Consider the following 144,179-nt stretch of genomic DNA (forward strand, 5'->3'; position numbering starts at 1 on the left):
CCATTTACTTAACTTGCATTAATGGCACGTGCCCTTAAAAGCTTAGAACCAGACTTTGAATGACCAATATTTTTACCTGACTGACTTAAAAGACATGATATATTAGTAATGAAATCAGCTAATGCATCCTATTGATTGATTTTGGAGTGAATATTTGCTTCACCTGTAGATTACATTCATTTAGGTGAATGCTGTATTCATTTTGATCCTATTAGGGTATTCTTACCTATCGTATACTTGAACTAGATAAATCATCTTTACAATATGTCAAGGTTTTCTGATACTGATCCTCAGAATGATAGGAACAATATAACAAAGCCTTGACATTATGAATATTACTGATGTAGATAAATAAACTGAAGTGTATATCATTATAAAATATATACATGTAGTTATATAATGATGACAAGTGGTTGATCTTTGATCATTGAGTACCAGTAGAATAACTGTTTACCTTTATTTGGTTATTTATTTATTTGCTTTGATTTGTAGTTTTCTCCTCATTACAGTAATCTGATAAACACAGAAGATTTTGTCCATAATCTTGAGTTGCTGAGACTTTCTGCCTAATTTGAGTTGGTTCAGTTTTTTGTATGCTGATTTTGTCAAAATTCTTAATATGTAACAATATAAATGTATAGGTCCATTCATGATTATGACAAAATTCAGCAGACTTTTGCAGAAGAGTGCAGGAGTGATTTTTTGTGAGCAGTAAATGTTTATGAGGTGTTGTGCATGTGAGCACTTTACTGTGATTAGTAATGTTAGAAGTATAGTGCAGAAGTGTAATCTTGTAGGAATAGTGCAGACAGAGAGTGCAGTTTGTAGCTCACCTTGATAAAGTTGAGATGAGTGTATGCTATATATACATCTTCTGTCTATCCTGGTTCAGTCTGAGGAGCTTTCATAAGTAAGTATAAGCCACTTGTGACCAAACTTGGATGATACATCTAAGGATGCACACTACAAGACTTTCTTAAGATGCAGCCAGATGACCTAAATATCTGGATATTTGACCAGTTTAACACCATGGTTCAGTTTTGGGAACAAATCATCTCTAAGTACTAACTACAAACCCTATGTTAATTGCAAAATTGCATGGATAATGCATTTGGGGATGCACACTACCAGTTCCAAACATGATTTAGACGCTAGAACTGACCTACATTTTCTGGGTGATAAATAGGTAAATTTTTTGGAGCAAGTCCATTCACAATGAGTAAATATGAGTTCTACTTGGACCAAACTTGCATGGATGATGCATTGAGGGATGCACACTAGCAGAACATTAATTTGATCTGAGACTTTGCTTTCTAGATAATATTCCTCTTGGTAAGCCTCTTAATCTGTGATTACCTATATTTATCCAGGTAATTCAAGCTTTTTACTTTTAATTCATATGTTCATTGATGTGTTCATTTCACTTCCTCAATCGAGGTACAAGAAACATGTATTCATTTATGGATTTAACAACTTTTTAAAAAGAAGTTCACAAGGAACATGAAGTTGGCTTTGACATATTTTGTGGGAATGCCATACTCTTTATACAGTACACCTCTGTTACACATCTCACTTCTTATCCATCTTCAACTTTCAAAAAATGAATATTTTTAAAAAAAATTTGTACAATGATATCTATAAAATATTTTTATATAACCTGTCTTTCACAGAGAGGAGGTTGAGAATTTCCAAATATGGGTTCAGTTATTTACTTCTATTAACCATAAATAACCATAAACATCCAGTCTTTTTCTGGAAAATCTTTGTAAAATGTAAACATATTTTTTTTAGTTGCACATTAAGGCATCATGCATTTATGTAGTGATCAGCTTTCCTCTGGCCAGAGTAAGTAATGAGGTTTTTTTGTTTAATTAACGCATCATTGCTGCTGTGCATTTTCATCACAACTACAATAATGTATATAATTGGAAAAAAATTACACGTCTCCACGGTAACTGACGCAGGTATCGTACACAAATGAAATAATAAAATACAAAACACAGTCATGTAACAAGGTAATGCTTAAGTATTTAAGTTATGCTTCAGTGTCTAGAATTGATTGACAAAATCATCACCTGTTAGGTACATTTTCAGTCATATCCATTTCATCATGTTGAAAAGAAAGAAGTGATAATGAATTTTTCTCACATTCTCAAATTGAGGACAGGATCTCTATGATATGGTTGATATACATCAGAGTTTTTCTCACACGTTTTGTTTTTACTTTTTTTGTACAGACATCAACCACTGACACAGCACAAGACATCAACATGTGTAGTACCATTGATGGCAGCTTTTTGCAAGGTACAGGTTCTGACTCGATGGATTTTAGTCAAAGACGAGGGGTGAGCTCCTTTTCCGGTCCACATGAGGACTCGAGTTCCAGCAGTAATGATGCAGGAGCATCTAAGAAATTCAAACGCAGTAAGGAAGATAAGATGTGCCTGGTGTGTGGGGATAAGGCTCTGGGGTACAACTTCAATGCCATTACCTGTGAATCTTGTAAAGCTTTCTTCAGAAGAAATGCCTTAAAATCAGATGTAAGTTTTTTTGTTGTTGTATTTTCTTCAATATTAGACATGTTAGATATGTCTGTATGTAGATAAACAAAAATGGGTCAAGTGAAGTGATAATTGTATAAGCATTATGTAAGAATATTATTGGTAAATCTTATTGGCCAGGTATACTTCAGTTCTTCAAATCTTATGAATGTAGACATATTTTTTAAAAATCTGAACAATCCGATCAGCTAGCTTCTTCTAGTTGAATTACTTGGTAATTTTGATTACAGCATAAGGACTGATTAGGTCAAACTAGGTCACTTGTGTGAAAAAATATGCATAGATCACTTACCTGATCTGGAAAAGATAGATTAGTCACTTGAAGCATCTGATGAAACAAGCGCGGATTCATGAGGGGGCACGCCCCACGCACCACCCACTGAAACAGAAAAAACATATCACTGTCATACGTAGATGCAAGAAAGGTAAAATTACAGTCGTGTCAAAATAAGGTCGACTACTTGCAGTTAATTTCTCTGAAGTTCATGCTGCTTTGCTCCAGGGCCCCAACTGGACATTGCCCTTGACCTGCTTGGGACCTCAATCAAAGTATCCAGACCCCTTGTCATCTAATATAATGCCCCCCTCTAACACAAAATCCTGGATCTAAGCCTGAGCAATATAGTAAATTGCATCACTAGATGCAACATCTTGGCAAGTTTAAAGTCCAGATATGAGGGTTGTCCGTAAAGTTCATGGACAACATTGATAATTACTGACAAACATTGATAAAATATATGAAACTATTATTTTCATTAAATTAATGTTTCAGTGTATTAATATGCAAGTTTTAATCACAAAGCACAAAAAGTTATATTTTATCAGATACAAAAAAGATACACATTCATACCCGGAGCACTAAAACGAAAATCCTTGACGTTTCTGGACGTTTTCTCAACGCAGTCACCGTTTCACTCAACACATTTCTTATGTCGCTTCAACCAGTCATCAAAAATGTGCACAAACTGTTCTGGTTTCATACTAGAAATAATATTTAACACTTCCTGTCTCAGATCCTGCAAATCATAAAACCTCTCTCCACGTAAAACGACTTTATGTACGGAAATACGGCAAAGTCACGTTACGAACTTCATTTTTTACAGCACTACAACCTCTGAAAGATTGTCTTCCTTCACGCATGTCATCCAGTAAACCGTCTCTTCCGTCCGAAAATCTTCTGTGCCACTTCAACACTAAAGACTAAAGACTAGATTACTTTACTATGATTTCCCGACTGTTTAGTTTAAGGAATTTATGGGTCTCTGTTGGTGTTTTTCCGATGTCTACACAAAATTTTATCACTACTCTCTGCTCCACCTTTTTCCGAAAATGTCCCTTTTTTGAACAGTGATGATCCCATCTTAATAGATTCTAACCTCGATTTCTCTGCCATTCCGAAACTTTGAACGTTCAAATTTTACAGGTTTGACGTTATAACTTTTATCAACCTTATAATGTAAAAGCCATTCAAATTTCCGCAGAATTTTTTAAAATACAAATGAAATGTATAGAGTGATTAATAACTTTTTAATTAAAACTTTGTTGTGCTCCGGGTCACCATCCCAAGTTTAATAATGAAGTCATAATTGTAATTACACACTTAAAATTGAATAAAATTTTTCATTTTGTAATTCATATATTGTAAAGGATTATAAATATGCTAATAATAAATATCTATGACGCAACTTTTATTTAAATTTTAGATTGTCCACGAACTTTACGGACAACCCTCGTAGGCCACTTGAGGAAACATGCTTGAAAATCTTTTACCTGGCAAATTTGCTAGAAAATAAAACTGATAGCATTGGACCAGATAACTTAAACTCAGCCTTTCATCTAAAATACTAATACTTATTATTGTGATTACTGGAGTTTTTAAGAAAACATCTTCAAGTATGAAACTAATACAATGATTTGAACAGGCTAAATTCAGTGACTGATTTTAAATCAAACTTACAAGTTAATCCTTTTATTTCAGCAGCCAAAATGTCTTTTTCAAAATGACTGCCTGATTGATGTGCGCACTCGCCGGTTCTGCCCCCACTGTCGGCTGAGGAGATGTTTTGAAGTGGGGATGAAGAAGGAGATGATTCTGGGTATGGTTACTACTTGGAGCTTAGAAAAAAATTAATATTTTATTTGTTTACATAGTATAGTAGCTAACAGATTGTCAACTAGAAAATGTTTTTGAGATGAAAAAGTATCCAAATTTTTCAATTTTTCCAGATTTATAAAGAGAGTAGGGTTTGTTCAGGGTGGGAATCAGGCTGTATAATAAAATGGGGATCATGATAAAACTTCTATTTTAGAGAGAGCAGGAGTAAGGGAGGGGAGAGGTGTGTGATTATAAGTCTTTCCAAATTCATTGTATTCCTCATCTATGTATTGTCATTTATTAACAAAAGAAAGGCAGAGGATAGGGATCCCAAAGCGAGTCATGTCATGCGTCGCAGGTTTATTTCTGAGGTTGTTAATGAGCTGTAAAATATGGGATGATTTGAGTGTTAGCATGCAAGCTTTGATTATATTTGTGTTGTTGTGTATGTACCTTATTCACTAAGGTTGTATGAAATATTAGGTGATAATATGAAAAATACACTATTAACAAATGCAGGAAACAATTTAAAAAAAATCTGTATTATCCTTAAACAGTAAACTAATTTTTCCTGTTTCATGAACAGCTGCGGTTAATAATGTTTTTCACTTGCTGTTTTGGATTTTTTTCTTTTGTGTCAACATCAGAAGTTCCGTTATTTGTAAGACATCAAGGTTTACATACTTAAAACTGTCTAAAAAGAGCAAAAAACAGTGTCTAATAGCATAAATGATATAGTCAAGCACACATGTTCTAAAAATATATACTACTAAAATGATAACAATTAAATGGTTTTGTAGTTGGTATAACTTTCAGATAAATTCTTTCACTTGTAGTAAATTGTTAAGATTATTTTATATGGAGAATGTCAAGTAATATTAGCCAGGACTTAGAATTAAGAGAAGATTATGGGATTTTTCACATTATTTAATTTCGTATATGTAAATATTTATACAGACTTTCAAAATTGTTCAAACTCCTAACTGTTTTTTTGTTTTTTGTAGACGAGACGGAAAGAAAGGCCCGAATGCAGAAGGTAGCTATGAACAGACAAATGAAACAGAAACCTTCAACCGCAGTGGAGGTAATTATTAAAAATGAGCCAAGCAGTATTGAGAGTGAGGCCACAAGTTCCATGCCAGATACACAAAGTGTTGGAGATGAAAGGAATTCCACAGCATATCCAACCATTGCCTTTGGATGCTCTGTGCCGTTAACTTTACCAGTGTTGTCTTCAGACTCGGTGCCCAAGGATCCAAGAATGTATCGCATGTTAAGTCCGGAAGAGAAAATGCAGGTGGAGGAATTATCTGTGGCGTATTTAGAAACTTTAGGGGGCTATGCGAACGAAACTCATGTCAACAATGAAGAAAGTTACTCCAGCGCTGATGAATTGGTTAACAATTCCGAAATCGCTGTTCGCAGACTCATCAAATTTGTGAAAAAAATTGCTCAATTCAGAGGCATGAGTCAGGAGAATCAAGTCGCCTGCCTTAAATCCTGTGTCCTGAACGCCTTGCTGTTACGATCTGTTAATTTTTACGACGCAGAAAATGATGCCTGGAAAACTCCAACCGGGAGCATTCCCACTAGTGTGTTAAAGCATGCAACAGGGTTTAACGATCTCCATGATGCTCACACATCTTATTGCGCAGGGCTGAAAAAACTGACGAGGGACGATAGCAATATCATGGCTCTGATACAAACAATTACTGTCTTTAATCCTGACGGACAGAACTTAGAAAACAGGCAGATTATATCCGATATTCAGGAGCATTTTATTCTGCTTCTTCGACATTATCTAGAGTCGGATGTTTCTTTCATGCACTCTCAGGTGTTTTTTTCAAACATTTTACAGAAGATATCGGAACTGAAAGGCCTCGGGGAGGACCATGCCCGGATTCTGTTACAAATCAACTCCAACAAAATCGAGCCCCTTATGTTAGAGGTTTTGAACCTTCAATAAAACTCACAAAAATTAAGGATTTTTATTAATAATTAAGGGAAAAAAAGATGTTTATAAAAAGATTTAACAGAGCATTCCAAGATAGGTTTAAAAATGGCAGCTTTTGAGTTTTATTGAAAAGGATATTCATGTATCCAGATTTTCTCAATGATACTAATACATATATATTTATTACATTACATATACAACTCTTATTTCAGTGAGTAATGTTTCTACAAGGCCAAGCAAGAAATATGATATTTCATTTTTAAAAATTTAAAAGTAAAGTCATTTTCCAATTTTTTAATGATTACACCTTAATTAAGATCAAGATGATTGACCACTTTTTGTTCTAGTTTTTGTTTTTCATGCAAGATTTTGTTGGCTGTTGCCTGTATTGACCAAGAGAATATTTCATTTATGTGTAACTCACTAAGTACATCAGTGTACAAACCTCAACTGAAAAACTTAATTATCTCTGAATTCAAGATTTTATGACTGAATTTTGTAGTACATTTTACATGTACATACAAAAATAATTCCCTTGTAGACATATGATACCAGTTTTTATTTGGATGACTGTACAATTTTACTAACTGTGCTACATGTACCTGTATATCCACGATTGAGTAGTGCTACATTGAGAAATGTAAACTTCCATTTAAGTGCATAATTTTTATATGATTTCACATGAAAAATGTTATCAAAATTTATTGTTATTTATTTGTCCCTCTTGGATAGATATGAATTATTATTGATATTTTTCACATTTAAAATGTCTGTCATGAATATAAAAGATAATGTTATATACATGCATGTTTTTATTTATATAATGTTGTTTACTGAAACACATAATATTTATAATATATTTGGATGTAATTGTGATGTAAATTTTTTGTTGAAATGAGGTCAAATAACACAGAGTGGTCTTGTAAATTATATGAGTGATTATTTTGTTGAATTGAGGTCAAGGTCAAATAACACATAGTGATCTTGTAAATTTACTTTTAGTAATTTGAAATTAATCTTAGAAATAAAAAAAATAAACAAATTGAGGAAAGCAAAAATAACTGTTAGAAAATCAAATGATATCTTTTGTTTTTCTGAATGGTTCAAATGTACAGTAATATGTACATGTTGTTCTGGTATGAAATGAGTGAATTATTTCATGAAGACATTGATTTTTACTGATGATGTTTTTCTGAATTGAACCCTCATTCTCTCCCCTTATAAAAGAAAAAATCTAGATTTTTGTGAAAAAACCAAAACAAATTTTTATCAGATTATCACTTATGTTTAAAAATTATTAATTCATTTGATTGTCGTGAGGACACACCATAAAACTTGAAATTTCTAATGTATAACTGAGGTATACACTTAAAAATTTTAGGTACACGTAAAAGTGTTAGGTATCCAAATATTCACAGACATAAATAATATTTATTATTATTACTTTAGGGTAGATCTTGGTGTATGTGTTGAAGAACTAGGTACTAAATGCTTATATTAGAATCCTTATAACTTCATGAACCATTCTGTACTGTACGTTATCATTATTATATAAGGTGTAAATGCATGTATCCAAATCATTTCACTGAATGTCATGCAGTGATAAATATAACAATTTTAGAGAATTTTAATTGGCAGTGCAGACAATCAAAAGTGGGTGCACACATTTGATTATACATGTTTATACAAATTATATAGACACTGTGACTATTGAATTCCCTGTCATTGTGATTTGTCTTTGTGCCATTATTCTTTGCTTTAATTGAAGTGGAGAATGTTTAGATTTTTCCTTATGTCAGTGGATTTACCTTAAAATTTTAATCCTCAGTGTTTCACTGGTACATAAAACATCATCTTGGAAGTCCTTTCATTAATTTTCTGGGACCTCATCATGAAATCAGATGATAGTACTGTAAGTGGGGGGAGGGTAGGAGGGTCATGAAATTAGATGATTATAGTCATGTTAAGGAGGGTAAGGGGTTCATTCTTTGTTACACTGGAGGATCATTCTCAGCGTTCCTTAGTTGGATTTTAATGCTTTTTCTTCTTCAAATATTTAATACCATTTTAAATGTTAAAATTCAGTTCAGTTAAGACCTTTTTGACCATTTTTTTGACTGACATTTGCTTATATGGTTAGGGTTTCTGTAGCTTTTAGGTGAAGGAACATAAGGGGAATTTTCCATTTTATCAGATTGGGATTTTTTCTGTCCCTGAGATTCGACATTATAGGATGAGAACATATTGTTCTTGGTATGACTGTCCATGTCTGTATGTACACATGCAATTTAGACCTTGGTTACTTACATTGTTAATTAGCCTAATGCTTATAATTTTTTAGCTTTATGATTGCGACAGAGATACTGTAGATTTACATTGTTCCACGCGGGATAAATTTACGCTATGTACGTGCGGTCACAAATTTTTAAAGACTTAAAATGACGATCCAAGAAATCTGCATATTTTCTTCTCATGGATTGAACAGAAATTGTGGTTCTGTGGAATTATGGCCCCATGGAAACAAGTATATTTACAGTACTTTAAGCTTGGTAATTAAGTTAAATGTCAGTGTCATAGCTTTATGATAGGTGGAATGTCAAGGTTAAAATAGAGACAGGAAGATTTTTTCTTCCTGTTAGTAGTTTATTGTATTTGTTTTAAGTGCTCAAAAAATCATCTTGTCCATACATCTAGTTAGTGTTTCTCTGTTAGAATATCATCTTTGAATATTTAAAGAAAGTTATATGTATTATTTGCTTAAAGATCACAAACTTTGAATGTAGTGAATTCTCTGCTCAATATCTAAATGATGATTGTACGATAGCAATTATATATATGTGTCATTGATATTTTTTAAAAAAGAGCTGTTAAGTTTGACTTTTACCTTGTTTTAATTGTAAAATTTTATCTATGTTGTTGGGTTATAGACACGTTGCTTTATTCTGTACTTCTTAGTATTCTTCTGTAATTTGTAGAATAAGCTAAATATACTACAAATAAGAAACTGAAAAATATGTTCGTATCAGAGCCTTTGTTAAAGCTTTTTTATATATGCACATGTGCCTTTTATTCAGTAGGTTTATTACATGTAATCATTATTGATTTTTTTGAATTCTTAGACTTAATTTTTGTTTGTATACACAGAAGCATATTGTAACTGCCCTAACCCAACCCTCAAGTAGACAAAATCAGACATATAGTCCCCATACTTACACTAATTAGCAGTCCTGTTAATGTATGGTGATAAAAATATGACAGTGCATGTGTACAGATACTACTATTGATTTTGACTAATGATATCAGATTCCATCACTTAAGATTGAGTAACTATTAAGTATGTATGTACTACGTAGATTTGGAAAAGGTTTGATTTCTATCTCATTGTAACACACATGTATTGATTCAGGTATAGCATTCTAAGGTAGGTGAGGAAGTGAACTACATTTACTGTAGATTGGCAAATAATCACGATGGTTTTAATTTCACTATGTTCGCAATTCATCATTTTTCTGCGAAATTAAATCCATCGTGAATGCTATCATTAGTTTTTAAAAACGTTTAAATGCTTATACGAAATTTAAATTAATTTCTCGCAGTGTGAAATTAAAACCATCGCGATTGGTACTTTTTTAGAAATCGTGAAATTTTAACACTGTGGAATTAAAACGACTTACAATATTTACCTAAAAATATTACATGCTGAGTAATATGCATATATCATATAAATATAAGATTTTTTTCAAGTTATTAAACAGTTTTTTCATCAAATCTAGTATGTAGTATAAAGCTTTTCTATATAAAAGTCACAAAAATAGTTCAAAATTTTTGTTTTGGAATTTCCAGTCCAAAAATTTGCTTTTGAAATGGAAAAAAAACACAAATAATTACCTTTCCTTAAATTGGCGCCTCTATCACTAAAGAGGTGATATCTGTTAAGTTAAATAACTTTATGTCTGACCAACCCAAGTAATTTCAAATTGGTAAAAAGTGGGGAAAATATAACTTTAGAGCAATATGATTTTTGAGAAGGTTGTAGAAATTTATAAATTTTTGTAACCGAAAAGTTTTTGGGAACATTTTCAAGAGTTTAATTTTACATTTTACCTGTTAAGAATTTCCTAATTAGATTACAATTGAAAGAAGTATTATGAAATGTATAGCAATGTAACTCTTCTGTGTGGGAGATAAGAAAATTTAAATTGGGTTGTGGTATGTGTCTTTAAAATCAAACATTTGTCAGAAAAAAGATATACCGGTATATTTCTGTGTAAATTATTTCTGTCTGACTTAAAAGCTTTTTATTCTTCTTTAATGTTATTTACTATTTTCATGTTGCACGGGTGTGATTTTGAATTGTATGTGGCTTTATGCATTAATAATTTTAGAATGTTCATTGTTTTGTTGTACAAATTGTACAACATTTTGTTGCAGTATCAAAAAGCCATTAAAACATTTTTTTTCATATTACATATTTTGTATGTATGTCGTATGTATATCATTGAAAGTACTATATTTTCTTGCAGTTAAGGTTTAATAAAATTACAGGGAAACCACACTGATTATTACTTCTATGTTTAGCTCACCTCCATGAAGTTTGGGTAGCTTATGTAATACTCCAGTACCCTCAGCATGGGTGCTTGCATCCCAGGTTCAAATTTTTGGAGCAGGTCTCATTCCCAAGAAACCTGAACCAGAAATTTGCAGGGATAATGCATCTAGGGATGCACACTACAAAACTTGCTTCAGATTCTGGGTCAACCAACATTTTTTGGATGAGTGACCAGGTTAAAGTTTTTGAAGCAGGTTCATGCAAAAGTAACTACAAGCCCTATGTAGACCAAACATGTATGTTTGATGCATTTAGGGATGCACACTACACAGCATGCTTTTGATGCTGGATCTGACCTATCTTTCAGAAGAGTGAACAGGTGAAAGTTTCTGAAGCAGATCCATTCCTAAAAAACTGCAAGCCCAAGCTGGAGCAAACATGCATGGATGATTCATATGGGGATGAAAGCTACAAATGGATTGTAGATCTGAATAATTGAACGTTTTTGGACCAGGTCCATTCCCATATAAGTCCTACCTTGACCAAACTTACATGTATGTTGCATTCATGGCTAGGAATGTACACCACCAGACTTGCATTGAATGCTGGACCTGACCTATAGTTTCCAGATGAGTAAACAGGTAAAAGTTTTTGGAGCAGATCCATTCCCAAGTGTTAAGCCCTACCTGAACCAAATTTGCAGGGTTGATGCATCTAGACATTTTTACTACCAGTTATGCATCAGATACTGGATCTGGCCTACATTTTCCAGATGTACAATTTTTGGAGCAGGTCCATTCCTAAATAACTATAAGCCCTCCCTGGACCAAATTTGCAGAGGTGGTGCATCTAGGGACTTGCTTCAGATACTGGATCTGATCTAAATTTTGTTGATGGGTGACTATTTGTAAGGATTTTGAGCAGGTTCACTCCCAAGTAACTATAAGCCCAACGGACAAAATTTGCAAGGCTGATGCATCTAGAGATGCACACTACCAGACTTGCTGCAGATATTGAATCCGACCTACATTTTAAATATCCTAGCTAGTGGACATTTGCTAGAAGCACTGACTTTTACAGTCGACGGCTTACTTCTGACATTAAAACCTGTACATGCATGTGTTACGGAGGTTCGGAATTGATAATAGATAAGAAAACCTTACAACTGGTCGTAGGTATGGTGTTAGAGGCAGAAACATGATTTATCGGTATGCAATCGACAAGTGATGATGGGAGACAGGAATAAATAACTTAAAATATCTTATTCGTGAGCATAGTGTCTCCTATCAATCCAATTTTCTGAAGGAATCAACAAGGAAGAAAAAAACATTCCGAAAGGAAAACTTAACGGCAGGAGTTGGTCAAGGTGGGAAGGGAGGGGGTTAAGGATAGGGTGGTTGTCGTTTCCTTCTTTGACAACGCAATATGTGCTTGGAAATGGCCCATTATTATCGTTTAATTAACTGTTAAGCTAATTTTGTATATCGCAAAAGAGCCTCCATACACTGGCCTAGTGTAAATGTAAGCTGTCGTTGTTAAAAACAGTGCTTCTCGCAAACGCCCAGTACCCAGACCAAACTTGCATAAATGTTGCATCTAGGGATACCACACAACCAAAGTCGGAAATTTTTTGACACTCCTAAAAAAAAAAACAACCCGTAAACAACTTGTCCAAATCTGAAAATCCTATTTCTTGTGTGTGTAGGTGGGGTGGGGGGATAAGAGAAGACACTCTACTAAGTAAATTTTCTTTCAATACATGATTCTCCTTATCGTTTTTTTAAGGGGTCCGTGTTTCTTAGGGGGTCCAACGTAATTTTTATGCCCCCGTAATTGAAGATTCGTCTGTCTGTTTGTATGTTTGTCCGCAAAAACTTTAACACTGCCCATAACTTTTGATTGGTTGTATTTATGGCTTTTATATTTCACATGTGTATTCCTTGTGACAAGACCTTTCTTTGGGTACCATCATATTTGATCTTTTGAACTTGACCTTGGAGTTTGACCCAATTTTGCAAAATTTTACCTAACTTTAACCTTGGCCATAACCTTTGAACAGTTGGTGCTAGGGCTTTCATACTTCACATTACCTGTGTAATTCCTATGACAAGACCTCTACTTGGATACCAACAACTTTGACCCCTTGACCTTGACCTACTTTTCAAGAACTTTAACCTTGGCCATAACTTTTGCACGGCTGGTGCTAGGGATTTCATACTTCACAAGTGTAATCCTTGTGACAAGACCTTCCTTTGGATACCGACACTTTTGACCCTTTGACCATGACCTAGGAATTAGACCTACTTTTGAAAACCTTTAACCTTGGCCATAACTTTTGAACAGTTCATACTTCACATATATAATCCTTGTGACAAGATCTTCCGTTAGATACCAATAACTTTGACCCTTTGACCTTGACCTTGGAATTAGACCTTTGCCATAACAGACAGGGCAAAAACTATCGGTATGCAATCGACAAGTGATAATGTAATCTTCGATTACGGGGGCATAAAAACTCAAATTTTAATCCATAGCGCTTTCGCCCCATTTGGGCTCATCAGTAGATTTGAAATTCTTTATAAACGTTACAATTAGACCTAGTAATATATATATATATATATATATATATATATATATATATATATATATATATATATATATATATATATATATATATATATATATATATATATATATATATATATATAATGGAAATAACGAACAGTATTCAAGCTTATAAGTCTATTCAAACAATACAAATCAGGAGCAGAGCAAACATGGACCTCTAAACCATCAAAGGTGGGATCAGGTGCCATGGAGGAGTGAGCATCCCCTGTCGACCGGTCACAGCCGCCATGTGCTCCTTGTCATGATCGGGAAAACACGGAAAAATTCGTAGACAACTCAGTGTGAAAATAATGGCCTAACTATTAGTATGAAAAACATCAGTCAGCATTTGACTGAATGATAAGTTGTATTTGCTGACATGGTCATTGTACCGACCATAAAACTTGCGAAATGATGACTTTAAACGAGACTGTTTATATTCTTGTTTCATCAACTTATTTGTCAATAGCCTGTCTCATTTTAGAAATTGTTCGTACTTAGAGAGCTTGCTCTTGCGTATCGAATCAACTGAGAAACATAAACCCCATATACAGGTGATAATGGTGTATTGCTACATAAGTAAGGGAAGTTGACGATTAAAAAGTTGAAGTCATCACGTTTTAAAGTCCTTTTCTAGTAAAATATCCTAATATGAAAAAGATGTGTCAGACTCTGTGGTATCTTTTATTTCAAGCTCACCGGGATATATCGCATCGATATAAGAATGGAAATAACCATTGTTAATTGACAATACGTCGTCAGTATATCTAAATGTCGAGTTGAAGGCCACAGCAAGTTTTTTCTTCTTCTCATGTATTAGATTTTGAAAAAATTCTGCTTCATATGATTACAAAAATAGGTCTGCTAATAATGGGGCGCAATTGGTACCCATGGGAATTCCGACAGATTGTTGGAAGACCTGGTCTCCAAAAACTACAAAGATATTGTCAATCAGAAACTCAAGCATCTTTTTGTTATCAACTGTAGAGTACTTGTGTGTACAATCAGAGTGTTTTTAACAAAATAATTTTGCAAATGACTGATGACAAGGTAAGTAAATTTACGAGTTTCATTTTTATTGAAAATAATATATATCTCGATGAAAAAGGAGAACAACAGACAAATATGTGCTGAATTCAATATGTATTAGGTCATAAAAAAGTGTGCATTTTATTATCATATTGAGTTTCAAGAAATATATATGTATATTGATGACCCCCATGGAAACAGCTCCGCGCTTTGTAACTTCTAGGCAATACAGTTCAGTAAAACTGCAGTTCAGATATTGACCATACCTGTAATCACAAAAAGCTTGCTTTGAAAGAAATGTCATGTGTCCTTAAGTGCAGTCACTCTTTAGATATAACTAGATGAAGCAAGATCCAGTGCTCTGTTATTTAAATGTACATGTATATCATTTGATGGAGCGAGGCCAAGTACCCCGTTATTATCCATTACATGATGAAGCGAGGTCCATATCTATCTGACTCAAGATATAGTACGCTATTATTTATATTCTGTGATGAAACAAGATCCAGTTTGCCATTATTTTGTCCTCTGAAGAAGCAAAACCTTGTTGTAATACCCCGTTATCTATATCCTCGGAAGAAGCAAGACTCCATATCCCGGCCATTATTTATATATCCAGTGATGAAGATAGACTCATATGAACGTGTTACGTCGATTCATCAAAGCGCCAGATTGTCTCAGTCATTTATGAGTCATTACATAATTGGCAACTTTTTTTTTGCTGGTTACAACGATTAATTTCTTCGAACTAACAACATGTAACAATGAAGCTTTTGGCGAAACCTGCACTAGATAAAAATTTATACCGACTGCAGTTTAGAATGGTTATTCAACAGTTCAATTTTTCTCGCCCTTCCTTGAACAGCATCTATCTCTAAGAAATTGCGATAGAACCAGATGTATAGTACCTTAGGTGGGTGGGTGGGGGTGTTCCCCGTATATGTTTGTGCAACCGGCTGTGTGTCTCTCTCCCCTAGGGCTGTGTATTGAGCAAAATATTTCGATACGATACGATACGATATTTTTTAAAGCGATATGCGATATATTGGATTATTTATTTAGTCTTTTACAAATGTTTTGTAAATGACATTTAATGCATAAATTTGATAAAAACTGGGTGAGTCTAACATAAAATGTTAAAATATAGTTGTCTATGTATTTTGTAATAGTTATTTAAGATGTGCTATCTCCTTAATGTTTATTTCATTATTGATCATTTTTAATTCAAAACAGTTAAAAATAATCTTTGGAAACTGAAATTCCCAACCTTTTTACAGAATTATAAGGAAAACTGCCTGTCCGATACGTATTGGAAGTTATTTTTTCGATACGATACATTCCTGAAAATCGATACGTATTGAATATTCGATATATTGACACAGCCCTACTCTCCCCCCCCCCCCCCCCTTCAAAATAATGCTAAGTGTCAAATCTAATCAAAATTAAATCCTTTCGCTCACTTACAATGCGATATCTATACAAAGAAAGTATATAGTTAATAATTTAGCATATCGTTCATGAGCAGAATAAAAATCTAATTTTAATAGCTGCTACGTGCCCGATAGCATTCCCTATCTGTTGAAATCAATCGGGATCGGAATGCTGATTATGCTGGTTCTCCGACCTTCAACTTAAATAAAGGGAACCAAAGTATTTATGCTTTGAGAATGGGGTAGAAGAATGATTTCATCAAGGGAATAATCGGACTAAAACAATGCCATATCGTTATCTAATATGCACCCCAGCAAAAACTTTCTCAAATGGTAAGTTTTATTAGGTGATGCACACATTGGACAAGAGGATGGAAGTCCAAAAACAAGATCAGCTGTTTGTTGACCGTTAGCCGGTTAACGACCATTTTCGGGGGTCAATTGCACTGCTAGTAATTCCCCTTGCGTAATAATTATCCAGAGTCTGGTATTCAATGGAAACCGAAAGTACTATTTTTACATGTCAATTTGTGTTTCAGTACCATAACTACACGTATTACTGCCCATATAAACAAACCCAATATTAAATTCATTACGTTTAGCCGAAGGATAGAAATCTATGTAACTACACTAAGAGTTCTAAATTTCATCATTAATCAGTATATAAAGCATGGAGCCCTAGAAATCAATGATAATAGTTAGGATACTTGACACAGCTTTTTAAACTTACTACTATTTACATGAATTATCATGTCAAAACAATTTACATAATTTGTTGATTATCAAATAGCCATGGGCACTAAAATAAGCAATAAGTAATAAGAGACATTTTAACAAAAAATACTAGAGTGTAAATTTTAGTACCATTTCCCCTTTCTTTTCCCAGTTTATCTTGTCCAAGCCTACAAAGCTGTGCTAAGTAAGAAAAAATCTGCATTTTCATACTCATTTACGTGATAAGTAAGTAAGTAATTTTTTTTTAAGTTGGCATTTTGTACAAGACATATTAAACAATTAACATGAATTGTAAAGAGCTCTTAAACCGACTATCACAGCTAAAAATATTACAGAAATACAAATATATAATAAAATGAAGCATGCAAAAACACATATACATATATTATACACAAATCGACTATGACTTCAAATACAGGATAGATTTTAAGAGCCCTGTTGGAAGTTTTACATTTTATATTAGCTAGAGTATGATGTATTACGGTTTAATATCCTTTGCATGCAAGCCACCAGCTCTGGTTAAGGGATCCAGTCCCATCTGGAAATTGTCTCTTTTTTTCCCCCCAAATTAAGTTAAAATTTCACAAATGACAAGCAAATTAAATTTTTGCTGCATTTTTTATCAAAATTCTCAAATTTTCAATAAAATGATAATAATTAAGGAGGCTGGGGGGTCAACAAATTAACCATCAAATATAACTTAATTTTTTAGATATGATATATTAAGCTTTCAACTATCATTTGGTAAAGAAAAATTTCATACATTTTAGTTTTAAAATTTGATCATTTTTGTATATCTTTATATGGAGCTCTTCTTCTAAAGGAGATCAATATAGTCTGAAAATGGCCACAACCCCCAGCCCTCTTAAATGGTTAATATGTGATCAGATGAAAGGCCTACAATCTTACTGTCTTTATTCTGCAGAAAAACATAAAATATTTAACAAAAATAAACAAAAAATCAACAGAATTTAGAATTTCTGATTGATATCAGAAATTCTAAATTCTGTTGATTTTTTGTTAATTTAAAATTTGGGGGATTGAGGACCCTGTACCAAAAAAGGTCAATAAAGCCCTGTGTATGATTACTATACAATGTCTAATAGACAAAGTATAGAGAGGCAAAAAGCTTGAACACAAGTTATACTTCTAACATCTAAGGAACACCGTTCCATAATAATTCAAAGGTACAATTTTCTAAATAAAGTTTAAAAAGGTTTTTTTTTTGTGTCTGAGGAATTTTTCTATATATATCTGTTAATTGAATCTGTGTTATTTGTCAGTGTTTGAAAATTTGCAACTCATACATGTAAGTCATGAATGATATACAGTAAATGAGCACGTCATGATGAATAGTATGCACATACTAATAAATGAATTCTCTATTACAGAGCTTCTGAGAAAGTTGGTACCATTGGGATGTTGTCACACGTCACAAGCACGGTAAAATCAGTCCAAGCAGTATTTTCATTCAAATTAAATTTATTTTAAATTATTGTAACTTTACTTTTAATTTATATTACATACTCTTCATTACAATTATTCATAAAATTCCCCTTTTGCCTATGAAATGGGAAAATACATTACAAAATTCAAAATGAAAATTTAGGATACCATTAACTCATCAAATGAGTTATGACATTAACTCCATTATGTTCAGTGATGAATTTATTGATAGATTTTATGAACAATACATGTTAACTAAGAACCATTTCTTTTCAGACCCTGTGGAAGTCGTACACATAAACGTCACTACTACACCAGTCATAAATTAAACTCTAAACTTACCCATAAGCCACGCTGGCACTTACCAAGTGAAAACAAACAATTAATTCAACATTGTGATAATTACAAAACAAATTTTATCATACGCCGTGTTCCCTATAGAGACCTGCTTGGAAATGATGTGCCATATGTCCGCAATTATCACATATCTGCTTTACTATTCAAAGACGAGAATAAAAAAGAAATAAAAAGTGTAAATGATCAGGGAGCAACTGAAAGCAAAGATTCACCAAAGGAATCTGGAGCAAAGGGAGAAAAGACACCTACAGGCGCCTCCTCAAAGGCGTCAGTGCAGAAGGAAAATGCAAAGGAGGTGGGACCACCAGCTAAGAAGAGTTTGGGAACCAGAATAATGAATGAATTGAAACACTATTATCATGGATTCAAGTTATTATTTAAAGAATTCAGAATGTCCACAAGATACATGATTGATGTTGTTATCTTTAGGAAATCACTCAAGAGGAGGGAATTCCAACAGGTATACAGTGTAAATTCTGTCAAGAGTTGTCTTTCCTTGTTATTAACATGCACCCCCTAATCCCCTGATTTTGTTCAAACTATGAGAATCTTGTTAAATGGGTAAATGATCAAGTTTTATTCATAATTTAATTGCCTTGATGTGTAAAACTGAATCAGAAACAGGAAAATGTTATTTTTCTGGAAATAATCATGATATTCGCCAAAACCTCCATAATATTATTGAAAATATGTGACTTAAATTTGAAATGATAAGAAGAGATGTATGTGAAGTGTGTGTTACACACTCCTTGATAGAAATTGATCTAAAAAGTAGCAGTGATGATTCATTGCTTAAGGACATATTATATGCTCTTGATTCAAAAGTATGCATCTGTAGCTTCACTTTTTTATAAAAAGCTGCAAACATATAGTTAAATCATGTCGTGATCGTACAGTAATCATGTACATATATCATACACGCTGAAAGACCTGGAGTCATCAAACATCTTCAGTTTATGTATCTTAGGCAAGGTGTATTGTGGCTCTAAAGTAATTTACGATGACTTTATTTCCTGATCTCGTGGACTCTATATTATTATTCATGGTTGTTAATCTGATTATTATTCATGGTTGTATATTCTTTTTAGGAATTTCAGTACATTATCTGTTCTTTATTTTGCAGGTGATTCGTTCAACGTTTGACATTTTCCGTATTTTACCTATGATCATTATGATAGTCATTCCTTTTATGGAGTTTGCCATTCCTTTTGTTATCAAATTCTTCCCGGGCCTCCTTCCCAGTACATTTCAACCCAAAAAGGTTTGTGTTCATCATTTTAACTTACTGTAAATTAGTGTGTTCAAAATTTAGTGCTTTTTTTCAGTTAACTGATTAATGTAATCATAAATTATCACATTTGGAGCCAAGCTTCTATATGTATTTGTTTTAATCATATATTAGTTGTATATACTTGAAATAAGAGGACAAAACAAGCAAATTCAAAGAATTGTGGTCCCCCGCTTTCCATTTCTTAGTGGATGGGATGCCATTATTTATGGCATATTGTAACTGTCTTGGTCAAAGTTCAAGGTCAAGGGTCAAAAATCATAGTATATTTGGAAAGGTCTTGCCACAGGTAAGTACATGTCAAATATGAAAGCCCTATCCCATCTTAATCAAAAGTTATAAGCAAAGATGAAATTTTTAAAAAGTAGTTTAAACTTGAAGGTCAAGGGGTCAAAAACCATAGTAATTTAGAAAGGTCTTGTCACAGGTAATGTACTTGTTTAATATGAAAGCCCTACCTTTTTCAAATTTTATAACCAATTTAAAGTACATGTAATGTTAAAATTTTTGAAAAGTAGGTCAAACTTCAAGGTCAAGGTCACAGGGTAAAAAATCATAGCATATTTAGAAAGGTCTTATCACAGGTAATCAAGGTTATGTATATGTAAAATATGAAAGCCCTATCTCTTCATAATCAAAAGTTATAAGCAAAGATGAAATTTTCGAAAAGCAGGTCAAACTTCAAGGTCAAGGTCAGGGAGTCAAAAGTCATAGTCTATGTTGAAAGGTCTTGTCACAGGTAATATACAAGTGTAATATGAAAGCCCTACCTCTTCTCATTCAAAAGTTATGACCAATTTAAAGTAGTGTCAAAATTTTTGGAAAAGTAGGTCAAACTGCAAGGTCAAGGTCACAGGGTCAAAAAATCATAGTATATTTAGAAAGGTCTTGTCACAGGTAATGTATGTATGTGAAATATGAAAACCCTATCTCTTTTCATTCAAAAGTCATGACCAAAGTTAAAGTTTTTGTGACAGACTGACAGACGAAGTAAAGTAGCTTAGGTGAGCATTATGGCTCTGGTTGATTGTTACACCTTTATGTATAAAGACGTAGAACTACTCAGCCTTTTATGTTTTACAGACAGATGATATGAGAATGAAGGTATTAAAGGCAAAGATTGAGATGACAAAGAACATGGTGGAAACCATCAAGAATCACCCTTTAATTAGCAAGAAAACTGACACAGCTGAGGATTTCGCTAATTTTGTTGCTAATGTAAGAGTCATTTATGAATTTATCATGTTTATTGAGGATAAAATGGTATTCAGATCAAATTGTTTACCTTTTTGATTGGTATAGGAAAATTTTCAAAGAAAGAGGCTTTTAATAATCTTTGTTCATTTTTCTTACAAGAAAAATCTGTAAATACATCCCTCTTTTTAATAACTTGAACTTGCTTAGAAAGGCAAAATTTACTATCGTGTCATACTAGGGCACATACTTGTAATTATTGGTACAATGTTATGTGATGAATAAATTACTGTAATTATAAATTTCCTTGAAAAACAAGCAAACTATTCATTTCTCATGAAAGAAATCTTTGTATACTTCTTACTGTGCAGTGAAAGTATTTTGGATATGAAAGTATTGAAATCACAAGTTAAATCTCTTTGCCTCTCAAAAATTATACATGTGCAATATTGTGTCCATGTATTTATTTCTTGCAATGTTTTACATGTGAATGTACTACTGTTTAACCACACAGGTTCGAAACAAAGGCATTCAGCCAACTACAGAGGAGATCATGAAGTACTCAAAGTTCTTCGAGGACGAGTTGACCTTGGAGAATTTGAATCGACAACAGCTGCAGGCCATGTGTCGAATCCTTGACCTTCCACCCATGGGAATGGACAGCTTTCTCAGGTTTTCGCTCAGAATGAAACTCAAAAGGCTCAAGTTAGATGATAAAGTAAGTTTTTAATAAAATGAAACACAACTTGAGCCATATGTAGTTTTACAGAAATTCTCGTTCTCATTAGAAATAAGGCAAAGGAACTTGAAAATTCAATTCTTTTCGTATTCATATATTTACATGTACATGTATGATTAGATGATGAAAAAACATATATCATCAAGTTATCATGTTTATCATGCAATTAACATGCATTCTGTAAAAGAGCAATGCCATTCATGAAAATATCTTTCATACATTTACTGATAGTATCCCAGTAACTATGTTATACAATTATAGACTGGGGTTGAGGACAACGTTGATTATGTTAGCCTCCTTGGGATGAAAATATTGCCCTCCGCTCTGTGTCGGGCAATATTTCATCCCTTGGAGGCTAATATAATCAGCGTTGTCCTCAACCCCAGTCATTAATTGTTTTGTTATATGAAAAACAAAACAAATCAATAAAATAGTATTTTGACTTCATTCATTGAAATTCAGCAACTTATCTGTATTCAATGCATTATCCTGCACATAGATTGTAGTGCTAGCGAATCTTCAAGTTGCCATGATTGTGTTATTAGCTTTTTATGGTGAAGTTATGTTTTTTGGAAGTCGCAACGGTATCATTACATCACAATAAATCAATCTACTAGTCAAAATCAATAATATTGTGGGAAAATTCTCTTTGCCAGTGAATAGTAAAATGACTATCAATATTTTTTGGAGGAGGTAATATCAATTATGTTGACTGTCTCTCTATGTAGATAATATAGAGAGTCTTCTTTACTGAATATAACAATCTAATAAAGCACATGATTTTCTTTCTCCAGATGATTCAACAGGAGGGAGTTGACAGCCTCACCATCCCTGAACTGCAGGCAGCTAATCGTGAGCGGGGGATGCGGGCCCTTGGGGTGTCTGAAGCTCGCCTGAAGAGCCAGTTACAGCAGTGGTTGGACCTCCATCTGGAAAAGAACATTCCTTCTTCACTTCTTCTGTTTTCCAGGGCACTGTATTTACCAGAGACGCTGTCAACTGAAGAACAACTGAAGGAGTCCATCATCAATCTACCAGAGACCATGGTAAGTTGATGGTTAATTTGTACAGGGAAAGTTTTAAGGAACAGTAAATGGTTAACTTGTACTGGGGAAAGTTCTAAAAATAAGTCATCAGTGCTCAAGATTAGGTGCTAATATGCATAAACTTGCATATTTCTTTCATTTGCTCATTGATAATATATGATTTATATGCATACATGTATATAAAGTGATACACTCTTTGAAATGCTGAATTCAATGCATTTACAGTTTCACTGTTTACATTCAGTGACAAATTATTATAAAGTCAAATATATTATTATGTAGTCAGATATTTAAATATCATTTCATAGATATTTTGCTTTAACAACACTAGACATGGATGTTTTTCTGTTTAAAAATGAGACTGGAATAACTAAAATCTAAGATGTGTGAGATATACAGTGTATTATGAAGTGTATATTGTAGTAGATTGTAGTAGATTGTCTTAACTTCTACTTAAAATTATTATAATCCTTGTAGACATCTAAAGAGAAGATTGCTGCAGCCCAGGCTCTGAAAGAGAAGGAGAAAGCAGAGAAAGAGAAGGCGGAGAAAGAAAGAATTCCTGAGGTGGTTCCTGAGGTGGTTGCTGAGGTTCCAGAGGTTCCTCCTGTGCCTCCTGCCCCTGAGGAGGTGCCAATTCCTGTGGAGGAACCGGCCACAGGGGTCAAAGGTCTGGCAGCCAAATTACAAAGCAAGCTGGCGGACTTCAAACAGAGAGTGGATGAATATGACAAAGAGGCTACGAAGAAACGTGTGCTAAAGATCTGGAAGTTGATTCGCGAGCTTGGTGAGGAAAATAAGAGGGAGCACAAGAGGTTCTTTGAGGAATATAAGGAGTATCTTAAGGAGGGAGAAAAGCCGGAGAAGGTGGTGGCTGAATCAGGGAAAGGAGCAGAGGTTCCCACACCCACAGAGGAGGAACAGAAGGTTAGTTAGGGGACTGTAAACTAACTATTACTTACTGTGTGATTACTAATGCACCATTGGTCAGGTTGAAATCCATTCAAAACTAATTTTTTCCATGACTGAGGAAACTTATTTTCATAAATGCACAATTGATTAAACACAAATGGTTTGCGACAAGAAATATTCCTGAGTAAAAGAAGGTTGCGAAACTCTCAGATATTTCTTGCATGGGAATTGTTGGTTTAAAGGATTTGTTCTGAATGAGTACCCAATATTGTGTAAAAATGCAAGATTCTTTAAAGCATGTAGTTATGATCAGTTAGATGACAACTTCTTTACAATTGTATTTTATTTTAGGCCATGGCGACAGCTGAGGCGATAGCTGCAGAATCCATTATGACGGCGGAAACACAAACAGATCCGGCATTGATGATGGAAGCCCAGCCTGGAGAGGGTAAATAATTCTTTTGATAAACTGTTCCAGACCATAAGTTTGACAGATATCTCTTTCCTTAGTTAGATAAATATCTGTTTACAAGTAAGCATTGTACTCCCCATAGATCTATTGCTTGGCAGACTGCCATCAAGTAGGCTTTGCAGATATCTCTGTAGAAAGCAATATAATCAGCAAATATCCCATAGCCTCTTTAGATGCCTATTATAATGTCTATCCTAGGAGCATATGAATTATGGTCCCTGGAGTTTTTAGCTCACCTGAGCCGAAGGCTCAAGTGAGCTTTTCTGATCACATTTTGTCTGTAGTCCGTCTGTCTGTCTGTCTGTCCGTCTGTAAACTTTTCACATTTTTGACTTCTTCTCCAGAACCACTGGGCCAATTTCAACCAAACTTGCCACAAAGTATCCTTGGGTAAAGGAAATTCAAGTTTGTTCAAATGAAGGGCCACGCCTTTTTTCAAGGGGAGATAATTAAGAATTCGTGAAAAATTAATGGCATCATTAAAAAATCTTCTTCTTAAGAACCACTGTGCTTGAAAACATGAAACTTATGTGGAAGCATCTTCATGTAGTGTAGATTCAAGTTTGTTCAAATCATGACCCCCGGGGGTCGGGTGGGGCCACAATGGGCGATCAAAGTTTTACATAGGAATATATAGGAAAAATCTTTAAAAATCTTCTTCTCAAGAACAGCAAAGCCATGTCTGGTCATATTTACATGGAAGCATCCTCAGGTAATGTAGATTAAAATTTGATCAAATCATGACCCCCTGGGGTCGGGTGGGGCCACAATGGGCGATCAAAGTTTTACATAGGAATATATAGGAAAAATCTTTAAAAATCTTCTTCTCAAGAACAGCAAAGCCATGATTGATCATATTTACATGGAAGCATCCTCAGATAGTGTACATTCAAATTTTGTCCAAATCATGACCCCGGGGGTCGGGTGGGGCCACAATAGGGAATCCAAATTTTACATTGAAATATATAGGAAAAATCTTTAAAAATGTTCTTCTCAAGAACCACTGGGCCAGAAAAGCTGAAACTTATGTAGAAGCATCCAGGGATAGTGTAGATTCTAAATTGTTAAAATCATGACCCCCGGGGGTAAGGCGGGGCCACAATAGGGAATCCAAGTTTTACATTGAAATATGTAAGAAAAATCTTTAAAAATCTTCCCAAGAACAACTGGGCCAGAAAAACTGAAACTTATGTGGAAGCATCCTGGGGTAGTGTAGATTCTAAATTGTTAAAATCATGACCCCCAGGGGTAGGGCGGGGCCACAATAGGGAATCCAAGTTTTACATTGAAATATATAGGAAAAATCTTTAAAAATCTTCTTCTCAAGAACAACTAGGCCAAAAAAGCTGAAACTTATGCGGAAGCATCCTTGGGTAGTGAAGATTCTAAATTATTAAAATCATGACCTTTGGGGGTAGGGCGGGGCCACAATAAGTATTACAAGGGGGAAATCTGGTAAAGAACAGCATGGCCAAAGTTACTCAGGTGAGCGATGTGGCCCATGGGCCTCTTGTTTAAATCTTTCCAGAATATCTTATAATGTGTACAAACTGGTTAAACAATTACATGTATGTTATATATTCTGCATTCAAGATGCTTGATGTTGATGTTAATTTTTTGTGTAGAATTGAAGGACCTGGATGAAGAAATCACCACAGAAGACCTGGAAGATTTAGAAGACGCACTGATTGAGGCAGCAAAGGAGAAATCTGTGGATCTTGAGAAGGAAGGAAGGGAGGAGGAGCTGGAGGATTGTGAAGAGGTAGGTGGATGATCCACTGTAGTAGGTGGATGATCCAGTGTAGCAGGTGGATGATCCAGTGCAGTAGATGGATGATCCACTGTAGTAGGTGGAAGATCTGTTGCAGGAAGTGGATGATCCACTGTGGTGAGGGGTTGATTCATTGTGGTAGGAGCAGGGATCAACATTAAAGGTTGTCCAATTGGGCAAGAAAATTCTCAGTTCAGGCAAGTGATACTTTCAACGTACTTGTGCGTTCGGGGCAGGTGAATTTTTCTGATAAAAATGTATACATGTATTATTATCTAGCTTACATTGGTTTATAAATAAAACAATAAATTGAACACTTGATCACATACATTAAAATATGCATGTTTCGCAGCAACTATCTTCCTTAGAGTTGTTCACAATTCGTTGCTCAGTCAATATGCTTCTCTGTAAAGTGGATATCTCTGAAAATCAAAATTCACAAAAAGATCCTATTGAAAATAATTTAAAAAATGTGAATTTTATTGTGAAGGAAACAGAGGGTAATTGCAGCATTCCAAAGTTATTTTTTCTTTCTTAATTTTGGGCTGCCAGGTTTTGCATTTGAAAGTCAAAGTCTATCCCCAGCAGGATGGATGATGTAAGGTTGTGAGTGGGAATAAAGTGTTCAGATATAGAGGAGAGGTTGTCAAAAGTATGCAGTAAATCTTTTTAGTAAGCACAATAGGTTAAGAAAAATGAGAAAAATAAGCATTGCTGAATTATGATGTATGTATAACCTGCAGCTGTGTACAATCATACAAGGAAAGGGTTCAAATTGAATACATGTGAAACATGCTGAGATTTGTAAAAGTTGATCCTTCTATTCTTTTGTAGGATGTAGATGAATTAAAAGCAGTTGTCCTCAAGGAAGGGGATGTGGATTCTAAGAATGCCAGCAAACTCTGGAAGATGGTCAATCGTGCTGTGGACAAACTGGACAAACAAATAGACGACTTCCACGACCAAAAGGACGAAATTCAGGTGGAGATTGACACTCGGGAAGTCCGACTTAAGAAAAGTCCTGAGTTACAAACAAATCTAGAAAAGAGGGAGGAGATTCTCTCAGAACTTAAAAAGAGAAAGTAAGGCACATAATGTCTGTGAATTTAGTCACCAATTGTAGTTAAATGTAAAAGTAAGGGTCATAGTGTCTTTGTTTCAGAGTCTCAATTTGCAGTAAAAAAAAGAGAAAATAAGGGAATAAAGTTTCTATGTATCTTGGTTTTAAATTTGAGGTCAAAACAAATTAAAGGATGTACATGTATCATGTGTGCTTTCCGCAACATTAAGTAGATAAGGTGTTAACTCTATTCTTTATAGGGAATCTGTGATCAGAAATGAGTTGTTACTAGGTCTGATGTTAATTTGTCTGTATCTGTAGGAAATCTGTGATCAATGTTACTAGGTCTGATGTTAATTTGTCTGTATTTGTAGGAAATCTGTGATCAGTATAAATGACTTGTTACTGGGTCTGATGTTAATTTGTCTGTATCTGTAGGAAATCTGTGATCAGTATAAATGAGTTGTTACTGGGTCTGATGTTAATTTGTCTATCTGTAGGAAATCTGTGATCAGTATAAATGAGTTGTTACTGGGTCTGATGTTAATTTGTCTGTATCTGTAGGAAATCTGTGATCAGTATAAATGAGATGTTACTGGGTCTGATGTTAATTTGTCTGTATCTGTAGGAAATCTGTAATCAGTATAAATGAGTTGTTACTGGGTCTGATGTTAATTTGTCTGTATCTGTAGGAAATCTGTGATCAGTATAAATGAGTTGTTACTGGGTCTGATGTTAATATGTCTGTATCTGTAGGAAATCTGTGATCAGTATAAATGAGTTGTTACTGGGTCTGATGTTAATTTGTCTGTATCTGTAGGAAATCTGTGATCAGTATAAATGAGATGTTACTAGGTCTGATGTTAATTTGTCTGTATCTGTAGGAAATCTGTGATCAGTATAAATGAGATGTTACTGGGTCTGATGTTAATTTGTCTGTATCTGTAGGAAATCTGTGATCAGTATAAATGAGTTGTTACTGGGTCTGATGTTAATTTGTCTATCTGTAGGAAATCTGTGATCAGTATAAATGAGTTGTTACTGGGTCTGATGTTAATTTGTCTGTATCTGTAGGAAATCTGTAATCAGTATAAATGAGTTGTTACTGGGTCTGATGTTAATTTGTCTGTATCTGTAGGAAATCTGTGATCAGTATAAATGAGTTGTTACTGGGTCTGATGTTAATATGTCTGTATCTGTAGGAAATCTGTGATCAGTATAAATGAGATGTTACTAGGTCTGATGTTAATTTGTCTGTATCTGTAGGAAATCTGTGATCAGTATAAATGAGATGTTACTGGGTCTGATGTTAATTTGTCTGTATCTGTAGGAAATCTGTGATCAGTATAAATGAATCTGTGATCAGTATAAATGAGATGTTACTGTGTCTGATGTTAATTTGTCTGTATCTGTAGGAAATCTGTGATCAATGTTACTAGGTCTGATGTTAATTTGTCTGTATTTGTAGGAAATCTGTGATCAGTATAAATGAGATGTTACTGGGTCTGATGTTAATTTGTCTGTATCTGTAGGAAATCTGTGATCAGTATAAATGAGATGTTACTGGGTCTGATGTTAATTTGTCTATATCTGTAGGAAATCTGTGATCAGTATAAATGAGTTGTTACTGGGTCTGATGTTAATTTGTTTGTATCTGTAGGAAATCTGTGATCAATGTTACTGGCTCTGACGTTAATTTGTCTATCTGTAGGAAATCTGTGATCAGTATAAATGAGTTGTTACTGGGTCTGATGTTAATTTGTCTGTCTGTAGGAAATCTGTGATCAGTATAAATGAGTTGTTACTGGGTCTGATGTTAATTTGTCTGTATCTGTAGGAAATATGTGATCAGTATAAATGAGATGTTAGTGGGTCTGATGTTAATTTGTCTGTATCTGTAGGAAATCTGTGATCAATGTTACTGGGTCTGATGTTAATTTGTCTGTATCTGTAGGAAATCTGTAATCAGTATAAATGAGATGTTACTGGGTCTGATGTTAATTTGTCTGTATCTGTAGGAAATCTGTGATCAGTATAAATGAGTTGTTTCTGGGTCTGATGTTAATTTGTCTGTATCTGAAGGAAATCTGTGATCAGTATAAATGAGTTGTTTCTGGGTCTGATGTTAATTTGTCTGTATCTGTAGGAAATCTGTAATCAGTATAAATGACTTGTTACTGGGTCTGATGTTAATTTGTCTGTATCTGTAGGAAATCTGTGATCAGTATAAATGAGATGTTACTGGGTCTGATGTTAATTTGTCTGTATCTGTAGGAAATCTGTGATCAGTATAAATGAGATGTTACTGGGTCTGATGTTAATTTGTCTGTATCTGTAGGAAATCTGTGATCAGTATAAATGAGTTGTTACTGGGTCTGATGTTAATTTGTTTGTATCTGTAGGAAATCTGTGATCAGTATAAATGAGTTGTTACTGGGTCTGATGTTAATTTGTCTGTATCTGTAGGAAATCTGTGATCAGTATAAATGAGTTGTTACTGGGTCTGATGTTAATTTGTCTGTATCTGTAGGAAATCTGTGATCAGTATAAATGAGATGTTACTGGGTCTGATGTTAATTTGTCTGTATCTGTAGGAAATCTGTAATCAGTATAAATGAAATGTTACTGGGTCTGATGTTAATATGTCTGTATCTGTAGGAAATCTGTGATCAGTATAAATGAGTTGTTACTGGGTCTGATGTTAATTTGTCTGTATCTGTAGGAAATCTGTGATCAGTATAAATGAGATGTTACTGGGTCTGATGTTAATTTGTCTGTATCTGTAGGAAATCTGTGATCAGTATAAATGAGATGTTACTGGGTCTGATGTTAATTTGTCTGTATCTGTAGGAAATCTGTGATCAGTATAAATGAGTTGTTACTGGGTCTGATGTTAATTTGTCTGTATCTGTAGGAAATCTGTGATCAGTATAAATGAATCTGTGATCAGTATAAATGAGATGTTACTGTGTCTGATGTTAATTTGTCTGTGTCTGTAGGAAATCTGTGATCAATGTTACTGGGTCTGATGTTAATTTGTCTATCTGTAGGAAATCTGTGATCAGTATAAATGAGTTGTTACTGGGTCTGATGTTAATTTGTCTGTATCTGTAGGAAATCTGTGATCAGTATAAATGAGATGTTACTAGGTCTGATGTTAATTTGTCTGTATCTGTAGGAAATCTGTGATCAGTATAAATGAGTTGTTACTGGGTCTGATGTTAATTTTTCTGTATCTGTAGGAAATCTGTGATCAGTATAAATGAATCTGTGATCAGTATAAATGAGATGTTACTGTGTCTGATGTTAATTTGTCTGTATCTGTAGGAAATCTGTGATCAATGTTACTAGGTCTGATGTTAATTTGTCTGTATCTGTAGGAAATCTGTAATCAGTATAAATGAGATGTTACTGGGTCTGATGTTAATTTGTCTGTATCTGTAGGAAATCTGTGATCAGTATAAATGAGTTGTTTCTGGGTCTGATGTTAATTTGTCTGTATCTGAAGGAAATCTGTGATCAATATAAATGAGTTGTTTCTGGGTCTGATGTTAATTTGTCTGTATCTGTAGGAAATCTGTAATCAGTATAAATGACTTGTTACTGGGTCTGATGTTAATTTGTCTGTATCTGTAGGAAATCTGTGATCAGTATAAATGAGATGTTACTGGGTCTGATGTTAATTTGTCTGTATCTGTAGGAAATCTGTGATCAGTATAAATGAGATGTTACTGGGTCTGATGTTAATTTGTCTGTATCTGAAGGAAATCTGTGATCAATGTTACTGGGTCTGATGTTAATTTGTCTGTATCTGTAGGAAATCTGTGATCAGTATAAATGAGATGTTACTGGGTCTGATGTTAATTTGTCTATATCTGTAGGAAATCTGTGATCAGTATAAATGAGTTGTTACTGGGTCTGATGTTAATTTGTTTGTATCTGTAGGAAATCTGTGATCAGTATAAATGAGATGTTACTGGGTCTGATGTTAATTTGTCTGTATCTGTAGGAAATCTGTGATCAATGTTACTGGGTCTGATGTTAATTTGTCTGTATCTGTAGGAAATCTGTGATCAGTATAAATGAGATGTTACTGGGTCTGATGTTAATTTGTCTATATCTGTAGGAAATCTGTGATCAGTATAAATGAGTTGTTACTGGGTCTGATGTTAATTTGTCTATATCTGTAGGAAATCTGTGATCAGTATAAATGAGTTGTTACTGGGTCTGATGTTAATTTGTCTGTATCTGTAGGAAATCTGTGATCAGTATAAATGAGTTGTTACTGGGTCTGATGTTAATTTGTCTGTATCTGTAGGAAATCTGTGATCAGTATAAATGAGTTGTTACTGGGTCTGATGTTAATTTGTCTGTATCTGTAGGAAATCTGTGATCAATGTTACTGGGTCTGATGTTAATTTGTCTATCTGTAGGAAATCTGTGATCAGTATAAATGAGTTGTTACTGGGTCTGATGTTAATTTGTCTGTATCTGTAGGAAATCTGTGATCAGTATAAATGAGTTGTTACTGGGTCTGATGTTAATTTGTCTGTATCTGTAGGAAATCTGTAATCAGTATAAATGAGATGTTACTGGGTCTGATGTTAATTTGTCTGTATCTGTAGGAAATCTTTGATCAGTATAAATGAGATGTTACTGGGTCTGATGTTAATTTGTCTGTATCTGTAGGAAATCTGTAATCAGTATAAATGAGTTGTTACTGGGTCTGATGTTAATTTGTCTGTATCTGTAGGAAATCTGTGATCAGTATAAATGAGATGTTACTGGGTCTGATGTTAATTTGTCTGTATCTGTAGGAAATCTGTGATCAGTATAAATGAGTTGTTACTGGGTCTGATGTTAATTTGTTTGTATCTGTAGGAAATCTGTGATCAATGTTACTGGGTCTGATGTTAATTTGTCTATCTGTAGGAAATATGTGATCAGTATAAATGAGTTGTTACTGGGTCTGATGTTAATTTGTCTGTATCTGTAGGAAATCTGTGATCAGTATAAATGAGATGTTACTGGGTCTGATGTTAATTTGTCTGTATCTGTAGGAAATCTGTGATCAGTATAAATGAGTTGTTACTGGGTCTGATGTTAATTTGTCTGTATCTGTAGGAAATCTGTGATCAGTATAAATGAGATGTTACTGGCTCTGAAGAGAATTAAGAAGATTCCGGATGATGTGAGGCTACAGAAAATTCTACAGGTGCTGGACGAGGACAGAGATGGAAGGATTGAGCTTGTTCATGCACTCAAGGTAAAGATGTTACTGTTTTTAAATTTGGATAAGTTATTAAGTTTTGACTGTTAAAGGTGTCTGTATTACTTTAATTAGGGCTGGATACTGGCAATACAATTTATAAAGCATGATGTTGTGATATTTTAATTGTATTATAAATTAGTGTTCCCATAATTGTTCAAAATTAAAGATTTTTAAGGGATTTTAGAGTTTTTTTTTGGGGGGGGGGTGTCTTTTTACGATAGGAGATTCCCAATTCTTGCTAATTATACAAGGATTTACAAACTAGCTGGCTTGCTCATTAGGCCTTTTTTAAAGTACATATAATTTATTTTCAAACACAGATTAAACTTACCAGCAATTATAATTAAGAAAACTTAGTGAAATGCCTGAATACAGTTTTTGCTGCATAACTATTATGTGCCCCTGATATATGGGCTACCTAACATTAATATAGTGTCTAGTTGAAATTGCTTTTTACAGTTTTAAGACTGTACTCTTTTGATGTACATATTGTATGAGATTTATAATTAACCATTCAATTATTGTTTAGGTGATAGAGTTACTTGGAAAGGACAATGTGAAATTGAACCCCTCACAAGTTTCAGAGGTGACGAGGCTCGTGAAAAAGGAGTTGCTTCAAGAGGAAAAGGAAACACTAAAAGACAAAGCAAAGACTCTAAAGACTGAAGAGTTCCAAACTAAGAATGATAACTCTAGCAAGGAAAAGGATGAAGTTGACAAAAAGCAGGAGAAACAGTCATGAAAGGATTAAAGACTATTTATTAAAAATTGTGTTCAAATGTTCCAGGATAATTTGATGAAGGAACATAGTGGTTTTCATGCAAACTGATGTTGACTTATTTTTTCCCCAATATAGGTTTAAATGCTTTTATTATAGTTGGTGCAAAAGTCAATGGATTCACTGCAACAACATTTATGTGGAATACAGCAGTGATATAATTAATTGTATAACTGAATGTCTTGTAGCACTCTTACTAACATGCTTTGATAAAGCATGTGGCCAGGTAAGGGGAACCTGTTATTGAATGGATGCTGTTTCTCCTATTTTACATTTGATATAAAGATATTTTACTATTTATGAAATCAAAACTTCATGTGAACATGATTTCTGCTAGTAGTTAATACAGTATATTATATTTGTAATACATGAAAATTGTTTTGTATTTCCATGATAAGTCATGTGCTTTGTTGAAGTAATTGACAATTGAATGCTTGTCTCAGCTTTTTTTAAAGAAAAAATTCTCAATGAACGAAAAAAAAAAATGAACTGTACTTTGTGTAGAGATGTTAGAACTATTCCTTATTCCACATTTTTGCTTTACTCCTGCAGCATTTAATTGTACATGAGAAAATATTTTTAGAATAGAAATGATTTTAACCAAAGTAAGACAATTCATGAGATACACTGTTTGATGGCAGTGAAAACAAATGTAAACTTTCAAAACATTTACGTAATATGAGAGGATTATAAACTTGTTCCTGTCTTTCATTACTCAGTCAATAAAAGAGTGCTATGAAAATATTAATTCTCTTTCTATATTATATGTATCTTAAGAAAGAACATCTACTGGAGCCGTGTAGTAACAACAACAGCCATCATGAAGAATCACGTGGTTTCTAAATGTAGTTATTCCGATTTGTGGAATGGTGATCTAAATCCTTTCTGTTTATCTGTGTTTTATGTATTCTCTACTATAAATTGTAGAATCATCAAACTTTGTTAATTGAGGTGTATTTACAGGAGTCAGCATGTAAAAAAAAAAATCAAAATTACGTCACCACAGGGGAATATTAGAAAAAACCGAAACCTCTGACCATCAAAAGTTTCATATAAATTAGCACAATGTTATCCTTTAACTTGCAAGCTAAATTACAAGGTATTTCATTACTTCAAGCTTTATGATAAACGTGATGACTTCAATTTTTCAATAGTAAACTTCCCTTACTTATGTAGCAATGTACCTTTACCACCTGCATATGGGGTTTTTGTCTCCCAGTTGATTTGATATGCAAGAGCATGGTCTACGTATGAACAATTTCTAAAACGAGGCAAGCTATTGACAAACAAGTTGATGAAATAAGGATATCAACAGTCTCGTTTGAAGTTATCATTTCGCAAGTTTTATGGTCGATACAATGACCTTGTCTGCAATTACAACCTATCATTAAGTCAAATGCTGACTGGCGTTTTTCATACCAATTGTTAGGCCATTATTTACACACTGAATTGCCTACGGATTTTTCCCGATCATGATAAGGAGCACATGGCGGGTGTGACCGGTCGTCAGGCAATGTTCACTCCTCCATGGCATCTGATCCCACCTCTGATGTTTTTGGAGGTCCGTGTTTGCTCTGCCTCCGATTTGTATTTGTTTAAATGGACTTTGAGCTTGAATATTGTTCGTTATTTCCATATTCCATTCAAATGAATGCATCTATTATACAAAATATTTCTGAGTCACCCACATGTGTGAAGTATTTCACTATGTTCTAGAGTCACGAAGTAAGAAGTGATTCTGGTTAGAATTTTTTTTTTGGGGGGGGGGGCTTAAAAACACCCCTCACTGTTCAAAGGCCATAAATGCCAAGTATTGGTTCTATTTTTGTAGCCTTCCTTTAGCAATTGGTCGTATCCCAACAAGAGTTAAATACTAAGTATTATCGAAGGGACGTTTTGTTTGTTTGTGTGTTTTTAACGTTCCTCTAGAGAATTTCTCACTCGTATGGAGACGCCACCACTTGCCGGTGGAGGGCTGCAAATTTATAGTTATACTCGGCACTCAGGGCCATTGAGCAGTGAGGGATCTTTTTCGTGCCTACGCCTACTGCGACACGGGACCTCGATACGGTCTCATCCGAAGGACCGGTCTCCACGTCCCACAGTGGATTCGAACCCGCGACGTAAGGATCAGCTCGACCTTACTCCGAGACTCTAGAGCAGACGCTCTAACCACTGCGCCTCGCACGAGAAGGGACGTAAAACAAACAAATTTCAGATGATGCGGAAATTACATCCAGGTGGACTGCATATTGCTTTCAGACTGTGTTGACTATTTTGACAACACAGTGTAGAAATCTGGTCCTTCCTGCAACAATAATGATGAATCATCTATCCAAGAAATTATGATGTCCAGACCTGTAACTGGTACCGTGGGGAAAGGGAGGTCCAATTTTTTGAAAAGGTCCCTTGCTGTAGATTTTGAATGATACTGTCAGTAAATTGCTACTTTCGTTGCAGTATGGTCGGATCCTTACCAAGTTATTGTATTATAACAGATATGAATATCTTCAAAATGATAATGTGTACCCATTTATTTTAACCCTTAAGGAGGGATTCTTGTCTGGTTTCTGACTAAATGAAATATTCAGTGTGTATTTGCCCATATTTCGTATATATATATATATATATATATATATATATATATATATATATATATATATATATATATATATATATATATATATATATATATATATATATATATATAGATGTGAAGGATTTAAAAGATTATATTTTTCTTTCCTTCTCTAAATTGTACAACTTTAAATACAAATGGTAGGCTGAGTTTGATATCTAGCAGGGACTATATTTTTGGTGGAATAGCGGCGTATGAAAATATCTCCTATCCCGCATCTTAAAATTACTACAAAACATTGAATATGATTGATTTTTTAAAACAATTAAAGACTAAATGACTTTTTCTGAAGTGACTAAAGTTAATTACTATGGACTAATGTTTTAAAGTTTATAAAATATATTCATTTTTCTGAACAAACTTACAGTCTTATTAGCTTTTGAAAGCTTCCGACAAAATCAGTAAAAAGTGTTTTTTCTCTCATACTAAACGATGAAAACTTTTTGTTTTTGTATCACTTTGTAACTTGCATGATATGACTACTTTACCATATGTGAAAATAAGAAAAAAATAAAAATATATGAAGTATATCAAAATAATTACTATTCCATAAAAAATTAATTAAAATGGAGGAAATTCGGATAAGCCAATACCTATTTTAGTTATTTATTTTTTTTTTTTTATCTTCATTTGGTTGTTTCATCTGATAGACCTTATATGGTGAAATCTTTTTATGCAAAAAGAAAAAAACATTTAATCTCTTAACATAAATGAAGGCATCAAGTAATTGGCAAAAGTAATTTTTTATTCTTGATGTCGAGGAAAATGTTGATGACTTTGACCTGACCTTGCACTTCCCTAACAAAAAAGTACTATAGTTAACTATAGTTTACTATAGTATCGAAGTTTTTTCACTATAGTAAATCAAAGTATTTTTACTATGGATTTCAGATCGTTACACCTATAGCAAATAACCCCCCTTCTCCTTCACTCAAACTTATCTTTATAAATTTGCGTCAAAATGTCATAGACATCTAATTTTAATAAAAATTGTTTTTCATTACATTGGGAAATTATCAAACGATGAATATGAAACGAAATTAAGAACTTAAAAAAAAAACTATATGTAGTTTTTATTAGCTCACCTCAACGAAGTTGGGGAGCTTATGTAATACCCTCGGCGTCGGCGTCCCAGGTTAAAGTTTTTGGAGCAGTTTTCTTTTTATTAAGTACTTCTATGCACTATATCAATCAGAGATGCATGGAGGATGCTTCTAGTATGTTTCATTGTACCAGTCAAGGTTTCCGATGCTGCAATTGCAGCTAAAGAATGACCAGTTTAATGTTTCTGGAGCAGGTTAAAGTTTTTGGAGCAGGTCTCATTTCCAAGTAATTATAAGTCCTATATTGACCAAACTTGCATGGATGATACATCTTAGAATGCACACTACCAGGCTTGCTTCGGCTGCTAGATCTGACCTACATTTACGGATGAGTGACCAGGTTAAAGATTTTGGAGCAGATCTCATTTTCAAGTAACTATAAGTCCTATGTTGACCAAACTTGCATGGATGATAATCTAAGAATGCACACTACTGGACTTGCTTCGGATGCTGGATCTGACCTATATTTTCCGGATGAGTGACCAGGTTAAAGTTTTTGGAGCAGGTCCATTGCCAAGAAACTATAATATAACTATATAAGAAACTATAATATAACTATATAAGAACAAACTTGCATAAATATTGCATCTAAGGATGCACACTACTAGATTATTAGTTTAGTGGGACTTTGCCTCACTTCAAGACAACATTCGTTGAGGTGAGCTCTGTAATCTCTGATTACCTATGTTTATATTAAATGTTAGCTATAATTCGTCGCTAGATTTGTAAACTAAAGGTTTAATTTTTTCTGCTAACTATCCATAAAATAGATTAAATCTGCAACCAATCCTGTGAATAGATTTTAACAGCGCAATACCTCAAATTTTAGTAATTTTTTTTATAGTTTAAAACGAGGCAGATCAACTTTTTTTCGGTCAGCAAATCAATTTTAAGCTCTATTCGGTTCAGCAATAGATATGCTGACATGTACGTCGGGAAGTAATTAAAAAGAGAAACTAACAAGATTAAGGTTCATGTACAAAATACAACACATTCCTTTGTGAAAACATTCAAGCATGGATTGGTACCACAGTTTGTTCCTGATAATAAACTTTGGTGAGTATGGCAGAATTATTTCATCGTTGACAGAGAGTTTTCACCCGAATTAATATGACTCGTAAGGGAAGTTATTTTTAATATTTTCCTTTTTAATATTCTATTATTGAGCAAGTGGTAAAAAAATATTGCATTTGTCTGGAATGTTTTAAGGACATGAAGTAAATCTTTTCCAAGATACAATCGTCAAATTAATTCATTGATACCTTTTTACAGATCCATTTGCTTACACTACTTGCATGATACTTTTATTTATATAATTAAAAGAGAGTAAAGTTTAATTACATCCAGATCCAGACCTCTATTAAAAAAGAATTAAAATATAGGAACTATTTTGGTGGTAGAAGGTTTATTAGAAGAAAATGGTCAACATATTTTCACATCACTTTTTGGCTACCTAGAATTCACTGCAGACTACTCTTTGAGTTATATTGAACAGTGAGATAGTTTTTTTTGGTTCCGTATTACAAATTAGATAAAATATGAAATATCGTCATATTTTTCGAACACGTAGCACATAACTCCAATTTTAATAACCTAAAATCTAACAAATTATATGTACGTGTAGTTTTCAAAAATCTAAAAATCATTGATTTTCTTTTCTTGTCGGTAACCTGCCTCGGTTTTAAGATTGATCGTACTCGGAGCATGCTCTTGCTCACAGAGTAAACACCATATCCAAGTGATAGTGGAATATCCTTCATAAGTAAGGGAAGTTGAAGATAGAAGAACTGAAGTCATCTCGTTTATCATAAAGTTTTAATTTAGTTTTTAGTTGGGTATTTAAACGTCTTTATTTCGTAAGACATCCACATATGAAACAGATTTTCCAGTTCGAGTCAACTTTATGAATTAAAATAACTGTTGTAAATTTATAAAACGTTGATATACATATATCTAAACATCGAATCAAGGGCCACAGCAAGAGTTCACTTCTACTCCCATGTAGAAATTTTTGAATAAATTCTGCTTCATAAGAATATGAAAACAGATCAGCTAATAAAAGGCTACAATAAGTGTCCATATATGAGTGCAAAAATAGTAAATAAATGTACAGGATAATTTGGAACCTTTCTTTTTTTACAAATAAAATGTATCTATTTTACATAGAATAACCGTATTTTGTGCCATGTTTCATTCAGGTAAAAATATAAGGGGGGGGGGGGGGGTGAGTGCAGAAATGTTATACTAAATGCACAGTAGCGGTCACTTTACGTTTCCTACTTGATTTATTTCCAAATCATCGTAAAAAGATGAACTGGGGAATATTTTCAAGTACAGAAAGTTTAAAAACATCCATTCACACCGAAATTCCTATGCTGAAGAAAAGCCTGTGATTGATTAACACGTGTCATATGTAAAATTAAAATTTCTTAATCAGATTATGAATTTTAATTCCAATTTTGAGAATTTTCTCGTTGGTTTTATAATACAAAAGAGTCGGTGGTTGGCTTTTACATAGGGATTGATTATTATAAACCTCTATTGGCTGGAATCTCGCTGAGTTGACAACATATTTTGATGAATGAATATTTAATTACCTATTTTAATGAGATTTTTTTTCTTCCGTGGATGCACTCACCACAAAAATTGCCTTGTTCACTTATTTCACTTGTTTTCTGATTTCGATTTAAACTGGTGTCATCTATATGCAAATTAACTTACTAACTTTGATTAAAAATATATCATTGAATAATCGATGTTGAATTATAGCATCTACTACGTGCTTAATTTGCACTCAACGAAGTCCAAACATCTGTCTGTATGTCGACTTGAAAATTTATTTCCTCTGGTAGATATATACCTGATATTATTAATTCTGGAAATCCTGGAAACAGATCAGAAAATCTTAAGTTTTGAGAAAAATATGGTCCATAATTTTGCTTATTTTTGATAATATAATACAAGTTAAGGCAAAAAAGTAACGCATGAAAGAAAAAATGAAATTCTTATTATTTTCTACATTTTCATCATGAAGTCATACAATACACAGGTTACACAGGTATTTTGGTAAAATATTGCTTAGGTATATATTATAGAGATGTATGAAAATATGTGAAGCTGTTTTTCAGAAGAGAAATGTTGTACAATCATTTGTGTTTGTTATCCGAAACCTATTTTCCCATAAATTCGTAAAAAATATTAAACTCAAGCTCATGCTTGATTCTGTAGATGACAGAATTATTTTAATCACGTGACTTCCTTCTTTCCAATTATTTTGAGGTTTTATAATTTTAAATTTGTTACTTCAGAATTATGAAAACTTAGAGAGGGGAAAAAAATTCCTGTGACAAGTAACACTTTCATTTAATAATATATAGGCAAAGTTACGGGCCATGAAACTATAATAATACAGTACCAAATAAAAATGACATCCGTACTCTTCTTGTAGGAAAAGAGCAATGTATTTGATAGATTAAAATGTTGGATTAAGGATCAGGCGAAGTTCTTTGCAATAAAAATAAATTAAATATGTCATCATTTTTCTTTATTTAATATGTATATAGTCGACCTTTAGGATAATAGGTAACAGATAAATATTGATGATAAATAAAAGCCAACTAACCTGTCAAAATAAAAAGAAATTGCATTGAAAAATTTGATTATATATTATAATATATAAAATTCTTAACTGACAAGTAAGCTTATTAGATACCCAGTTACACTGGAATTTGATTTATTATCTTGTCTTTGTAAGGCATGAACACGACAGTTACAAATAGATAATTATACTAAACCACTGCTATTAGCCCGTACTTGTACGGTGAATAAAGAAAACATTTTCTTTTCGTTAAACATTTCAAAATGGGCGATGAAAAAGAATTTGGAAGATGATGATGGTATTCAAAGTTCATTTGTAAAATTCAATAAAAAAAAAAAAAAAATCCGAGGAACGGAAAATGTCTTAAAAATTAAAGACTTACCAACATCTTGCCCAATCGATTAATTACATATATATTTCTGAGCTAACTCGGTCTCAATTATTGGAAAGAGATAACGAAGCTAGCATCACGAAAATTAAAGTTACATTCAGTATTTTCAAAATAAATACGAACTTTTCATAATATCCAGATTCGTTTACAGAATGAAAATTTTGTTTACTTTAGGATTTTTGTCCATTGTTGGAGCTGATCACCGAAGTAAAAGATCAGTAAGTAATGAAAATGAACAAGTGATTTTTAAGTTTGATAAAAATAATGATTCAAGTAAAAACTGCATTATCATGATCGTATTAAGAGTTTTGAGAAACTACTGTTCATAAAAATAAGTAACAATGACGAGCATATTTAAAATGCATTTGGATTGAAGACTTCACAGAAAGCAATTTTTTTCCAGGTCAACTGTGCTGCAAAATTTCAAGTCATTCCTAATCATTCTGCTTGTTTATCAAGGGCAGCAGAAGTCTCAAAATCAGGTATTTACTCAGGCAAATCAACAATAGAGCTAAACAATATACTGGTTCTTTCTCATCAATATCATAAATCCATTAAAGAATGGAACAGACCAAATGTACGGACTCCTCAGAATTTCAAAGGTAGGATCAGGTGCCTTGAAGGAGTAAGCATTCCCTGTCGACAAGTCACACCCATATTGATCAGGTAAACTGAGAAAACCAATGGCCTAACATTTGGTATGAAAAATATCAAAATACGAATCTACGTTAGGTTGCAATTGCAAACAAGGTAGTTAGAACAAACGATATTTTTGTCAAATTAAAAGGCACTGCACAAATAATTTTATAAAATCCACTTGTATAAAAGAATGTATCTTTGGAGGATGCATTTGCTTCCATCAATGATATGCGTATTTGCTTTGAAACTTTTCATCATGCTGAACCTATTTGCCTTTATTGTCTATAAATGTTGAAATTCATAGATAAAATGCTTTGATTTACCATAGTTAACTTTATTTTTATAGTAAACTATCCTTAATTATTGTAAACTATAATTTACTATGGTAGTTTTTGCTAAAATGAGGTTTAAATTTTATCTCATTCATAGATTAAAGATCAAAATTCACATAAATATTTACAAAACTAGTATTTTACAAATTTAGAAGACTTCTGTTAGTATTTTCCCCCCTGAATTGTGTATAAATCATTGAATAGATTTGAGTTTATCAATATATAATGCTCTATTGAATCACGGATATGGCTTATGGACCAAATGAAACTAGGTGGGTTGACAATACCAGTGACATAGAAGATAACGAACAATATTCAATCTCAAAGTCCATTAAAACAATACAAATCGGGAGCGGAGCAAACACGGACCTCCAAAACCAGAGGTGGGATCAGGTGCCATGGAGGAGTGAGCATCCCCTGCCGACCGGTCACACCCGCCGTGTGCTCCTTGTTATGATCGGGAAAAAACGGAAAAATCCGTCGACAATTCAGTGTGTAAATAATGGCCTAACAAGAAGTATGAAAAAACGTCAGTCAGCATATGACTTAATGATAGATTATATTTGCTGACAAGTTCATTGTATCGACCATAGAACTTACGAAATGATGACTTTAAACGAGATTGTTGATATTCTTGTTTCATCAACTTGTTAGCTCACCTGAGGCAAAGGCTCAAGTGAGCTTTTCTGGCACAGAGTATCCTTGGGTGAAGGGGATTCAAGTTTGTTCAAATGAAGGGCCACGCCTTCTTCCAAGGGGAGATAATTGCGAATTCATGAAAAATTTATGGCATCTTTCAAAAATCTTCTTCTCAAGAACCACTGTGTTAGAAAATATGAAACTTATGTTGAAGTATCCTCAGGTAGTGTAGATTCAAATTTGTTCAAATCATGACCCCCGGGGGTAGGGTGGGGCCACAGTGGGCGATCAAAGTTTTACATAGGAATACAAAGGGAGCATCTTTAAAAACCTTCTTCTCAAGAACAAAAAAAAAACCATGATTTGTCATATTTATATGGAAGCATCCTCAGGTAGTGTAGATTCAAGTTTGTTCAAATCATGACCCCTGGGGTAGGGTGGGGTCACAGTGGGCGATCGAAGTTTTACATAGGAATATATATATAGGGAAAATATTCAAAAATCTTCTTCTCAAGGACAGCAAAGCTATGAATTGGTCATATTTATATGGAAGCATTCTCAGGTGCGCATGCTGTAGATTCAAATTTGATCAAATCATGACCCCCGGGGTAGGTAGGGGCCACAATGGACGATCAAAGTTTTTCCAAGGAATATACAGGAGAAATCTTAAAAAAATCGTCTTCTCAAGAACAGCAAAGTCATGATTGGTCATATTTTTATGGAAGCATTCTCAGATAGTGTAGATTCAAATTTGATCAAATCATGACCCTCAGGGGTAGGTAGGGGCCACAATGAAAGTTTAAACTTGTAGGAAAAAAGTCACAGTAAAAAAAAAAATACGTAAGCATCCTTAGTTAGTGTAGATTCAATTTTGTTCAAATCATACCCCCTCCCTTTTAGGGGTAGGTCAGGACCACTTATGCGTTTAAGCATTACGATACTAAACTGATTTTTGCTTTTTTCCTAGCCACAGTGCTCAGGTGAGCTATGTGGCCCCTGGGCCTCTTGTTTGTCAATATCTTACCTCGTTTTAGAAATTGTTCATACGTAGAGCATGTATCGAATCAACTGAGAGATATACACCCCATATGCAGGTGATGAAGGTGTATTGCTGTATAAGTAGCTGACGATTGAAAAGTTAGAGTCATCAGATTTATCATAAAGCTTGATTGTTAGTTTTCCATTAACGTCTTTTTCTAGTAATATATCTAGATATGAAACAGATGTCTCACTCTGTGGTATCTTTTATTTCAAGCTCACTGGGATATATCGTGTCGACATATGAATGGAAATAATTATTGTTAATTGATAATACATCGTCGGTATATATAAATGTCGAGTGTAAGGACACAGCTAGAGATTTCTTTTTCTCAAGTATAAGATTTTGAATAAATTCTGCTTCACATGAACAGAAAAATAATTCTGCTAACAACGGGGCGCAATTGAAACCCATGGAAATTCCAACAGATTGTTGGAAGATCTTGTCTGCAAAAATAACATAGATATTGTCAATCAGAAACTCGAGCATCTTTTTAATGTCAACTTCAGAGTACTTGTGTGTACAATCAGAATGTATTTTAACAAAATAATTTTGCAAATGACCAATGACAAGGTAAGTAAATATACGAGTTCCATTTTTATTGAAAAAGCAGCTGTCAATGATGTCAAAAAGCCTGGAGTGGTTGTATACAGAGTTGAAAAGTCGTAAGTTTTTATGTTATTGATTTTGGTAAAATTTTTCGATTTCAAATTTTCCAAAAGTTCCTTGGAATATTTAAGCATCCACATCTGATTTACACCACTTCTCGAATATATTGTTGCACAATACTCCCAAAGTTTCTCCTTCACTATTGTTGATATTTTTCTAAGGAGTAAAGAAAGAGGCTTGGTAGAACACTTACTGGAACCCGCTATGTATATTTGTCTGTAAGGATTTTTATGAAGTTTCGGAATCCAGTATAAATATGGTATTTCAGATTCATTTTGGTTGTTGGGAATATTAAAACTACTGAAAACTGACATATTTTTTTGAAGAATTTCCTCCTTAGAAAGGGAGTTATGGGTGTAAGTTGGATTTCCACTTGTAGAATTAAATCCCAGTTCTTCTAAAATACAATTAAAATAATGAGCCTTACAAACAAAGACAATATTGTTACCTGCTTTGTCAGCTGGGACCAGTACATACTGATCATGTAGTCTGTCTAATTCATTTTTCACTTTTGAATTATGAATTAAGAAAAATGCTAAAACTTGAATGAGATATAGCCCGATGGACCGGGTGTTTTAATATTTAATTTGTATTAAATATTCGTTATTGGATTGCACGTCACTATAATAAATCATTTATATACCTACCTACCTATATCGTTACCGTTTTACTTATATGTTTAATTCAAATCAGGTGTGTCTGGACCAGATAAAACAGCCATCGTAGATAAACACAATGTGTATCGTGCTGGAGTTAGCCCGACGGCTGTGGAAATGGCAAAAATGGTACGTCGTCACCTCTGGGGTAGGATTATTGGAAACCCATGTGTATTCTTGTATTTTTTCTTTTAGTTGATCTCAATTCCTGCTTATTTTGAATGTAGTATCATACAACAAACGTAATATTATTTTAAAAAAAAGAATTTCTTTGTTAAAATCAGACAGTTGTCAAGTATTTACATGTATTTTGACCTAAGAATTCCATGTAAACAATTTCTTTATTAAAATGAAAAGTTTGTTATAAGTTTGCGATATGAAGACTGTTTACAAACTGAGTAACACAGGGCTAGAAAAGAGTAATAAATGTAAATTAGCACGGATTTCGATCTTGATGTACATGAAAATAATCAAATATGTTATACCAGTACTGGGACGCTGAGATAGCGATGATAGCCCAGAGGTATGCTGATGCTTGTAAAGGGCTGGTACACGATGGGGGACGACAGCGCGGAATTCCAGGTGAGCGAATAGACGAAGAAATGCTGTAGTGGGGTCTTTGTAGTGAAGGTTAACTTTTTTCAGAATTTATTTTTCATTTGGTTATAGAAATACACTTTTTCAGTCAGTATACGTGGCCTCACAGTGTGATATTCATTATATCATGAATGTTACATCATAATCTGATAAATAACTTTTTTTTTTAAATGTATGCTGCAAAATTGAGAAAGCAATCGCGACCTGGCGATGTAACTGTAAGTTTAATGAAATGTAGGAAAATGTCACTATTAACATCTTCAATATACATTGTAACTTCCTAAATCGAAAAAAAAAAACTCCTGGCATCTAACGACATTGTACGCCATGAACTCAATTAGTATCCAATCTTCGAACGCACTCAGAAAATCACTCTTCGAATAGATTATTGATTCAATGTGTAATTATTGACAGAAAGGTGAGCTTTTATTTCATCCGAAAACACACCAAAACCTTTCTTATGAATATCCGTAAATTATATTGAATTCAATAACAGAGATAAATTGCACATAAGAGAGAAGCCATCTCTTGAATTTGTAGTTTTGGAGGCCAAAGTGGATAAAAATATTTTTAAATGCAGAGAAAATATGTGTGGCGTGATTTTTTTTGCATATATTGTTAAATCAACAATATTCTTAATTCTTTTTCATTTTTAAAAAAAATTGAACTTAATATATAAAATCGAAAGAAAAAAAAACTTTCATAACAATTGCACTTAGGTTGAAAGAGGATTTCGGAATTTTAAATTTATATCTACTTTCTCTGAACTTTAAGTCCATATCACAAGGAATTCGATTATTTATCTCTCACTAAAAATTCATAAATCCGTTTGAGTTGCATATATTTCAAGATGATTCCAAAATGTCCTCTAAGATATTTTGATCATTATAAATATTCTTTTGCAGTTAAGGTCAGCATATGTCATGTCGTTTTTCAAGGGGTTAGAATTTATCAGTGAATAATATGGACATCTTTTAAGTCATTTTTTCCTTGTTAAGAATTTATCAGTTGTCAATAAAGGCATATTGAGGTCGTTTTTCCTTGGGGCAGAATTTAGCAATAGCAAAAATGAGCATTTTTAGGTCGTTTTTCCTTGGGTCAAAATTAAGCAGTAGCCGATATGGGCATATTTGAGGCCGTTTTTCTCTGCGTCAGAATTAGCAGTATTCGATATGGGCATATTTGAGATCGTTTTTCTTTGGGTCAGAATTAAGCAGTAGCCGAAATGGGCATATTTGAGGTCGTTTTTTCCTTGATCAGAATTTAATATCAGTGAATAATATGGACATCTTTTAAGTCATTTTTTTCCTTTTTAAGAATTTATCAGTTGTCAATAAAGGCATATTAAGGTCGTTTTTCCCTGGGTCAGAATTAAGCAGTAGCCGATGTGGGCATATTTGAGGTCGTTTTTCTCCGGGTCAGAATCTAGTAATAGTCGTTATGGGCATATTTGAGGTCGTTTTTCTCTTTGTCAGAATTAAGCAGTATTCGACAGGGGCATATTTTAGGTCGTTTTTCCCTTGGCCAGAATTTAGCAGTAGCCGATAAGGGCATAGTTTAGGTCGTTTTTCCCTGGGTCAGAATTAAGCAGTAGCCGATATAAGCATATTTGAGGTCGTTTTTCTCTGTGTCAGAATTAAGCAGTATTTGATAGGGGCATATTTAAGGTCATTTTTCCCCGGGTCAGAATTAAGCCGTATTCGATATGGATATATTTTAGGTCGTTTTTCTCTGGGTCAAAATTTAGCAGTAGCCGATATGGACTTGACATGGGAAGCTGTGGTGAAACTCTGGTATGACGAAGTTAAGAATTTCATACTGAATGGAACCAATTCTCTCACTGCTGTCGGACATTATACACAGGTATTCTGATTTCTTCAGACTGATTTACTATTTTTGTTGAAGTCTTGAAAACTCGAAATATTTTATTACCTTTTATTTGGCACGAGACGAAGGTGCAATTAACTGATTAAATAAATTATGTTGATCGTCTGTTTGTCCGTCCGTCTGTCTGATCTATCCCTACGAAAAATTTACTATTTCAAAAGTTCTGGCAACTGGTATATAAAATTTTAACTACGTTACGGATTAAAATGACTCTGATACCACTGTAAAGCTTAGGCAAATATGCATTAGTAGTGACGTCATTTTACATTCAAAATGACGTATAGGCCTGCTAAAATGACGTCATAATTAGGTATACTCTGTATACTTGGAGTAAAAATGACTGATATAGAGAACAATTTTTTTTGTTGAGCAAAGAGCGTATTGCAAAATTCGCTCATTGCTTGGCTTTACGGCAACAGAAATAAAAGCCGATTTAGATGTAATATATAGAGAGCATGCTCTTTCATATCGAGCAATGGCAAGATGGGTAGTTCAATTTAAAGAGGGTAGAAAATCAATTGAAGATGACCCCCGTTCGGGGCGTCCAGTTTGTGCATATGGCGAAAAAGAAATCGTCGCTGTTCAAAATACGATAGCTGATGATGCTAGATATACAGTTAAGGAAATAGCAGACTTAACTAACATTAATTTGTCAGCAGTTTTTCGTATTTTAAAGGAAAACTTAAAGCTTAGGAAAGTCTGTGCTAGATGGGTGCCGCATCTTCTCTCGCAAGAGCAAAAGCGCATCCGGGTAGAAATGGCTTCACAGTTACTAACAATTTATGAAGATTGTGACCAAAGGCGAATAAATGAGATTGTAACTGGTGATGAAACATGGATATATTTTTTTGAACCGGAAACTAAGCTCAATAATAAAGTTTGGATCGGTGAAAATGATACAAGGCCTCAAATTGCACGCAAAAACCGGTCTGTCCGGAGAGTAATGTACGCTTTATTTTTTGATTCTAAAGGCCCTGTTGCTCAAGTTCCGGTTCCAGAACACAGCAGTGTTACTGGTCAATTTTATGCAGAGAATGTCTTGTCTCAGGTTGTAGAGCACTATAAAACGACCCGACCAACAACCAGTACTAGAGGAATAAAGCTCCTCCATGACAACGCACCTGCCCATAGATCAGAGGTAGTAACCAAATATTTAAAGGAAAATGGTATTGCCGTTTTACCACATCCACCCTACAGTCCTGACCTAGCTCCATGCGATTTTTGGTTGAATGTCGTTATCAAAGAAGCCGTCCGAGGACGGCGATTTGAAAGTCATCGTGCAGTCGGAAGTGCCGTATTCCAGTGTATGACGCGTATACCGAAAGAGGACTATAGGGCAGCATTTTCCACGTGGATTTCAAGACTGAAAAAGTGTGTCCAGGTCAACGGAGACTATTTTGAGGGATTGATATGATTTAATTTATGATAATGACGCTCATTAATTTACCGCACACCAGTTGCCATAACTTTTGAAATGCCCCTCGTATAGTAAAAACTTTGATACTTTGATTTACTCTGAAACTTTACTCTGGAACTTTTTTTGAGATTTCAAAGCTTAAAACCTCTTAAATTTGATAATAGTGAAGTAAAATTTGGAAATAATTTGTGAATATACAAATAATAGTTCCATTTAATATAAAAATGTGCATGTATGTATTGAAGAACAAACAAATATAACAATCTGAAAGCCATAGTAAAAATACTCGTACTTTGATTGTATTAGTAAAAACTTTGATACTATAGTAAACTATAGTAAAGTATAGTATTTTTGTTAGGGGTGTTATAAACACCCTTACCAGTAAATTCAAATTTTCTGACTATGCCTTTTACTATGTTTTTCTGATCATGACGTATAATGGATAGTAGAAATCATGAATTTTCCAAAAGAAAAACCTTATAATTACAGTGTATAGTTTATTTAATTGAATTTTAATGCATGAAAAACTACTGCTTCCTATAAGTTAAAAGAATGTACGGGTAAGTATTTGAATTCGTTTTGCGAGGTAACTGCTTTAAGAACGCAGAAGGTTTAATCAAAGCACAAATATCATGTGAAAAATATATCCAATGTAAAAAATGGTCCTTTGCCCAATTAGAAAAAAAAACCGATTCGAGAAGACTTGACCGCTGTTGTGTTGTAGTGTAAACTATCCTGATGGAAAAAGTGGAATAAAGTCAAGCAGTTCAAATTATTACTCATCTTCCTAAAAAATTAATTATTTGTATTACTTTCTTGACCCCTGAGTTATATTGAAATCTCTTCGAACTCTTCGAAATGTCCTGCAAACAGATGTTACGTTAAAGTTTTTAATTTTAACTTAGACTTATATACAATGACCTTGTCAGCAAATACAATCTTTCACTAAGTCAAATGCTGACTGACTTTTTCATAATAATTGTTAGGCCATTATTACCAGGGGTAACACACTGATTTTTCCGTTTTTTCCCGATCATGACAAGGAGCACACGGCGGGTGTGACCGGTCGGCAGGGGATTCTAACTCCTTCATGGCTCCTGATCCCACCTCTGATGTCTTAGAGGTCCATGTTTGCTCTGCACCTATTTTGTAATGTTTAATGGACTTTTGAGCTCGAATACTGTTCGTTATCTCCACATATTTCACTTATAAAAGATTAAATTAAGATTTTAACAGTTGATGAAATATAGAGATAAGAACAGTATTCAAGCTCAAAAGTTTATTCAAACAATACAAATCAGGAGCAGAGCAACCGCGGACCTCTCAAACATCAGAAGTTGGATCAGGTGCCATGGATGAGTGAACATCCCCTGCCGACCGTCACACCCGCCCTGTGCTCCTTGTCATGATCGGGAAAAACGGACAAATCCGTAGACAATTCAATGTGTAAATAATGGCTCCATGCAAGACAGACAAACTTGTTAAATATCTTTATAATTAAAGAAATGTTCAAACAGATATTCTTATTAATTAACAAATTTAACTAATTGCAAAAAAGAGATGATTTAGTCTGAAAAATTTTAAGATGTCTACATCAATTTAAATGGAATCGTGAATAAGAACACAAAATGATCCTTTTCAACAAAGCATAGTTATATCTGCTGTGACGTGACAGATATGTCAATTATTCATAAAATAATAAAAGTAGTTCTTAAGCGAAACTTTTCATGGCCAGATTTCCAATTAATAAAATATGGACCAAGTGAACCTTTTCACCACCCAGACAATACACATACTGGTTTTAATAAAGTGCGTGCATTTCAAAGGGAAAATTAGAAAATTCATGCTTTTGTGTTAATTAAACAATGAGGAAAATTAAGGTTTTGTTAAATTACATGAGAAAAATTAAGCTTTTGTGTAAATTACACAATGAGAAAAGTTAAGCTTTTATGTATACTATACAGATACTGTAGCAATTCCCGAGTCATTGCACGATACTGCTTGATTTAATGTCTGCTGTTTAATTTGTTCACAGTATGTATTTGAAGAAAATATATTTCGACACATTCTTTGAAACATATATAGACAGTGTTTTTTATGCTGATATCTTATTTCTATTCCAGGTTGTATCCGCAAACTCAGTCCTGATTGGCTGTGGCTTTGCACTCTGTGGGACAACTAGAAATTATGTATGCAACTACGGACCAGCGTAGGTGTACATGAGTAGAATGTAAAGCACTGCTCTCATTTCTTAAATGAAGCAGTTTGGTTTTAAATTGAAGAAATCATGGTTTTAATTTTATTTAATATCAATCAATTAGGAAATATTGGTGAAGAATTCTTCTTTCATGCGTGGTTGCGAGATAGTAAACTAAAATGTTGGTCATCTGCAAAAGTACTCCCAGGTTGAGATGAAAGATGCTTGAGTATCTCATTGACAGTATATGGTTTTTGGAGACTAAGTCTTCAAACGATCGGAATTCACATTGGTACTATTGTACCCAGTCATTACCAAGCCTGTTTTTGTATTCATATGAAACAGATTTTATTCAAAAACTTGAAAAGAAGAAGTCTCTTGCTGTGGCCTTCAATTCGACATTTAGATATATCGACGGCGTTTTGTCAATAAGCAATATTCATTTTCATTTTTACGTTGATATATTCCTTTGAATGCGAAATGAATTCGAATTAGACATTACAGAGCATGGCACATCTATTTCATATTTGGATATTTTATTAGAAAATTCGAAAGATGGCGGGTATGATCAGTCGACAGGGGATAATTCTTACTCTTCCATAACACCTGATTCAACATGTTTTAAGAGCTTTATGTTGGCTCAGCTCAGAATTTGTTTTGTTTAAATGGACTTTTGAGCATAATCACTATTCGTTTCTTTACATTTTATATAAAATACTAAAAATAGTACTAATAAATACTCATTAAGAACTAAAATAAGTATGAAGAGCTTCTATAGATGGGATTGAAATGAAAGAGACTGTCATCCCAATTAATATACATAATTATAAGATAAAGGTCTGTGGGTACCCTATTAATGACTAATTACACACCCCTTCTGCGCTATTTATGACTGATTATACACCCCTTTTGACCTATAAATGACTAATGATACATCCCTTCTGCCTATTAATGACTAATTATATACCCTGTTTACCTTATAAATGACTAATTATACATCCCTTCTGCCTATTAATGACTAATTATATACCCCGTTTACCCTATAAATGACTAATTATACGCCCCTTTATAACGGGCCGTGTATTATGGTATAGCTTTTACTGTTCCTCGTATTGGTATTTGTTGTTCACATGTCCTCTCTTGTTTTTTTTTTCAACCTCAAAAAAATCCAATGTAAATTCAAAATACTGGATCAAAATTTAGATATTCATTGCATATTGCATGTTGAATTGTAGAGACTGATATCAAAATAATGTTTAAAATTGTAGCGGAAACATGGACTATAACAATCCATATATATCAGGTCCGTCTTGTAACAATTGTGGAAACAAATGCAGTGGGAACTTATGCGGTAAGCCTGGAATATACGCTAAAAGAAAATGACAACAATGGATAAATAAATCTAATTAATCAACAGCTCTACTTATCATATTTTTTGACAGATATAAGGATGCTTGAATTCTTTGAAATATGACAATTTTCGGACGAGTGTGAACGTGAAGTTTGACGATTGACCTACTTATTATTTACCTTTTGTCAAATCATGAACTATAGATTATGATCAAAAACACACTAAATGAGGAATATATATATATATATATATATATATATATATATATATATATATATATATATATATATATATATATATATATATATATATATATATATATATATTGAAATTTTCAACATTTATATTGATAACATTTATATTTTATAGACTGTAGTGGCAAAGTTTGTGAAAATGGAGGAATACTGGACTCCAACACTTGCACATGCACGTGCAAAATGGCGTCTAGTACTTACATCGGAGACACCTGTCAGTGTAAGAGTATAAGACATATGTCAGTCATATTTAGATAGAGATATTATTCTTTTATAAAACTGATATTTAAAGATAATTTTATTATTTTTTACAATTTTAGTGAACTGTACGAAGCACACAGACAACCCTCTAGTATGTGGGAAGCAGGTATTTCCTCGTCACTGTGACTTATTTACAAACGTACCGGAAGATTGTCCTACCATGTGCAATGTGTGTCCTTGTAAGTGAAATAGAAAGAAATCGATATTGTTACATTATTAATAGATATTTCTTTTTAGCAGATTTTGATGATCGAAACTGAAAATATATACACATGTAGTGCAAATGAAGAGCTATTTATTAAGAAATAAAGCGGGTCATAATATGCATCCTCAGAATCTTGGGACAGAAATGAAATTTCACCCTGGTTTTTTTTTTTAGGATTGGCTAGTGCTATATCAGATATGAAGAAAATATATTTGTTTTTCAAGTGGATTCAGCTAAAATCCTGAAAATGTATTTTGTCGTTTTTCCTCTGGAAAAAATTAAACAGTTTTCAATGAATTTCCCTGAGGAAAGAATAAGACAATTGCTATTAACATGGACATGACGTATTCCTTTTACTTCTGTAAATTTTGCACCAGGTCAGGCTAAATAGTAACTTAAAAAATAATGCATGTATATAAAGGTTGTATACCGTTCTTACATTTGCAAAAAAACCCTATTGGCTTCTTGGTAATCAGTATTCAAGTACTGAATAGTGAATATCATTTGTTATGATATATTTGTACATTCCATCATGTCCATTGAATGAAGCTGCGTTTAAATTATACCGATGTTCATGTTAGAGAAAATCTCAATTGAACAATAGAAACTATGCATAAACTCTCACTTTCAACGTAGCATTTCACACAATAAATAAAAATCAAGTTCTTGTAATATATTCATTAATTGTAGAAGGTGCAAACATTAAATATGAACTCAATATTCTTATCATCATTTTCATATGAGGATAAAATGTGATGAAATATATCTGCACAAACCCCCTTTTTTATATAAGAAAATTAAATGAATGAATATTCAATGGATTGTAACTGTCTGACCTTTATCATTCAGGTTTTTTTTACAGGTGCTGGCATTGAAAATAATGGAACCACAACCTGTTTGGGAACTCAAAGTTCTCAATCTAGAGCAGAATCAGGAGCAGTGATTTTATTTTTAACTATAAAAATCTTTCTTATCGCCTGTTGACAACTGCAAACAAAGGTTGATTCTTTCTGGCCTTTGACAATATTGTCCTTAACAAATCATTGAAATAATCCTATTAGAAATTAATAGAAATCTGCAAGTACAGCTGACAATAGTTTTATCAAATCTAATGAAATAATTATGCAGTCATTTAAAAATTGATGAAAATATTCAAGTATTCACAAATATAAACGAGACAAAACTTCTAAAATATTTATAATAAGTTTTGTCTTGTTTGCATTTGTGAATTCTAGAATACTGTCTAAATCTTAGAGTACTCTCTGTACATATATCAATAACATCATATAAATAAGAAGTCTGGATCGGCCGATGTATATTTGGTATAAGGTGTGTCAACGAGCTTATTTGTCGTTTAATTAATGAACTAATATGCATTGTATTTTCCAAGATACTTGCTTTTTCATCTCTTTTTTCTTTTTAAATACCATGAATAGACGTTTAAACTAATATACTTTGATAGATCAAATGTGAATTTAATTTGAATGAAAATCCTGTATCAGAAAAAAAACTGTTCTTAAAACACAAACAAATGATTTAAATTTAATCAGATATCTTAGACTGACAAGCTCCATTCATGATTATGACAGCAGAAAACATTCTTAAAAGCTTGAATTCCACATGAGGCAATTGTTGCACCGTAGCAACCACTGAGAATACTAAATTTACGAATGATGCAATTTAACAGAAATAGTGAATGACTTTACATTTATTAATGATATAAATGCACCATTATTCGACAATTACAACGTCAACTAATGATACAAATTACATAGTTATATCATTAATTAATGCAACGTCAACCACTAATACCTACTTTAAATCATTAGTGGATTTTAAACATTAGTACTTTCTCAATGCATAAATTAAAGAGCAGGGTTTTTTTTTAAAGATCATTGACAACTGCTTCCTCAATAAAAATGGAACTTTCAGATCTTGTGATTGGTCATCTACAAATTACTTTGTTATAAACCATTCTGATTCTACAATCAAGTACTTTGTAGTGCTGGAATTCCTCCTTGACACTATATATACATAGTCTTAGGAGGCCAGGCCTTCCACCAAAAGCTGTTAGAATTTCGATGGGCACTAATTGTGCCTCTTTATTAGCCGACCTGTTTGTATATTCCTATGAAGTGGAATTTATTTAAAAAAACTTCTACTTGAAAAGAATGCTCTTGCTGTGCCCTACAACTCGACATTTACATGTACATATATCGACGACAATTGTCAATTAACAAATAGTTGTTACTTTCATTCCTATGTCGACTCGATACATCCCAGTGAACTCGAAATTAAAGCCGTTACAGAGTCTGCCACATTTCTTTCATATTTGGATGTTTTACTGACGATAAAGGTGAACTAAAAACTAAACTATAAGACACACGAAATGACCAGATTTTCCATCGTCAACTTTCCTGATTTGTGTAGTAATATTCTGCTATCACCTGTTTATGGTGTTAACATCTCCCATCGTATTCGATACGCAAGAGCATGCCCTGAGTACGATCAATTTTCAAAACAAGGCAGGCCACTAACAAATTGTTTACTAGGTTTATGAAATTGATCACTCTTCAATTCGTCATCTTCACTTTTTAAATGTGATATATTAAACAATTAATTGATTTTTAAGGGTAATGTAAGGATTGATTTAAAAAAAATAGTTTGCAGTTCCTTATGTTTAAAGAAATTCTTCTCCCTTATGGTGAATGTCTGCAAAAACATGTTAAGATGGCTAAGAAAAAAGAATAATTATGAAAACTGTTCTAAAAGATACACACATATACAATTTTGATTTGATTTCAATAAAGTTTATAAAAGTTAAGGAAACATCAGGATCAGTAAATTTAGAATTTAAAATGTTTCGATAGACCAGCTGATGTAACCTTTTCTCCTCCAAGATTATAAAAACAAACCAGTGGAGCTACAGTCTCATCAAGGACATCTTTTATTTAATCAAATATCTAAATAAAATAATAAACAAATGTACTGTAATTACACAAATACAACACAATCATTTTTGTCTATGTGAATTAATTTTGCTTCTTTAATGTAAATGTGTTTTTATGACAATAAATATATGTATTTGCGCTTTCTATCTGTGAAATGATAAATTAATAAACTTTCTTATTTATTTTTAAGCTATTAGAATGTCTTTTATTACAAGTGAGTAATGATAAGCTATTGAATCTTGGCTCTGCACTATGTTTTTGAAAAAAAGACTAAAATTTTCATTTCTGTACATTTTAATTTTCACTGGACTCGAATAATTCTTATCATAAAATAATCTAAAATTATGTAGCTAGAAAAACATGAATTACAATTGTAAAGAACATGATAGACAGATATTTATTCGTTGACAACCTTAAAAGTTGGAAGTACAATGATCGATTTAGACATAAAAAACTTAAGAATACGTGTATAAGCAACATATAAAAGTGATAATGTACAAACGCAGTACAAACGATTTTTTAAAGCAATAAAATGTAATAAAAATATTAGGAGATATAAATAAATTGAAATGAATATACATAATGTACAAACAATTTTAATCAAAGTTGATATAAAAAAAAAATAAAGGGTGTTCAGTCCACTGACTAGCTTCTAAATTACTTGTGTGTTTTTGTATGGTTTAGTAAACCAATTATGTTTTGAATTTTGGTAAGATTTATATTTGTTTCTTTGTTTATTGTTTAACGTCCCTCTCGAGAATTTTTCACTCATATGGAGACGCCACCACCTGCCGGTGGAGAGCTACAAATTTTGACCTATGCTCGGCACTCAGGGCAATTGAGCAGTGAGGGATCTTTTTCGTGCCAGCACCAACTGCGACACGGGACCTCGGTTTCTACGGTCTCATCCGAAGGACCGATCTCCTACAGTGGGATTTGAACCCGCGACGTAAGGATCAACTCCTTACTTCGCGACTCTAGAGCGAACGCTCTAACCACTGCGCCACGCTGGCGACAAGATTTATTTTAGGAGTTTCTCAAATTCTCAAATATCCCCGAGCATTAGGAAGAAGGCAGTGGAGTCGATGGGATGGACTTACATCTCGTTGAAAAATTTCAAGCAGATTTTTGAGTCTATCAGATTGACTTTCTAGGATGGTTTCCAAGGCTTTTTCGGTAGGAGTCTAATAAGCGCATGATAACACACGCTTTTGAATGGACTCATTACTCCTTACAAAAATATTAACTACTGTAAAGGAGAAACTTCAGACTACTGTGCTACAGCTTATTCTAGAAGTGGTGTAAATCAAATATGTGGATCCTCAAAAACTCGAAAGAACTTTTAGAAACTTTAAAATCGCCAAATTTTTCAAGTCAATAACATCAAAACGTGGACTTTTCTACACTTTATACAACAATTCCTCAGGATAAATTAAAAAATAGGCTTTTGATATCCTAGACAACTGCTTTTTAAATAAAAACGGAACTCGGAATTTTTCACACCTTGTGATTGGTTATCAGCAAAAGTACTTCGTTAAAAACCACTCTTGTTGTACACACAAGTACTCTGAAGTTGATATTAAAAGGATGCTGAAGTGCTTCATTAACAACGTTTATGTAGTTTTCGGAGACCAAGTCTTACAACAAACTGTTGGAATTCCGTTGGGCACTAATTGTGCTCCTTTGTTAGCTGACCTGCTTTTATATTCCTATGAAGCAGAATTTACTCCAAAACTTCTACGTGAGAAGAGGAAAACACTTCAATTAGACATTCAGATATATCGACGATGTTTTATCAATTAACTATACTTATTTTTATTCGTATGTCGACTCGATATATCCCAGTGAACTTGAAATAAAAGACACCCCAGAGTCTGCCACATATGTTTTATTTAGACATTTTACTGACTATAGACGACGAAGACAAATTAACAACTACAAATTGTGCAGCTTTAATTCAAAAAGCACATCAAAAATAATTTATAATTTCTAGAGTTACTTCAATACAATACAATTGTGATATCTTGTTTTTCGGAAGTTTACAAATATCATCGATTAACAGCTGGATGAATTTCTACACTGGACAGTTTGTGCGCACCATATTTATTCCGTGTTCTGGTTTGAGATCAAAGCAATGAGGGCGAACTTCATAGACACCACGATCTTCATTAAAACTAACTGTCATATCTGAAAAAGATTTTCTTAAATTTGATAGCAATTTTAGATAGCAATTCATATAAGGTCCTCCATGCATTTGAAATCCCATTCCCCATTCGCTGTGTAATCTTATATGAATTGCTATGTAAATACACATTATTTAAATTTCAAGACATTGACGTTTATCTCATAAAATAAAATGAAATAAAATAAAATAAAAAATAGTTAAAAAAAATAAAATAAGATAAAAAAAAATTGTGTATCTGAACAACAATTTGGCATCTTTACACATTTTTAAAAAATACGATTACAGGCATTTCACTACATGTATGGTTTGCGTTGCAATGCATGTGCAATACATATTTATAAAATCATATAATTGTTTGTATGTTGTTTAACGTCCCTCTCGAGAATTTTTCACTCATATGGAGACGCCACCACTTGCCGGTGGAGAGCTACAAATTTTGTCCTATACTCGGCACTTACGGCCATTGAGCAGTGAGGGATCTTCTTCGTGCCAGCACCTACTGCGACACGGGACCTCGGTTTATACGGTCTCATCCGAAGGACCGGTCTTCACGTCCCACAGTGGGATTTGAACCCGCGACGTAAGGATCAACTCCTTACTTCGCGACTCTAGAGCAGACGCTCTAACCACAGCGCCACGCGGGCGACTAAAGTCATATAAGGAAAACCAGTAATATATATATAAAATCAGAACCAATGTGTTTTCCTACCGTTTCGCCTAGAAAGTTTTAATAGGACGAGGCCGTTTCTTTCCTCCTGTTGAAACAGTGTTAATTCTTTGTCTGATTCGTCCTTTAATAAATCCAACAGTGTTTTGTTACATCACAATGAATGTAAAAAAACGTGTATTAAAGTAACATAGAAGAAAAATCCTCTTTCCGTTTGCAAAGAAATGAAAATGATTTAATGATTATTAGTAGATACTTTCAAAGTAACGTTTGCAATGAATTTACATGTACTACTTTGTTATCGTTTAATATTTTTTTTCATAGGAACAAATAATGTAATCTTCATAATTTAATATTAAGTCAAAAGTGTAAGAGTATTTAAATATGAGATAATTTCTATTACATGTATCTGTTATCGATTAATATTTAATGAATGATGTTTACCATCAGGTCCAGTGTATTTCCTTTTATGCCGAGATATTTTGATGTATCTTTTTGTACTTGGTATCTGTATTCAAAACGCCAGGTGTCTTCATTTAGGGACTTCTTTACGATGAAATGACCTAATCATATATACGCATGAAAAACAATATTAAAAAAATAATAAGCCTTATGTTTGAAAATCGAATTAAAAATTAAAAATAAGTTTTGCATACAAGAATATTGATTGAAAATTCAGTTATACTAATTTACACGTTTGATCACATTGCATATTATTTTGCAAATGTTAGAGATGTCACTAGTGTGCTGTTGTTTACGACAAAGTAATGCTCTTTTATGCTTGATTTTTGTATGCATATGAAGCAGAATTTATTTTAAAACTGCTACATGAAAAGAGGAATTCTTGCTCTGGCCTTCATTTCGACATTTAGATACGTCAACGAAGTTTTATCAATTAACAATATTCATTTTCATTCCTATGTATCAATATATCACTTTGACCTAGAAATAGAAGACACCAAAGATCTGACACACCTATTTCATATTTGGATATTTTACTAGAGAAAGACATAAATGGCAAACTAACAACACAACACTTCATGATAAACGTGACGTCTTTTCTATCGTCATCTGCCCTTATTTATGAAGCAACTAGATGAAATCCCGCGCAAGCGCGGGAATTGAATTTATACTACTATCGACAGAAAATATATTGTAGTTCTCTACTGACAGCCTACAGGCTTATAGCAGGAACAAATACTTTGTTCAAAATCCCGCATGAAGTAGATTTAGAAATGTACCTATCCACCCCCCCCCCCCGTTTTTGTGTTTGTTTTATTTATTTATTTACTTTTTTTTCTTTTTTGTTTTTTTTTGTTTTGTTTTTTTAAACTTGAAAAATAGCAATTTCATCAATTGACGTTTATTGTGAGACCTGTTATACTATGTTATGGATATTGTACTCCAGATGCTCTTATTTCATTTCCGTCAAGGATAAAAGCAACGAATATGCACATTTTACTAATAAATTGATTGGGGGAGGGGGGTTAAAAATTCACAGGTACTTGGGTCTTGGTTTATGAATATGTTTGTACCTTATTGATATGTAAAAATGTACTTTACTTTTTTACGTATCAATAAGGTACATACATATTTATAAACCAAGAACCAAGTACCTGTGTAAAAATCAGCTTTTAACGCCCTATGAATAGGCTGAGTATTTGATACAAAAGACTAAGCTGCAATAATGTAGCCCTCTCCGTTTTTTTTTTTCATCTGATATTTTCTGGCCTCTCTCTCTGCCCCCCCCCCCTTCAAAAAAGGAGAGGGCTACATTATTGCAGCTATGAAAGATTGTATTCAGAAATTAACTGTGCATTGATTAAAGCGCAAAATTTTACATCTTTAATTGTATTTGATCAATACCTTATTCATTAATTTTCTCTTTTCATGTAAGCAAGTTTATTACGAAGTACAAATTGTACTTCGGGTTCGTTGCCACGATGCTCTAAGTAAGGAATATAACGTTATACAAATTTTACCGATAAATTTATTAGGAAAATCTACTACATACATGTATATGTAATAGTCTTTCGATATATATATAATTATAATCACAATTTATAGTGTTATCAGTGATTTACCATTATTTCAATTATGACCATTTACACAAAAGCTTTTTTTATGGTCATGTAGCTATAATCGCCTCGTTTTTTCTTAACATCGGGCTCGATGCTATATGATGTTCTAGAAGCTTCCGTCAATATAAAGATCGGTGAATGACGAAAATATTTTGCACATTTCCCTTTTTAATCGGTTATCAGAACTTATTTCTTTTATATCATTTAAATCGAGTTTTGATTGAATAATTCAGTGATGACGTTTTATGTAATAAATAAACGATTGCTTGTTGTCAGTTTCATTAAAAATTGCCAGTAACTTAGATCCGCCAACCGGAAACGCCACCGTACTCACGTTCTAGCTATTTCATGGCTGTTTAGAGAAAATGAAAGTAGACTTTTAATTTAATGTACGATACTTACTATGCGAGTGAAATCTAAATATAGTTTACGGACATCATCTTGTATCTAGTGTATTGTTAGAAGAGTAAGTAAGAACTCTGGTGCACCCGTTTCGGAGTTTATTTGCAAACTTTATTAATGTATAAGTATAGATATACCATTATCACCTACATATGAAGTTTGTCTCCCAAGTTGATTCGATGAACAAAAGCATCTTCTTCGTACATATAAATTCTAAAACGAGGCAAGCTATTGACAAATAAGTTGATGAAACAAGGATATCAACAGTCTCTTTCAAGTCAACATTTCTCAAATTCTATGATCGATACAATGACCTTGTTAGCAAATACAATCTATAATAAATTATAGGTCGAATGTCGACTGACGTTTTTTAAAATACATGTAAATTGTTAGGCCATTATTTACACACTAAATTGTCTATGGAATTTTCCGTTTGCCCAATCACGACAAGGAGCAAATGGCGGTGTGGCGGTAGAAGAGGATGTTTAATCCTATTTGGCACCTGGTTCCATCCCTGATGTTTTAATGGTTCGTGTTTACTATGCTCTCGATTTGTATGCTTCCAATGGACTTTTGAACTTAATTACCGTTCGTTATCTTCGTATTCCACAATGTTTACACAAGACATCTCTTATATAGACAAATCCTTAAGGTTTTACCAAAGGTCAACATGTCCAAAAATTTATTTTTACAATAGCTCCAAAACTATGTGATTTATAAAGTTAAAACTTTTACAGTAAATAAATATATCATTGATGAACAGATAGAAAGTATCACTTGATTACAAAAACTTCTAAAAAATATTTATCGAGAAAAATTCTTTATAAAAAAATGCATATATTTTTAAAAAATACACCTAATTAATTCCGTACTTTTAGTGAAAGCCATCATTGCAGAAACAATATATGTTTATCAATAAAGGGCAAGTTGGACTTCGATAGCCTCTGAAAAGTTGTTTTCCCTGTTTATTTTGTCCAAATGTTAAGATTTGAAACCGAAAGTACATTGCAAATGGCGGATTTTATAGGGGTCTTGTCTTTATACATGTCATGCTTTCAATGACAGCCTTTCAGAGACCATTCACGTCCAACTTGCCCTTCATTGATAAACATATATTATTTCTGCAATGATGGTTTTCACTCAAAGTACAGAATTAAGGAGGTGCATTTTTTTTAAAATATGCAAATGTTTTGATTTTTTTTTTCTCAATTTTTTTTTTAAATATTTGTTTTCAAGTGATACTTTCTATCTGTTAATCAATGATATATTTATAAACTGTAAAAGTTTTAACGTTATACCTCACATAGTTTTGGAGCTATTGTAAAAATAAATTTTTGGACATCTTGGCCTTTGGCTAAACCTTAAGTGATACAAAAATTCTTATATATCATGTATTGAATTTTTAATTACAAACGGTCTTACATCTACAGTCTCTTAAAAAGTCATTTATTTGACTGCATTGGAGACGTCCTTCGTCAAACACCAGAAACTTCGGTTGGTTTGGTATCCGCAGAGCTTTAACAGTAGGGGGAAAATGTCCTGATGACGTCAACTTCACATACGCTGTCTTCAGCATAACTAAAATATATATAAAAAAAAACAGTGTACAAACAATAGCAGAAAAGAACCGGTGTTTTATAGCAAGACTTTCCCATAATGAGACTTCCCCCGAAAGACTGGCTATATAGTGAGTCTTTCCCTCGAAAGCTTGGCTATATTTTGAAACTTCCCCTGGAAGACTGACTACATAGTGAAACTTCCCCGGGCTATATATATTGTCATTCTTCTCCCCTATGCAGAAGACTCGGTATATATCCAGTTCTCTCTCTCTGTGTGTGTGTGTGGGGGGGGGGGTGTCTCAATGGGGGAAGTCTCACTATATGATACCGTTCGTGTTAATAATTACATCTAGATGTTCATACAAATTTATTAGTTTATATTTCATTATCTATTTCTTGCATCAAAATTCCGACAATCTGTTGATAATTTGCATGATATGATCCGTAATTTTAAATATTTTTACCATGCATCACATGATATTAAAGAGGAAAAGTAGTAATTCTTTATGCGTTTTTATTGTTAAATGAAAACACAACACAAAATTCAAAATCAAAAGGACATGAAATTGTGTGTCACATGAAGGGTGAAAATGTTTGATACATGTGTTCTTTAATTTCAATCTAAATCTAAAAAAGACATTTTATACTTACTATCTTCTGCTACTTCGTCTAAAAAATATTATGTTTTTAAAGGTAATTTCCATTTCGTTTATTTTTAAAGTACATTCGTTAATTTAATAGTTGAAATAATTTAACACATTGAATTTTCCCTGAAATTCAAAAAAGATACCACAGAGTCTGACACATCTGTTTCATATTTGGATATTTTACTTGAAAAAGACGTTAATGGTAATCTAACAACCAAGCTTTATGATAAACGTGATGACTTTAACTTTTCAATCGTCAACTTCCCTTACTTATGCAGCAATATACCTTCATCACCTGCATACGGGGTTTATATCTCTCAGTTGATTCGATACGCAAGAGCATGCTCTACGTATGTACAATTTCAAAACGAGGTAAATTATTGACAAATAAGTTGATGAAACAAGAATATCAGCTGTCTCGTTTAAAGTCATCATTTCGTAAGTTCTATGGTCGATACAATGACCTTGTCAGCAAATACAATTTATCATTGAGTCAAATGCTGACTGACGTTTTTCATACTAATTGTTAGGCCATTATTTACACACTGAATTGTCCACGGATTTTTCCGTTATTTCCCGATCATGACAAGGAGCACACGGCGGGTGTGACGGGTCGGCAGGGGATGCTCACTCCTCCATGGCACCTGATCCCACCTCTGATGTTTGGAGGTCCTTGTTTGCTCTGCTCCTATTTTGTATTGTATAATGGACTTTTGAGCTTGAATACTGTTCGTTATCTCCATATATTTCATAGGAAAGAAATTAGTATAGAAGTAGATGTTTGAATGTCCTTTTTTCCACTTTTTTGAGAGTTTGAGTTTGAACAAATGTTTCGGTAAATTTCCCTGGAAAAAAGTGTGTTTTAACTTACCTTTTTTGATGGCTTCCAGTTGAAAATCAATAAATGTAAAGAGTTTTGTTTTCCTGCTATAGATTACCTGAAGAAATAAATGAAGAATGTTATTATATGTTGTGCTGATTTTCTGATTTTTGACCAGCTATAGGGAACCATCTACTTTGAAAACTGTATATGTTTCGCTGATAAAGTATCGTTTTGCATCATCTATGGTAAATAAAATACCGCTGTGATACCTCTTATGAAATAGGTGAAGAAAACGAACGGTGATCGATAAAAAAACTACAAACAATACAATTATATGAACAGGACATAAAACAAGGAACCCCTGGAAATCCCAGAGGTAAAATCAGGAGAAGGCATCCCCTGTCAAATAGTCACACCCACCATGAGCCCTATCTTTTGTTCAGTTATACGAAATAATCCGTAGTAAAATTTAGTATAAAAACAAAGGCCTAACAATTGGCCTATTGAAATAGTCAAAATACGACCTAATGTAAGAATTCAAAGATTTTTCATTTCAAGTTTTATTTACCTTGACGTTTATGCAATCTTTCGCATTACTTTCAGCAAGTTTGTGAAAAGAAAAAAAAAATAATTTGTATCATTTGTATCATTTTATGCTCTATTTCATTCTAAAATTTAAAAATGATACCATATTGATTGGTTCTCCTATTGGCAATGTCCTAAATAGTTCCAGAACATCCTCTGTACTAATAGATGGGGGATCCAAAAGTTGTGCAGAATTTAGACTTACAAGAATGTCTTTTTCTCTATAAAAGATAAAAAAACCCATAAAAATAAAGAATTTATAATCTTACTTTTACATATTTATTTTACGGTACTAAGAACTTTTTAAAAATCTTTTTTAGTTTGTAATAATTTTTCCCAAACATGAAGTCTTTTTACATGTTCAATACATATGCTCTGGCCTTCGTCCAGTCAAGGGATTTTCTCGTTCATTAATGCTCATGAATGTTTTTTAACTACCCTTCATATAAATCAAAAGACTACATTATGACCTACTCATGAGATACTGAAATAAAATAATACGTATACAAGAAAATCAATTATCATTAAAAGCATTAAAACAAATATGGTTAATAAGGATAAGGAATATGGTTAGTAATCGAAGACGTACTTCACATGAAGAGATTTTGCTAGAATACCATTAGCGTCTAGGGAACAAAATGCATGAAGATTTGTCCCGTCTTTCAGGGTAGTTGAACAAAGAAATCCTCCAAGTCCGTCTCCCTGAATTGTATCCTCCCATTGGTGTCTCACAAAGATTTCAGATGTAGGCTTCGTGTCCAGCTGTAGGTGTATTAAATGTTGACACTTTAACGAGTTCTCATATGATTCAGTGAGAAATATAGCAAGATCTTATCAGTAAAAGATTTCCCAGTTCTCAGATTGCAACATTCTATAGTAACAACGATTTAAAAAGATTTACAGATTTTATAGATCTAATTAAGGATTTAACTCTTCTTTTTTTTTTTTTACCGTGAGATGATAATCATCAAAGTAATTTTTTATGTTTGAATGATTATGTCTTCCAAAATAAAGTGACATAACCAAGTTTTGTCCCCACTTCATCTTGCTTATAATTTAAATGAATTTAAATGAAAGTTCTAGTAATAATTATTATAAACACCATTTGACGAATTTGACGAGCAGTTGTGAGTGTTGTTGAACACGCCTCGGGTATAAAACGTTATTTCACGCAAAAACAAAGTTCCTACCATTCCACTTATTTTTTAAGATGGGCTGAGAAGAATTACAGTTTTTGGAATGTTTATTTTCATGATTTCATTCTGTTTATCTTTTGTTTAGTGGAGATAGACCTATATGTTTTGTTTGATGGGGATCTTTCACCTCATCACTTATCTGAGTGTCAACTCGCCGGAGAGATTTTATCACTTTTTCATCAACGTCGTTCTGTTTTGGGGTATTAGGACTGTTTGTAACGTCAGCTGATGAAAGCCTTTCTGTGACATCAGTTGATGAAGAATTGTATGCGACATCAGTTGACGGAGGACTTTTCTGTAATAATAAAAAAAACATTATATACATGTATACTTTATCAAATATATGATTATTGTTAATCAAGTTAAATATCTTCCAGTTAATTCAATACGCAAGAGCATGCTCTATGTACGCACAATTTCAAAAACGAGGTAAGCTACATGTATTGACAAATAAGTTGATGAAATGAGGATATAAACAGTCTCGTTTAAAGTCAACATTTTGCAATTCTACGGTCGATACAACGACCTTGTAAGCAAATACAATTTATCATCAAGTCAAATGTTGACTGAAGTTTTTCATACAATTGTAGGCCATTATTTTCACATTGAATTACGTACGGATTTTTCCGTTCACCCGATCATGACAAGGAGCACAAGTCTGGTGTGACCGATCGACAGGGGATGCTTACTCCTCCATGGTACCAGATCCAACCTCTGATATTTTTTTACAGCCTACCTCGTTTTCTCGAAGCTACTTTTTGTTTATCAATCGTGGCAATGGTGTCACGTGCCACATTAATTCAAATAGAGGCAGTACTATCCTAGTAGGAAAATAAATAATAATAATTTGGCATCTTTATAACGCGTTGGATTTCAACTGTGTAATTTAGAGAATTTTCTTTACTTTATTTGATAAACAAAATAAATAAATTTCCAACTTTTTTTTAACTGACGCAAATTATAGCGTGTAAAGCTTTAATGAAATGATTAATTTGCTTTAATTTTCTGTGATAAAAAATGCATACACATATATTTGTGTATTTTTTAACTTGACATAAGACAGTGTTCAAATGCCAACTTTAAGCAAAAACTTCCTATTTATAGGATAAATGGATACACTTCGGATAATAATGTGTATAAACTGACACAGTCTTTCTTCGGTCAGTATCAAGAAATCAATTAGCCCTCAAATGTATACGTATAAAAATGTTTAGAAAATAGAAATCTAATGTTGCTTTCGATGCCTTGTTCCATCCATAACGTCCAGAAAAGCCTTAATATGTTAATCATTAGAGTGAAATCCTTTTATCGATTCTCCATCGGAGGTAAAATACAGACACATAATTTTTGTCCTATTTCGATCTTGTTTACTTTCAGCATGGAACCTATAACATGTATATGCATATTCAGGTAACAATAATTTGAACAGATATCAGTTACGTTAAATTTCAAGATTTATTTTTACAGTTTGTGAAATAAATCCGTAGATGGTACATGTCAGTACTATGGGTAAGATTATTCTAAAAGTCATTGATTCTAACAACAGTAGAGCATTACATCTTATTATCTTACATGAGAAGTGAAAGAATTTAAAGATTTGTGCAAGGTCAAGAGGCATCCCTTTGCTTTATGTCCACTTTCATAAGGTACTTTAAATCATATGTCACAATCTGTTAAAAAATATTTGTTTATACATGTAGAAAAGAATAGCAACTTGATGTTATACAAAACTCTAAAATAACAGTGGACATCTAAAAATTCTGAGTTCTAAAGTGGAAAAAATCATATGTTTGTTACTAGCGGTCAATTTAAAAAAAAAAAACTTTTTGACTACTTTTTTAAAACTTTTAACTACATAGAAATTATACCTAAAATAAGTATCCGTTGTCCGTCCATCTGTTTCTCCATAAATAATTTTTGAATTGCTACTAATATTCCCTTTACAGTTCTGATCTAATTTTAATAAAACTTGTCACACAAGTAGAATATATCAAGATGCATAATTTCAATTATTACGTTGTGATAGAGTATTAACATGGCTACTGAAAGTAGAATACATCTGTAATTTGTAAAAGTCTTTCAAAATGCTACCCCCACTGTTAAGGACTGACTTAGTATTGTTACAAGTCTGAAGAACACCAGAATACGTAATTCTGCAAATGTTCATCTCAAAACAGAAAAGTTGTATGTTCAAGTGCAACTTTTCTTATACAATGTTATAAGTTCAAATTAAAAGAGCTTAAGTCTGATCAGAAACTTCTGAATATTTAAATGCATCAAAATACAATTTACAAGTTTATGAGCGCTGTACGATGATTTGGACTGTATCATCATTTTCTAATACTGTGGGGATTAACACTGAAACACAGTTTTAGATAGGCCCCCTTATTTGGAGATTGAATATATTTATTACATCTCTAACTGCAGAAATAATAATCACAAAAATTTCCATGGAAACTCCTCTTTTGGTTTTCTTAAATGTTCAATCTAATATTTTTCTAAATGAAGAAATTAAAATCATTCAGAAAAGATTTCACAAAAAATATATTGCTAATTTTGTTTTCTTTAAACATTTGTCGATACACAACTTACTTAGCTGCGTGAAACCAAACGCAGTTTTATTTTATTTTTTGCTGTTTGTTTGTATGTTGTTTAACGTCCCTCTCGAGAATTTTTCACTAATATGGAGACGCCACCATGCCGCTGGAAGGCTGCGAATTTTGACCTATATTCGGCACTCAGGGCCACTGAGCAGTGAGGGATCTTTTTCGTACCAGCATCTACTGCGACACGGGACCTCGGTTTATACGGTCTCATCGGAAGGACCGGTCTCCACGTCCCGCAGTGGGATTCGAACCTGCGATGTAAGGATCAACTCCTTACACCGAGCAAACCTCTAACCACTGCGCCACGCGGGCGACAACGCAGTATTAAAAAGTCAAGAAGTCAACAGCAAATAATTAGAAAATTCAAAAGCTAAGGGTGAAAATGGTTCAATCGACATATGAAACTTGTTCTATAATTCATTAAAGAACTAGAGTTGTTCAGAAAGTTCGCGGACTTCTGTCATAACTTTTTTACTTAACGTCAAATTATACACAGATTTGGTAGAAATGTTTTAACATTAAATCCCAATGATGTGTATTGAAATAAGAAAAATATCTTAATAAGACTTATTCAGAGTTAAAAAAAAAACTGCGAAATTCGGATCGCGGAGCAAGTCAAATTTAGGAATTTACAAACAATACACTAAATAATTTATGTAGTCATATTCTCTGTAAAATGGCACAAAAGCAAATGAAAAATAGACATTAAAATTGTTGCATAATTTCATATTCCAAATTCTGACAATATTTTGCTTCATTGAAAAGAAATCAATTTCATATGATAGATCTATAGTCGTCATTGAAAAAAGGTAAAAAAAAAAAGGATGGCGTCGTAGAATATCAGGGAGCAGCAGTTAACAACAAGATTTTGAATTGTACTCTGGAAACTCCAGAATAAACTCTAAAAATAATGCTGGAGGAAGCAGGAAATAATTATACAAAATGCGAGACGTGCCTGTGTGTACAAATGATACAGGCGGCATTGTTGCATAATTTCATATTCCAAATTCTGACAATATTTTGCTTCATTGAAAAGAAATCAATTTCATATGATAGATCTATAGTCGTCATTGAAAAAGGTAAAAAAAAAAAAAAAAAAAAAAAAAAAAAAAAATGGCGTCGTAGAATATCAGGGAGCAGCAGTTAACAACAAGATTTTGAATTGTACTCTGGAAACTCCAGAATAAACTCTAAAAATAATGCTGGAGGAAGCAGGAAATAATTATACAAAATGCGAGACGTGCCTGTGTGTACAAATGATACAGGCGGCATTTTAATGAATGACGATTTGTGAGAAAACAGTTTAAAGGCTTTTTAAGATTTTGCCCCGAAACAAAAGTGTTACACATGACAGAATATATGACCTTGACTTTCTACATTTGACGCCAAAATAAATAGGGATCTTCTACAGTCCATATATAGGGAGTTGTAATATTAAATTTCATTGCAAAAGTTCAATGGCTTTTGAGATTTTGTTTAAAAAAATTAAAGTGTCACACTCAGACAAAATGACAGATAGACAGACAGACAGAGAGAAAGACAAACGAACAGACCAAAAGTGATATCCCCCGCTTTCACTGAAAGTTAACTAATTATCTTCATGCACAACAAAAAAGGTCCGAAAAACAGTGATTTATTATAAATAATCAAAGACAAATTAAGCGCAATGACTTTGGTGAAAATGGGTCAATTGACATAAAATTCGAAATTGGTCTTAAGTTCTTTATAAAAAGACACAGCTCATCATCTTTAAGCATAGCAAAGAAAAGTCCGAAAACTAACGGAATGACAATGATGGAATGAGCGATGCATGGAAATGGATAATACCATATGCCCCAGCCATTTTATGCCGGGGACATAAAAAACTAAAAATAATAAATATATGAGATTTTTTTAAAAAAAAATAATTACAAACCAGAGGAGAACATTTTATGGATGCTAAATTAGCAATTAGACCGTCCTCCTCCAAGTCATCAAATCTGTTAGATTCTCCTGGAGTACACATCTGTAAAAGAATATACTCTGTGTCAGTATCATGAGTATGTTATAATATACGGAAGAAAACATTGCTTATTATCATTTCTGTACGGAAGCCCATTTAGAGCCTATTAAAAATATTTTTGAATTCGATATGACGAATTGTTAAATTTGTTCAATGAATTTAATTCGTAATATCAATATTTTTATTAAAATCTTTTTCACGAATTTGTTAAATTAGTTATAAGGAATTCTGATAAAACGATTTAAAGTCGTTTAAACGAATTCTTAAATTAGTTTTAACGATTAAAATTTGTTTAAACGTTTTCCACAATTTGTTATATTAAATTTATAAATATTTTTCTAAAGGCCCTAAATCTCCAATTCGTTTTGATAAATTTCAGAATTCATTCAACGAATATAACTGAAAATTATAAATTTTAAGATTCGTTTAATCGAATTTTACTCATTATTATGAATTCAACAAATTTGTTTGAACAGATTTAATTCGTTAAAATAATTTTAAAAATGTTATAACGGATTAAATTTGTTTTAACAAATTCGACAATTCGTTATATCGAATTCAAGAATATATCTTTCGATAGTTCCAAAATGGGCTTTCGTATTTTTGCAATTTCTCTATGTAAATCTAAATGCAAAATTCCCTGCATTAGATGATAAAGGGTACACGCAAGTTGAAAGTTTGGTCTCAATTGTTCAGATTTCTCTGAAGCGGACCTACCATCACAACGAAGATGTTGGAGAGAATCATTTCAAGAGTAATTCCCTGATTGCATTTTATAATGAAAAAAAAAAAAATCTCGACCAGAAATATATAAACACTTTAGGATTTTGTAGTCGATACATAAGAAAAAAAACTAATTGTGGTTGAAAATTATCGCTTACATTCAAAAGAATACTGAAAACGTTCTTTTCAGAAATGCAGTGGTAATCATCCCATTAAGTTACAACTAGGGAGTTTTGGAGAGCTTTTGAAAGTTTTATTTATCCATACACACTCTCCAAACCTAAACAAAACACTTGTAAATGATTGGTGTCATCTTTCTCTCTTACAAAACTATATGATGAACGGAAACTGACTCTTGCACTCGTAACAATTTAATGTTGTTAACTTGTCTAGACTTGTCATTACAAGTTTGATATTAGCAAGAGGTATTAACACTTATGCGTATTGTTAAATGTATGGCTAGGGTTATATTATGATACAAACAATAATTAGTCTTTTTAAATAGATCCAATCAAAAAGAATTCATCCATCCGTATATTTGCCTATTTTTATTTTTAGTAAGCATAAACGTTTCTTACGTCTTCATTTCAAATTGAGATAAAATCATCCATAACTACTATCTCAGATTTCTCCAAATGAACAAAATAATACTTTCTTTGACTTATATTAGTTTTTATCAGTGAACCAGATGATTATAGCCTTCCTTGTAGAAAGAAGTGACATATCCAGTGGAAACTTAAGTATGATATTTATTTAACGATATATATTTGATACTCTGTGCATTGGAATCCTATTTCTCGTGATGTATAGTTTATATTTTGTCACTTTTTTTAAATTTGTAAATTAATAATAAATGAGTCTTTCATTGGAAGGTGCCAGTAATTTGATTTATCTATCTAATCTATAATAAACATATTTTATTTATTCATTATCAATTTCATGTTTTGTTTAATTATTTTATTTCTTTACCTATTTGTGATAATAAGATCAATTTTGATGCTCAAATACAAAAAAAAAAAAAAAAAAAAAACAAAAAAAAAACAAAAAAAAAAAAACAAACAAACAAACAAACCAAAAAAAAAAAAAAAACAAAAAAAAAACAAAAAAAAAAAAAAAAAAAAAAAAAAAACAAAACAAAAAAAACAACATTTTCAGTTGTCGATAAAATCATTTGCTAAATTCAGGCTAAAATGTTGCAAACTTTAAAAAAAAGAACAATACTTAATTACCAAATTGTGGCCTCATACCACCAGAAAGCAGAAAATGACAGAGGAATTTGATATTACAGAAAAAAGAATAAAGAATACTCGCCTTGAACCCTCTAGATCTCAAACAAAATCGTTGTTTTCGTTCTTCTAAAGGTGAGATATGAGTCTCGAATGAACCAAAGAAGTTTAAGATACACCTATTTATATTCATCTCCAGAAATAGCTTTCAGTTAAATATTGCATTGTTTTTTTTTCTTTCAGGAAAAACAATTTTAGTTGTGCAGGTTATGCTTACTTCGATTTCTATGCATGCATTTTCTTCCTCCTTTGATTTTTCAATGTAAGGACAATCTTGCAAGTGCATTTTTTTTACTCCTTTATCACAAATTTCCCGAAGAATAAACCTTAAGTGCACATATCATTTAAGGTGTGTCGTAGACTAGTGAGCAAGAATTCGCGATCCTCCAATGTAGAGTGTACAAGAATGAAATATGAAGATAATGACCAGTAACCAAGCTCAAAAGTCCACTGAAGCAATACCAAAAACATCAGAATTTGGATCAAGTGCCATGGAGGAGTACGCATCCCCTGTCGACCGGTCAAACCTGACACGTGCTCATTGTCATGATTGGGCAAATAGAGAAAAATCAGTAGCAAATTCAATGTGAAAATAATGGCTTACAATTCGAATGAAAAAAAAAAATCAGTCAACATTTAAAATTGTACGTAGAACATACTCTTGCGTATCGAATCAATTGGAAGACAAACTCCATATTCAGGTGATAAAGGTATATTGCAACAAAAATAAGGGATATTGACGATAGAAAAGTTTAAGTAACCACGTTTATAATGAAGTTTTGCTGTTGAAGATGAAATTGAATATTGATAACGTCTTTAAAATGTTAAACATCATTCTGAATGCAAACAAAAGTATCCCAAAGTTGGTTGGTAAAAAGATGCTTAAGTTTCTGATTGACAATATCTATGTAGGTTTTTGAAGATAAAGTCTTCCATCAAAACTGATATAAACGTGACGACTTCTACTTTTCTATCATCAAATTCCCATTTTTAAGCAGCAATATCCCATTATCACTTGCATATGGAGTTTATATCTCCCAGTTGATTTGATAGCAACAGAATGTTTTACGTACGAACAGTTTCTCAAACGAGGTAAGCTATTGACAGATAAGTTGAGGATAGAAGGATATTAACAGTCTCACTTAAAGTCAACATTTAGCAAATTCTATAGTCGACACAATGACCTTGAAAGCAAATACAGTCTATTGTCTAGTCTAATCTTGACTAACGTTTTTCATACATGTCAAATTGTTAGGCCATTATTTTCACACTGGCATTACGGATTTTTCCGTTTGCCCGATTATGACTAAGCTAACACAACATGCATTTTGACATTTGTAACCCAACATCCCTCCATTTCCATGGCATATTTCTTTTTCTTAAATAAAAAAAAAGAACATTGGTCTTAGATGAAAGAGAAAGACTGTAGACTGAATAATTGGTTTTTAACTCAGAGAAATGCTCTTTTAAAGACCGGTTTGTTTACTTGTTTCTGAACAGGATCAATGGTAGAACGGGAAAATGGATGTTTGCTAAACTAAACATCATATATATATATATATATATATATATATATATATATATATATATATATATATATATATATATATATATATATATATATATATATATATATATATATATATATATATATATAAAGAATGGTTATATAACCTTTAAACATATTTATTTCCGTTTGATAACCCAATATAGCCATGCTGTGTCTTCTCTGATAATCAAAACTTCCCCGTATCAAGTGTAGACACTTAACTAGAAATTAACATAAATGTACACACAATTAAAATTGTTTGCTGCCCGAAATTGTAATACAGAGAAAAAATAAGAAACCTGTCCGAATCATTGAATTTCAAAGGAATGTCGTAAATACTTTCTATATTCTATTCGTATTTAGGTAACCCCCCCCCCCCCCCAAAAAAAAAAAATAAAATGGTAGCATTCCATTATGTATTGACTACGGCAGATTAAATGAGGTATCGCATAAAGACTCATACCCTCTACCAAGAATAGACGACTCTTTAGACGCCTATGAAAACATCGAAATGGTTCAGTTGCCTAGACCTGGCTAGCGGTTACTAGCAGGTTATGATGGACCCTGCAGATTAAAACAAAACGGCATTCGTTTCGACGCATGAATTCTACCAATTTAAGGTCATGCCATTTGGCCTATGCAACGCAGTCGCTACGAGGGTTGTTCGGAAAGTTCGTGGACTATGCCAATCTTCGTTACACTATCTTCAAGAAATTTAAAATGAGCACATTACCATATGTAAAAATATTTATTTTGTTGATGTATAAAGTTTCACTTCACTTGCTTTAATAGAATTCATGATATTTAATTTTAAAATCAACACGTTTTGTAACCACGGAGCAAACTCAACAACACTGTAACGTCAAAAATGTACAGACATGAGGTTCTAAAAATACTATCCCTATACATTCCACACAGTATTGCCCAATATCAGTACACTCATTAAGAACATTTCTCTATCACTTGAAATCTGTTTTACTAACAATTGCTCCATAGCATCATTTTGTTTGTCAATGTTATATTTTTTTTTCACTGCAAAAGTGTGCTTTCACAAGATCAGAATCAGTGAAGCGCCAAACTCTGACCGTGACGTTATTAACTTTTCAATGTTTTTGATAAGATTTTTACAGATAATCCGTTTTCTCACAGATCACCATCGTCTAAGCAGAGTAGTCTATCACTCAAATACCGCTTGTACCATGTACACACACATACAGGGCTCGCTTTTGACATATTTCCTACTTCCTCCGGCATTTTCAGAGTTTTTCCTGGAGTTTTCCAAAGTACAACACAAGATTGTATGGTTAACTGCTGCGCCGTGACGTTCTACGACGTCATCTTTTTTGCCTTTTTCAATGAGGACTACCTATCTTCTGAAACTGATTTCTTTTCAACGAAGCAAAATATTATGTCATAATTTGGCATCAGAAACGATGAAACAATTCTTAATTTGAACGTGTTGAATTTCCCGTTTTTGTGTCATTTTACAGAAGATATGACTTCAGACATTATTTAGTGTCTTGATTGTAAATTACAAAATTTTGACCTGCTCCGGGGTCCGATTTTCGCATTTATCAAGTCTAAATACGTTTGAAATAAACCACGATATTTAAAAAAAAATTAATACACATCATTTGAATTTAAGGTAGAAATATCTCTTCCAAATTTGGATATAATATGACGTTAAGTAAAAAAGTTACGACGGTAATCCACGAACTTTCCGAACAACCCTCGTACATTCGAGAAACAGATGGAAAATATTTTAGAGGGTCTCAACTTTGAAATTTGCTTTTTGTACATAGACGAAAACATTGTATACTCCAAAATTTTTAACAGTCATGTTAACCATCTAGACGCAGTGCTACAACGATTACAGAATGCTGGATTAAAGGTTTCACCCAAGAACAATTTAGAATGTACACTACCTCAGAAGACTTCCACATAAGTTTAAGCTTTTCTGGCCCAGTGGTTCTTGAAAAGAAGGTTTTTTTAAAAGATTTTCCCTATATCTTTCAATGTAAAACTTTGCTTCCCTATTGTGGTCCCACCCTACGCCTGGGAACCATGATTTGAACAATTTATAGTCTACACTTCCGCAGGAGACAACCACATAAGTTTCAGCTTTTCTTGCCCAGTGGTTCTTGAGAAGAAGATTCTTTAGATTTTTCCTATATATTTCAATGTAAAACTTTGATTCCTTATTGTGATCTCACCCTATCCACGGGGGGAGGGGGGGGGGCATGATTTGCTCTGTTTAGAATTTACACTACTTCAGGAAGCTTCCACATAAGTTTAAGTTTTTTCTGGTCCCCATTTTAACCATTTAAATTCCTCTTTACCCAAGAATGCTTTGTATCAACTTTGGTTAAAATTGGCCGTGGCTCTTGAGAAGAAGTTGAAAATATGAAAAGTTTACAGATGGACGGACGGACGAGGGAAAACGGGTGAATAGAAAAGCTCGCTTGAGCTTTCGATCAGCTCAGGTGAGCTTAAAACAGCACTTTTTTCAGCACCTATCTTACTGTACCAAGACCTGAGCTTACCTTTTGTATTGGACACAGACGCTAATGCGTTCGCCATGGGTGGAGTTTTTTCCCAGATGGATGATGGCATAGAAAGACCTAGTGCGTACTTTAGCAAGGCGATCAGTAAACCAGAAAAGAACTAATGAGTAACAGACATGGTCGTTGTGAGTTCAATCAGGCATTTTCACCATTACCTTTATGGAAAAAGCTTTTTAATAAGAGCTGATCAAGGGGCATTAACATGGCCCCTAAACTTCAACAAGAGGCCAAAGGGCCTTAACGGTCACCGTAGTATAATACAACACTGTAAAGGATCCATAGAAGTATAAAACTAAATTAACTGAAAGATGAAGCTATGTTGCTCAAGTATTTCAAAAAACTGGTAAAAATACCTTTGCATATTGTAACGTGCGAGACCCAAGTGATCTCCTTGAGATCGTACTTGTTTTTCCCAAATCTTATAGGGATGATAATGAATGCAAAATATACAAATACAATGGACACTTGCCTGGTGTGTAAGGTATTCAACATATAAAGTTATGTTTTTGTCACTTGCCTAATGCTACGATTAAGTACAAAAAGAGAGACTTGGCTATACGACGTGGCTATTTGCCACTTGTCACAACCTACAACATGTCTCATAGTCACTCTGGCTCTCTATGATCACTTGTTCACTTTGATAAAGTATTAAACAACTTTGTGCAGTCTCTTTCCAACAAAACTGTGATCTCAATGACCTTACATGATAATAACTATTGTCCCTTTTGCTACATAAATAATCTATATGTCAATCTTTTATATAGCTTTCCAGACAAGAATCTGACTTGAATCAAATTTTAAACAAGGATTTCTTGATTAACACAATAAAGCAAATGGGAGTAACTCTCATTTGCTTCACTTTTTAGAATTTTGTACGTTGTAAGCCTCCTAGATATATACAGAAGTAGAGAAAAGGCATCTATAAATATATTTATACATTTATATTATTGTATTAAGATTGTTTGCTTAAGGTTTTGTCAAAGGTCAAGATGTCCAAAAATTTATTTTTACAGTAGCTCAAAAACTATGTGAGGTATAAAGTTAAAACTTTCACAGTTTATAGATATATCATTGATTAACAGATAGAAAGTATCACTTGAAAACAAATATTTAAAAATTTATATATTTTGAGAGAAAAAAATTCAAAAATTTTGCATATTTTAAAAGAAATATACCTGCTTAATTCTGCACTTTTAGTGAAAACCATCATTGCAGAAATAATATATGTTTATCAATGAAGGGCAAGTTGGACATGAATGGTCTCTGAAAAGCTGTTATTGAAAGCATGACATGTATAAAGACAAGACCCCTATAAAATCCGCCATTTGCAATGTACTTTCGGTTTCAAATCTTAACATTTAGACAAAATAAAGAAAACAACTTTCCAGAGGCTATCGAAGTCTAACTTGCCCTTCATTGATAAACATATATTGTTTCTGCAATGATGGCTTTCACTAAAAGTACGGAATTAATTAGGTGTATTTTTTAAAAATACATGCATTTTTTTAAAAAGAATTTTTCTCGATAAATATTTTTTTTAAGTATTTGTTATCAAGTGATACTTTCTATCTGGTAATCAATGATATATTTATAAACTGTAAAAGTTTTAACTTTATAAACCACATAGTTTTGGAGCTATTGTAAAAATAAATTTTTGGACATGTTGACCTTTGACAAAACCTTAACACTATTTAAGGAGGGGTAGAGGAGAAGATTTTCAAAGTATTAATGCATTTTCACTCTATTTTCAATAGAGCCCCGCCCAAACACCAGAACCCCTGACCCAGGGGCCATGAAATTCACAATTTTGGAAGAGGCACTCTTGCTCATCATAACTATATTCTTAGTTAGTTTATTTAATACCAAGGAGCAGAGGAGATTTTCAAAGAATTAAAGAATTTTCATAAGAGTAATGTAATTATAAGCGCCCTGTCCTAACACCAGTACCCCTGACCCCGCCCTTACACAGAAATACCCTGACCCAGGGGCCATGAAATTCACAATTGTGGAAGAAGCATCCTTCATCATCATCATTACCATGTACCGAGTCCATCGGCTTAATGTCCAGGAGCAGAGGAGGAGATTTTCAAAGAATTAAAGAATTTTCACTACATAATCATTAGAGCCCAGACCTTACACCAGAAACTTTGACCCAGGGACCATGAAATTCATAATTTTGGAGGAGGCACACTTCCTCATCATAGCTATGCATTTGGTTTGTTTGCTTAATACTCAGGAGCAGAGGAGAAGATTTTTAAGAAATAATGAATATTCACTCTATATTCAACAGAGCCCCGTCCTAGCACCAGAACCCCTGAGTCTGGGGCCATGGATTTCATAATCGTGGTAGAGGGCTCAATGCTTATTACAATCATGCCAACAGTTTGACTGCAGAGGGACAAGTAGCCCGTTGGCTTGAGGTTCTACAGACTTATGACTTAAAATTATACATCGACCAGGAAAACAATATGGTAATAGTGATGGGCTAAGACGTCGACCATGTGCACTTATTAACTGCTGTGACAAAGAAGAGGACAATAATCATGTATTAAAGTTAACAGAAGACCAATCCAAAATCCAAAATTGGTACAATGACAACGACACAAGAAGACCTACAAAAGGAGCAGAATGCAGATCCAATATTAGTCAAAATAATTTAGTGGAAGACGATGGATAACTGACCAACTTGGCAGATGATAGCAAAGGAACCAGCAGAGCTTAAGACGGATTGGTTACAATGGAACCGACTGATGTTACGAAATGAGAACAGGACTTGGGAAGAAACTGAATAAACCTATTAGCAGATAGCGGTGCTAAAAGCATGTATTAAAGAGATACTTACTGTTGGTACACATAATTATACATTTAGGAATTTCCCAAAGCACCGAAAAAATAAGAGAAAGGTTCTACTGGACATTTTAAAAGGCAATGTTAAGAAACAAATCAGAGGCTGTGCGTGAAGCAAGGAAGAATCCATCAAGGGCAGCCAGAGGAAAACTGGGTCAGTATCTAGATGGAGAACCACTGGAACGAGTTGCCATTGACATCCTTGGTCCTTTACCAAGGACCGAGAAGGGTAACAAGTATGTTGCTATCATTGCGGTTTATTATACCCGATGGATAGAACCTTATCCGGTCAAAAACTATATTTTACTAGAAAAGACGTTAATGGTAACCTAACAACAAAACGCTTTGTTAAACGTGATGACTTCAACTTTTCCATCATCAACTTCTCTTATTTATGTAGCAATAAACCATTGTTACCTGTATATGGAGTTTATGTCTCAAATATGACAAGGAGCATACGGCTTGTGTGACCAGTCGACCGGGAATGCTTACTCCCCATGGCACCTGATCCCACCTCAAATGTTTTTAGAGGTCCATGTTTGCTCTGCCCCAAATATTGACTTTTGAGCTTGATTGCTGTTCATTACCATCATATTTCATATTAACATTTTAGGATCTGAATACATAACTTGAAGAAATGTAATGCATGGCTCGCTGGAATTTTCTGAATGTCATTATAATATCGTTTTGTGAATTAAATGTGAGGGCATAATCACATGGCCTTCTCTGTCATTCCCAACCAATTGTAATATGTATAACGCTCATCGACAATAATTCTTATATTTATTTAATATGTCTACAACCTGTATTTAATGGCATAATATCCAAGAATACGTAACAAAATAATCAAGACCACCATCGTTCCTACACAACAATAAACAGGGAGATCAATTCCTACACTGTGTAACACGTCACTTCCTGTGATAAGCTCTTTTTCATTTTGGCACTTCTTGAATATTTGAGGGTTTCCGCACCTAAAAACAAAAGATTGGTATTTTAATGCAAATCAGCAATCAGATGATTTTTTTTAGATTATCAGTGCAGAGGTTCTTTTGTTTTACGTTTACATACTGGTTGTTGCTTACAGCATGGTCTTCTAAAGATTAAGTTACAAATCGGATAACTAAATGAAAATCCTCAGTAATTTACATTTAACACAGTTTAATGGAAAGAGTATAAAGGAAATGCTTTAAAGAATTTAGTCTTGTAATTTATTCTGATATCAAAGATCTTTCTGTTACATTTCAAATAATAAATCAAGTTGAATCTATCTTGAGATCTATTTCCTTTGTTTAACACTTCATATTATAAATAAAGCAAATCAAAAAGAAAATAATACAGACTTGGTTCAACATTTACTGAAATTATTTTGTGTTCAACCTCAATTGTCCCTATCATAATCAAATGACTTAAAACAATATTGGTATGCCGCAAAATACACGTACATCACGGATTTGTAATGTAAAAAGTCCATACCTGAATGGTTCTATATCTCCGAATAAAACAGTCACAATGGCAGCAAAGGGATAGTGCAGGAATGAAGTATACTTAGCCCAAGTAAACCATGTGGGGAAAGACGTGTTAAAAAATCCACCTGTAAAATAAAACAGAGGACATCAAAGAATGAATTCACAATTTTAACTAGGAATGTCAATTTAGTCTATAATTCATATTCGAATATTCAATGAAAGTATTCGAATATATTCGAATATTCGATAAAATAAATAAAATCTGTTTTATCTTAAATATGCATCATGAAAGTTTAAGCGTAGGTATACTTGCATTGGAAGTAAAATTGTATGAAGACTTTTGTAGGTGTACAATAAGAAATTTCATTTAATATTTGTCAATGTTTGAAATAAATAATTGATTTAAATGTAGAAAAGTATAATTTCAATAAATGAAACATGTGTATTTATAGTAGCTCCATCTGAGGAACCAGTCGTCTTACTAAAGGCAACGGTATACTGTTCAGATTTCAATACGTGTAATGAATTACAATTATCTGCCTAATAAGAGATATGATTATAATCTTTGATACAATGTAAACAAATATTTCCATAGACAATTTTCCTAGGTAATTAACTAATTTCCCGATAATGAATATAAAATTCAGGAGTATGTACAACCCGAAATAACCAAGTAATTTACACATTTATTCTGAAATTAAGCTCTTTACAATATTAATTACAGACTAATTCTATCGGACATCCATTCAATGATCAATGAATTTATATCTTCACGCCTTTTAGACATTCTAAGATTTCATTTTGTTGTCCTCGATTATAGATCCGATCATATCTAACTTAGAAAGCTATGAAAGTACGTTTCGTATTATACATAAAGCATTATTGTACAATTCTTTAACACCTTACTCAAAACAAAATACATGTAATGTAGTAAATCTATAAGATAAGAAAGTAGTGAAAGAAATCAGGCAATCGAAATTGATCGCTAGTAAATTAAATAGGGATAATCCCAGCACTGTTCTTATCAAAATTTATTAATCATAGTACTTCTTTTTATGAAATCTGAAAAACATCGAATATTCGAATCTTAAATTCATATTCGAATATCAACTCATGGAATGAATATTCGAATATTCGTTGCCATCCCTAATTTTAACAAATGTTATCTAAGAGCTGGAAGAATTTTTTTGGTTAAATGAAAAAATTGATTTATTTATTCAGGACCTTCTATACGCACCACACCGAAGAGTTTCAAACCATGAAATAGACCAACTCAATGTTTTCACCTTTAAGTTTAACCGATGTAATTTTCTCAAAGTCAAAAACGCATTTTCCAGTATGTAACAAAATTTAATATCCGTTAAAATGTCCTCCATCAAATATAATTCAAATAAGAATGCCGACCTGGATGTATTGTACAGGTAAGGTTGGTCTTGACTGATTTTTTTCTCTCTTGAAAAAATTCTAAGAGACCACTAGTTATAAATGATATGCAAAATTTCAGATATATATGCCACAGAACAATTATATATTAAATAGATGAATCTTTATCAAGTCGTGCCTTCTTAACGTCTTATCTGAAAGTCACGTGACATTCACTTCTTGATATCTAGTGTTTTGCAAAGGAACAATCAAGTGTAAGGTTGGTCCAGGTCAGAGTTGAAGTCATGACCTTGGGTCAGTTCAGAGTTGAAGTCATGACCTCAATATATGTCTTACCTAATATAAGGAATACCACCATCACAGTGTTGACGGCTGTAATGCTGTACTTAAATGTGCGGACACAGGCTCCAATGATGTACCCTATGCTCTGTAAATAAAATATTATTTAGCACACCGCATTTAACGATAAAATACTCTGTGAATTGAATTGTGAATTTCTAATCTATTTTGATTAACCCAGAAAAAAGAATTGTTCCCGTTTATTGCTACTTCTTAGCCCAATTCTTAATAGATCCCTAAATCAGGCGCCGGCGCCATAAAACTTAGATGAGCTCACTTTTGATCTTAATCTCGCCTTACAAAAGGAATATAGTCATGATAGTGGAAAAGTGAGAATAAGATCAAGAGAGAGGTCATCTAAGTTTTACGGTCCCGGAGCCAAGATTTTTTATTTAAATTACAGGTTACCTGAATCAATCTAAAGTGAGGATGGTTGAACATTCATTCAATATGTATATTCTTCCTGTTCCATAAGAACATTTCTGTTAATTTAATATGAATTGAAATTCGCAGACACCCAGAACATATCTACATCCTGACCCAGGCTTGGGAATAGACTTAAGCAGACTTCAGTTAACTATGTATAAAGATGCTTATAATTGAATTAAAGGACAAGATAGGCTCAGACCCCTTTTTGGCCCCTGGTTTGGGTGTCTATTAAGCTATAATTTTGGTAAACCTTGACTGTATTTTCTACTATAGGAATCAATGGAAAACGAAAAATATTTTCAAAAATATATCCCCCCTCTGGCGAAACAAAAACATTCACTTTCACAGGTATCATAAATTATCATCTAACAAATTCATACCAAAGCGTTTGTTGTTTCACTGGGGAACATATGTTTACAGACAAAAAAAACAACAACAAAAATTGTCATTTTTTACATATTTTAAATGAAATTACACATGAAAAATTTTAGTTTATTAAATTTAGATGCTTACTTTTACATAATTAAAGATTCGGAAAGATTTAAGGATCGTTTGTCCAGAAATCAATTAGTATTTCAAAATCTGGTGATGTTTTAAAACCTAATTTCAACGGACAACATTTTCAACACACACTCCTTTTAAAAAGAACTGTAATTAATGAATGATTGATTGATTGTATGCTGTTTTACGTTCCGTTAGAGAATTTTTCACTCATATAGAGATGTCACCATATACCGGTGAAGGGCTTCAAATTTAGACCTTTACTAGGCACTCAGGGCCATTGAGCAGTGAGGTTTCTTTATCGTGTCAACGCCTACCGTGACACAGGGCCTCGTTTTTTAAGGTCTCATCCGAAGGACCCGCAACTTTCACTTCAAAGTGCCAAGCGCTTGGCGATGGAACAGTTGCTACCTATTTTTTATCGACTTAGGTCAGTCGCGGCCGTGATTCGAACACGCGACCTTCCGATCAGGAGCGAGCGCTCTACCGACTGAGCTACCGTGACGGTCGAGCTGTAATTAAAAGAAATTAACTATTTGACAGTGGTGATAAAATTCCAAAAAAAGTTTTAATGGCCAAATTGCCCTTAATGTTGAATTAAATGGGTGTAAAATGTAAGCGGGAATCGAGATTTAGAGTTCGTAGTTCTTTGTAAAGTATGCTATTTTGTCATCCTCTTGTTGCTTCTGTGTATGGTTATTATGTATGGTTAAAATTATTTCTGGTTTTAAAACAAACATAATTTAAAGTCTCAATTGCAATCTATTACAATTTTAACCGTGTTTATATATTTTTATCAAAAAAGGGACAAAATTTGGCCATTACCATACATGTACCTTGTCCTTAGGTCTTCAAGTATTAAAGAAATGTTGAGAAATTCAATACCCAATCTCAATTTCTTACCTGAGTGGTAAAACAATTCAGAAGATTTATTCCTAAATAAATGGCAAACTGCACCGGTCCCCCAATCCCTGCCAACCAGTACATGGCCGAAAGCTGGGCAATAGGCACCACAATCATCATTGGAAGTTCACTGACCATCTTAGCCGTGTAATAGGCAGACAGGCGGTAGGCACCTGCTCTTCTCTCTTTCCTCACAACCTCTCGTTCTCCAATAACTTTAAAATGTAAAATGTATAATATATATATTTATGATATTAAATTTACGGAAGTAATTTGGGAATGAAATCAAAAGAAATTCTAATTTCGAAAGTCCTAAACTAAATGTGGTGTCATAAGAAGTTTAGATTTGACATATTGAGTACCGGTAATGTTTCCACTAAGCATTTTTGAAAACACATTTTATTTTTGTAGTAAAAGATCTTTTATTGCCTCCTTTTTACATTAAAAAAAATCATCAAAAAACATTTGCAATGAGTTCAGTAAAATTTAATTAAATAATTCTTAGTACATAAAATAGGATACATGTATGTGTTTAGGTTGCAGCTCTAAATTAAAATATATGATGAATAAATAAGAAAAATAAAAGAACAGTGAATTTTAATGACTGTTCAAAGCAGAAGCAAAAAATACAACTTACAACTGGTAACAGCATCAGTCACCATTGCGAATCCCCAATATACCAGAGGAAAGAAAACCTGTCAAAAATTCGTATACAGTAAAGCACGCTTATAACGAAGTGCCAGGTACGGATGATATTGCTTCGTTATAAGAGTAATTTGTTACATTCGTTAAGTTTACTATATTTTAAAATCTCGGGGAATGAACATCACTTCGCTGTAAGGGTCAATTCATTATAAGCGGCAGTGTTTTATTGTAGTTTTTAATAAAAGCAAATTTCTATGAATCTGAAATCATAGAAGAAGGAAACTGAGATTTCTCACCGCTCCCATCCTGTCTCGAAGTGTGTCGTTAGAACTTGGTATCTGATAATAAATAACACAAAAAATACTGCCAACAATCAGGGCGTGAATAAGGTTACATTCGTCAAAAATCCTCCATTTTGATTGTTTTGCATTTCGCCAAGACAACATGCGAAATTGTGTCCAAAATGAGGCTGCCCACTTTGTGTTGAGTGGACGTTCTAGATTGCTTGTTGAAACGTGTTTAAGAGATGAAACATTAAGCACAATCTCTGTAGGATCTGAAATGAAAAAAAAAAAAAAAAACAATACAAAAAGAGCGATGTTCTTGAAAATATACGTTCAAATAATTCATAGATTTAAAAGGTTAATTATTTAATATACATGTATACTCGGTCAAATATTCACCCGTTTTGTGGTATAAAAGAGGAATGACATGACCATTAGATGCTGGTTCATTAGCGTGTCCGTTTGTGAGTGATGGTGCTATTTTTGATGTGCCATCACCATTAATGGTCGACTCCTTGCCATTACCGAGTTCTGCATTTTCGACCTTCACCCTAAAATTTCTAAAAATAATTCTCAGTTTCAAACGGTGTATTACTTAATATCACAAAATTATTTACATGTATTATATAGGTGCATTATTTTATACATATTTTTACATTTGTTATTTCATAAATGATGCATGTATTTGTTGGCAGCGCTATTAGTATCTATAATGACTGTCTCTTCCATATTGTATGTGACTAATCATGCGTGCTCATGTAGTATTTTTGAAATTTTGAATGTTTGAGACTGACAAGTAATTGGTACTCCTTATGTTATGTTCATGAATTTGCCATTGAGGCACAGACATACGCACAAATGTATTCATCTGTCCAAATTTCCTAAAAAAAATCTCTTAGTAGAAGATTTATAAACACACAAAAAATATCTAATGAATTTTAAACTGTCGAATTGTTAAGTTTAGAACTAAAATATCATCGTTTGCTTGTGTATGATGTAAATTTGATTTTAATATTTTTACGACATTGTACTCACTTAGCTTTCTCTGATGCTTCAAGAATTTTATTTACGACTTCGTTATTTGTGGTTAACAGCTCCACTAAAAATGATCACAAAAATTAATTAATAATTAATACAAAAATAAATTTTACTCTTAGAATTGAAAAAAAGTAGTCTTTTGCAATAAATATAAGGAAATAAGATATGGGATATCTTTTTATTTATAAAACTCATGCTTACGCATAATATCAGATGGGTTGTAATGATCAGGAAAGCTTAGGCCCAGTCCACTGAAATACGGGAGTGCTTTGTGGGCATCGCCAAAGTACGCTGCCTACGTTTGAAGAAAACTTTTGAATATTATAACGACAGTGTGAGATGAAAATGTACATGTGGATTAAGCACAAATATTCTTTATGCCTTAAAAATTGTTTCGTACATAAACCTCTACTGAAATGAAGTCTAACATTTCCAATATTTTACTGTCAAAAAAAAATGTTGGACCGTTTAGTGAGATGTTGGACCGCTGCGACATTTTTATGCCATACTTTTTTCTCAACACAGGGTAGATCAGCTTTATCTAATTTGAATTCGCTGGTGTTCGGAAAGGAATTTACCAAGTTAATTCCTCAGTGTGCGTAAACGAAATTTACAAAATTTTGTCATCTTTATTGAAAACATGGACGCCAATGTGCATCACAATAGAAAGTAAAAAATATTATAAAACATTATTTGTCTTCGTTTTTGAACGTTTAACAGAAAGCGTTTTGTCGAACCCTCAAATCAAAGTGTTGCCTTCGGCAAACAGTTTAGTTCTTGGGTCCTACAAAATGCTTGTTGCTCTGGAACCCAGTTAAATGCTATTCTTATGTTCATTTTTCTTACACCAAAGTTCATTAAAACGCTTGAAAATATCCGCCAATTTATAGCCCATGTTTTAAGGACAGATGAAACAAGCAAAAAATGGATACGTGGATTGCAATTTATATTTTTGGACCTACATGTATTTTGGTTGTAAATGGTGAATTTAACAAATTTATAAAATATTAAGAAATTGTAAGCTTTCTATGATGTTCAAACTTCTGTTTTTCTGCAGCCCTCCTTTTAAATCTATAAAAATTCTTATCACTTTATATGACACTATTATGGAATGTTGAATGAAAAATTAAAATCTAAGCGTTTAAACTATTTATCTTATTTGTATAAACATCTATAAAGTTGTTATTTTCATGGTTTTTTAAGAAATCTTTGTTTGTATCATCTGTCCTTAAAAGTAAAAAAAAATATGACGACTGTCTATTAAATACATATAATGTAAAACAAAAAAAAATGTGAAGACCCAGGTGACAGGTGCATGAGAACGACCCTCTACTCTGTTATACGTATGTAAACTCACGCGTCCGTTAACAAGCAATAGTAGAGACGAAAAAATGTGAAAAATCTGACTGGAAGGCTGATGGATAGTGGTCAGTATAGTCTTGTTATATTGAGAAGCAAAGTCCCAGAGTTCCTGCATTAACACATGCGCAGTGCTAGAGCTAGTGTGAGATATCTTTTTTTTTCATTCGTTCTGTATAATTTATTATACACTTTGCATTTAGAATGAAGGGTCAATCCTCTGACATTCGAAATTTTGACTGATTCTGTCATAATTTATAAATGCAGGAAACTGAAATTAATTACATTTGAGCTAAGCTTAAGTGTAGAAATTGTAAATGTTTTAATCATAGTTTATTTCATTAAATTTTTATTCGAATTATTAAAATACATGAAAAGAGAAAAACTTGGGAGAATGAACCGGAAACGTCATATACATGAATAATACAGGTACTATCGTGTAAAATGAATTTAACGTTACTTCTGATAATTAATAGAATTATTGTTTGACTAAAGAATGCTGTTCCCTTACCAGTGTCCAAACATTTGCGCAGGTGAAGTGCATCTACAATTTCATCGATTCGCGCCATCTTATCTGCTTTTGTCACGTGATCAGGAAGTCGTATCATGGCGGTAAACTAAAATTTTCAAACGTTTTTGATGTGGAAAAAATATATGCATTCACAGTCTTTTGGTTTTTTAAGCATAGGAAAATACAGTCTTTTATTTAATGCTTTGTAGTTGGATATGGAATTTATTTCACGACCGGGACAGGGTTCTTTATATATATATATATATATATATATATATATATATATATATATATATATATATATATATATATATATATATATATATATATATTCACGAGTACAGAGCAAGAGTAAAAAAAAAAAAAAAAAAAAAAAACCTTCTCGCGAGTGAAATAAATTCCATATGCAACTAAAAAACAATGAATTGACTGTTTATTACATTTCCCTTTTTTCTTTTGTCCTATTGCCTATTAGGTGTAACGTAATGGCGTCCGTTGTGACGTCATAGCTGGGCTGTTGTGAGACGTCATACCATTCATTTATCCTTTTTCTTGCCTGATTATGGAATACATGCAATGCCAGAAAAAAATATCCAAGACAATCCGTCAATCTTGCATTCATAGTGAGTTCACCGCTTGTTCACCCGTTCAAATTGCGCTCATTTGTTTGTTTATTGTTTAACGTCCCTCTCGAGAATCTTTCACTCATATGGAGACGCCACCACTTGCCGGTGGAGAGCTGCAAATTTTTGACCTATACTCGGCACTTAGGGCCATTGAGCAGTGAGGGATCTTTTTCGTGCCAGCACCTACTGCGACACGGGACCTTCGTTTATACGGTCTCATCCGAAGGACCGGTCTCCACGTCCCACAGTGGGGCTCGAACCCGCGACGTAAGGATCAACTCCTTACTCCGCGACTCTAGAGCGAACGCTCTAACCACTGCGCCACGCGGGCGACCAAATTGCGCTCGTGTTTCGATCCTTTCACTAACCCCATTAAGTTGCGTTCAACGTTCACTCACCATTCGCTCTGCGTTCGTTCATCGTTCGCCCACTTTTCACTTATCTTTTACTCGCCGTTTACGTGGAAATTAAAAAGTTTCGGGAACTGTATGATTTATTAAATATAATGCTTACATAGAGAGTTTCCCTTAGCGTGAGTCTTGAAAGAAATATGTCACTCTGTAGAACATACGCCAGTTTCCGCCGTTGAAGTTTCGTGAAGGGGTTCCCATTGTAAGTTATCGTTCCTGACGTCAGTGTAAGATTTCCCGCCAAAATGTTAAGAAGAGAAGTTTTTCCTGACCCTGTAATATAAATTTTGCCAAATTGATAACTGGAGAAAATATATATTGACTATATTGCTTTTGAACTATTTAACTTTTAATGAAACAAGAATCTTAAATAGAATTTATAAAGCCCTAAACTCAGCTAATGACTACATGTAATGATGTTAATCAACATGTTTGATATTTCGCATACGATTTTGTAAAACCATTTTTGATAATAATCATATCGTATCTTTCTTATTTATGATAAAGTATATACATTGTAAACATAAACATTTTACGATAATTTTAATTTTTTGATCATTTCTTTTACCTTTATACTTATTAAGAGGTCGTAAAGTGAACAAACTTTAACAAAAACGTAATACTGTATATTTGACACATTTTAGTCCAGATTTTCTTTAGCCAAGAAATAATGTCATTGATTGTTTTTTTTTTTTTTCACATTTAGAGATTTAAAACAAAATGACAGTAGATTACGAAATAATTAAGAAAATATTGAAAGTTTACCTGTTGGGCCCATGATGGCCAAGATCTGCCCACTTCTGGCTTTCCCATTTATGTTTGTTAGAATAGTCTTTTCTTTCAAGGTCAAACAAATATCAGTGAAGGTCAAAATGGCGTCGTTAGATCTTGTCTTCATGCTGTTGAGACAGAAAAAATAAATGAGAAATAATTAAGGCTTTATTAATGATAAAACAAATCTCACGAAATTTTCCTAGCAAACTAGCCTTTTTTTTATTCTCCCCAAATTTATGTTTGTATCTAGACTGAAATTCTGTGCAGAAATATGAAAAAATAAAATTCCCAAAATAAATATGAATTTTGTGTAATTTTAATAAATACCATGTTTCATGTAACAAATTAACTGAATCTAAAAACAAAGAAATACAGGATGTATGGATAAACATCCCACTTTCTCCAGATTATAGGTTGCCTAAGGCCTTAATAACGTGAAGACGTGAAAAAGATTTTTTTTTCTTTTCAAGTATATAATTAAGGAATCACTGTTTAGTTAGTAGAGTATGCCAGGGCATCAACGATGGTTGGAAACGTGGGATAATTTGCATAACGGGCGAAGCCTTATATTTCTTATATTTCCAATTCATTGTGAAATAAAATTGTAAATTTAGATTTTAAAAATGTAAACTAATAGATTTAAATTACACGAGGCCTCTCATGTCAATTTCAATAGTCCCCGCCCACTGACGTCAAACACAAAGACAGCCGCACGAGAGTTACATGCATATTAGGCCTCCTTAGAGTCTGACACAAAGACAGCCGCACGAGATTTACATGCATATTAGGCCTCCTTAGAGTCGGACACAAAGACAGCCGCACGAGAATTACATGCATATTAGGCCTTCTTAGCTCCTGACCTTTCGCTTGGCGAAATTTGCATTCCGGTAGAATGATTAAGAAATCAACTCTCCTAACTTTCAAAGAGTTATCACAGAGAAAACAAATAGAAATGGAAATATTTTTCGGAAGGCGTAATAACTCGCATCAAAAGCGTTTGGGAAAGGACTCATTATTGCCTATTGTCAGCATCTATATGGTTAGTTTTCTCGCCAAATGTTAAGGCTTAAGGATTATATATATATATATATATATATATATATATATATATATATATATATATATATATATATACATTTTTTCAACCCTACCCTCGTTTTCATGCAAATAGTTTGTCTGCTTGGTGTCCAAGAGAAAATAAAACTTTTCAATTGTGATTTAATTTTTTTTTTTATCTTATTATCAGTCTAAAAATCACTGTTTCAGAAAAAAAAAAATATTTTGGACCTTACTTTTTCAATTTCGTGCTTATGTCATATTCTATTTCTCACAATGTGTTTTACAAAGATAATTGTTTGATTTACAAAGATTTACAAGTGACACTTCTCGAACACTTGATCTGTTTTTACAAAGAGACAGAGTACTATGTCCCAAGAACAATTTAATCTGTTATAACCACATTGTGTAATCTGTTTTTCATGTCCAAACTTCAGAGTCATTAAGTATATTTAATTACTCAATACCAGTGAATCTTTCGCTTATTTTACTTAATGTCAACACCTGTCATTGCGTAGATTCTTATAGATAGTCATGTATAATTTCAATTATACGAAGGCCAGTCTCGGCCACGTCCTACTCACCAGGACTCTGAGTCCTGGGGCCATTTTGGTCAGATTCGACTCGATCACGTTTGTTTGTTGTTTCACGTTAATTGTTGTCATCGTTAAAACTCGTTTAATAAATAGAGAAACCATCATCATTTATTTTATCTCTGGAATTGCATATTGGTTAACCAAAGGGAAAACGGCACACCTATACTTCGTTTTTTACCTTACGATCACACAGCGCCTCTACATGTACCTATACCTCGTACCCTCTACGCCAACACTCCTTCACCCCGTTCAAACTGCAAATTAACAGACTGAACCTCGGATGCAGTTCCAGACGAATCCTTGGTAACGTCTAAGTCGACACGGTCGCAATATGACCAGGATAACCACACTGGGCCTGATAGTCATGGCTTTCATAATTTTTTGGAAGAGTGCAAGCATCTCCATATAGTGTACATTTTATTCAAATCATGCTAATTTATTTTCTCAAAAGGCCATTTTTTTTAAAAAGCCTTCACTATACTGATGATCATACAATCATATCGTAAATTCTAAATTAACTGGGTGGCAGTATCTACAAAATCAACAACACTATGACAGTGAAAACGCAACAATTAAGACAACAGCTTACAACAGTTTTGATGAACCGCTATTTCCGATTTGAAAAAAAGTGCTCCTCTGTCAGACCAGGTCCTATGCTGTCAGATGTACAGTGCAGATGGTACTTTTAATGTAATCGCATACATACAGTAAGGATGTGCTTTATTTAAAGTCTGTTTTACTCAAGATAGTAACTTTATGATTAAAATATGTACTTACATGCCTCAAACTTTGTTAGTGTCGACTTTAACTTCCCCAATAATCATGGATAGTTATGAAGCTCCAAAATAATCTAACTGCTTGCTTATATGACCCTGTTTGTTCATGTGTTTAGATTCTTTTTTCTATTTAATTTGAAAGCATTATAACCAATTCCACGTGTTTGGTCACGTGTAATACTACTAGCCACGTGTTTACCCCGATTTACTCCAGCCCGGCATGTAATGAAATTTAACAAAAGAGTTCATATGGGTCATTCACGGGATATTTAGGAGTTTACTTATTATTTGTATCTATGTCTAAATTCTATTTATTTTCAAGGCTAAACAATATGTTTACAAGGTATTCGCTAAACACGTTTACCATTATACAACATTAAAACATTAATCCTATTACACGATCTTTTCTGCCATCAATTTTTTCTCAGTGATTTTAAACATTTATTGATACGCTTAACTGAAAAGCCCTTCATGGGTCATATTTTAAAGGTTATACAACTTTCCCTATAATCATACTTTTATTGTGATTGGATTTATGGCACTTAAATAAAGCTTAACAGTGATGGTTTTATCACTGCGAAGCATGTTTATTTATTTGTCTGAAAATTTCGTTATTAATTCAGAATAACCTCGTTTTCGCCATTAGAATATGTTAAGACGCTGTGAGGAACTAACATTTTATACATGTAAATTCACTACCACTGTTTAATGCACTTATAGAGACCCCGTTTTTTTTTATGATCGTCATTTTTTTTATTAAGGTAACATAAGATTGCATCGAAATTGCATTGATATATAATTAATTAAATCTGAAGTATTTTAAACCACAGATAATGAAAGTAATGAAAGTACTTACATGTATTGGAGTTGATTTTAAATAATGCCGTTGTATAGATAAATAAGAACCCCTATCGAGTAATATCTTGGAGTCGAAAATGGGCCTCGGGGTCTGAACAAAATGTATCATCACCCTTAAAATCTGCATACCCTTCATAAAGAAAAACAAAGACTCCCGTGGAATAATAACTAGCTTTTAGATTCTGTATTAAAAGGCGACAACAATTGAGGCCCTTGGGCCCAAATGCTCACATGAGCTACATATACTATAGTTGAGCTGTATGGCTTAAATCAAATTCCTGTCGATGTGCCCTGAAAGGGTAGTGTATTTCAAAGATTATCCCATGACCGACAGATTTTCCTTTGATCTTTACAAGGGTGTATATCTCATATCAACATAAGTGTGGTGATATATTAAATATCACATGTGTGATATAAAGTAAGTGATATCCAACTGTTAGATACAGGGTGTAGGAGGAGCTATGCAAATGAGACAAAAATTCGTTTCTAAATTTTAATGAACTAACTAAAACAAGAAAAAAGCACAAAACATAGCAAATTTCACACAACTGATGACATTTCTAAAATATTGACAATTTCCCGCTCTTCTGGAGCAGAAAACATAGTTTAAATCAAAGCACAAATTACAAACTGACAAAAAATAAATTGACACGGAGCGATTCTCGAAGCAGATAACGTTATCTCCTATATAAATTCGCACATCCTGTGCAAGCTGTTTAGGTAGAATATTGGAATTTTCCTCCCTGGCATCCTCCAGTTTTCGAATAATGGCATTCTCCTTCTCCACACAAATGTTTGAAATCACTGTTTACAAAAAAGACATTGACACGGAGCAATTCTCGAAGCGGATAACTTTATCTCCCATAGGAATTCGCACATCCTGTTCAGGGTGTTTAGGTAGAATAGTAGAATTTTCCTTCCCGTCATCCTCCGGTTTTGGAATAATGGCATTTTCCTTCTCCACGTCGTCACACTGTTTCAGGGATTTTTTGGTGTGGCTCCAGTGCTTGACTTACTTCAAGGAGTTGTTGCTCCGATTGCCTTTTGTAGGTTCTAACTGCGGAACTACGGTGCCCCGTTCTCTCCATGATCTGTTGCTCTTCAAAACCTTTAGTGTAAGTAAATATTGAAATTATTAATTCAAGTCACGTACACGATATAACTAGCATACTTTTACGTCATCAAACATAAAATATTTCCCCCTTTTTAAAGACAATTTAACTTAATCTTGGCTTACCGGACTGAAACAATGTCGTTGCACAGGTCCGTTTCCCCGAGTGATTTGAAAAGTTCCCCACAAACCCTGCCTCGGCACACATGGTCTTGATAATGGTACCCAACTTGTTTGTTGACCCCTATAGGCTGGATTCCGAAACGTGGTTCGGGTCCCGGGAGTGGTCGTCTATAGAATGATCCTTCCCCCACCAGAGAAATGTAGGACGAATAAACATCAAACAAACTGCGGAGTGTACCGGATTCTGAGTAGTGGCGTATCGTCTTGGCAAGAATGTTTCTCTGGTGTAATCCTCCGGAGAAATTCTTTGACGTGCGCCCACAAAATTCAATGTTTGCCTTGCCATCAGAATCGCCACATTTGATTTGACATACCTCTAATTTTCGGTGCTCATCTAGTCCACGGAGTCCAAAAAGTTTGCAGTTGTAATAAAATACAGTGTTAATGTAACTCTTTGAAGTATGCGATCCCAGTAATTTTTTCTCCCACAGGACGTCTTGTTCCGGCGTTAACGGATCCGCTTGCTTTATAGACACTCCTATTCCTTGGGATGCTAGCTCCTTCATTCGCGCGTCTAGAGTTTTCCTGAAGTCGTGGAAACGGGCATCTTTGACATCTAAAAAGTTCATATCATGAACAACTTCCTCTCGCATGTACCGTAGAATACCGGAACAGATTTGATATAAAGTTCTCGGGGGGTAGGGGGAACCATCTGCACGCCTGGCTTCAATCACAAAACATGATAGAGTATACGTAAGTTCTTGGTATGTACTTGTGAGGATTTCGGGAATGATTTTAAAATCAAGTTGCTGTTGGTTACGCTGAGATTTCCAGTCGTTGAACACTTTAACTGCCCATGAAGTGTTACGGCGCGTGTTTTTACTTTCTTGATTTTTTTGAAGTGCACTTATCTCAGTAGCTGAGACAGGTTTTCCGAATCTAGTAGTAGTATTTTCAGTCCATTCCGTAAAATTTTCCCGTTTTAATTCCGGAAAGGCGTCCAAACACCAATTCTGTATATCGAAATTCCCAAAGTCCTGGCCATTTAAATCAGATTGACTTAGTTCGTACATCTGAACTGCCTGACTCAACTGAAAATCATCCTCGTCGTAGGCTTGCTGAAAAACGGCGTTTAATTTCAATTCGTTATTCTGAACTCCTTCTGTCATCTTCGTCAAATCATAGTACAAATGAATTGATTATCTCAAAAATTGGTCACGTGGTACAGTACTAAGAAAATTACCAAATTTGGAAAATCGTTACTTAGATACCAAAACCCTTCACGTTAAGACTATCACGTGGTTCTGTTTCAGAGTCTTTATTAGTTGATGCAAAGACAATACCAAATATGGGAAAAGGTCAAATGAAGGGTCATGGAACAAATAAATTGATGATCTCAAAAAATTGGCCACGTGGTACAGTACTACGAAACTTACCAAATATGGAAATCTGTTACTTGGCTACCAGTTAAGACTATCACGTGGTTCTGTTTCAGGGTCTTTATTAGTTGATGCAAAGAAAATACCAAATATGGGGAAAGGTCAAATGAAGGGTCAAGGGATAAATCAATTACATGATTGACAGCTCGATGATGCATACAAAATATCGTTTCGTTATTGCAAACTCGGAGGCCAACGCCTCCTCACGTGCAATAACTCAACGATATTTTGTATGCATCATCTCGTGTCATCATGTAACTATTACATGTCAAACATACATGTAGATCCTTAAACATTTTTAATGTTCAAATAAATATTTAATAGAATTGGAACTCTAAAATATAATAGCTGACCATAATTAAGTAGTTGAAATTTTGAAACAACTGACGAAGTTTGATGATTCTATGAAAACCTGCAATATTAAAAAATATATAAATTGAAAATGATAAGCCATAAAATTCAGAAATTAGGACACGGGGACCTACTTTTTGGTTGACACACTTTATGGCCCCATAATGCATAAGCTGACAAGACTTGATGACCATAGGCATCAAAGTGTCCAAGATATGTATCGAAATCACTTTGAAATGAGTATCTGCAAAATTGAAAAAGTAGGTCACCGTAATCTACTTTTGAGTCAACATGACATGAGGTCCTAAGATGCATCAATTGGCAAAATTTGATGATCCTAGTCCTTATATTGGACAAAATATCAAAGTTTTAACAAAACATTATTTTAGGTCAACTTTGAAGTGACCTTGAGACCACGCCTTTTGTTTCAGGATGAAGCCTTGAACAATTATAAATTTACAATATATCCTCATCCTTTTGCATAACTTTGCTAATAGTCTACTCAGTTCTTCTTAAAAAGAAGATATTTAAGCGACCACTACTTCTGTTTTTATTCCCCTTATTATCCCCACTTATTTAAAGGTCGCATCCATGTTTTTTGTTTTTAGTAGAAAGAAAAGCAATCTGACCAAGGATACTTTGTGACAAGTTTGACAAAAATGCCAAGGGGTTCTTGGGATATGGCGCATATTCCAAAAAAGTTTATGCACAACGCAAAAATAGCTATAACATTAGCTCTTTGAGCCTTCGGCTCAGAAGAGCTTAAAACCCATTCTTTACGCACTGAATTGATACAATTTTCACTCCATACTGAATACCAAACACTGTCCCTGGGTATGGATATTTTGATCCTGAAATCAATAGGTTTTCTCCTTTTGTCAACATTAATCTCTGTAGGAAGAATTAGATTGAACGGCCAATGAGTGATTATCTGTTTTACTTTGACCTTTAGATCCTCAAATGTAAAGGCATAGGCTTGTTCAAATGGGATTTACTCTCCAGCAAACAGATATAGACCATATTATGTCCACAGCACTTTTATGGACTCATGGTAATTAATTCGGACCTTTCCATCCATTATATATATTATAAATATGTTTCAAAATATTCTAGGCATCTATAAGTATCTACTCTTGATAAAATTGTTTTAATTGCATTGTAAAATTACCAGCATATGAGAGAGTTTTGTATGAATTGAAAAACAAGGAAAAATTCTTAATTACATTATGGGATGGATGACTGGTCACCGAATATTTTTTCGTAGTGAAAATCAAACACTAAACGCAAAAAGACCACAATGAAGGTAAAAGATACGCTCAATCTTTTTTTTTTTTTTTTAATTTTTACGGTTAACGTATTTTCTTTAATAATATACCTCAGAGAGTATGGCGGAATGATTTCATAGTTTTTTATTCCATTTATTAAGAGAACAACTTATTTGTATATGACTATTCAATAATTAATAAATTGAGAAATTGAAACGTATTTTTTTTCATAATACATGTATTTATTTGATATTCATCATGAATTGTTTATGTAAAACTAATGAACCTTCTAATTTGACAGACAAAAATGTTATGTTCATAACATTTCCATAAATGCTCAATTTTCAAACTAGTGAAAGATTTTAATCTATTCCCCCTTTCCATTCCTCACGTATGGTGGTATATTTCTGCATCCACTTGTCAGATGTTTATGTCGACTTGTCAGATGTTTATTTTTACTTGTCAGATATCAAAGTCAGCTTGTCGGATAATTCTGTTGACTTATCAGATAAAAATCACCACGACATCAACTTGTCATCATAATATCTGACAAGTCGACATAATTTTCTGACAAGTAGATATAATTTTCTGACAAGTTGACATCATTATTTGACAAGTCGACATAATTTTCTGACAAGTCGACTTGTAAGATGTTATGTCGACTTGTCAGATAACGAATATGACTTGTAGAATATTATGTTGACTTTTCAGATAACTATGTTGACTTTTCAGACAACTATGTTGACTTGTCAAATGCTTAGGTCGATATGTCAGAAAATGTGTTGTCAACTGATGTCATAAACTGGGCATGGACACATTTTCATGTTGAATCTTTAAGCACACGAATAAGAGATAAGTCAACAAAAAGATCTGACAAGTCGACATAATTATCTGACAAGCTTAAGGCAGAAATATGCCACCATACTCACTATAGCTGAAATACAGTTAAAAGCATTCCAGATATATATACAACTTTTGACCACTAGCAGTAAAAGTAATTTGATGACAAATATCATGCTTACATTTTCCTGTTGAATTCACTAACTGTATATTTTTTTTATTCATATAATTACAAAGAAATAAATAAAAATAATCCATTCAGAAGAAACAGAGCAAAGTTTGTCAATTTTTGACGTAAAAAGTTTAAAAATTATCACTTAAAAATGAGAAGATTTCAATAGCATATGTACATATAAGAAAATTTTCATTTGTCCATATAAAGGGTATTATGTTCAAGAGCTCTATGAATAGGAGCTTTTTTTATATGCATATAATGGAAGGTTTCCTAGAAGGAAATGGTCAATTTTCAAAACATTCACATTACTTAATTATATACTTCCTATATTCCATGCAGACCTATTACCGGTATCTGTAATATATAATGATTCAACCGTTAACTGTTTACATCCAACTTGAGCCCGATGTTCTAATCGGGTAAACGAAGTAAACCATCAAAATAAGTATCCAACAATGGCCCCACAGTTGGTATAAACATGCCAGACAATTCAAAGACCAGGTTGTACATGTATTTGCAAGCAAGTTCATAATAACGAGCATAGAATTTGCGAAATGTTAACTTTAAACGGAATTGCTATAAGTCCTGTAACACCAATTTATTTTTAAATAGCACGTCTCAGTTTAAAAATCAATTCTACAGAGCATACTCCTGCATAAAATATGGAAATAATGAACAGTATTCAAACTCAAAAGTCCATTGAAACAATACAAATCGGGAGCAAAGCAAACACGGACCTCTTGAAACATCAGAGGAGGGATCAGGTGCCATGGAGAATTAAGCATCCCCTGCCAACCACTCGCCGTGTTCTTACTGTCATGATCGGGGAAACGGAAAAATCCGTAGACAATTCAGTATTTAAATAATGATCTAACAATTAGTATGAAAAACGTCAGTCAGCATTCGACTTAATGATAGATTGTATTTGCTCACAAGGTCATTGTACCGACCATAGCACTTGCGAAATGATGACTTAAAACAAGACTGTTGATATCCTAGTTTCATCTACTTGTTTGTCAAAAGCTGACTTTTCGATTAACGGAAACTGGCATTTTTAAAGTGATTTAATCTTTAATATTTTGTCTAGACTGTTTTGACATTATGATTATGATACTAGCAATAGGGATTAACACTTCCATGTGTAATGTTTACCAGTGAGTGATTGTTAAATGTAATGAGGCAAAATAATGCAAAATGTAATTTGCAAAAACATAGCTTTTTCAGTATCTTAGTTATTACTTTTTCAAAGTATATAAAAGTTTTAACTATTATATATATAATAGTTAAAACTTTGATGTACTTTGAAAAAGTAATAACTTTGATACTTTAGTTTATCTTTTCATTTACTACAGTATACAATAATATATAGTATTTACATGTATATTACAAAGTGTATGAGATAAAAATATGTCACGATGGACCCTGCATTATACACTGAAAGGGAAAAATGCATATTTTTGATTGGTCTACTACAATCAAGGTTGCCGGCATTGCGCAGTGGTTAGAGCGTTTGCTCTAGAGTGGCCATGTACAGAGTTATCCTTTCGTCGCGGGTTCGAATCCACCTGCGGAAAGTGGAGAATGGTCCTTCTGATGAGTCCGTATTAAGCTAGGTCCCGTGTCGCAGTAGGCGCTGGCACATAAAAGATCCCTCACCTCAGTGAGGTCAGAATTTGTAGCCCTCTATAGCTACCGGCAAGTGGTGGCCATATGAGTGAAAAATTCTCGAGAGGGACGTTAAACAACAACCAAAACTACAATTGAGTATAAACATGGTAAAATTGTTCTGGATTTATATTGGCTTTAAATAATGTCTAGAAATTAATACTCGATAGAAAATCACCAACTTTGACTCTGGCGTCAAAAAGTAATTTGCATGTGAGCTTCGGGTTGAAAGCTATGTATCAGGAATTGTGGATAAGACGAACCATTTTTGCAATCTCTGGTGATGTTTTTGAAAATGTCCGGTGAAAATTTGAACAGAGTTAGACCCTCAAAGATAATACGCCTTACTGAAATTCTAAGAGGTCTGATTATAATCTTACTAATGCAACGACATCATCAGAATGAACTTGCTGAGCAATTTAAAATGTTCCAGGCCAATTCACTGTATCGCAGTTAGAACGAAGATCATTGTAAGAAGGAGCGTTAAACACCACCCAAGAAGCGAACGTTTTCAGGGGGCAGCGGTACTTCCGCACAGGGAAATCCTTGTAATCCACTAACGGAACAGGTTTCAAACTGCAAGCGAAACTGCTAGTACCATTTCTGGACACTTCAATGCTGATTAGAGAGAAAACGGTCCGCAATAGTCCCACTGAGGAAGGCATCAAAACATACATGCCTTCCTTTTACAACCAAGCAATTATGGGACGAATTTGACTTCAAACGTCACCACTGAGCCGAGGCAAGCTCTTATGGTGGTGTAAAATCTCATCCCTTTTCGAAGACTCAAACATCAGATTTTTTTGTTTTTTATTTTGTTTTGTTTTTGTTTGTTTTGTTTTGTTTTGTTTTTTTTTTTTTGTTTTTTGTTTTTGCTTAAAACGATACCAGCTGCTGTGAATGCGGAATGACGACGCCCGCAATATAGATTTTTGAAATTTTGAATACTAAAATTCCGACCCCTACTCCTTACAGTATTAACTGCCGTGCAAAAATGACGTTTAATTCAATATTATGCCTTGCTTATGTCAATTATGCTTGAAATAATACGCAAAACTGTATTTAGCGATCATTCTGTCACATAATAATAGATGGAAACTTCTCATATTTATATGTGCGTTTCTTTTTCCTTTCAGTATATGAAATCAGTAAACATAATTTCATCCAAAAATATCAATAAAAGATTGTGAAAAAGTAATAGTGAATTATTACAAATTATAATCAGACGAAATACATGTACAGTTGTATTATGTAAAGTCAAGGTACTACATAAGCATGAAAAAAGATTATGAACAGTGATCAATCTAAATATTCTACAAACAAATACATTTGTGAACAGGACATAAACCTCGGATTCCCAGAAATTCCAGAGGTGGGATCAGATGCCTAGGAGGAAAAAGCATCCTCTGTTGACCGGTTACACCCACCGTGAGCCCTTTGTATTGATTAGGTAGACAGAACATTCCATAGACAAATTTAGTATAAAAACAAAAGCTTAACAACTGGTATAAACATTTCAGCAAAAATAACACCCAATTATAGGCGTTATTTGCTACATGTAACAAGGTCATTATATCGACTATAGAATTTACGAAATGCTGCCTTACAACGATGTTCTTGAAATCTCTGTAACAGCAGCTTATCTCTCAGTAGCCTGCTTCGGTTTAAAAATGAATTGTATTCAGAGCAATCTATTTAGTATTGAATAAGATGGGAGATACAATATCAGATAATTTGGAAATAATCGTTCCATGCTTGCATTTGATGGACATCATTTCTGTACACATTTCCGAATATTTAGATCTGTTTTAACATAAATGAATGTGTTTTGAGATAATATATTCCATATACATATCTTTCAATTAATCATTCCTTAACATATTTGATCAGTTTCTCCCAAAAGTCGTCATAAGCGCAGGATTCTTCGGGATATTCAATAAAACAATCTTTTTTCACAAGGTCCATAACTTTACTCGGATAGCCACTGCTGTAAACTTCCGGTAACAAGATCAGAATAACAAAATTTGTGTTTCCACGATCCTTGATTTCCTCCACTTTAGCCATGTTGAGCTCGTAGTCACGCCACTTTGACTTTAAATATCTTTTGGAATCAATACATAGAACCTTTTCACTTTCATCAATTCCAGTCATTATAGAATCCACTTTTGATAATCCTGGGAGATAATCTCTATCTCTTACAAGAAGTCGTAATCCAGCATTGGTTTCAAGCCGAGGTATGACATCTCTCCGTACAAAAGTTCTCTCCATACCAGCATAAGATAGAAAGGCGTCGTATTCATAGTTTAAACTTGTAGAATTATGAACATTCCGTATGTCCCTAATTCGGAATTTTAGTTTAGTTTTGTATATAATATAACGAATTTTTCATCTATTTCTAACCAGTAAAAATCCTGTCAACAAGCTTATACATACAGCAAGTGAAACAGAGCCTGCTATATACCAAGTCAAAAATGATCTACAGTTGCGCTCTAAAATAGAAATGGACCGATCCAGTTTTTCAAATGAAAATTTGAATTTTTCAGGCGAGCACTGATATTGCTGAATATCTACAAAATTAGCTTTATTTATCCTTAACCATTTAAGAAACTTTTCATTCTCACAGGAACAACCTAATAGATTACCAGAAAGATCAACGATTAACTTAGATCTCCGAAAGGCGTTCTCCAAATCTTCGCGGGTTTTTTCATCAAAAGATCTTATTCGATTCTGTGATAGGTCGATCAAAGATAAATTTGCCATATGATCAATTTTTAAATTCCATCTTGATATCTGGTTGTCACTGACATTTAAATACTTCAGCCTCGAGGAATTTTTCAGCAGCAAGTTTGGAAGTTTAGAAATTCTACAGAATGAAATGTCTAAGTTCTCAAGGGTTAAAAAAGACTTAAGCGTTTCTCCCATTACATCTTTCTCCAAATCGTGTCCTATGTCATTGTGGGACATATTTAAATTCTGGACTTGGCCACCATCATTAAGTATAAATGGAGATACGTGGGAGCAAAAATTATTTGAAAAATCCAATGTTATTTGAGTATTTGTATGTTGAAAATAAACAGGACCTTCCAAAGAGTACCCAAAGTTATTCCGTGGATTTACAATCGGTGCAGAGACTCGGTGCAGAGATAAAAATTCTTGAAACCTCAAAATAAATTTTACTAGCGTAAGCATATATTTCTTCTAAATTTTTTGGATAAATGATAGTCACGTTCGTGCTAGTGCCTATTGTTTTAGGAGTTTGGTAATTTCTAACTTCTTCGCAACTGAAAACAGCATCATTGCACAATTCAGTCTTTTCTCTACAATTATTAATAAGCGAATCATCAAGCTCTGGTGGGTACTTTTGAAAGCTCACGTTGTATACTCTCAAGTTTTCTAAACTGCTAAATTCAAAGTAATATTTCCCAGTTGTTAATTTGTTTTCGGCCACCGATAATTTCTCTAAAGTTTTTGGAAGATTTCGTAAAACTCCTGGAGCAAAATATTCCAATCGGTTACTGACTACATATAATTCTTTCAGGTTAGTGTATTTAAGAGAAAAAAGATGATGACATTTTATTTGTGTTCCAACTCCGGCTACGCAATTTATTCCATTGATATTCAAAGATTTTAGCCTAGTTTTGTTCAAATTATTTGTTACATTAGGCAGGGATGCAAACCCTAGCTTGCGATTGTAGGAAATATTAAGATATTGTAATTTTGGCATGTTGCTGAATGATCCCTTATCAGTATCCTTTACATTGCAGTAGGAAATATCCAAAACCTCAAGGAATGGAAAAGTTTCAAACATTTGCGAATCGATATAATCAAGATTACAATTTCCAACATTTCCCGACATATCTAAAACTTTAAGATTCTTTAAACGCAAGAAACTTTTTCCAAACTTTGTGCTTGCTATTCCATTCATTTTTACAATTGAAAGAAAATATAGATTTGCAAAAGCACCTCCTGGAAAAGCTATGTTATATTGCCTGCCACTGTTTCCTTTTAAGTTCAGTACCTCTAAGGACGACAGACTTTTAAAAAGTTTCTCGAAATTTGAATATTTCAACTGATTTCCCTCTAAGTTGAGAAACCTAAGTTTTGTTAAATGTTCGAACGCATTTTCATCAACAGTCGTTAAGTTATTATCAGATAAGTCGAGGGATATTACCCTTTTTGGCAGTTTTGTACTCTTTGACTCAATACTTCTTATCTTGTTGTCACGTAACAACGTGATGCTGTCATTCATATATGGTATAACAGTAAGATTCCGTTGTGAACAATTCACACGAATTCCATTTTCGTATAAAAAACAATCACACTCAATCCTATCAAACCAACAAGAAGTAGTCTCCACTGCCTCAATTTGAAAAAAATCTATAAATATTGTCACAGAAAACCAGATGAGATTCCGTACTCTGTTATTCTTCATAGTTTTTGCTGCAGAAATGTCGTTATGTTCTGTGTGTTTCAAGAGAAGATACTAAATGATGTATTACTTAACATGTGTAAGTTAAAAAGATATTCATGTGCATGAAGAAATCGCTTAAATCGTGTAATACTTGTACAAGTAACGCGAACATTTCACGTTGTAAAAGTTTTAATTACATTTCTGTCGCCCACGTGGCGCAGTGGTTAGAGCGCTTGCTCTAGAGTCGCGGAGTAAGGAGTTGATCCTTACGTCGCGGGTTCGAATCCCACTGTGGTACGTGGAGACCGGTCCTTCGGATGAGACCGTATAAACCGAGGTCCCGTGTCACAGTAGGTTCTGGCACGAAAAAGATCCCTCACTACTCATGATCAATGGCCCTGAGTGCCGAGTTTAGGTCAAAATTTGCAGCTCTCCACCGGCAAGAGGTGGCGTCTCCATATAGGTGAAAAATTCTCGAGAGGGACGTTAAACAATAAACAAACAAACAAAATTACATTTCATTCTCATAGTTTTATGACATAGGTTTTGTATTTGTTTGAGATACGTGTAAAATTATTATGTGCTTCGAAGGAAAACTTTGAGGACAATTACATGTATGAGAGACAAAACAAAACATTTATCTGTTTGCTGAAATGTTTTTTTTCAGCCATGTCAGTCATACGTTATTCAGAGCTTATGAAACTTAAAATTATTGTTCTTTATTTGAGGAATGAGTTGACTTTGATGTTCATTTTGTACTTACGAATATCTAACTTTCTATTTTTTATATCGTTTGATTTATATGGAAGACTTTTGCAAGAAAATGTGATTGCTGAGTAAAACCCCAGTCACATTTCAAAAAACGATCGACGGCTGACGGTTTTTAAGGCAAAAATAGGATTCTTCGGGCGACAGTCGGCAGTTCATCGGCCGTTGTCTTGTCCGATTTTTACCTCTTTTTGTGTCGGCCGAACAATTTTATGTCAGTCGGGCAAAGTTATAATTTTTCTGCGTCGATGGCCGATTCTTTCAATTGAAGCAGTCGTTGAATAGTTCGTCGCCCAATCTTTGATCATCGTCCGACCATCGGCATACAGTCGTTGGTCGGTCGACATCTAGGAACTGGGTTTTCTTTAATGTCGGCCGACGGTGAAAATCAAATTGCAGTCCAGCGAACGATGATCTGGCGAAGGTTGGCCAACTAATAAATATTTTTACTTTTATAGGTATCGGTGTTCCTAGGAATTAATGTGACTATTCTGCGTCGCTCGATACTAGTGTCGGCATATCCTGCTTATTCAGCCGACGATACGAGAAAACTTTGGACACCCAACCATCTGCATAAATGTGACCCAGGAATAAGAGCTAGGTTTTTTGAAGTCAGGTATTTGCCTTGAATCACTTACTATACATTCCATTGAAATGGCACTTTACAGACCCATTTCAAATAGGTCACCATTTCTATTGAATTTTTAGTCTCTACCATCATAGCTTAGATCATACACAGTTTCAATGGAAAACTTAACACCTGGCTCCGGGGCCATAAAACTTAGACAAGCTCATTTTTTATCTCAGTCTCACTTTTACCAAAGGAATTAATAGTGGAAAAAGTGAGACTGAGATCAAAAGTGATCTCGTCTAAGTTTTATGGCCCGGGGCCCTGATATCAGGATATCCTACATGAACGAATCTTATGATTACCCCCATCTATAGACACAACATTGAGGGATTTAATTTTTTTTTATTCTTCATTAAATGTTTTTCAACACAAATTTTAAACAAATTTGAATAAAAAGTGTTAACCAAAATGCAAATACGTAACACAACAGATTATTACATAATAATAAATGTAAAGTTTTGTCAGGTAACTTTTGATAAAATGTTCAACTTTGTCACCCTTTTTGGCCGCCGAGTAGGCTTTGAATCAAAATCAATGCTGGTTATAAAACAAGCATGATTTGAAGTTTTAAATTGCAAATTGTCATAATTTTGACTGTATTTTTGTTTTATATAAGTGGCCGAATTAGGTCCTTACCATATTTTTTCCTTTATATAAGTTTATATCTTTTTTATAATGTTCATTAAACACAAGTAAAGGATTTAATTAGTTTAAATCTGAATGATACTGCATTCAGTATAATTAAATTAAATGGTTAGTAATCTATCCCGGGTTGATGTAATGGTCTTTTCTTTAGGAACACTTATTTTAAATCTATTCATAAAAAGTTAATTCTTGATTTATCCTTCTTAAAATTGTATCTTTTTTATTACTGATAAGGGGTGATGCTAATTTTTACTCATAATACATAAAAATGGTTTTCCCTTATATTTATGTAGATTAACACAACTTCTTAACGAGCATGATTATCTTTATTTATTCCGCAAGAGAAGTTTAACACGGAACAGGATTTTACCACTTATGATTACAATTACCTAGAGAAGTATCAGAGAGAAGTAAAATATTACCAGTAGTGAAATACTTCCTCATATCACGCGTAGACTCTTATCTAGAAATAATCGTATATATACATGTAACCACGCCCATATAATTCAAAACATGTCTGCTGCTCATCCAGTGTGATACAGACAATATAATAATATAATATAATATAATATAATATAATATAATAAAATAAAATAAAATATAATATAATATAATATAATATAATATAATATAAATTGTATCTATGTTAAACTTTCCCATATGTACAAATAATCAAATGGAAATTGATGAAGACGTGCCAAATGATGAGAGGGTTGAAGGAGTAATTTTCATAATCTGGTGCATCTTCGCTAGCCAAGGGTTTCTGTTCCGCTACTCTCCTCACAAACCCTTGGCATACGGTGTTATTAAAAGTTGGGTTTTTTTTCTCGAGTTGTGATTGGAGTTGATCGACATCCTTCGACCAATCAGCAATTGCTTTTGTAAATGATGATATTTGCTTTCGGGATATATCTTGATTCTTTAGTCTCGGGAATGAAAAACACAAGTAAACAGCGATTCGTAAGATAACATGCCACTCTATAAAAAGATTGGTGTCATCCAGTCTTAAGCTGATGTATTAATATTGTGATCAGGAGTCTTATTGTAGATGTAGATTTGCACGATAATTAACAAATAAACATTGCTCGATATCTTCTTGTTAATTATTCTTTAAAAACTTTAAAAATTCTAATACGCCTTTTATTTTTGTCTATGACGCAATTTGTGCGTATGTTGGAAGATTCGAGATCACGTGTCGTAAACAATCCAAACTTTTGACTGCACTGTATGCCAAGGGTTTGTGAGGAGAGTAGCGGATCAAAAACCCTTGGCTAGCGAAGATGAATCTGGTGTAACAGGTCAATATATGAAGATATATATATATATATATATATATATATATATATATATATATATATATATATATATATATATATATATATATATATATATATATATATATATATATCTTCATACAGTAACATTATATGAATAAGAAATGCTAAAAAGTCTTGAATGTCTTGAATATATATATATATATATATATATATATATATATATATATATATATATATATATATATATATATATATATATATATATATATATATATATATATATATATATATATATATATGATAGAGATAACGAACGGTATTCAATCATTCTATTGTATAATATTGTTTTCCTTTGTTTTCTCATTTTTTAGCGCTATTCTCCTTCAATTTTCTTTTGAATTAACTTACAGTTTCAAGTACATGTGTATCTTCTCATTTCATAGTTGTCTCATTTTACACGGTGGGTGTGACCGGTCGGCATGGGATGCTCACTCCTCCATGGCATCTGATACCACCTTTGATATTTTTGGAAGTCTGTGTTTGCTCTGTTCCCGATTTGTATTGTTTTAATGGACTTTGAGCTTGAATACTGCATATTTCATTGTATCAGAAATAAGTTTTTATCCAGACATCACTCAGTTCAATGCTGCACACTGAACCAAACATGTAGTATTATTGTGGTCAGCAATGGTGAAATGATAATATTTTCAATGCTTAAGAATATTTGATTTCCTGAATTGCATGTATAAAGCTTGTCATTGTAACAGTATTTTAAGTGATACAGTAACATTATATGAATAAGAAATGCTAAAAAGTCTTGAATGTTGCCATTGAAATTCCTAATCTGGAGTAATCAGGTAAAACTTTTAGTGGGTTTTACTATACAGTTTATTTTCTAGATTGACAGAACTTGGATGAAAACAAAAATGGTTTATACTATCAACTTTGAATTAGATTCTTCATTCATTTCATGTTTTCTGGATGAGTGATTAAGAGGAACATTTTGAAAGCACACGCCTAATAGCTTGACTTTATGCTATAAGTCAGGAATTTACAATGAAAATAAAATACTTTTGATAAAGAAATTGATCAATTATAGAACATATACATAGATTGAATCATAAACATTTTCAAAAGAAAAACTGCAAATACGTTTTAGTGCTTACACAATCGTACTCCTAAAAATGTACAGAGACATAAGTATAAGAAAAAATCACTTGGATATATATGGAAAGCACTAAAAAAAAACCCCCAACAACACTGTATATCCTAAGTGTCGGATCTACTAAGTAGATACAACGTCAAGGATGGAAATTTATATAAAGCACTAAAAATGACCAACGACACGAACAATAGAAATTGTCAAATTTTCGGGACGCCCTGTCCCTTCTTCGGGACAAAGAAAAAAGTTATGAAGTCATAAAAACAAAGGAAACAGAAAAAAACAACAACTAGCACTACTACTGAACTACCCAACACTATGTATTTACAATGTTACATGTTTAATTTGAAAATTATAACCAGTTGTAAAGAAAGAAATCCGGACCGCTATGAAATACGTCCGGTCTCTCGGGTGTACTCTGGTGAAGTGCGATTTGTATAATTGAACGAATTAATTATCGCTAATTAATTACGGCCAAGTAGTAAATCGTACACTGTCTTATTCTCTCAAAATAGAGTAACTATACATGATAAAAAGAAACCAAAGAAAGATAATACGGAAGGGAAATTTTACAATATGAATTTAGATGTAGTATACATTTGGAAATGTTTTTAGGACTGTTAATCGGGGAAAAAAAAGAAAAAAGAAAAATGTAAGCATTAAATCTGTGTGTGGTTTGTTCCAGAATTGATAATGAAAATTAACGGTAAAGTTAACACTATATAGAGAGAATAAACTTGTTTGTTACAATCACGAATTGGGTCTAGTTCACGTTCATCCTGGTAAAGTCATTTAGTTTGTTGATACCATTAGGGCGGAATGACTTCAGTCTGTGCATCCAGAACTTTTCCTTGCTTTTTCTCTGATATTCGTTCCAATTCGGATTATGGTCAATAACCACTACTGTCGTGTCCTCTCATTTGTGACCTTCAAGTTTAAAATGTTCCCCAACGGGTTCAGTGAGTTTCTTGGTCTTCGTGGTCGAACGGTGATTCTTAATTCTCCTGCGGAGATCTCCTGTTTCCCCAACGTACTGTTTGGAACAAACTTTACAACTGATGAGATATATGCAGTTGTCTGTTTTACAAAAAATTCCCTAGAATTCCGTAGCTGCGGCCTGCAACGGGGCTGTTAAAGCTGTCTGTGTCAGAGTTGTGCTTACAGAGAAGACATCTTCTGTCAGAGCAAGCTCTAAAGCCTCCGTTAGGTAATGGATTGTGCAATCTGGTTCTTATTACCATGTCCTTTAAGTTCCTCGGGCGCCTGTATGCAGCCAATGGAGGTTCCTTAAAGACCTCTGCCATTCTTTTGTTAGAGTGGAGAATTGGCAGGTTCTTCTTAAGAATACCGCTGAGGTTCTTAAGGACGGGATGGTATGTGGTTACCAGAGGGACCCTGCTGCTATCTTCTCTCTCTTTGTAGAGTAATAGGTTTTGTCTGTGGTGTCCTGCCATCTCATCAATAGCAGTTTGTACATTGTGGGCTTTGTAGCCTCTATTGCATAAATGGAACTTTAGGAGACTGCTCTATTCCTGATATAAGACAGGGGATGAACAAATGCGACGAATTCTGGTAGCCAGACCCTTAGGCACACCCTTGAATGTGTGTCGACATGAATGCTAGTCAGCATGAGGTAAAGGTGGGAATCGGCGCCTTTCGTGTGGAGACTTACCGGTAACTCGATTTCGCCATCAATCAGGGTAGATGTAGTATCTAAGAATGTGTTTTTGGAATTAGGTACGTCTAAAGTAAATTTGATGGACTGATTGAAGGTTTTGGCAAAGGAAATGAACGCTTCTAGGTTCTCGCGGCATTCCACCCGGCCACTTCATCTCTATATCGTCGATGAAACGCAACCAGCTAAGGGGCCTAAATGGTGCTTGAAATAACAAGTTGCATTCAAGTCTGCCCATGAAAATATTGGCATAGGATGGATCCATTATCGTACTCATAACGGCATATTAGTATTTGTTATTGGAAAATAACATTATAATTTTTGATAATTCAACAAAATTATTTGATATTAAATCATAATTGTAAAAACATTTAAATATAGCATAATGTATCACTGGTACCTGGTATCGTTCAATATTCAAGGAGTAATATTTACTATCAAATCAAAGGTGTTTCATTTCATGCAAAGATATTATGATTTATCTTTTTTGTGCCTGGTATCTGTATTCAAAACGCCAAGTTTCTTCATTCAGAAATTTCCAGACGATGAAATGACCTAATCATGAAAAGCAATAATATTTCAAAAAACAATTATATCTACTGATTCGAAATTTAATAGAAAAAATGCAACGATTTGATAAATAAAGCATCAAAACATTAAATTGAACTTGGGATGCTTAGTTTTAAACACCGGTAATGTTTCACCAAAGTGTATGTAATTGAGAGAGATTTAGTATAAAATAATTTATTCATACCAATGAAATGGATTGAGCAGCAGGTATAAATGCCTATCATCGTTCTCTCATCAAAGTGTTCTTGTTTCAAAGACATATTGCATGCTTTTTATGTTTTTTATACCACAATACATACTAAATGCATTTTTGTACATTATATATGGGAAAGCTTTCATGGCATTTGAATTTAGAAAAAAATATCTCACATCCACAATCCTTTAAAATGTCTGAGATTGGACTGTATAGAAGGCGTCTTTTGTCAAAAAGAAGGAACTTAGATTGATTTGGAATCCACAGAGCTTCAACAGTAGGGGATAACTGACTCGCTGATGTCAGTTTCACACTCTCCGTCTTCACCATTACTGAAACAGACAATATATATAATATCCGCCAAAAGGGTTACTGACTCTCTACGGAAATATATTGGGTATGATAAATATCATAAACAGCGAGGATAAACCGAATCATCGATGAGATTGATCAATATATTTTTGTATATATAATACAACGTATATAACTGGAGTTAACTTTGAATTCAAAAATTCAACAGAGTATATGAGATCGATTTGCGTTCTTGTTGATGTATGATTATTTTTCTTCAAAATAAAAAGACTCACGCTTGTGAAAATTACTAGTTATTTTGTTTGACATTCATATTTCAATCTAATCACAGGCATTTCATACTTACGATCTTCTTTTGCTTCCCCTGCAAGAAAAATATATTTTCAATTCTGTTGCATCTACCAATTAATAATAATAAATAGTAATTGCATTTCGTTTACTTTAAGCAAAGTAATTACTTTAATATATATTTGAAATAAATTAACATTGGACAAAAGCTAAAATAAAATCTGTTTCGAAATGTAAAAATGCTTGTTTGTTTATCCTTCAAGTTCAAATTCAATTGTTGTAAATAGTTTTGTTTTCCTGTTATAAAATACTTGGGGGAAAATGAAGGGGTTAATTCTAAGTAATACTAATTATTTGATCTGTTATCGTGAACTTCCTTCTCAAGATATATATTTTCTTATAAAAGATCGAGAAAAGCATTATTTAGTCTTATTCTTGATTTAATAAAATATAGGACTGATACATGTATTATATCTCAACGCATTAATTTGAATAAACTGCATTTTCACTTCAACCGATACTCCTCTTTAAGGAAATTGGTGAAAAGAGAAATTAACCTATGTCCAATTTCAATTTTGAATTTGAAAAAAAAATAATGTACCATAGTGATTGCTTTTCCTATTGGCAAAGTCCTAAATAATTCCAGAACATCTCCATGGCATAGATATGGTTATTCCAAAAGTTGTGTGGAATTCAGACTTACAAGAATATCTTTTTCTCTATAAAAGGGTTTTTTTTTTTTTTAAATCCATTAAAAAATTATTGATACATAAATAAACGTTTTTGACAATAAACATTCAATGAATGTAAAACGTGTACAGCACATATATAGAATGTATGGTTCCTGTCTTTAAATACTAGAATAATAGGGTGATAAGATAAGCGACATCTTGGCGAGGTTAAGGAAATTAAGCCGAGCTCTCTTTTTATTTTTTACCCAAGCCCAAACATTGCTTCTATTTCAAGAAAGTTATCTTGTTTTTGTTTATTCTGCAACATATATAGTTTTACATTTGACCTCCAAAATCAGTTACATCTGTCGTTGATATTATGACGTCATGGCGTAAACAATGCAATATAGATGTCGCCACAATGCTTTTAAAGACGTCAGAATGCACGAGGTTTACATTCTGGCATTGATCGAATATAGTTTTAGTTTAATGAGTTGCCTTTATTCGATCAATTCAAGCGGTGGTTGCAGTATATTTCGTATATACGAGGATAATACGAGAGTTGATCAACCAACATACTTATACAAAAAAATATCCCAGGAATTTAAGAAATCAAATACTTTAAATTAATCTCAAACGTACTTCACATCAAGGGATTTTGCAAGAATACCATTCTCGTCTAGATTACAAAATGTGTGAAGATTCGTCCCATCTTTCCGGGAGGTTGTACGCAGAAATCCTCCTAAAGGATCTCCATCAACAGTGAAATCACAACGATTTCAGATACCAGCAGCGTCTCATCAATCTGAAAAAGTGATACAGAGGTTTCAATGAATTCTGTTTATCAGTTTTTAAAAAAAAATAAAATTCGACGAACAAAGTTGCTATGGTTACTGATTTAAAATTTAAAAAGAATATATGAAATTCTTTTAAAACGCTCCTATAGTTTTGATCCAATTTTAATAAACCTTGGTATATGTATAAAGAAAGATTTTTTTCTCCTTGTTTTTATTTATTTATTTGTTTTATTTGGTTTATCCAACTCTTGTGTTGCAATGGCTAAGTTTTGTGAAATCAATCAATGATTAATTAAGCTTAGAAAGTCTAACAAGCCCTTGTGCTTTCGATCACATTTGGCTTTCGAGGAGATTTCTCCATGGTTAATTTTTCAAATGTGGAGAACCCTGCAAGTCTTATATCAAACTGTTAGAATTTCAATGCTCCCTAACTCTGATCCTTTATTGTATATTCCTATGAAGCACAATTTATTCAAAAACTTCTAATTGAGAAGAAGAAAAGATTTGCTGGCCCTCAGCTCGACATTCAGATATATCGACGACGTTTAATGAATTAACAATTATTACTTCCATTCATATGTCGGTTCCATCTATCCCAGTGACTTTTAAGAAAAACACCAAAGAGTCTGGCAAATTTATTTCATATTTGGATGTTTTACCGACTATAGACGATACGGGCTAACCAACCTCTACACTGAATTACAAACGAGATGTTTCCGTTTTTCCATCATCAACTTCCCTAATTTATAAAGTAATAAACCGTTATCATCCGTATATGGTGTTTATATCCCCCAACTTATTCGATATTCAACAGTATGCTCTGAATACGATCAATTCTTAAGCTGAGGCAGGCTATTGACAGATAAGTTGATGTTACAAGGATTTAAACAACCTTGTTTAAACTCTGCATTTCGTAAATTCTATGGTCGTTATAATGACCTTCTTAACAAATATAACCGTATTTTGGCTTTAGTGTGTTATACCATTTGTTAGCCTTTGTTTTTATACTTAATTCCAATACGGAATGTTTCGTCTACCTAGTCAATACATAGGGTTGACGGCGGGTGTGTCAGGTCGACAGGGGATGCTTAAACCTCATAGGTATTTGATTCCACCCATGGAATTTCCAGGGGACCGTGATCTATGCCCTGCTTACAGATTTGTAATGTTTGTGGGTTTTTTTTTTTTTTTTTAAATATGGATTACTGTTTTTTTTTATCTTCACCCTTTTCATGTTTCATGCCAATTGTAAGGTCATTGTTTATATTCTAATTTATACTAAGTACTCGGTCTACCTGACAGATACATAGAGCTTAAGGCGGGGGTGACCGATCGAAAATGGATACTTTCTCCTAGGCACTTATCTCACCTCTGTTGTTTCAAGGGTCCATGTTTTTGCCGTGTTCGCGATTTGTATTCTTCACTGGATTTATGATATTGGTCGCTTTTCGTTATCTGCAACATTTACATTTATAGGACGTCTTATAAACGTCATAAACAGACTTCTAAATTAAAAAAAGAGGTACAGGGGCAGGCTCAGAATTTCAGTTGGGGGCTGAGAAATATTTTTAGATGCTAGAACAAAATAACATATATAAAGGATTTTTCAAGTTAAAAGAAAACTTTTGCTGTTAAAATAATAAAGATGTGTTAAAAGGCATTGAAACTTAGTCTTAGTTGCCTTATTTCCTAAAACATCTTATTGAAGTACTAGTATTTCATACAAACAATATCTGATGATGTTTCACTAAAAATCGACGATCATCTTTTAACCTATGAATAATATCCTTCTTCTTCATGCTCAGAGCTTTTTGAAAAAAATATTTCAGACAATTAAAGTTACTATAACAGTAATAAAATGTCTTCAAATATTTGGTATCAAGTAGACGATAACTGGCATATGTCTTGGAAATAGCCAATGGTTTAAACCACTTCTCCTGTATTATTGATTGTCTGAAATCAAGCTTTATCAACGTCACGCTGATTATGCAAGAGTGCAAAATCCTATGTTTTATAATTTGATACTCTCCTAAGAGGACTAACTCTGAATGAAATAAATAATTATTCCTTTATAGATTTATCAAGTTGAATGGAATATGGACACAACGAGCATTATTCAAGCTCAAAGTCCATTTAAACAATACAAATCGGGAGCGAAGCAAACACGGAGCTCCAAAAACATTGAAGACTGGATCAGGTCCCATGGAGGAATGAGCATCCCCTGTCGATCAGTCACTCCCGCCATGTGCTCATTGTCATGATCGGGAAAAACGGAAAAATCCATAGACAATTCAGTGTGTAAATAATGGCCTAACAATGAGTATGAAAAACGTCAGTCAGGATTTGACTCAATGATAGGTTGTATTTGCTGACAAGGTATCGATCTTAAGAAAAAAAAATTAAATTTGAAATTAGAAATTGAAATAATGTTTTAGTCCAATTTTGCTCCCCCCCCCCCCCCAGGTTATGCAAAAATCGTTTGTATTTTACTTTAAAATAAATTTCTTTTAGAAAACCATAAGCGTTAAAACAACATTTTATATGACTGAGCAGAGGGCTTAAGACCTTTAATCCTTTTCAATGTACTTTTTCATGCACATTTTAATTTCATTACAGTTTTCCTCCTAAATTAGAACCGATAAGTACACTAGTAACCCAATCTTTGTGCCAAAACCCGTGAAAATACTCAGCAGCAAGCACACAAAAACTCGACATTGCTTCATTTTTTTTTTAAATGTTGATACATAATTCTTATTTTGTAAAGAGTGCTTCGGTGGTTTTGCAAAAAGCCTTTGCCCTAAGACCCACCTCAGGAGTTTCATCTAAGTAATGTATTCTTGTGGTAAACATGATCTAATAATCATATCGCCTATGCTTTTGTGCTTGCTATAATGTAAAAAGGTAATGTAAAAGGTGAAGATAACGGAGTTATTAGTCTCATAAATCCATTAAACAAAATCAATCGTGAACAGTGCAAAATCACAGACGGGATCAGGAACCTAGGAGGAGTAAGCATCCCGACAGGTCACCCACGCCGTAAACCCTATGAATTGATCAGGGAGGGAGAATTCAGTAGTCAAATTTAGTATAAAAGCCAATGGCCAAACAAATGGTATAAAACATGTCAGACAAAATAACACCCAACGATAGATTGACAGGGCCATTATAACGACCGTAGAATTTTGCAAAAAGTTGACTTTAAATGGGGTCGTTGAAATCATTGTAACATCAACTTACTGTCAGTAGCTTGCCTCGGTATAAAGACTGAGCGTATTCCGAGCATGAAATTCATTCCAATCTCTTTATTCTCGGGTAACCTTTTGAAACCATATTTATTTTTCTTTCTTTTTTAGTGTTTCCATTTTATCTGCTCAAATTGTGTCTCTGTGGTTATTTACTATTATATAAATAATTGAATTGTAATTAAAATGTAATAAAAATTGGTTTTGAGTGTCGGGCCCTGAACAAACGAGTTTGGAGACTGACATAATTTTTCTAAATTTGAAATTGAAAATAGCTATACCGATCTTTTGTATGATTTTGATTTAATAGCTTAGTTTACTCAATTTGGTCAAGAGGATCTGGAGGAAGAAAGAAATGACGATGTTTGTGATTAGCTAGAATTATATAAACTAAGAATGACGATATAACCTTTATGTATATTTTTTCCGTTAGATAACTCAAAATACACATGTCATGTCTTGTTTGATAAACTGCTAGTATCAAAAAACTTCCTCCTATCAAGTGTAGACATTTATCTAGAAAAAAATCGAAGGAGCACCAATTGCGCCCCGTTATTAGCAGACCTTTTCTAAGGCCCGTATTCATATGAAGCAGAATTTATTAAAAAACTTCTACATGAGTAGAATTAAACATTTGCTGTAGTCTTCAACTCGACATTTCGATATATTGAAGACGTATATCAATTAACAATAGTTACTTCCATTCATATGTCGACTCGATATATATACCAGTGAGCTTGAAGTTAAAGATACAACATAGTTTGACACATCTGTTTCATATTTAGAAATTTCACTAGGAAAAAAAGTGAATGGTAACCTAACAACAAAACTTTATGATAAACGTGGTGACTTCAACTTTTCAATCGTCAACTTCCCTTACTTATGTAGTAATATACCTTTATCACCTTCATACGGGCTTTATGTCTCTCTGTTGATTCGATACGCAAGAGCATGCTCTACGTATGAATAATTTCTAAAAGGAGGCAAGCTATTGACAAACAAGGTGATGAAACAAGGATATCAACAGTCTTGTTTTAAGTCATCATTTCGCAAGTTTTATGGTCGATACAATGACCTTGTCAGCACATACAACCTATCATTCAGTCAAATGCTGACTGACGTTTTTTCATACTAAACTGTCTACGGATTTTTCCGTTTTTTTTTTTTTGCGATCATAAGGAGCACACAGCGGGTGTGATCGGTCGACAGGGGATGTTCACTCCTCCATGGCACCTGGTCCCACCTCTAAATTGTGAGGTCCGTGTTTGCTCTGCTCCAAATTTGTATCGTGTCATTGGACTTTCGAAATTGAATACTGATTGTTATCTTCATATTTTATTTTATGTCATACCTTCTTTCTTTTAACATTCTTTTTTTATAATTTTGTTTTCAATTGTTTTCTCAATTTTTATTGTTATTTGCTTCCCATTATCTTTTGAGTTAGCATACACTTTCAATTATATCTTTTCATTTTATAGTTTATCAAAATCAACTTTCTATCGAGACCTCAGGCAGTTCAATGAAATACTAGTATATGGAAATAACGAACAGTATTCAAGCTCAAAAGCTCAGTACTTCACATTGAACCAAACGTGTGGTATGGTTTTGGTCAGCAACGGTAAATTGAAAATATTCTTTATTTTTCAGAACAATTTTGTTCTGAATTGCAAGAAGTACAGAGATTAAGTTTATCACTGTAACAGCATTTTAAGTGGAAAAATGTAACATTACAGGAACAAGAAATGCTAAAACATTTTCCAATGCTGCCTTTGACATACCTACTCTGGATAAGTAATCAGGTTAAACATGTCCCTATATATTTTTTTTTCTAGGTTGATAGAACTCGAATAAAAACAATTCAGCATTCTCTTAATTATGATTTGGATTCTGCATTTCATTGGTATTTTCTGGATGAATGATTAACAGGAAGTTTTGGTAGCAGACACATAATATCTTGACTATACGCTATAATTCAAGAATTTATTTTAAAAAAGACAATAAAGCAACATCCTTTACTTTTGATAAAGAAATTTATCAATTTAATTCAAACTTTCTGTAAGAAATGTATTCTGGAAAAGTACTGGCCTTAGGTTAAAAAAAAAAACATAACTAACATATACTTCTTAAAACGACTGCAAATTCAATTATTTCACAGCATAAAACATGTATATAGTTAACTCATAAACTCTAGCATGTCCTCAAAGAACAGTACATAAGAATACAAATGTAAAGAAACTTAAAGTAGGAAAAATATTATGCAAATGGCAGAAAATATAAGGTGTACATTCATCCTGTACAAACATCAACAACGAACATTTTCAACAGTACTGAGCATACGTTAATGCTTAACCAATTATATATATATATATATATATATATATATATATATATATATATATATATATATATATATATATATATATATATATATATATATATATATATACTAAATTACATATATAAATTGTGATAAAAACATAATTCTTTCATTAGAAAAATAAAAATATTTTTAATAAAATATTTAAACTTGAAATGCTTTGTACAATCATTAAGAATTTTCAAAATATTCTGAGAACTAAGCATATTCTTTCAGATTAAAAAGATTGCATTTTGTACTATTTAGTATTTATGGACGTTTCAATAAAAGCAATATTGTATTGAACCTACAGTTAAAAAGATATCACACAGAGTTAATTATTTTTCAAAAACATGTAACTTCAATATAATGCAATTGAAATTTCTTGTTCTTCGGAATATTACAAAAGAATTTCATGGATATCCGAAGGTTTGATTTTTCACACCGGGCAGTTTGTGCGCACCATATTTATTCTGTGCTCTGGTTTGAGATCAACACCATGAGGGAGAACTTCATAGATACCACGGTCCTCATTGTAACAAACAATCATATCTAAAAACCAATCAAGAGAACAATAATAAATAACATTTTATACAATTTTACATCACTTGGCCTCTGATAAAGTGCACTGCATCAAAAAAAATCTTTATTCTGAATAGAATTTGACAAAAAAAGTTATTCGTTAATTTTGTTGAAGATATATCAAAATGCATATTACATGTATATATGTACACTTGACGATTCTTATTAATGTTTGCCATGTGCTGAAAAGATGGAGACTTATAATCTGTTGATATTAACGTACACATCCCCTTCACTGGATACAGAATTTTACAAAAATAATTTATGTGAAATGTTATGGCAGGTGAAGATAATAATTAAATATCTTCTTTTCAAGAATAAGGAAGTTCTTGAAAAATTTTATTTGGTATGTACATTATTTTATTTCGCTTGTTTAGAGTATTCCAGAATCATGGTTGACAAACCCTCCTTTTCTTTACATTGTATTCCGTTTCAATAAAATTCCCTTCCTTAAAAAAATCAATCTTCCTGGATTCAAAAATATAGGAAAAATGATTGGCAAAAACAGGCTTGCAGAATATAGGGATTAAAAAGAGAAAAGGAAGAAGGAAATGTCGGCGGAATTCAGGATTTTAATTTATTTAGCTGCCGCGTGTACAATTATGTAAATCTGCTAGCAATGTACAGGGCAGCTCATCCTTTAAGGAATTAGAAGCGTTTGTTTAATCTCCATTTATGAAGTATGAACTTCCAATGATTCTGCATCGGAAGATAAGACAAGGACGGATATTGAACATTTTTCTGCGTTATTGAATTTGCTCAAATGATTTTAAATGAAGGTCATATCACACCTTAGGTCATCAGTAATCTTTTTGTGAAGTATGGACTTCCAGTACTTACCCATTAGAAATTTCTGGATATCATATTATACACTTTTTATGCCTATGACCTCACACTTTTCCATGTGATCTTAGGTCAAGAATATGATACTATCTGGTTATAAGCAAATTTATGTTTATAAGGTATGGCCAGGATAGGAATTCTACATTATTATAAAAGTAACATTGAACTTGTTCAAATGACATTGAATTAAGGTAACTACACACCTTCAAATCATAAGCCATCTTTAAATATGAGTTTCCAACGTTTCTTTATTACAAGGGCATGGAATGGATGGACAGACAAAGTGATTCTTATATAACTCTTATCCCCCTTTTTCACGTACATCAACTTCGCTTCAGGGATATCAAAAAGAATCTAGTTGAAAATTCCCATGCAATTCCATACAAGGTTTACAAACAAAATCGGTGTTTTATTTGCCCTTATCAGCGATTCAGAAAGTTTAAGAAGAACAACCAAGTGGCAGAGGTGGCAGTGGTAGAGCCTTAATCCTGGCTCAAAATTTTTTACACATTTTGACGCGAAATTCGAGGGAAAAGTTCTTGCATTTACCATTTCACAGTGTATTTCAGTTTTAACGCCCAACAAATGTCTAACTTCTACATGAATTGAAGGTTTCTTGCTATGGCCTTCAACATATAGATATATCAATTAACAATACTTATTTTCGTTCCTACATTGATTCGAGATATCCTTTTGAACTCGAAATAAAAAATGTCAGAGTGTGACACGTCTGTTTCATATTTGGATATTTAACTGTATGATATACGTGATGACTTCAGCATTCTTTTCTATCGTCAACTTCCCTTATTTATGTAGTTATATACCATTATCACCTGCATATGGAGTTTATGTCTCCCAGTTGATTCAATACGCAAGAACATGGTCTAGGTACGAACAATTTCTAAAACGAGGCAAGCTATTCAAAAATAAGTTGATGAAATAAGATTATCAACTGTCTCGTTTAGAATCAACATTTCGCAAATTCTATGTTTGGTACAATGACCTTGTAACTAAATACAACTATATCATCAAGTCGAATGTTGACAGACGTTACAAACTGTTAGGCCATATGCATTATTGTCACACTGAATAGTCTACAATTTTTTTTCCGTTTGCCCGATCATGACAAGGAGAATACGGTAGGTGTATTTGGTCGACAGGGGATGCTTACTCCTCCATGACACTTGATCCCACCTCTGATCGACGTTTTCAGGGGTCCATGTGTCCTCTGCTCCAAATTTGTATTGTTTCAATGGACTATAGAGCTTGATTACTGTTCGTTATTTTCAGATTTCATTCTGTGATCTGAGAAATGTCGTCCTTATTTCTCAATGCTCACTGAAATAAGATTAAAAGACCATCTTTTCAGCTAAGATGATTTTTTTTTCATTTGTTTTCACTAAGAAATATTTATGGAACAAGGCAAAGGCAAATATCAACTCCTATAGGCTGCTTAAAGTATATTATCGTATTTATCTATTTATGATTAAAGCTTGAAGATAATTTACAATGAATAAATCGCATACAACAGAACTACCAAAGATCAACAAAAGTGTTGATACGGACAAAGGAACACGTACATGAAAAGACATCACCAATCCAGTCCCTTGGTAAAGCTTGTGTCAACATTGCCAGAAAAAAGAACCAAGTGGTACAAATTACAAGTCCGAGCAATATGTATCGCTGCTTTAGCAGCAATTACTTCATAACATGAAAGACGCGTGGTGTACAAAAATATGCAAAATACAAGTTTTTTTTAGAGTCGTATAAAGAAAACCAGTGTAATAAGAGGCAGTAGACCTAGTTCTTACTTTTTCGTCCGGAGAGTTTTAAAAGTACAAGGCCGCCTCTTTCCTCTTTTTGGAACAGGGTTAATCCTTTGTCCGATCCATCCTTCAATAATCCAAACAATTTTTTGTTACATTTTAGTGAATGTAAAATAATTAAAGTATCAAAGGTTACAATTACAAAGAAAAACTACTATCTTTCCTTTTTCATTAATCTTTTATGATTAGTAATAAGTACTTTTATTGTAAATTATTTTGCGAATAGAATACTTGTCATCGATTTTTTAAATAATACTATTGGTACTTAGTATAAGTTCAAGAATGTTATAATACAATTAAAATAAAATTATAAATAAGAATATAACTTTATAATATTTCAAAAAAAAATTATATTACAAAAATCACATCAAGAGTATTTCCTTACTTAGTATTGGGTCAATAATGTTATAATACAATTAAAATAACATTATAAATAACATTAGAATTCTATAATAGTTCAAAGAATTTATACAATATTACATATAAAATGTAAAATCATTTAAATATAGCATATATATTTGTACTTGTTATAGTTTAATATTCAAGGAGTAATATTTACAATTAAATCAAGAGCGTTTCCTTTCATGCCAAGATACTTAGATTTATCTTTCTGTGCTTGATATCTGTATTCAAGGCGAAAAGTTTCTTCATTCAGGACTCTCCTGACGATGAAATGACCTAATCATGAAAGGCATTAATATTTCAAAAAATAATTATGTCTACTGATTTAGCGTTTCATAGAAAAATGCAACGTTTTGATAAATCAAACATCTAAATAATAATTGAAATTAAGATGCTTAGTTTTAAACACCGGTGATGTTTCTCCAGCTAGAGTGTGTTTAATTTTAGAAAATGAAAGAGATTCACTAAAGTGTTTTTGTTTTGTTTCAAAGGCATATTGCATGCTTTTTTTATGTTTGATATACCGCAATACATGTACATACAAAGTATTCTTTGTACGTAATATATATGGGAAATCTTTCATGACATTACATGTAGAAAAGAGAGAAAAAATGCCATACATCTACAGTCCTTTAAGAAATTAGAGACTGGACTGTATAGAAGGCGTCCTTTGTCAAGAAGAAGGAACTTTGATTGATTTGGAATCCTCAGAGCTTCAACACTAGGGGATAACTGACTCGCTGATGTCAGTTTGACACACTCTGTCTTCACCATAACTGAAACAGACAGTATATCATATCTGCCAAAATGTTACTGACTCTCTACGGGAATATATCGGGTAGATAAAAATCATAAACAGCCAGGCAAAGCCGAAACATCGATGAAATTGATCAATATATTTCCGTATATATAATACAACGTATGTATCTGGATTTAATGCTATATATGGCGTATCTGAGCTAAAAAAAAAAAAAAAAAAAAAAAAAAAAAAAAACAAGATTGAGTGTACTAGATAAACAAGATATATGTTATTTACATATCTAATTTTTTAAATTAAGATTTTCACCGATTTTGAACTTGAATAACTTCATGTTTCCATAGTTAAATTGACTTTAAACTGTGTCTATCATTTAAATGCGGAGTCGGTAAATAAATCGGTTATTGTTTTAAATTTCTAATATCTTTGAAACGTGATTGATTTAAATTGTGTAATTTACAGGTAAGTCCTATCTTTTTATAAAGTAATAAACAAATATAAAGATCATTTTAATTTTAGCAAGTCTAAACTTGAAAAAAATATGCCATATAAGACTTTAACTTGGAATTAAAAAATTCAACGGTGTATATGAGGTCGTTATGCATTCTTATTGATGAATGAAATAATGCTAAAACCTTTTACTTCAAAATAAAAAGGACACACGCCTCTTGTCAGTGGAAGAATGCACATTACTAGTTATTTTGTTTGAGATTTCTTTTTTCAATCTAATCACAGGCATTTCATACTTACGATCTTCTTTTGCTTCCCCTGCAAGAAAAATATATTTTCAATTCTGTCGCATCTACATGTACCCAATAACATTAACTAATAGTAATTGCATTTCGTTTACTTTAAGCAAAGTATAAATACATTAACATTTATTATATGATTGAATAATTTCTATCTCTCTGATTGGCTGAGGTCCAACAAAGTAAAAAAAAAAACTACTTTATATTCACCTGCACGTGACCTTCCAGGTAAATATAAGGATTTATTTTCTACATTGGTCCAAAAATAGATCTGGAAATTCCAAATTGATACAAATAGGTTTGGAAAGCTTTTTCACTTGCTACTGACTTCCATTCAGGTGAACATAACATTAGAAAATATATAATTTGGAGTGGAAATGGTTGTGGGGGTTGGGTGCAGGGGACCCCCGTCCACCCGCTAAACATTTTTAACGTAAATTTTTACTTTTAATTTAGGCTAAAAATATTCATTGAAAGATTGATCCCTCACTAATGGACCTTAATCTCTCACCCTCACCCCATCCCAACCCAAGAACAAAATTTAAAGCTAAAAGAATTCTCTTTTTGTGGGGGCTAATCAAAGATTTCTTTTAGCTGTCATTTTCCCTGATAATGCCCCCCCCCCCTTCAAAATCTATACTTTAAAAGAGGCTGACATAATTTCTTTTTTTCATAGCAATTAAAGTAAATTTTAAAAATTCCAAATTAATACGACTGGTAATGTTTATTTAATCCCGCCTCTCTCATTGCATTTCGCTACGACTTCTGCAAATTTAAACAAGTAAGATGGCATGAACTACTTAATGAATAATGAGTTCGTATCAATAAATTATTGAATCATATAATAAAACAATTATTGCTGTTTCTTCAGTCAATACGAAGTACAATATTGACCTCGCCCTTCGGGCTCGGTGAATATTGTACTCCTCAGGTGGCTAAAACATCATATTGACCTCAAAACAGCTATAAATAATTGTATAACATTTAAAAAATTTAACATTATTATTCAAATTTTCTTGAAATTTCACTGGGACAAAGGCTTAAATAAAATTATCTGTTTCGAAACGCAAAAATGTTTGTGTTGTTAAATCATACCTTGTTTGACTCCTTCAAGTTCAAATTCTATTGTTGTAAATAGTTTTGTTTTCCTGTTATAAAATACCTGGGGGAAAAATAAAGAGCTTAATTCAAGTTATACTAATTATTAAGTCTGTTATAGTGAACCTCCTTCGCAAGATATATATATATATATATATATATATATATATATATATATATATATATATATATATATATATATATATATATATATATATATATATATATATATATATATATATATAAAAGATCGAGAACAGCATTATTTAGCCTTATTCTTGATTTAATAAAATACAGGACTGATGTTATACCTCAACGCACTAATTTGAATAAACTGTATTTTCACTTCTGCTGATACTCCTCTTTAAGGAAATTGGTGAAATGAGAAATTAAATTATGTCCAATTTCAATTTTGAATTTGAAAAAAAAATAATGTACCATAGTGATTGGTTTTCCTATTGGCAAAGTCCTAAATAATTCCAGAACTTCCTCATGGCAAAGAGATGGGGATTCCAACAGTTGTGCAGAATTAAGACTTACAAGAATATCTTTTTCTCTATAAAAGATTTTTTGAAATACTCATAGAAAAATAATAGATACATAAATAAACGTTTTTGCCAATAAACATTTAATAATTGAAATATAAAAGACTTTACATCACATGTAATGTATGGTTCCTGTCTTTAAATACTAGGGTAATAGGATAAGCGACGTCTGGGAGAGGGTAAGGAAGCTAAGCCAAACCCTCTTTTTATTTTCTCTCCTTATTTTCTACCCATGCCCAAATACTGCTTCTGTTTCAAGACAGTTATCTTGTTTTTGATTATCCTGCAACATATATAGTTTTACATTTGACCTCCAAAATGAGCTATGTTACATCTCTGTTTTTGATATTTTGACATCATGGCGTAAACAATGCAAAAGAGATGTCCTCACAATGCTTTTAAAGACGTCAAAATGCACGAAGCTATATTTTCGCACTGATCGAATATAGTTTTAGTTTATTGAGTTGCCTTTATTCGATCAGTTGAAGCGGTGGTTGCAGGATATTTCGCAGAATACAGTATAATACGAGAGTTGATAAACCAACATACAAAAAAAAACTATCCCAGGAATTAAAGAAATGAAATACTTAAGAGTAATCTCAAACGTACTTCACATAAAGGGATTTTGCAAGAATACCATTCTCGTCTAAGGTACAAAATGCATGAATATTCGTTCCATCTTTCCGGGAGGTAGAACAAAGAAATCCCCCTAAAGGATCTCCATCAACAGTGTCCTGGCGTTGGTGCCTCACAACGATTTCAGATACCAGCAGCGTCTCATCAAGCTGAAAAGGTGATAGAGAGGACTCGGTGACTGTTTTCATGAAATTTGAAATGCCTCTCAGAATCTTCAAATTAGTGTCATATGTTGATATACATGTAGTTTCAAAATTGACACTTTATCTGTAAAGTAGTCTTAAAATTTCCCAAGTGATTCAGTATGAAATAATTTTAAATTTCAGATAATTTAAAAAATGGATTGGTAAATCTTTCTGGTAAAAGGGTTTCTTTGATGCTTCTAAAAATTATATATGCACTGCAGATTCCTACGTATTTGTGGATCATGTACTTTCCACACTTTGAAATGATCATTATATTTTTTTTCAATGATTGTATAGTATCCAATATTTATTTTTATATTGGGATCGGTATTGTCGATCTTTTACCTCGGAACTTGTTCGAGTGTTAATTCGCTGAATACATTTTATCATTTTGTTTTCCGTGCTGTTGTCGTTTGGGGTGTACGGACTGTTTGGGACGTCAGTTGATGGAGGATTGTCCGTGACGTCAGTTGATGGAGGATTGTCCGTGATATCAGTTGACGGAGGACTGTTTTCTCTGAATCTGCTGCTGTTCTATAATTTAAGAAAAACAAAATATTATATGAAAACTGTACGACATCCAACCTTTTGTGATCAGTTGTGATTAGTACTTAAGAGGTTATTTGTTTTCGATAACTGAGCATTGCTTTTAGAACCTGTATTTTTACTTCATTAGTTTCTAAAAAAAATTAATTATTGTGCCTTATTCTAAATGCATATACATTTATTTATTTATTTTGTTTACTTAAGCTTGTCAGTATACGAGTTTTATGCAATAAAAAGATACTTACGCGATAAAATCTGATACACATGTGATAAAATGTGTATAAACTGATAGTCTTTTTTTCAACAAGTATGATAAAAATCTCAGCGTATGAAATATGTCTAATAATGGATTTTATTATAATTTTTGACACCCTGTTTCATGCTTGGATGCCGAGGATAGTCAAAGAATGTAATTCATCGACTAATTCTTGCAGAAGGGATGAATTCAAAAGTTACCCGTGTTTAACAAACATTTCATGCGTTAGGGTAGATTGCGCTTTATAACCACTGAGTAGCAAATCAGTGCTACTATATTCTGATCAGAAACTTCTGCACTACTGTACAGTATATACATATTATTCATTCAAATGTACTTTAAAAATTAGAAATAAGCAATATTAGCATCATTTTGATTTTCCTCCTATTTAGTGCTTTCTTTATATTAAATGGCTAACTGCTCAAATCAATTTGCATTGGGAATCCTTGATTTTTTTTTTCGTAATGAACAATTTTCCTAAATGAATAAAATCAGATTAATCAAAGAAATTTCAAAAAAAAAAATAAATAAATGAATAAATAAATAAATAAATAAAAATAAAAAATATCCACGCACCACAAAAATGCATCTTCTGGCCTTTACAAGAGGAATAAGACCATCCACGTCATCATACCCATTCGGGTTTCCTAGGCCGTCTACGTCATCAAAACCATTTGGTTCTCCTAGAGTACACATCTACAGAACAAGGTGCCCTTTGTAAGTATGATCAAACATAAGCACTCCACAGCACTTAAAGTAATTTTTTGTGATTTCTAAATAAAACTCTTCTCTTAGTTTCATATCTAACTTGCAGTTTTATACCAATTTTATTATCTTTCTATTGTTAAAAATACATCTATTATAATTTGCAAATGTTTGATTGACCTAAAAATTATAAAGGCAACAAATAATACATTCCCTGTCATGATTAATTGTTCCTGATAAATGACTAAAATTTTGCTTTCAGATGTTTAGTCAGATTTATCGAAAGCCTTCCATCAAAAGGAAATTTTAAATTTTGAAAGTTCATTCTAGTGGCAACTCATACAAAACACTTTACATCAGAAGTTCAAGTGATCATCACTTAAGCCCTATTTCTGTGGTCGATGCCTAAGATAATAAAGAATAATGTGGTTGTCACATGATGGTCCTCAAACTTCAACAATATCTTGTTTGTGATGCAGTTTTACCAGTTAAGAAATGACAAAGCAGTTTATAGAGTGTTGTGGTATATGAGTATACACACTCTTTTTTATGAAAATAACAAGTTAACCTTGCATAAAAATTGTACTTGTGAATGACTGGCTTTAACTCACTCTCTTATTAGAAATTGGGATGATCACTTCCGTGTTAATAACTGATTTTGAAATGTAACATACTCAGTATAATGAATCAAAATATTAAAAATGCATACCAATCATATAACGACAACACAGTTTTTGTCGTGCTTTTGAAATCTGATACTTATTTGTATACAATCTCAAATTAACCTTGGATTTAAAAAAAACAAAAAAAAAAAACAACACTTGTATATGATTCGTGTCATTTTTCTCTTCGATTAACGGAAACTGGCACTCTTAACGTGATTTGACCTTTAATGTTTTGTCTAGACTGTTTTGACTTTATGATTATAATACTAGCAATAGGGATTAACACTTCCATGTCTAAGGTTTACCAGTGAGTGATTGTTAAATGTAATACTAGCAATAGGGATTAACACGTCCATGTCTAATGTTTACAAGTGAGTGATTGTTAAATGTAATACTAGCAATAGAGATTAACACGTCCATGTGTAATGTTTACCAGTGAGTGATTGTTAATGACGCAAAAAAAATGCAAAATCTAATTTGAAAAAAAAAAACAAAAACAAAAACAAAACATAATAGTCTTTTTAGTAGATGCAGGAAGTGTTCCTGCATATCAAATATTATTCATCCATCGGAACAAATGCCTTATTTATCAGTTATTTTAAAAGCCACCTGCAATGTAATTGAATAAGCAGATTCCATAATTTCTGAAAGTATGTTTTTATCTCAAATTAGGATATAATAAAAGATTTAAAACTTTAATGGCAGAGTGGAGTTTGTCCACTGATTTTACACAAACAAAACTATTTTACTTATTAACAATGAGTACATGTACTAACTGGCATATGTTAATTGTTAATTAGTAGAAGTTCTTTCGTTATGTACCAGATTAATTATTACAGTCATTCTATGAAGAAGCAGTCTATTCAAAACCGCTATATCAATTTCAGTAAGTGAAAGTTTGAATAAAATTATAAGTCGTTATTATACACAAACGACATAATCATATACCAATTTTGGCAAAGAGTTAATCATTTTAACAATGAATATCAAGTATTTTAGTCGGTATCGATAAACATTAAAACTGATATATCACAGTTATCTATAGTTATGGTTTATATTATGTTATTGCCATTTTTTAAAACAATATCCTTGCCATTGATACATAAACCTTAAAACAATTTAAACACACCGACTTTTTTAAATTTATTTTTCTTGGCAATATGTAAACTTTCATATTAAATTACTATTTTGTTGATATATAAATTGATAAAATAGGAGTTGTATTCTTGAATTAGGATGCGCAAATGTAAAAAAAAAAAAAAAATAAAGTACACAATATTGCAGCTAAAATGTTGCAGATTATGCCTAAATTGACAATCAACTGCTGTTGATTCGTACCACTAGAAAGTAGAAAATGACAAAGAAAGAGCTAGGTTCACTTTATGCATAAAATGGCCCTGCCCATATTTCAATTGATACACTATCACCCCTCTGTCCCATTTCATATATCAAAATAAAGTAGAGACTTAGTGCTCTTATTTCCTATAACAAAATTTCTTTTTGAGAATCCAGGTATTGGAAAACAGGCTTTGTAAAAATACAAAAATTTTGAATTTTGTAGAAAACAAGGGTATTTGAATACCTTCAGCAAAGAATAAAAATATGAGCACAACCCTCGATCCAAAAATTAAAACATGATCTTCAGAAACAGATCTTTCATTATATAATTGCACATTTTGGATCAGAGGTTGTGGTCTATGTGAAATACTGAAAAATACTTCAACTTTTGGCCATTTTAACGGAATTTACAGGATTTGGTAAAAATGACGCATTTCATGACGTCATAATGCATTGACATGAGAGAAAATTACGTCATGTTCAGTGGATACACGGTCACCAAGGGTCAAAGTGATAAATACTGCATTGTCAACCAAAACCCAGGAGTTTCGATTTTTCAGAAATTCACAGGGCCAAAAAAGGCCCTAAGTAGCTCTTGCTAGAAAAAGAATTATAAACAGTGACTTGCCTCAAAATACTAGTCCTCTAATAAAAAGTGTTGATCTCGTTCTGCTGAGAGTATGATATATTCACAGGTTTGTTTCATGCACTGAATGAATGGAGAAAGTTGACAACACATCAATTTATAGTCAACTCCCAGCCAGAAATAGTAAGCAGTTACACTTCAGGAAGAAAAACGAGCGTGATTTTTTATTTCCTTTGATTATTTTCGTGCAATTTTTATTAATGAACAATCCTGCAATTGAGGAGTGATTCCAAAGTTCGAGGAATTGTTTCTGTAAAGAAAGTCCACCAATAATTTGCTATAACTATGGGGGATGGGGTGGGTGGGCGAATTTTCAAATATCTGTATGAAGAGCTCCATTCAGAGGTTTTAATCATAAAATGAAATATGAAGATAACGAACAGTAATCAAGCTCAAAAATCTATTGAAACAAAACAAATTTGGAGCCGAGCAAACACGGATCTCTAAAACATCAGAGGTGGGATCAGGTATCACGGAGAAGTAAGCATCCCTTGTATATCGGTCATCTTGTGCTTCTTGTCATGATCTGGCAAACATAACAGTCCGCAGACATTCGGTGAGAGAATAATCTAGAGTTTCATTGGAGTAAGACATGAAGTCGGTCAAGTGATCAAATCCTATAACGCCCGAAGGGCATTATTGTAGAATTGATCACGTACCGACTTCATGTCATTACCCAATGAAACTCTAAAAAATGATATTTTATTTCTTATATTTATATTTTACTTTTTTATTCGTGTTACAAAGAAATATAGGCACTATTTAGACTTTGCTATGGAAATGCAACATAACTTACCTACGACGTCATGTGACGTCACAATCGAAACTTTCCAAAGACTCGTGCAGGTTGCTTTCCAAACGCAAGAAAGTCTGATCATGTGACCAACTGCATGTCATTGAAAATTGCATTTCAATTTAAGTAGTATTGTTATATAAGGAAAGACATTGGCAAATGTAAACATTTAGGGTTGAATCTGGAGTATTTCAAGACAACAAAAGTACATTTCGACTGAGAAACTCTCTTGTGCTTTTTGAGATATGTGGCATTCTGCTAAATAATAAATACAAATCGTTTTCTGCGAAATATCAAACAGCATGATACTAACATCTTTTAGTATCCTCTGAAGCGCACAAGAGAGTTTCTCAAACGAAATCCACCGGTAACGGTAGCCTAGTGGTAGAACGTTCGCTTCGTGATCGGGAGGACCGGCTTTCATTCTCGTTCGTCGTACGTCAAATCTAAGACGTAAACATATGTAATGACTGTATATGCCTTCGCCAAGCGCACGGCATGTCAAGTGAAAATCATGCGTCTTTCGGACGTGTCACGGTAGGCGTTGGCACGATAAAAAAACCCTCACTGCTAAATGGCCCTGACTGAAGAGCATAGGTCTAAATTTGAAGTCTTTCACCGGCATACTTTGACATCTCTATAAAAGTAAAAAATTCACGAATGGGACGTTAAACAACATTCACGATAAAAAGTCATTCGAAAACATTAAAGGTAAAATTTCGAATTGAATAAGAGAATTTGGTGAAAACATGACAACAGCTAAAAAAGACATTGGGAAAATATTTTAGCAGGAATGAATTTCAATTACCAAAATGCTCATATCAAATCTAGTGACATTAAGCTATAATTTGTGCAATGGGGCGAGTAACTATAGATGCTAGGGAAAAAAAAAATTAGTACCTGAGTAAGTAAGTATATGTTTGTAAATAAAATATCAGTACCTGGGATATTTGATCTTAAAGACCCCTACCCCTTCCAGATCTCAGCAATTGCATAAATTGTTATGACAAATTAATGTGAAAGACAAAAAAATTTTAATCCTCTTAAAAAAATTATAAAAATTTAAAATTCTTTGGGCATGAACATGTATTTTCTTCTTTTTCCTTTCTAGGTATTCGTTTACACCCCAACCCTCTCCATTTGCCCCAGTGTCAGTATTATACACTGTATATACTTACATTTGGAATAGGTTCCTGTGTGCCAGGATTCACAAAGGTGGTAGAGATATTTCGCCCAAACAGAAGATATAAGATTTTTTTTAAAAAGAGATAAAAGAAGAAATAAATGTCTGAGGTACTTCAAAAGTTAATTGTCTCTATTTAGCTGCCATATGTACAATATGCAGCTTAGAAGTAACGTGGAAGGTTGCTCGGCCATTAACGAATTAAAAGTTGAAGTAGGTAGAGCTCAAGTATAGTGTTTTCTAAGATTTTATGATCGAGTTAAATTTGGTGTCACAAAGTGCATGTACACTTCACATCATATAAACAAGGAGTCTGGATATTTATTTTACCAGGAAAGAGATGTAATTTGATTTGAAAAACTGTTAAATTAATTGTTGTTCGTAAATAACGAATAATATTTGTATACTTCGTCATTGAATCAAGACATACAAGAGGCTGCTGTTTGAGGGATATTCCTGTTGTAATGCATATGGAGCACTTTAACTGCAGACAATGTACGTAAATTGAGTTTGCTCATGAGCAGATTTCTCACATAGATCTACCTGTTAAGTTTTGCTTCCTTGAAACAATTTATGTAAAAAAAAAAGATATATGAATATCACACTGTGAAGATGGTATCTTTGAAAAATGGTTCATCGACTAATAATTCTATAAATTTACTTGTATTTTTTCACATTTAAGCCCTGTCCGAATTTTAAATATTTCCAGTATGATAGCGCAAATCCATTAAATATGAAATGAAATATGAAGTTAACGAACAGTATTCAAGCTCAAAGTCCATTGAAACAATACAAATTTCAAGCAGAGCAAACACGGGCCTCTAAAAACATCAGAGGTGGGATCAGGTGCTATGGAGGATTAAGCATCCCCTGTCGACCGGTCACTTCCGCAGTGCACTCCTTTTCATCATCGGGAAAATGGGAAAATCCGTAGACAATTCAATGTGAAAATAATGGCTTAAAATTGAAAAACGTCAGTCAACATTCGACTTAATCATAGATTGTATTTGCTGATAAGGTCATTGTATTGACCATAGAACTTGCGAAAAATTTTAACGGGACTGTTGATATGCTTGTTTCATCAACTTATTTGTCAATAGTTTGCCTCGTTTTAGAAATTGTTTATGCGTGGAGTATGCTCTTGCGTATCGAATCAACTAGGAGACATAAACTCCATATGCAAGTGATAATGGTATAATATTGCTTCATAAATAAGGGAAGTTGACGATAGAAGAGTTGAAGTCGTGATGATAAAGTTTTGTAGAGTTGCCATTCACGTTTTTTACTATTGAAATATCCAAAATATGAAACAGATGTGTCTGACTCTGTGGTATCTTTTATTTCGACTTTAAAGGGATATATTGACTTAAATATAATATAAATTTTATACATATATATATATATATATATATATATATATATATATATATATATATATATATATATATATATATATATATATACAGCTTTTTAAATGTGGAGTTGAAGACAACAGCAAGAGACTTTTTCTTTTCATGTAGAAGTTTTTGAATAAATTCTGATTCATATGAATACAAAAATATCTGCTAATAACGGGACGCAATTAGTTCCCATGGGAATTCCGACAGATTGTTGGAAGACATGATCTCAAAAATATTTACATAGATAGTGTCAATCAGAAACTCTATGTAAGATGTTGGATAAGCAAACATGATAATGGACAATTAAATAATAATAATGAGCTTTATTTTTAAATTGACAGGTGTATATAGCATAAAACATAAGCTCTAAAGAGCTTTTGACCGACATGGAATAAAAAAGGCCTGAGAGTTATTATTTACATTGTTGTACTCTATGCCATATACACGATCCATGTCCTATATATATGTAGTCAATGTTTTCAAAGAAGGTTGAAATGATAGCAGCAAGTAAAATTAGCCATAAGAAAATAGAAAGTGTAATGAAGCCTTTGGCTGTTTGATTTTGTTTATGTTTTAGTGGTAGAATTGAAATTAAAAATTCTTTTGAAACAGTCTTGCAATTGCAACCGTTACAGTCTACATGGCTTTGCCTCTCATAAGTCTGACAAAGAGTAGAGTGATCTGGCGTTGAACTCTTTCATACAAAGAGAAAATCCAATACTAGTATACCAGTAGTGAAATTAAAATCAGCAGTCTTGTATTAGAAAGGCTAGCAACACTTTTAATATGATGCTACATTCACCATTAGGTTTATATTATGACAAAAAATAGGGGAAATTTCGGTAATGTTTCGACAACAGGATTATTTGGAGTGCAATGGCACATTTGTTCTCTTTTGAGAAATTGACAGGCACATCCTAAATGTATGCTTTGTCTATCTGCTTCTCTAAAGAATGTTATTTTACATGCATCCCTCCAAATATCCTATTGCTTCCAGGAAAATCTCATTTACAAAAAAAATTACAAACAAAAAGAAAACATCTTTTCTACTACATGCACATTAAAATATATACGAATGTAAATTCCGGTGTTTAGAACAGACTCCGCGCATAGTATCCCCCCCCCCCCCCCGGAAAATATGAGCCCAGTTAAGATCTTCTCCATGAATGGAGTGGGGAAAGGACACCTCAGTATATTATTTCCTCCCATTAAAAAGGCAGTACAGAGTTTCCATCGTTTCCGAATTATATCAACGCATCTTCCAATGAAACCGTGGCTGTGTTATCTTTTATCTTAAAAATTTAAGATTATGATCTTTGAAAATTGCTGAGTCAACTGCTTCTAGTGATCGAGCTTATCTGATCACAGTATAATTGCTGTCAACATCGTCTTTCTTTATGTTACGTCGTTCTTTTTATCTTCCTCTCTAAAACTCAAGGGTTATTTTCAATCAAAATCCTTGCATTGATCATCCATCCTTCCAATAAGGTAAATTTAATCAAAGAAATGCAAAAATAGTGTTCTCAAAAACCACTGGACCAGAAAAGATTAAATCTAAATGAAAGCTACCTCACGTTGTGAAGTTTGTTCAAACCACTCCCCTTCGGGAGGGTAGGGGTAGGGTGGGCCTCTACTGGGGACAAGAGTTTTAAATCTTATTATAATCTTTTCTAGAGTAGTTTTGCCATATAAAGTCATTAATGTGCTAAAATTTTTAACCTGTTTAGATTCAGTTATGTTTTTATTTTATGGTCACTGGAGTGAGAACAGTCTTAAATCGGGAAGCAAATTTTAAAGCCCTAGCTAAAAAAAGTCCACTTTTCAAGAACAGCAGAATCGCTTTAGTCATACACATCCGCATGTTGTGTGAATTCAAATCCAATTAAATAACTCCTTATTAAGTCTAGGATGATAAATATATTCAATATATTTTTTAAGTGGTCAAAGCCATTTATATGCAAGAATTTATCCTTATATATGTGTGTGTGTGTGTGTGTGTGTGTAGGGTGTGTGTGTGTGTGTGTGAGAGGGTGTGTGTGTGTGTGTGTGTGTTCAGCCAAAAGTGTAGTTCCCGTTAGATTTCCACTTCAATTAGTTAAGTTGTTCATTTTTTTAAGAAAAAAAGACTAATATAATCTTTTCTAAATTCCTAAAATTGCAATATAAACGACTTTTATTCGAATATTGAATTTCTTTTAAATAGTCTAAAACCTAACAAGAAAATTTTGTGAAACTTTTTGACAAAATGATTTTTTGGGGTGTAATGGCTCATGTTATTTATTCTTTTTTGGCAAATGGAAAGGCACATCCTACATGTGGGCTATGTCTGTCCATTTCTCTAAAGAGACTAATGTTATCTAACATGGATTGATTTGCTATCCCCCCAAATATCCAGTTGCATGTTAACAGGAGAATCTCATTTACAGAAATTAGACATTCTCTTTTCTCCTTAATTAAAAGAAAAATACGAATGTCATTCCCGGGACACGTGTGTAACAGTGGGAAAACTTCCTTTCTCCCTTCAAAACTTGATAACTTAAGATCTTCCGGAGACTGATTTAGTAAACCTACCTCAACACCCCCCCTCCTTTGCAAACATCAAAATATTGAAAAAAAACAAGTATTACTATATTTAGACGTATACAACGAGTACTTACCTTTTTGACTTCCCAACTTGAAGAAGGTCTTGAGACGAAATGCGTTGTTGTCTTTTCTTTCCTGTTTACATATAGACAGTTTGCAGTCCACTTATACTATTACATACTTATACTATATTATTTATGAATGGCAACAGACCGGATGTAGTACTTAAACCTAATATAGGTTACTTCCTCCTAGTGCTTCTCTTAGCCACATTTCTACGTGACTTTCTGAGTATCTATTGATATTTTGTTGATATGTTCGTCCTTTAGGAATAAATGTCTAACTTTCTGCTGTCTTATTTACGTATTTGTTTTTGTTTTTTTTTTAAATTGTAAATCTGGTCTGTGAGGTGATAACCAATATAGGAGCCTGAGATAATTTGCATATCTATGCCAAAGCCATTTATATATGGAAGATGCATCATGTTCTGATGTAGTGACAACCTCATAATGACACAACAAAGAGTTCAGAGGTCTGGCAGTGTGCAAAATGAAGGTTTTACGGGGTTTTTTTGCATAATGTACAACACATTGGCAGATTTAAGCATACCTAAAAATTTATCAGAAACATTTATCCTTCGTGTTGTTAAAAATCAAAATTTAAAATGGCAGACTTTGATATCAATAGGTTTTTATCTATTTCGTAGAGGGTATCAGTGTACTAAGTGAAAAAAAGGTGAAGATAACGAAAGTGATACATCTCAAAAAAAAAAAAAAAAAACAAACAATACAAATGTGTAAAAAGGGCATAAAACACGGACCTCCAGAGATAGGATCAGGTACCTAGGAGGAGTAAGCATCCTCTGTCGACCTGTCACACCCGCCGTGAGCCCTACATGTATGTATTAATCAGGTAGGCGGAATAATCAAATTTAGTATAAAAACAATGGTCTAACAATTGGTGTGAAATATGTCAGTCAAAATACGACCCAACGATAAGTTGTATTTGCTAACAAGGTCATTATAACGATATTAAAATTTACGAAATACTGACGTTATACAAGGTTGTTGAAATCTTTATAACATCAACTTATTTGTCAGCAGCCTGCCTCGGATTAAAAATTGTTCGTACTCAGAGCATGTTCTTGTATCGAATAAGCTGGGAGACATAACACCATATAAAGGTGATAGGGGAATATTACTACATAAATAAGGAAAGTTTACGATGGAAATACTGAAGTCGTTTGTTTGTACAGTTTAGTCGTTTGTTGTCTGTTATCGCCTTTAGTCAGTAAAAATCCAAATATGAAACAGAAGTGGGAGACTCTATGGGTCTTTTATTTCGAGTCGACATATGACTGGGAGTAACAATTGTTAATAGATAGATTGTCGTCGTTATATCTAAATGTCGCGTTGAATGCAACAGCAGGAGTTTTTTTTTTCTTCTCATTGAAATGATTGATTGATTGCTTGATTGTGTGTTGTTTTACGTCCCATTCGAGAATTTTTAACTTATATAGAGACGCCATATATCGGTGAAGGGCTTCAAATTTAAACCTTTACTCGGCATCATGGCCATTGAGCAGTGAGGGATCTTTATCTTGCCAATGCCTGTCGTGACACGGGGCCTCGATTTTTAATGTCTCATCCGAAAGACCCGCAACTTCCACTTCAAAGTGCCGTGCTTGGCGAAGGAATAGTTGCTACCTATTTTTATCGACTTAGGAAAGTCGCGGTCTGAGTTTGAACACACGGCCTTCTGATCACGGAGCGAGTGCTCTATCGACTGAGCTACCGTGACGGTTTCTTCTCATTAGAAGTTTTCAAAGAAAGATCTTCTTCATAGGAATATAAAAACAGGCCGGCTTGTACAAGAGCACAATAAGTGCCCATCGCAATTCCAACAGATTGTTAGAGGACCTAATCTTCAAAGATTTCATGGATTTCCAGCATCCTATCCTAATGATATCAACCTCAGAGTATTTATGTGTAAAATCAGAATGATTTTAAACAGAGTAATTTTGTATATGACCAACCACATGAATATTTCCGAGTCCCATTTTTATTGAAGAAGCAGTTGTTTATGATATAAGAAAGCCTAGTCTTTGATATACCATGAGTAATGATTATATATAGTGTAGAAAAGTCGTACGTTTTGATGTTGCTGACTTTTGAAAGAAAAAAAAACGATTTTAAAGTTTCTGAAAGTTCGAATCCACATTTGATTTACACCACTTCTCAAATATGCTGTAGCACAGTACGTCTGAAGTTTTCCCTTCATAGCAGTTAATATTTTCGTGAGGAGTAAAGATAGGGGTTTGGTTGAGCATTTGCGTGACCCTGCAGTGTTTGTAAGGAATGTTATGACGTTTAGGAATCCTGTATAGGTAGGGTAAGTCGAGATCACTTTTGTTGACTGGAATGTAAAAGTATTACAGACTGAAATGTAATTTTGAAGAAAAAAATCACCCTTAGAAAGTTGACTGGTATAAGTTGAATTTCCAGATGTAGAATTAAAACCAAGTTCATCTAAAATACAGCAGTTGTAACAATGAGTTTTACACATAATGGTGGTGTTGTTACTAGCCTTGTCTGTTCATGTAGTCTAATTCTTCTATCACTTCCAATTTATTGAAAACGGAAGGATAGTTGGTTTGCACATGGCCCTTTGACTTTCTAACACAAATCTTTCATATATTTTTAAAACACTGAATCCATTCTGACAAAACTCCAGCCCCCCCCCCTTTCAAAAAAGAAAAAAATGTTATGTGGCCATTTTAAACATCAGGGCCCCCTGTATTTAGGACTTTTTAAAAAAAAAAAAAAAAGATTGCTTTTATCTCGACATTTTCAACTATATTAAAATCCTCAGTAATGACGTGTCCAGTGGGACTGAAGGAAGAGTAAGAACCAGTACACATAAAGAGGATTTTGTTTTAAATGTTCAATATATCTAGGTTTGCTCATAATTCAAAATTTTGGAAGCAACAGTTGGGGAATATCTGTAGGATATGCAGGGTGTAGACCTTAACTTGAAATATGGTAGACGGCAAAACTGAACTTTTTTATGATTAAGAATGTACGTTACTGGTGTTCAGGGCATCTTTTCCTTTGTGGGCATATTTTTAAAAGTTTGGATAGGAATTAATATCTTCCAACACATGTGGTGACTTAAAGAGCCTATGCTGGGCAACATCCATAATCACTAACACTATAGATTGTATTCTGTAGGTGAAGAATCCATGCAAGTATGGACTTACTTCAGCTTTTTCAAATAGTCTATTCAAAGATTTCAAGGGAACCGAGTAAAGTTCGGTGCGGATATGTGTTGAAGACTTAGCTACATGTAGATTACTGACGTAAGGTATAACAGCGAATCAAAGGACACATCAAGTATTTGGTTTATTGTATGATCAATTCCCATGACTACACCTATTTCTTGGTGTATTGTTAAAAGTCTCATCACATTCACACTGGTACATTGTGAGCTTAAAAGAGTCCCTATTACATTAGTTAAATAAGTTGTCTAAATCAGATGTGGATACATGTACTTAAAACCTCCAAGGAACTTTTAAAAAAATTGAAATCACAAAAATTTACCAAAATCAATAACATCAAAACGTACGACTTTTCAACACTCGATACAACCATTCTCCTCGAGTTCCGGCTTTTGACATCATTAGACAGCTGCTTTTTCAATAAAAATGGAACTCGTAATTTTACTTACCTTATAATTGGTCCTTTGCAAAATTATTTTGATAAAAATATTTCTGATTGTATACAAAAGTACTCTGAAGTGGATATTAAAGAGATGCTTGAGTTTTTGATTGACAATGCCAATGTATGTAGTTTTTGGAGGACAGGTCTTCCAACAATCTGTCGGAATTCACATGGGTAAACTTTGCACTCCGTTATTAGCAGACCTATTTTTGTATTTATATGAAGCAGAAATTATTCAAAAACTTATCCATGAAATGCATGCTCCTCGTGTGAACAACTTGTGAAATACGAAAGGTATTGATAAACAAGTTGAAGAAACAAGGATATCACCAGTCTCGTTTAAAGTCATCATTTCGCAAGTTTCAATACAATGACCTTGTCAGCAAATACAATCTATCATTAAGTCGAATACTGACTAACATTTTTCATATTAATTTTTAGACCATTAATATTTAAATACTGAATTGTCTACGGATCTTTCCGTTTGCCCGATCATGACAATAAGCAAACGGCGGGTGTGACAGGTCAACAGGGAATACTTACTCATTTATGGCACCTGATCCTACCTCTGATGTTTTTAGAGGTCCTTGTTTGCTCTTCTCTCGATCTGTATAGTTTCAATGGACTTTTAAGCTTTTGAGCTTGATTACTGTTCGTTATCTCCATATTTTATTCCTGTGAAGAAAAGGGTTATCAAGGTATAATCAAATAATACACTTGTTTTACCAACCGATAGCTCCAAACCAATATGCCACCTTTTTCAGGGGGTCCTACTGAGATTACATGTGGAACCATTTTAACATTTTATTTAAAATCATTTAAAAAAAAAAAAATAAAGACAATCAATTGCTGAATAAAATTTTAGCTGACTTGGGTATAAAAACTCAACAGCTGCAATTGCATGTATTTTTTCAAACTATTAATTTTATAATTTCGATGTATATCACTCATGCACTGCATTATTCACACAAAATAACATTAAAAAACAAAGAAAAAAACATAATTAAGCCCCATATTTGAAAAAAAGTGCATTTCGTTCAGTACCTGTTGGTAAGTAGACCAAGTTTTGTCTACTCAATGTCTTGAGAACCCTTTGCTTGACATACATCAAACTTTATACCCCCTAAAAAGGAACATGATCCTATTAATTTTGAGGTCACAAGGTCAAAGGTCAAACAACTATGGACATAGGAAAACATTGTTCTATATTTTGAGAACCCTTTGCTTAACAGATATCAATCTTGGTACTTCTAGTATGGTACCCCCTGAGATGTAAATGACCCTTATTGATTTTAAGGTCACAATGTCAAAGGTCAAAAATTCTGGACATAGGAAGATATTGTTTACTCAACTTACTGAGAACCCTTTGCAACTAACTTGATACACTGGTAACAATTGAGGAGTAGATGACTCCTACTAATTTTGAGGTCACATGATCCAAGGTCAAGGTTCAAACTACTCTGGACATAGGAAGATATTTTCTACTATTTTTTCAATCCCAGGCATTCTTAATTCAAAGTTGATTCCTTTGAATATTGCAAAATGGAGGCTATATATGTTTCTAAAACATTTTTTTTTGCTTGACAGATATCAAACATGGTACATTGGAACCCCCTTAAAAGTAGAAGAACCCTATTGATTTTGAGGTCATAAGGTCAAACTACTCCGAAAATAGGAAGAAATTGTCTGCTCAATATCTTAAGAACCTTTTGCCTGAAATACATCAAACTTGCTTCATTGGTACCTCCTAAAAAGTACAAGACCCTATTGATTTTGAGGTCACAGAGGGTGAAATGTCAAACTATGGTGGACATAGGGAGATACTGTCTGCTAAATATCCTATGAACCTTTTGCCTGATAGAAATCAAACTTTTCATTATTGTTGCCCCTGACTAGTAGATTATAATTTTTTTCACTACCATTAAAAACATTCTAAATTCTAAAAAACAAGGTACAGTTTCAATACAAATCTTGCCCTGTGTTTTTCTTAAAAATGAAAGTGATATAAAAAATTAAAACTTATGCTTTTTGAATCATTGAAATTCCATGCAGAAAGATCATACAAACCATTTTTCTCACATGACCTTCTAAATGCTAATTGTGACGTCATAGACCTGTGCATTTTCCCGTATTTTCTTAAAAAGTTGCAGAAGACACCAATTTTCAATGGAACTTTCTTTCAGAAAATATTGTCCACAGGCATCGCCCACAAAGATTTTGAGATATATGATTTTCCAAAGAATTTTACACAGCATATCCGAAAATTAAAGTGGGCGACAGCTGTGGACACTATTTTCTTAAGGAAAATAACCCTAGAAATGGGCCATTTTGAGGCTTTTTCTGTTTAAAATAGAGAAATGCATCAAATTAATGACGTCATATTTCCAGAATGGTACTCCTTCATGCCATATTCCTTTCAGATTTATCATAGTCATATACTCAACTAACATTTAAGCCAGTTTCAATACTTTTTGAAAACATTGATTTTTTAGGGCACAATAAAGCTAAAAACCGTACCTTCTTCTTTAAAGTTGATCCTTTCCAGTGTAGCCACATGGGGAGCATATATATTTCTAAAACATTCTATAACATTTCTTGTGGCAAAACAGATCAAATCTTTTTACAGTATAAAATCGCAGTTTTATTTTTTTGCATGTTTTTATACACTACATTTCTTTTTATTTTGTTACTTCAACTTCATACTGAAAGAAAATGTTAGTAAAAACATCAAATCAAATTGCATTTGTTTAAAAAAGATGGATGGTTAAGGTGAATATAGTTCACTCCTTTAAAATAAAAATCAAGGGAAATACAAATATATTTATATATCACAAATCTGGACAAAGAATCTGTATCTAAATTAATATAAACCATCATCAGAACATTTGCATATTGTTCAAATCCATCCATATGCATGATTATAAAAAATGTAGGAAAATGAAAGAAAATACATTAAA

At 33.1% G+C, this 144,179-nt stretch overlaps 9 protein-coding genes, 1 long non-coding RNA gene and 1 pseudogene across 11 annotated transcripts in view; 3 read left to right on the top strand and 8 right to left on the bottom strand.

Moving 5' to 3' along the window:
• LOC133193042 (nuclear hormone receptor HR96-like) overlaps window positions 1-6,842 on the top strand; it is a 10,627-nt gene extending 3,785 nt beyond the window's left edge. The window contains exons 2-4 of the mRNA XM_061329041.1: window positions 2,238-2,540; window positions 4,540-4,657; window positions 5,661-6,842. Coding sequence (XP_061185025.1) covers window positions 2,238-2,540; window positions 4,540-4,657; window positions 5,661-6,622 — 1,383 coding nt within the window. The 3' untranslated portion in view covers window positions 6,623-6,842. The remainder of the gene's footprint in view (window positions 1-2,237; window positions 2,541-4,539; window positions 4,658-5,660) is intronic.
• A 9,571-nt stretch (window positions 6,843-16,413) lies between these two features.
• On the top strand, window positions 16,414-34,043 carry LOC133192325 (mitochondrial proton/calcium exchanger protein-like). Its single transcript, XM_061328349.1, has 13 exons — window positions 16,414-16,558; window positions 18,352-18,403; window positions 18,683-19,223; window positions 19,887-20,024; window positions 21,135-21,269; window positions 21,760-21,963; window positions 22,779-23,030; window positions 23,508-23,957; window positions 24,294-24,390; window positions 26,040-26,176; window positions 27,020-27,267; window positions 32,370-32,511; window positions 33,047-34,043. Exons 1-13 carry the CDS (start codon window positions 16,510-16,512, stop codon window positions 33,257-33,259), a joined length of 2,658 nt encoding a protein of 885 aa, XP_061184333.1. The 5' UTR covers window positions 16,414-16,509; the 3' UTR covers window positions 33,260-34,043.
• A 6,861-nt stretch (window positions 34,044-40,904) lies between these two features.
• LOC133192372 (cysteine-rich venom protein latisemin-like) lies at window positions 40,905-54,152 on the top strand. Its single transcript, XM_061328387.1, has 11 exons — window positions 40,905-40,932; window positions 41,200-41,243; window positions 41,429-41,507; window positions 45,037-45,128; window positions 45,488-45,581; window positions 47,317-47,459; window positions 51,024-51,109; window positions 52,366-52,448; window positions 52,818-52,922; window positions 53,023-53,142; window positions 54,031-54,152. Exons 1-11 carry the CDS (start codon window positions 40,905-40,907, stop codon window positions 54,150-54,152), a joined length of 996 nt encoding a protein of 331 aa, XP_061184371.1.
• Window positions 54,153-57,989: 3,837 nt separating this feature from the next.
• LOC133192807 (uncharacterized) lies at window positions 57,990-70,884 on the bottom strand. Of its 2 annotated transcripts, XM_061328815.1 has the most exons (10): window positions 70,786-70,884; window positions 66,392-66,559; window positions 65,658-65,830; window positions 65,172-65,289; window positions 64,532-64,598; window positions 63,665-63,682; window positions 62,877-63,032; window positions 59,416-59,534; window positions 59,014-59,095; window positions 57,990-58,306 (listed from the first exon to the last, which is right to left on the bottom strand). In XM_061328815.1, the coding sequence occupies exons 1-10, from the start codon at window positions 70,873-70,875 to the stop codon at window positions 58,194-58,196; spliced, it is 1,104 nt and encodes a 367-aa protein (XP_061184799.1). In that variant the 5' UTR covers window positions 70,876-70,884; the 3' UTR covers window positions 57,990-58,193. The 2 variants fall into 2 exon arrangements, with proteins under 2 accessions (XP_061184799.1, XP_061184800.1); XM_061328816.1 differs by lacking the exon at window positions 63,665-63,682.
• Window positions 70,885-80,637: 9,753 nt separating this feature from the next.
• On the bottom strand, window positions 80,638-90,636 carry LOC133192373 (uncharacterized). Its single transcript, XM_061328389.1, has 11 exons — window positions 90,504-90,636; window positions 89,842-90,011; window positions 88,703-88,808; window positions 86,830-86,893; window positions 86,194-86,345; window positions 85,807-86,066; window positions 85,503-85,560; window positions 84,866-85,080; window positions 83,030-83,120; window positions 81,318-81,435; window positions 80,638-80,815 (listed from the first exon to the last, which is right to left on the bottom strand). Exons 1-11 carry the CDS (start codon window positions 90,634-90,636, stop codon window positions 80,638-80,640), a joined length of 1,545 nt encoding a protein of 514 aa, XP_061184373.1.
• A 3,785-nt stretch (window positions 90,637-94,421) lies between these two features.
• Window positions 94,422-96,201, bottom strand: LOC133192374 (uncharacterized; annotated as a pseudogene).
• Window positions 96,202-102,530: 6,329 nt separating this feature from the next.
• LOC133192808 (toll-like receptor 4) lies at window positions 102,531-103,172 on the bottom strand. The gene has a single exon (XM_061328817.1). It carries the CDS (start codon window positions 103,033-103,035, stop codon window positions 102,634-102,636), a length of 402 nt encoding a protein of 133 aa, XP_061184801.1. The 5' UTR covers window positions 103,036-103,172; the 3' UTR covers window positions 102,531-102,633.
• An 861-nt stretch (window positions 103,173-104,033) lies between these two features.
• LOC133192375 (toll-like receptor 4) lies at window positions 104,034-105,199 on the bottom strand. Its single transcript, XM_061328390.1, has 2 exons — window positions 104,141-105,199; window positions 104,034-104,048 (listed from the first exon to the last, which is right to left on the bottom strand). The coding sequence occupies exons 1-2, from the start codon at window positions 105,197-105,199 to the stop codon at window positions 104,034-104,036; spliced, it is 1,074 nt and encodes a 357-aa protein (XP_061184374.1).
• Window positions 105,200-111,789: 6,590 nt separating this feature from the next.
• Window positions 111,790-112,777, bottom strand: LOC133192809 (uncharacterized). The gene is made up of 3 exons (XR_009721874.1): window positions 112,758-112,777; window positions 112,276-112,431; window positions 111,790-111,891 (listed from the first exon to the last, which is right to left on the bottom strand). It is a non-coding gene; the product is annotated as an uncharacterized LOC133192809 (long non-coding RNA).
• Window positions 112,778-119,979: 7,202 nt separating this feature from the next.
• On the bottom strand, window positions 119,980-137,626 carry LOC133192810 (uncharacterized). The gene is made up of 11 exons (XM_061328818.1): window positions 137,578-137,626; window positions 128,767-128,886; window positions 127,734-127,922; window positions 127,177-127,352; window positions 126,461-126,578; window positions 126,020-126,086; window positions 124,926-124,943; window positions 124,039-124,194; window positions 123,576-123,694; window positions 123,002-123,083; window positions 119,980-120,317 (listed from the first exon to the last, which is right to left on the bottom strand). The coding sequence occupies exons 2-11, from the start codon at window positions 128,884-128,886 to the stop codon at window positions 120,205-120,207; spliced, it is 1,158 nt and encodes a 385-aa protein (XP_061184802.1). The 5' UTR covers window positions 137,578-137,626; the 3' UTR covers window positions 119,980-120,204.
• Window positions 137,627-144,083: 6,457 nt separating this feature from the next.
• Window positions 144,084-144,179, bottom strand: part of LOC133192811 (ATPase PAAT-like) — a 5,215-nt gene continuing 5,119 nt past the window's right edge. The window contains exon 6 of the mRNA XM_061328819.1: window positions 144,084-144,179. This exon is cut by the window's right edge and continues 305 nt beyond it. The gene's annotated coding sequence lies outside the window, so the exon portion shown is untranslated.

The sequence above is a fragment of the Saccostrea echinata genome, unplaced genomic scaffold, assembly GCF_033153115.1.
Source record: "Saccostrea echinata isolate AGI-Se365-2 ecotype Australia unplaced genomic scaffold, CSIRO_AGI_Sech_v1 ptg000025l, whole genome shotgun sequence".
NCBI classification, from domain to species: domain Eukaryota; kingdom Metazoa; phylum Mollusca; class Bivalvia; order Ostreida; family Ostreidae; genus Saccostrea; species Saccostrea echinata.

What these genes read in the sequence shown, in the direction of transcription:
- LOC133192375 (XM_061328390.1), bottom strand. Translation starts at nt 105,199, where the DNA reads ATGAAGAATAACAGAGTACGGAATCTCATCTGGTTTTCTGTGACAATA.
- LOC133192372 (XM_061328387.1), top strand. Translation starts at nt 40,905, where the DNA reads ATGAAAAAGAATTTGGAAGATGATGATG. An exon ending in ACGACAGCGCGGAATTCCAG is followed by an intron (nt 45,582 to 47,316) that starts GTGAGCGAATAG and finishes GATATATTTTAG; the next exon opens with GTCGTTTTTCTCTGGGTCAA. An exon ending in CATGTGCAATGTGTGTCCTT is followed by an intron (nt 53,143 to 54,030) that starts GTAAGTGAAATA and finishes TTTTTTTTACAG; the next exon opens with GTGCTGGCATTGAAAATAAT.
- LOC133192807 (XM_061328815.1), bottom strand. Translation starts at nt 70,875, where the DNA reads ATGTGTACTCCAGGAGAATCTAACAGATTTGATGACTTGGAGGAGGAC. An exon ending in CCATAAAATGTTCTCCTCTG is followed by an intron (nt 66,560 to 70,785) that starts GTTTGTAATTAT and finishes TTATTATTACAG; the next exon opens with AAAAGTCCTCCGTCAACTGA. An exon ending in ACACTCAGATAAGTGATGAG is followed by an intron (nt 65,831 to 66,391) that starts GTGAAAGATCCC and finishes ATACACCTACAG; the next exon opens with CTGGACACGAAGCCTACATC.
- LOC133192808 (XM_061328817.1), bottom strand. Translation starts at nt 103,035, where the DNA reads ATGGAGAGAACTTTTGTACGGAGAGATGTCATACCTCGGCTTGAAACC.
- LOC133192373 (XM_061328389.1), bottom strand. Translation starts at nt 90,636, where the DNA reads ATGAAGACAAGATCTAACGACGCCATTTTGACCTTCACTGATATTTGT. An exon ending in GCGCAAATGTTTGGACACTG is followed by an intron (nt 86,894 to 88,702) that starts GTAAGGGAACAG and finishes GATCATTTTTAG; the next exon opens with TGGAGCTGTTAACCACAAAT. An exon ending in GGTGGTATTCCTTATATTAG is followed by an intron (nt 81,436 to 83,029) that starts GTAAGACATATA and finishes TTTATTTTACAG; the next exon opens with GTGGATTTTTTAACACGTCT.
- LOC133192325 (XM_061328349.1), top strand. Translation starts at nt 16,510, where the DNA reads ATGCCATATCGTTATCTAATATGCACCCCAGCAAAAACTTTCTCAAAT. An exon ending in TCGCTAATTTTGTTGCTAAT is followed by an intron (nt 21,270 to 21,759) that starts GTAAGAGTCATT and finishes TTAACCACACAG; the next exon opens with GTTCGAAACAAAGGCATTCA. An exon ending in CCACAGAGGAGGAACAGAAG is followed by an intron (nt 23,958 to 24,293) that starts GTTAGTTAGGGG and finishes ATTTTATTTTAG; the next exon opens with GCCATGGCGACAGCTGAGGC.
- LOC133192810 (XM_061328818.1), bottom strand. Translation starts at nt 128,886, where the DNA reads ATGTGTACTCTAGGAGAACCAAATGGTTTTGATGACGTAGACGGCCTA. An exon ending in CCAGAAGATGCATTTTTGTG is followed by an intron (nt 127,923 to 128,766) that starts GTGCGTGGATAT and finishes CTTAAATTATAG; the next exon opens with AACAGCAGCAGATTCAGAGA. An exon ending in AAAACTCTCCGGACGAAAAA is followed by an intron (nt 120,318 to 123,001) that starts GTAAGAACTAGG and finishes ATTGGTTTTTAG; the next exon opens with ATATGATTGTTTGTTACAAT.